Source organism: Podarcis raffonei, chromosome 10 (assembly GCF_027172205.1).
Source record: "Podarcis raffonei isolate rPodRaf1 chromosome 10, rPodRaf1.pri, whole genome shotgun sequence".
In the NCBI taxonomy this organism is placed as follows: Eukaryota; Metazoa; Chordata; class Lepidosauria; order Squamata; family Lacertidae; genus Podarcis; species Podarcis raffonei.
Genome location: NC_070611.1, coordinates 71940007 through 72064170, shown reverse-complemented (window position 1 = coordinate 72064170; position 124164 = coordinate 71940007). Strand labels below are relative to the sequence as shown.

At 47.1% G+C, this 124164-nt stretch overlaps 1 protein-coding gene and 1 long non-coding RNA gene across 7 annotated transcripts; one reads left to right on the top strand and one right to left on the bottom strand.

Annotated features, from left to right (window-relative positions):
• Nucleotides 1-9326: 9326 nt before the first annotated feature.
• On the top strand, nt 9327-86187 carry NRF1 (nuclear respiratory factor 1). Of its 6 annotated transcripts, none has more exons than XM_053404605.1 (12): nt 9327-9918; nt 25745-25979; nt 29022-29136; nt 39911-40037; nt 42332-42472; nt 47153-47359; nt 48417-48461; nt 49249-49443; nt 51423-51524; nt 58682-58839; nt 62868-62992; nt 64969-65735. In XM_053404605.1, exons 2-12 carry the CDS (start codon nt 25757-25759, stop codon nt 65109-65111), a joined length of 1581 nt encoding a protein of 526 aa, XP_053260580.1. In that variant the 5' UTR covers nt 9327-9918; nt 25745-25756; the 3' UTR covers nt 65112-65735. The 6 variants fall into 6 exon arrangements, with proteins under 6 accessions (XP_053260580.1, XP_053260579.1, XP_053260578.1 ...); XM_053404604.1 differs by lacking the exon at nt 64969-65735 and adding an exon at nt 84001-86187 and having other exon boundaries at nt 9328-9918; nt 25748-25979; XM_053404603.1 differs by lacking the exon at nt 64969-65735 and adding an exon at nt 84001-86187 and having other exon boundaries at nt 9328-9918.
• Nucleotides 86188-100083: 13896 nt separating this feature from the next.
• Nucleotides 100084-103645, bottom strand: LOC128422262 (uncharacterized). Its single transcript, XR_008332458.1, has 2 exons — nt 103128-103645; nt 100084-101196 (listed from the first exon to the last, which is right to left on the bottom strand). It is a non-coding gene; the product is annotated as an uncharacterized LOC128422262 (long non-coding RNA).
• Between the last annotated feature and the right edge of the window lie 20519 nt (nt 103646-124164).

Sequence of the window (124164 nt, the reverse complement as noted above, 5' to 3'; positions counted from 1 at the left end):
CAGGTTGCTACCTATGATACGTCAACAGCTTGAGCGAGGACAGAGGAAATTCCTGGAAATGCAAAGTTCCGATAGGAAAATGCCTGGGTTTTGTTTTTGCTGTTTCTCGAAAGAAACATGGACAAGCAAAGGGAAGGTTAACAAAAGCAACTGCTGTGCTAAGACACTTGATGAGTTGAGAAGATGGGGAGAGCCCTTGGATCAGAACCAAAGAGAAACTGATTCTGTCAATTATATGACAGATTCATGGAAGCAGACACTGGCTTGTCAGACCAACGGCTGCTTTAAATGCGTCAGGCGTGCCTAAAGTTCTTTCCTTTTTTCCATAGATTTCGACTTCAGAAGTGTTAGGTTGTGGGCACGCCATACACTTAAAGGGCGTGGCTCCCTCCATAGAAGCCTGGGGACTGCAGTTTAGCCTTCACAAAACTGTAATTCCCAACTACCTTGGTGAACTACAGTTCCCAGGATTCTTTGGGGGACGTCATGTGCTTCAAATGCTTCCTGTCACTGTGCTCAGCTCTGGCTCCCGGTGGAGTACAGGGTCAGATTTAAGGTGCTGGTTTATCACGGCCTAGGACCCTCGTACCTACGGGGCCGCCTCTCCCGATATGCCCCATGGAGGACCTTAAGGTCCATAAATAGCAACACCCTAGAAGTCCTGGGCCCTAAGGAAGTCAGATTAGCCTCAGCCAGAGCCAGGGCCTTTTCAGCACTGGCCCCGACTTGGTGGAACGCTCTGGCTCATGAGACCAGGGCCCTGCGGGATCTGATTTCTTTCCGCAGGGCCTGTAAGACAGAGTTGTTCCGCCTGGCCTTTGGCTTGGAATCAACTTGATCCCCTCTTTCCTTTCTCCTTCTGTGATGGAACTCCTATTTGGGGACTTCCCTGGCTTTTTTCTGGCCCTGTGTAGGACCAGTCTGGATAGTTAGCCTTGGTGAAGACTTGACGTTTCCCTCCCCCCCAAAGTTTTTTATTTGAGTTTCTGCTGAAACGAGGCTGCATTTTAATGTTGTATTTTAATCTTGTTTTTTAAGTTGAATTTCAATCGTTTTTATACCTGGTGTTAGCCGCCCTGAGCCAGGTCTTGCCTGGGGAGGGAGGGGTATAAATAAATTTTATTTTTATTTTTATTATTATTCCCTCCATCCAGCGCAGGCTGCCTTGTCAGGTCACCCATTCAAAGCTGAAAGAGAGGCAGGATCTGGCCAAAGAGCGACTTGCCCTTCCCCTTCCATCAAAGTATCAGTCCTTGTCCACAACTAATTCCCCTGCTGAGAAGAATTAGCCTGTTTGAATTTGGGATTAAGAGAAAGCAGGTGGCTCTGGTGCCAATACATTTTGTTTATTTGCCTTTTGTTTATAGGCTTCCTCCACCCGGCTACTCCTCCAAATCCTATAAGGATTTCCCCCTAATGTCCTCCTGGTGTTGACATGGCTTTTTATACAGAAGCAAAATAAAGAAATAAAGGATCACCTTGTCACGGGCTGCAATTTGCAAGCCATTTCTTCTGGAGTTGCTGCAAAGCAGTGAGAGTGGTTTGGTTTGAGGTTCCTCCTGGAGTGTGCAGTGCGACTGTTTTTAACAGTTTTCAGAGCTATGAACTTTTTTGGAAGGTGGGGGTGGTAAATAGCCCAATGGAAAAGTTGATGGTATTGTTATTTGTTGTTAACTTGTTCAGTTTCCAAATCTAAGAAAGATTCTTTATTGTGGGCCTGTTTGAAGGCAATGAAACAACCCAAAGTGTCCCTTCTACCTTGACATTATTCTCCTGCTTTGTTCATCCAGTGGGACCATCCTCTTGATAGTTTTCCAAACAACCTGCCTGTTAGTTTTGAGCAGGGGTCAGCAAACTTTTTCAGCAGGGGGCTGGTCCACTGTCCCTCAGACCTTGTGGTGGGCCAGACTACCGTATTTTTCGCCCTATTGGACACACTTTCCCCCCTCCAAAAATGAAGGGGAAATGTGTGTGTGTCCTGTGGGGCGAATGCAGGCTTTCGCTGAAGCCTGGAGAGTGAGGGGGGTCGGTGCGCACCGACCCCTCTCGCTCTCCAGGCTTCGCGCAGCTCTCCGCAAGCCTTGGGAGCCCGCGGGAGTTCCCGCCGGGTTCCCTAGGCTTGCGGATAGCAGCCTGTTCTGGGGGCTGGGGTCAGGGGAAGCTCGGGCTTGGGGGGGAAATATATATTTTTTCTTTATCCCCCCCCCAAAACAAGGTGCGCCCTATGGGCAGGTGCGCCCTATAGGGCGAAAAATATGGTTGTTTTTTTGGAGTGGTGGATATGAACGAATTCCTATGCCCCACAAATAACCCAGAGATGCATTTTAAATAAAAGCACACATTCTACTCGTGTAAAAACACCAGGCAGGCCTCACAAATAACCCAGAGATGCATTTTAAATAAAAGGACACATTCTACTCATGTCAAAACACACCGGTTCCCAGACTGTCCGCAGGCCAGATTTAGGCGGCGATTGGGCCGGATCCTGCCCAGGCCTTAGTTTGCCTACCCAAGGTTTTGAGCAACGTTTCCCTTACATTGGCACTTCGCAAACGACAAAATTTGGCTTGCCGCTGTTTTTCTTGGCTCTGCTCCTGTGTCTTCAGCAGCAGCCTAACACTGGCAAATTTAGCAAGTAGCGTGGCCAGGTCAGGAGCTCGCTTTGTGAGAAACGTTTCCCTGACTAAATCTCTGCCCACCATAGTGGCTGTTGTAGGAGCAGAGAGTTGGTGGGTATGGTTAGCAAGCCTAATTGTTGCAAGCTCCCGGGGTGTCAGTAAAAAAGCCATTTTGGTATATAAGCAGTACAAGCACTGAAAATAAAATAGCAAGGTAGCAACGTCATGTGAGTCTCTCCAACTCCCTGCTGGAAGCTAGATCCTCAATTCCTGGTGATGTCAGTGTATCCTCTGAGGGAAACTTGTCCGTTGAGTGTCTGCAAACCTGCATGAGGCTATCCAAGTCCCTATGCCTTATATCTCCATGACCTCCATGACCATGGAATCTATTGTCTGATAGAAAGGATTTACCAGGATTCACTGGAATTATATTCCTACCAACACAACAGGCTGCGAGGCTAGGGAAGTGTGCAGCTGTTCATCACCCTGCAAGACTACTGTTCCAGCATACCTGCTTTATTCAACAAACCTGCGTGAGTCTGCCTGCACATGTGATGCTAGTAGAGCACATAGTCACTGTGGTTCGTAGGAATTTAATTTTAAAATTAGGTATTGTAGCCTTATTGGAGTTCACCGATTGGGTCTGCGTTGCTCCGGGACAGGAGGAAGGAAGTCAAATGACACCGAGGTTGATTCAAAGAAAGAGTTTATTCTGCTCTCCGGATAGCAGAAGGCACTTGCATGATCAAGTCCAAAGAAATGACAAGTTTCATGCAGTATATATATCCTCCAGGTACCCTCTCCCTCCTTCCAACCACGTCAGCCTATGTACACAGGTTGACATCACATATGTTCTTGCTCTGGTATTCTTAACCATAAAAGGGTTTCCTTCCTGTACTTCTGACCATAAAAGGATCTTCCTGTTCCTACTCTTATCTGGGAGGAAGAGGTCATTGTTGTAAATAAAAAATATGCCCTTTTCCCTTATGGGGTATCCAAGAGCCCATATAGAGTCCTTACATAGGTTCCCTATTGGTAGGAGAAAATAACAGAGGCCAACCAGAGAATATTGAGAAGCAAAGCAGCTAGTAAGCTTGATCTTTATTGATCTGTTGCAACACGGTGCTCCCCTCACTCGCAGGAAAGGAGGAAGACCCACAAAAATGCTGTGCAAGGGCTTATAAAGAGTTTTGAAATTCCCATCCTCTAGATCAAGACCACCCCCAGAAACATTACACATACATCACAGAAGGGGTGTAACCTAAGACCACCCCTCAGATACATCACACCTACATCACAGAAATTTAAATGTTTTTCTCCTGTCACAGTTTATCTCCTGTCTGGCAAGTTACTTGATTGGATTTCCTGGGGAGCCTGGCCATTCTTTTGTAGTGGTAAAATACTTATTTCCTGGGCCAGAGAAAACATTTGGTCAGTTTAGGAATCAAAATGGTTCCAGGTTGGTCTTCCTGTGTTGATCTATGTATGTGCAGTTATGAACATTACCATATATCTAAGACCATAAAATTCCTATCACATTCTAGCCCCTGCAAGGTCAAACTGGAAAAGTCTCCCCATTGTCTCTTTCCTCACAAATCCTGTCTTAAGGACACATTTAAGATATGAATAAGGTGTGAGCCTGTGACCTGGCCCAGGAAATAAGTATTTTACCACTACAAAAGAATGGCCAGGCTCCCCGGGAAATCCAATCAAGTAACTTGCCAGACAGGAGATAAACTGTGACAGGAGAAAAACAACATTTAAATTTCTGTGATGTAGGTGGGATGTATCTGAGGGGTGGTCTTAGGTTACACCCCTTCTGTGATGTATGTGTAATGTTTCTGGGGGTGGTCTTGATCTAGAGGATGGGAATTTCAGAAGTCTTTATAAGCCCTTGCACAGCATTTTTGGGGGTCCTTCTCCTTTCCTGCGAGTGAGGGGAGCACCCTGTTGCAACAGATCAATAAAGATCAAGCTTACTAGCTGCTTTGCTTCTCAATATTCTCTGGTTGGCCTCTGTTATTTTCTCCTACCAATAGGGAACCTATATAAGGACTCTATATGGGCTCTTGGATACCCCATAAGGGAAAAGGGCATATTTTTTATTTACAACATCATCATCTCTTTTGGTGTTTTCCCCGGACATCGGCCTGTGCGTCTTTTGTGGTCAGCACATAAGATAAGGTACTGATGTATCTTCTCTGTTCCCCTAGAAGAACAGCCAAGGTCATCCCTTGCTGTGACTGATAAAGGAGAGAACTTGTTTATGCAACTATGTCCTTGTTTTTGCTCAACAGCTCAAGTTTTACGCATTTTAGAGTACTCTCTTGGAGAAAGAAGGAGGGGTTTGAGTCAGTTTTAAACTCACTGCACAGAAACCCATTCCTTCAGTATGAGCCCCACACGAAATTAAATTCCTACAACTTGAGGGAATTTAGCAGAGACTGAATCTCGTGCCTGAAGCAAGGCAGCACCATCTCCTGGGTCCATTGCCTGCTTCTCCCCTTCTCTGCCGTATGGCACACCTGAAGTTGAGCGTTGAAGGCACTTAAGGGACCCAAGAAGAAACACTCCACTTTACCTGGATCCCTTTTCCCCTAAGGGCATATCTAAGGTAGCCTAATTTCAGAGGCTGGGAGTGCTGTTTTGGTCTACACTGAGACTCAAATGGGCAAGCAGCAACAACACAGAACGACCAGTGTGCATTGCTTTAAATATCAGGAAAGCAGTTGCATAATACACAGGATGTTGCAGGTCAGCTGCTTTCCGCCCCTTGTTCCTCAAAATGAACCTCCAGGCTGTGTTTTCCCGCCCCCGCCCTCTGGTTTCTCACATCACACCCCCATCGATTATTCATCCAGCTTTCCCTTATGTCTTGATGGTGCCAGAGTGCCACCAGCCCTTTGTATCGGGTAAATATTGTATTTAGCCACCAAGCCCTCGATTCTCATTTGCTTCTAAAGTAGGGTGTTGCCGTCTGTCTCTCCACCTGGGACCGAAATCACACAATCATAGGCCCAAGCAGCTCTGAAACCTTCCCTTTCTGCCTGCTCACCTCTATGCTTGGGACGAGAGTGATGGCATAAACGGAGCTTCCGACGTCCTTTTGTCCACCGCCGTTGCCAAGGCACCAGGAATAAAAGCACCAACTTGGGTACGCACAGAACCTGTTGATGATGCAGGCAAGCTACTGTAAACTGCCCTGTGGGCCACACCACACCAGCTCTAGTGCTCTGAAGCGCAGGGTGAGGGTGAATCCCCCAAGTGGGAGCAAGCAGGCAGTGGCAAGAAGCTGAAGCCACAGTATTCTGTCTTGGCAAGAGGCAGAGAGACCTTTTCCTTAGGAGACTCTGAGCTGGTTGAGAATCCCCTTGCTAAGCACTTCTGCAAAACGTTAATCTTCCCTTTGTTCTGCTATCAGCTGTTCAGGAGGCTGGTATGCCCTAGGATTAGGATTTATCAAGTGTATTTGTGTGCGCAGTGGGAGTGTAAAAATTCAGCTTACTGTATAATCAGCAGAGGGAAATCTGTTCAAAACAACCCCCCTCAAATATCACATGCAGCTTTCCCAAGAGCCTTTTGTAAGTGGCACCTCACCCTCCCCTTCCAAACCAGGTCTTTCCTAAGGGAAAGGATGGGTAGCGGATGCCCTGTGGAGCACATTCAGGCAAAATCTTCCCCGCTACCTGCAATCCTAGCCCTTTACCTGGGAGTAAACCCAATAGGGTGGCGCTGTGGGTTAAACCACAGAGCCTAGGACTTGCTGATCAGAAGGTCGGCGGTTCGAATTCCCGCGACGGGGTGAGCTCCCGTTGCTCGGTCCCTGCTCCTGCCAACCTAGCAGTTCGAAAGCACGTCAAAGTGCAAGTAGATAAATAGGTACCGCTCCGGCGGGAAGGTAAAAGACGTTTCCGTGCGCTGTTCTGGTTCGCCAGAAGCGGCTTAGTCGTGCTGGCCACATGACCCGGAAGCTGTACGCCGGCTCCCTCAGCCAATAAAGCGAGATGAGCGCTGCAACCCCAGAGTCGGCCACGACTGGACCTAATGGTCAGGGGTCTCTTTACCTTAAACCCAATAGGACTTACTTCTGACACGGTTAACACTTTCTGGAATGCCTTCACCAAGCCGAACATCCCAACGTCTTCCTCCCTGAGCTTCAGAAAGGGCAGCATCACACCCACCATGGCAAGCGCATTTGGCATCTACAGACTAAGCCCTATTGAACCCAGTAAGAAGCACTCTGCTGTAGAGATTGGATTTCCAAGTCCCCTTTTAGCCATGAACCCCACTGGGCGACTTTTACACCAATCACTGCCTCAGCTTGACCTACACCACAAGGTTGTTGTGAGGGTAATGGGGAGAGAACCGTGAATTGAGCTCCATAGAGGAAAGGTAGCCTATAAATGTATTAAGTAGTGAAATAAATAAAAAATATGCCTAGGCATATCTCCCACCTGATTCTTAAGATACTGGGCAAGGCAAATGCCCAGTCTGAAACATAGCTGTCAACGTTTCCCTTTTTTAAGTGAAATTCCCTTATTCCGAATACGATTCCTCGCAAGAAAACGGAAAAATTGACAGCTACGGTCTGACAGGATGCAAGGACCACCGGATGATGTATCACTCTTCTAAGAAGCGAATGCATTGATGGAATACCATGTATAAGCTAGATGTGAACAGGAAGAAACACATCAGTGGTGGGATGTAGTGGTGGCACTAGAAGCAACCCTCTTCTGCTACACATATAACATGTATGCAACACACACAGTCCATGCACCAGTACATTGTTGTGACCAACAAACCTGGCACCAACTATCCACCCACCAGTACCACAACACAACCAGAATTTTTAGCATGGGCCAGACCCTGCATTTTAGTAAATCAGTATCTGCTTGAAGAAACTGCAGAAACCAAATTCTTGATGCTTAATAATTAAGTCTATTGAGAACCTGAGTATTAATGAATGAGGGAAATGTTTTTTTTTCTTTTCAAAACTGGAACACTGGGCTATTTGTATGTGCAAAACTGCCTCCAGGGTGTTTTTTATTCATACACCAACACATCACACACTAGGAAATAACACCTTTCTCTCTGCATGCACCCATTCTTGGAGGCAGCTCCAAACTTCGCTCTCAAATATTTGGATTGTGTGACAGGGAACTCCCAGGCCCCTGCATTCTGTCAAAGGCAGGCCTGGTGGCAATTACAAGCTAAGTCTCCCTGCCACCAGCGTCCAAGTGGGAGGTTTTTCAGAACCCCTGCAAACAAGGATGTGCCAGCCTGTGAATGTTAACAGTCTTTCACAGCTGGATGACGCAAAAAGCCACACACACCTTTTAATGCAAGATTTATTTATAAGCATTGATGAACCATTTAATATTTCAAAAATCTCTAAGCAGTATACAGTATAAGACTTGCAACATAGTCATAATCAAACTGCCAGAGTGCCAGCCTAAGCCTGAGGACAGTCAAGTTTCCAATCCCACTCACGTCTATCCTACCTTGTAGGATTCTTCTTCGAATGAAAGGAGTGAAGAAACAGCAAAACCCATGTATGCCATCCTCAGTTTGTTGAAGGAAAGATGGGGTAAAAAAATGTGATCTAATATGAAAGAGAGATGCAGTGTCGTATGACCTGGAACTGGCAACCATAATGTTATGTATTGATTTTCTGCTACCTTCAGTTGAAATAATTTTGCAATGCTGAAAATACACAGGGATGTTCCTATGAACTGAAAAGACTCAATGGCCCAATTTGCATAAAACGACATGTGCTGCTTTATATAAATAGATGCAAATTCAGGTGTATGCGTGTTCCACAGCGCTTTGCAGCACACCCTACAGTCCAGTATAATAATAATAATAATAATAATAATAATAATAATAATAATAATAATAATAAATTTATTCCACAGTCTTGTTCTATGGCAGGGACTTAAGGTGGCTTAAAGATAAAATAGCTGAAAACAAAGGGGGGTCATTAAAAACAATTAAACATTAATAGAATTTAAGCCATATATATATATATATACATATATATATATATGTATAATCTATTCAAAACATACATACAATTACCATAAAAACAGCACAGCACCACGCCTCTCGTTAAAAGCAGTTGGCTGCCCAAAGCTGGCATTATGTATTTATTTATACCGTACATCAAAATGTAAAAAATAAGTTCTAAAAAGGCTGGTGGCACAGAGGCAAAGGCCAGGAGACAAGTGGCCTCGCCCTCCCATCCTCTTAACCACCCCCACCTTATTAGCCATCTTTTGCCCAGTATTGCTTGAACTGTAGATTGTAAGCCCTTCGGGGCAGAGGCCTGCATTTCTTCCCGAGCCTGTTTCGCAAAGCCACGAGGGTGCCGCTTTAAGTGGCCAATGCTTGACGTCCCATGCCCCTGCTTATCACCGGGCTCTTCCCGCTCCCTTCACTACCACCACCACCACCCTCCCTCCTCATTTCAAGGGGCGCCTCCTCCTCAACATGGCGACGGGCGCCCATTGCAGAAAGAACACCCGAAGACCTTCCCAACATGGCGAGCCTCCCCCCGCCCTCCTCAACATGGCGCCGCCTTCTCTTCCGAGCGGGTAGCGTCCTTCCCATCATGGCGGCCGCACAGCCCGCTCGGATCGGGGACGCTTTTGCGAGCCGACCTTCCCAAAATGGCGCCCGTTTGTCTTCTCCCCACCCCCCCACCCCAACTACGCGCCCCTCTTTCCGACCCACGCCGCCAGCTCTCCAGGCCTATTAAAAGCCTCCCCCCGTCTTCCCTCGGTCGTTTCTCTATCGGCGTGAGGAGGATTAAAGTACAGAAAACCCAACCAAACCCTCGTTGCCCTTCCCATCATGGCGGCGCGGCGGCTCCCCTCACGCCGTGCGTCCTCCCTCCCCCCTCCCCTCCGGCCTGGTGCTGCTCCTGCCACCACCGCCCGACTCGAGTGCCGCCCGAGCTAGGCCCGTTCTGAGGCGCCCGCCTTCCCGGCTTTATTCCCCCCCCCTTTTGCTCCCGCCATCGCGGCTGCGGCGGCTCCTCAGCCGTGAGGTGAGGTGGCGAGGCCTCCTCTCGGCCTAGGCCGCGCCTGTTCCCCTCAGCCGAGCCCGAGGAGGGGCGCGCGCCCGCTCCCCTCCTCCCTCCTTCCCTCGCTCCCGCGTGTGCGGGTCTCCCGCGCCCAGTCGCAGCAGCCTCCTCCTCCGCCGCCACATCCCGCCGCCTTCCTCCTCCTCCTCCTCCTGCCTGCCTGGCTTCTCCTTCTTCCTCCACGGCGCAGGCCCGCCGCAGCGCAGCCGCTCTGAGGTGAGTGTCCTACCGCGCAATCTCCCAGCAGCTCCTCACTCGCCTCGCGCCAGACCCGGCGCAGCCGCAGCAACGCGGGGGCCCCGCACCTCCTCGCCCTCCGCCTCCTCCTCCTCCTCTTCCGAAGAAGAAGAAGGAGAAGGAGAAAAGGACCACCAGCCGCCCCCGCCGACCGGGCGCGCGCGCGCTCCGACCCCCCCTCACGAACACCCCCCCCGCCTCACACCGGGCCCGCCGCCGCCCCCTCTCGCCCCCGCGGGCCGAGGCCTGACTAGGCCCCGAGGAGCCTCTGAGGGGAAGGAGGGAGACTTAGGCCGGCCGTGAGGGAGGGGGGGGTTCCCTTTAAAAAATAGGGAGTTATTTTGACCCTCTTTCTGAAGGGGGGGGGAGGATGAAGAGACCCTAACTCGGGGGGGGGAGGGTTGTTGTTGTTGTTGTTGTTGTTGTTGTTGTTGTTGTTAATACTATTATTAATTGCACTTATTTTATTTCCCGCCCTCTTTTCGCGCTAGGCCGCGACTCCTGGGGTAGATTTGTACGGCTACTTTATATTCCATTCCCCCCCCCCCTTTTCTTAATCTTGGGCGCGGGAGGGAAAGGGACGCGCGCGCCTTTTTTCGAGGAACCCCCCTCCTCAAACACACTCAGGGCAGTGTCAAGATGGGGGTCTTCCTATTTTCCTTTCCAAATCCTCCTTGATTTTGGACGTGGAGGTGGGGCGGCCTCCTGATGAAATCCAGGCTAATTCCAAGTAGCCAAGAACAACCTCGCCCTGCTCTTTCCCCCTTAAATAGGAACCCCCTTTTTTGCCCACCTCCCCATTTTGAGAAAGCGGGGGCATAAAGTACTGGTTGGAAAGCAGTAACTTGGAAGGATTTGTCTGCCCCCACCCCTTATTTTTTTCTTTCTTTCTTTACTGGAGGCCAGAGACTTCAAAAAAAATAAATGATTTTCATCTTCTTGCACAAAGGGGAATTTTAAAGTTGAAAGGTGGGGCAAACTTACCCTAAATAAATACATTTAATATGTTGATAAGAAGGGAGGCAGTCACCAGGTGTTGCTTTTGTGGTGTGGGGGGGGGTAGGAACCCAGCCTAATCTCTATTGTTGGGATTCCTAACAGAAGTGCAAACTTCTGTCTCAAGTTGATTTCCCCCCACTGACGGCTCTTGATCCCCCTGTCATTGAGAAGGGTGGGCCCTTGCATGCTCTAAGAGAAATACTGTGTACCACCGAGATATTGACAGTTGAAGGGTGTATAAATTCTGCTAAATAAATATATTTCTCCTGGGTTCTGGTTATATGTAGACTTGCATCTTTTTAATGTTTAAATGTACCCACCCCAATCCTTTTGGACAGTGCAGAAGGGGACCATAGTGCAGGTGCCTAATCTATTCCCACCGTCTTTACCTGTCCCTAAATTGGTGTGTGTGCTTGTACCCTTTGACTGGTTGGCATGGAAGGAGGAGTATCTGTTTGCCTGAAGAAATGCAGGGTGCTCCGTCCAGGGTGAGGATCCTTGCAAGAGAGCAAATCTGTATTCTTAGACAGGGAGGAGATGGATTCTTTAGACAGCTCTCGTTCCTGGAAATGGGTGGTTTAAGGCTTGGAAGTCTTTGGTAGGGAATGCTAGAAAGCTCATGGCTCATTGGCTGTGCTAAGGAAGCAGAGCCAGCTCTAGCGAAACTGGCATTGCTCAACTTGCTGCTGTAGCTTCCCCCCAAAAAGCAGGGTGGGGGAGGGAGAACCTGTGGCCCTCCAGTTGTTGGACTACAACTCCCATCATCCCTGACCCATTGACCATGCTGGCTGAGAGTTGGAGGGCCAAAATCTAGAGGGACACAGGTTCCCCATCTCTACCAATGAGGGCCAAGGTTGTTGCCCGATTCCCTTCCCTATTAGAACCCAGGTACTGGAGAAAAAGGCAGATATCTCACTGGTTCTTTCAATATGTTCAGGGACTAGCACAACCTTAAGCACCCTGCAGTTCAGGATCTGGACCACAGCGTTGGAGATGCCTTTAGTTTGTGCATTTAGTGTCTTGCAAGTGCCTTTCAAAAAGGAGTGCTCCATTCCTATCCTAGACTCCTTCCTTCCTTCCTTCCTTCCTTCCTTCCTTCCTTCCTTCCTTCCTTCCTTCCCTCCCTCCTTCCTTGTTCTTTCCAATATGTTTGATGTGTGAAGGGGCCGTTGGGGTTTTACCCCCACATTAACTATGTCTCGGAAGCAGGTGATGTATGAAGAGGTAGAAGTTTTGTCTACTAACCCTCTTCCCAAACTGTGTTGGGAGGAATGAGCCAAGGCTCAAAGTTGCTGTAGCAGAGGAGCTGCTAGTCAGGGGAAGTGGCAGACTGCCTATCCTTTGCATATCAATAGAAACTGGGCGTGGTGGAGTTCCTTTTATCTAAGGCAGGCTAGGCTTTGAACTGTGCAGGGCTGCAAGGGCACTGGAGGAGAGAGAGAGGGAATGGCTTCTTCCCCAGGCCTATGGTTATGTGGGAGTGGGTTGAATAGAATTTAGTGCATTTAACACAACTTGGATAAGAAGTGTATGACGGAAGCTGTAGTACAATTTGTTTGAAAGTTAACCTCTGTGTACCAATTTTTCTGGTGTTTTACTGGAGGCCAGAGACTTGTGCAGATACAGGACTTCTGTTTCAGTGTATCTGAAGAAGTTTGCATGCACATGAAAGCTTATACCCAGAACAAACTTAGTTGGTCTCTAAGATGCTACTGGACAAAACTTTTATTTATTTATTTATTTTATTTTGACTGCATCAGACCAACACGTCTATCTACCTGAATCTAGATAAAGAATATGTAAGATACTTTGGTTAACATTGCATTTTGTCTGGCATAACTTGCAGTGTTAGAAACTCAGATATATAATCTAATTGCCCAATGGCACCTTAAACCTGGGTTACGGTTGCCACAATGGAGTATCTCGGTGCCTTTTGCCCCCAGTGAAGTTTTTAAAAACAAATATTATCGATTTCATCTCTATACTACTTTATATTTTAAAGAACAACTCTCAAAGTGGTTTGCAACGTTTTAAAACATCAAATGAAACAATCCAGAATAAAACAAATGAAAGCTTCAAGGAAAATATTTCAGATCTTTCTCTAAGTGACATTTTGCTTTCCCCAGTCACCAGTCTGGCGTCCAGAGATCCCCACATGGTCATCGTAGGAGCTGTGTCAGTCGCAAAACACACATGGTGCCTGACTAATTTCTGTCATTGGGCATAAGACATTGGGAGGGACACCAGCACTAGCCCTCTACACCAGAAGAGAGAAGCTGGGTCAGTTGCTTGTAGCTGCAACTTCCTACTGTGCATTAAGGTGCAAAGAATTTTTATCCTTGTTAGAATTGCAGCCCCCCCCCCCCGTTTTTACGCAAGAGGGAAACAGTGACAGTAAAACTGGTTTTTAAATAGGTTTCTTTGATATGCAGAGGACCCTTAGAAAGTGTTATCTGGAACCAGGAAAATTCATCTGTTATCCCACAAGGATAATTTCTCCCTGGGCTTTTTTCTTTCTTTCCTGAAAATGTCAACATTTGTTTTGCTGCATTCATGTTTCAAAGCGGAGTGGAGCTTCTGTGTCTGCAGTCTCCACTTCTCTTTAGGCTTGCTTCAGACAAGACTCATTTCCTACAAGGAAGTAACTGAAACCGCTTCTTTAAATTGGCTCATGCCGTATGATTGTAAGCATTTTGCCTGAAAGCAAGTCTCCCTGCTGCTTACTGCCTTGATCCCCACACATGATCCTCCTACACAGGATCCTTGCTATCATTCAGTTCTTTGCCATAAGATTTCTCCCCACACCTAAAATTTCTGCAAGAAGGAAATAGGTGTGTGCGTGCAATACACACACACGGTTAATGTACATAACTTAAAGCAATTGTTTTTGACGCACAGTGAATGCTGTGTCAGTAGAGATACAGGCTGGATCTAGACCAGGGGTCAGCAAACTTTTTCAGCAGGGGGCTGGTCCACTATCCTTCAGACCTTGTGGGGGGCCGGACTATATTTTGAAAAAAAATATGGAATGAATTCCTATGCCCCACAAGTAACCCAGAGATGCATTTTAAATAAAAGCACACAGTCTACTCATGTAAAAACATTGATTCCTGGACCGTCCGCAGGCTGGATTGAGAAGGCGATTGGGCCAGATTCGGCCCCCAGGCCTTAGTTTGCTGACCCCTGATTTAGACACACCGAAGAAAACAGGTAGAGAAAAAACAGGACTACACATCTCCATCTGGTGGCACAATGTTACATCACATATGCAATGCATTTGTTGTTGTTTAGTCATTTAGTCGTGTTCGATAAATCACTTTTTCTTTACTAGTCTAGCTGAATTCACTGTGATTTATAGACTATTACAGTGTTGGGCCAGAGCAAGAGAAACACATTCAGATCCCCTGAACACGCAAGGTTCAGAAAAAGGCAAGCCAACATGATCAGGGTTGTGAAGCGAGCAACCCAACCATAGGACTTTTTAGGGCGTTTTAGTTTAGAGAAAAGGTGCGTAAGATGGAACACAGAGGTGTATAAATTTCTGCAAGGTGTGGGGAAAGTGGATAGAGAAAAGTTTTTATCCCCCTTTCATGCTATTAGAACCCAGAGCGACCCAGTAAAGCTGAATGGTGGAAGATTCAGACCAGACAAAAGTCACTCGCACAGCACATAGATATTGGGAAGGAGACAAACCATAAGCCTGTGTTTGCACATAACACTAAGCCAAACTATAGCTTAGCTCCACGTAGAGCATCAGGAACAGCAGAGGAGTGAAGTGGCCGCGATTTTTCATCTTGGACAGATATCTGCACAAATGTTCATTCATGTTAAACTTTAGTTTTGACTTAACTTAGTTATAGATGAACCAGACCACAGTCTCAGGTCAATCCACTTCACTTGGCAGTAGGATGAAAATAGAAATGTAGCCAAAGAAAAATAATCAGAATTTAATGGAAGTATCTGCCCACACTAGAATTCCAATCAATGTTTTGTGATAAAAGCAAGAGTCTTCTAGTAGTACAGTCATACCTCTGGTTGCGTTTGCTTCATGTTGCGGATTTTCGGGTTGCGAATGTGCAGAAGCGATCTGCGCATTTTGTGTGTGCACAGAAGTGCTCTTTTGCGCACGCGCAGTAGTGTTGCTCTACTTACAGACTTTTTTGGGTGCAAATGGCACCCCAAAACGGATCACGTTCGTAAGTAGAGGTACCACTGTATAGCAAATAAGGATGCTGGTGGGATAAAAATTAGTTACGTTTATTGTTGATAATTCTGTTATATTGGGTGGGGGGAAGAAATACTTAACAGTACAAATCAAAAGGTTGCTTACCTGATTTCACCATAGCATTGAGAGTGTTGTAATCAGCAGGCCCTGCTTCCAGAAAACAGAGATAATTTCTTTCCATGGTCTTAATCTTTAAATCTCTTTGGCTACTTCTGTCTTCTGTTATGGTCTCATTCAGTATGTTAGCGAGAGGGGCTGTACTTTTGCTTTTAACTTTGTCTTACCGTTGCTCCACCCAACCATAATACTTTTGTCATACTCTTGTTTCCAGTGGCATTGGGGCACCGGTCTCCCAAGTGTGGGTGTGGTGTTCCAGCATAGCATTTTAAACTCTCACCCTTGCACCATCACAAATATGAGGCTGGCAGAGGACAGGGCACAACAACCCCAAATCAACAAGCTGCACACGTAAAAGAATCTGTGAACGGAACAGAATTCAGGGGTTGCTTTGGCCCCCAAGTCTGCCGTGGATTCCTGAACTTGCACATGAAGGCGCATAATGCACAGTCTGACCACTGGTTTATTTAGCCCAGTATTGTCTACTGTGGCAGCAGCGCTCAAGGGTCTTAGGCAGAGATCTTCGCCAACAGATGTTTTAAAATGAGACCTTCCACCACTGAGCTTTGTCCGACTGCTAACATAGGCCATGACAGCTTTTCACATACTTAGTCTGATTCCACATGCTTTCCTCACTAATGAGTTTTAGGCATAGTTTTGGGCTTCCTGGCTGAGTAATGTCCAGGTCCAGTGTGTGTACTTTTTACTTGCTTGCTATGATGCTGTGTTCCTCTCTAGCTTAAGAGGAGTACAGATATCCTCCATAGATGTGTTGAGTTTCCAAGGGTTCAGTGGGTTCACCCCACCCCCAGTGTGTGGCTAAGGACCTACAGACTAGCCTTTTGTGTGTGTGTATTCAAGGGTTAGTACACATTTATACATATTTTATACATACACACACACACACACATATATATACATATATATATATATATATATATATATATATTGGTACCTCTGGTTGCGTACGGGCCCCGTTCGCAACATGAGCAGAACGCAACCCGTGTGTGCGCAGGTCACGATTTGCCACTTCTGCGCATGCGTGTGACATTTTGAGCGCATGCGCGAGCAGTGAAACCCGGAAGTAACCCTTTCCGGTACTTCCGGGTCGCTGCAGGATGCAACCTGAAAAGATTTAACCTGAAGCAAATAAAACAACGATTTCAAACATTAAAATACAGAGTTCTTTCGAATCCTTAGACCCCCTTCCCTCCATGAGTTCCATCTTTAAGATTAAATTTACTGCATCTTTTACCATTATGTATCTATTCTATAACTATAATTACCATTTAAAAATTCCACATTACGAGTGTCTTTACATCCCTCCCAAAGATTTTAACTTTTTACAGTGGTCTTTTAAGTAAATTACAGATTTACTCCAGTCTTTAGAAAATACCTGGTTTCAGATCTTCCCCACCAGTTTTGCCATTTCCACATACTCCATTAGTTTCATCTCCCATTCTTTTGTTGGTACTTCTCCTTCCTTCCACCTCTGGGCTAGTAGCATTCCCGCTGCCGTTGTTGCGTACATAAAAAGTCTTTTATCTTCTCTTGGGAACTCTTCACCTATAATACCTAGTAAAAAGGCTTCTGGTTTTTTGACAAATGTTTTTTTAAACATTTTCTTTAACTCATTATATATCATTTCCCAGAAAGCCTTTACCAATGTACGTGTCACCACTGAGTTCAGTGAGATTTCATACAATCGCAGCCTAAGTTCATTCCCACTTTACGTCTTAAGCAGTCATTGTTGCAACCCCTTAAGAGTCACAGCTCCTTATGGTCTTGTCGCCAACATAATGCTAAGGACCCATCTGTCAATGCAAGGATTTATGCTATTGCAACAAGACTTCTCCTTCCCCCATCCCCTAAATCTGCTCTGGGTTCCCCCCCCAACCCCCCCCAAGCAGATTTGAGGAGGACGGGGAGGACAACTGGATTGCACAACTGGAAATCCTTGAGTTGTTACTTAGCACTACTTTGGATATAACCCTGAACATGTAAAGGAGCTATGAATCTGGAAGAGCTGGGCTACTCTTTTGCACTGTGACTGACAGAGAGGCTCCCTGTCCTGCAAATTCAGGAAATCTGTGAAAGATTTAACAAATCTTGTGTCCAGGTGCCCCGACTTTGTGGAACGCTCTGTCCCAAGAGACTAGGGCCCTGCGGGACTGGACATCTTTCCGCAGGGCCTGCAAGATGGAGCTGTTCTGCCTGGCCTTTGGTTTGGACTCAGTCTGACCCTTATGGTTTTGATCTATGGGCTACTTTTAAAATGAGGTTTCATTTTAAATTGCATTTTACTGTAATTTTACTGGTGTTAGCTGCCCTGAGCTCGGCTCTGGTTGAGGAGGGCGGGGTATAAATAAATGTTGTTGTTGTTGTTGTTGTTGTTGTTTGTAAGAACCATAAATGTCATAGAGGAGTTTTGTCTGACAATGGTGTCTGACAACTACTTCTATGTCCAAATACAGCTGAGGGCACAGATCATCCGTCTTCGCCTTGTGTTCAACTGGAAACAGCATGAGCCCAAAACCTCTCAGGATCATCAATCTCCATTTCACCCTTCCTGGGTTCTGGCTATGATATCATCCTTATAAGAGATGAGATCAGATAGGAAAGAAGCAGGCAGATGTCAGGGCCTCCTCAGTGCTGGCCCCTGTACTTTGGAAGCGTGTTAGCAAGAAGATAGACCACAACCTGCTCCTGTTTATTTTTGGAGGAGGAATTAATGGAAGGCAATTCTTTTTTCTTGAGCCTTTGGTTGGGCTCTCTTTAGCCTTCCCAGTTGCACTTCCTGGGATCAGTCCCACTTCCTACAGAAACCTCTTCCTTGCAGTGTCAGAGATCAGCGCCTGATAAAGGACGGCAGGGTGTTTGTGTGTGTTGGTGCTCCTTTCACCCAGTGCCCTGTTCTTTCAGCGTTCGTCGCTTGTTCAGCTGGTACATGCAAGTACATATTATGAGGCCGCCTTTCTCTTTGAGGAGGGACAATTGTTTTAAATTGCCCGGCTGCCCTGTATCAAGACCTGTCTTCAGGCAAGCAGCTCAGAGCACTTGCTAATGAGAATTTTCTCCGATGCCAAAATCCAACAGCCATTTTGCTGTTAACTTTACTTAAAACAAAGAGCTGCTTTGTATTCCCCTCTCCTTTTCGCTAGCAGCCCAGACTGTTTTTTCTTCTTTTTCAAGACTGTGATTATCTTCTTTTAAAATATGCTGCTAGCAGGGACTGTGCTTTGAAAATGTCAGTCCTGTAGGTGTGATATTTTGGGGAGAGGATTCTAGGCAGGCAGTGCACACAGAAAGGACCATTGCCCCAATCCTGGTTACTGGTTTGTTTGTTTTCACACAGCCCCCAATCAGCTACTGGCTATGAATATTTCCATATCATATAGCTGACATATGAAGGTGAGAGAAATACTTCAGCTCAAAAGTAATATTTGCTTGACTGGTTAAAATAGGATATTGGGCCATCTTGACTTTGGTAGAGATTGTTGTTTTCCAAAGTGGGTGGACTTGGAATCAAGGCATGGGTGGGCTTAGAATAATGCTTGAAGTTTATGCTGGCTGCAAATTGACCGCCTCAAGTCTGCTGTTTTCCAAAACCTGCAGATCTTGACTGCTGAAAGAGGAGAACTATCAGACCTTTTGGGCGGGGGGTATGTTGTGTACATTTTTATATAAAGATTTAGCTCAACATAGCGAAATGTCTTGAGTTAAAATGTTCAACTAGTAAAGTGTAACTTCTTAGGTGAAACTGACCATGCTGCATTTCCAGGGGTTTGGGAAATGGTCTCTGGGTGACCGATTTGCCCCCATTGAGGGTGGAGGTTAAGAGGCACTTTGCTATAGTGCGTGGGTAGGCAAACTAAGGCCCGGGGGCCGGATGCGGCCCAATCACCTTCTCAATCCGGCCCGCGGACGGACCGGGAATCAGCGTGTTTTTACATGAGTAGAATGTGTGCTTTTATTTAAAATGCATCTCTGGGTTATTTGTGGGGCATAGGAATTCGTTAATCCCCCCCCCCCAAATATAGTCCGGCCCCCAACAAAGTCTGAGGGACAGTGGACCGGCTCCCTGCTGAAAAAGTTTGCTGACCCCCGGCATAAGACCAATTATGAGGAGCTTTGGTCACATTTACGGCCGGAGTGGGGAACTTTTTTCACATGTACCCATCTGTGCAAGCTTCCAGGGGCCACATGCCACAGTGGTGTGGGGCCAGAGGCAAAAGTAGGCGGAGCAATGAATGAATTTTGCCTTTATATAGAAGGCCACCCACACCCCTCTCTATTCTAAATCCTGGCAGCCAAGAGGCATTATGAAGTAGGGCTGATGAGATGTGTGCCCCAAGGAGAGGAGAGGAGATAGGGCTGAGGAAGGCTTGTTCTGCCTGGGGAGATTCCCATGGACCCAGGCAGAGAGGCCTGGGGCTTGAAGTTCCTCACCTGCAATTTATGGCATGCTAATCAAAGGTTGCTCAATTCTCACCCTTCTGAAGTGCTTGGTTTCCGAGCATCTGTTAATTCCCCAATGCCTTTTAACTTGGTTTGAAGAGATAGCCTTTTCTAAAAAAGCATTAAAGAACAGATAGTTCACTCTTATGGTAATGCAATGCAAGGAGACATTTTAAAGACAGCCCCAAATTCTTGGACAGGTGCAATTCAGAGAGTTCTTGGCTGGTTAAAGAAAATTCTTGATAACGCCTGGAACCTTTTTCTGCTCTTCAGTGAATAAAAAATTGGTGCTGCTTCTAGTCAAAAGAAGGCATGGTGCAATGAAGAATGCCCTGAACATGTTCTCGACCCTTTTCCTCACTTGTCAGTGTCAGTTGTGAGCAGGAGCCCCCACCCCAAGACTTCAGACACAATAAATCATCCAGCGTGTGAAGAAACACATGTGTAATGTACCTGTACAGGAGTGCTAGGCCATTTCTTCCCCTCCTGATGTTTTTGACTACAGCTCCCATCAGCCCCAGCTAGCATGTCCAAAACATCTGGAGGGAACCAGTTTGCGGAAGGCTGTTAGTCAGTTCGGTACTGGTATTGCTCAGATATTTGAGGCGTATCCTTCGTTTCTCCTTGGTCACACATGCTGAGCCAGGCTCTGGCAATGTGGGGCAGGTCCTGGGGACAAGCTAAAGGGAGGCATGGGTAGAGATATAATAATAATAATAATGATGATGATGATGATGCAACGTGCACCACACCTCTTTCGAAATGGTCAGTTCTTGCATTTCCACATGTTATCTGTCAACTTCTACCAACACCCCTCCTAACTGCAGTAGAAGCCTCTTGGTTCAGGCTATCCTTGCCCACAAACTTGATCTCTGCCACCTTCTGAGCAGGTGCCCCTCTTGACGGTTCTTCTCTGGAATCAAGAGCGCAGCTTGGCAGCCTCCAGTTATACTGCCACAACCTTCAGCCAAACGCTCATCCGACAAGTGTCAATTCTCTGGCTGTTATGCATTATTATTATTTATTGAATTTATATGCTGCCCTATACCCGGAGGTCCCAGGGCAAAGATCAACATAAAAACCACATCAATGCATCAATGGAAGTAGTCTTTGGGGAATAAATGGAGCAGGATATGGAAGAGACTTGGAACATTAGATCATGAGGCTCTTAATTTCAGAGTCCCACATTGGGCAAAAGTTTCCTGCTTTTCAAGTAATTGGACTAGATGACTCTTGTGGTCCCTTCCAACTCATTATGATTCCATGATTAACTTGAAAACTTTAATTTAAGGGGTGCTACTGAATTGTTTGGAGAATGCCTGCCACAGTGAGCAGAGCAGAACTCTTTGGCCTCTCTCCATAGCTAGACAAACCAGCCCCTACCCAAATCCTTGCCTCACTTATTGCCCAATTCACTCAGTTATCAGGCAGTGCAAAATCTAGAGAATTTGGCTTTCAGAGAGGCACATCCGTCTGTCCTTTCCACACCACAGAGTGAACTGTATGGCTCCACAGAGGCCTTCAAGAGTCCTCCATATGAACCATCTCCAGCCACCCTCGATTGAGCATTCATGTGCACAAGCACAGCACCTCTGGAGTCTGAGGCCTCCGCAGCAGTCGTCTGCTTCCCCTACCCAAGCGATGAAAAATGCTGTAAAAGGGTTTGAATCCTTCAGGGCTTGGAACACGCCCCCCCCCCGCCCTTCACCAGCACTAGAGTTCTTGGGGAATTAAGAATATGGTACCCATATTTCGGGGACATGGATGGCGCTGTGGGTTAAACCACAGACCCTAGGACTTGCTGATCAGAAAGTTGGCGGTTCGAATCCCCGCGACGGGGTGAGCTCCTGTTGCTCAGTCCCTGCTCCTGCCAACCTAGCAGTTCGAAAGCACGTCAAAAGTGCCAAGCAGATAAGTAGGTACCACTCCAGCGGGAAGGTAAACAGCGTTTCCGTGTGCTGTTCTGGTTCACCAGAAGCAGCTTAGTCATGCTGGCCACGTGACCCAGAAGCTGTACGCCAGCTCCCTCGGCCAGTAAAGCGAGATGAGCGCCACAACCCCAGACTCGGCCACGACTGGACCTAATGTTCAGGGGTCTCTTTACCTTTACCCGTATTTCAGAACAACCCAAATTCTGTTTGCATGTCTGGGTAAACAAATGGAGTTGCATCAAGACACTGAGCCTGGGGAGTTCTACTTAAAAAAGGGACTTTACTTTCCTCTCCATGCGCACCCTCACAATCTGCTCCAGAAAGTCCTCCAAACTTCTGGAGAAGATGTTGGGCAGGGCGGCTTCAGGGGAGAGGAGAGGGGAGAGTTGCACAAACGGATGTCTGCAATCAGCATCAGATGGAACCCACAGGTTTAGTCAAATTTTTTCTGGACCACACCAGAGCATGGCCCCATCCATCTCTCATATTGTCCACCCGACGTTAGGTTCTCAAGCATTTTGAGCTATGTGCACAGCTCGATGAGCACAAAAGCTGTATTTTCGCATTATGTTTTCACTAAATTTTATCAGTTTAAGAACAGGTAATTTTTAGCACCTGCATTTTCTACCCACCTAGCCTTGTAACATAAGCTTCTAGTTATGTAACCCCATCAGTAATCTTACCAAACTTGCTGGTACTAATTGGCGACTGAAGGCTAATTAGCCTTTGTTATTACAAAGAAAATGGATTGTTAGCTTTTAGCGTTCTGTGATTCTTTTTATACAGTGCAACTGCAGTGTTTTGTGTGTGTTTCATATATTTATTATTAAAAAAAACTTGGCAAAGCAGCATCTTAGAAAACGGACACGGAACCAAGACAAAGGATACGAAGGCCAATTCCCCATTCCACCCCCACATCTGCTCTCCATTCTGAAGTATTCTTAGAAATCTCGTTCTGTGTTTGTGGTTGCTTTCTGTTGCTAGGGATCATTAGGAAAGGGACTGAAAATAAAAACTGTCAGCATTATAATGCCATAATACAAACCTATTGAGCAACTGCAGTTGGAATATTGTGTATAGTTCTAATAGCCACAACTTAAAAAGGACATTGCAGTGTTGCAGAAGGTTCAGAAAAGGGTAACCGAAAATGATCAAGGAGATGGAGTAGTTCCTCCATGAAGAAAGGGTGGACATGATAGAAATTCATAAAAATTGTGCTATGGCACAGAGCAGGCTTCCTCAAACTCAGCCCTCCAGATGTTTTTGGCCTACAACTCCCATGATCCCTAGCTGGCCCATCTGGCTGGGCTTCCCCAGCCACTCTGGGCGGCTTCCAACAAAATATTAAAATACAGTAATGCATCAAACATTAAAAGCTTCCCTAAAGAGGGCTGCCTTCAGATGTCTTCTAAAAGTCTGGTGGTAGCTGTTCTCTTTGACATCTGGTGGGAGGGCGTTCCACAGCGAGGGCACCACTACCGAGAAGGCCCTCTGCCTGGTTCCCTGTAACCTTCAGATATACTGGACCAAGGCCGTTTATGGCTTTCAAGGTCAGCACCAACACTTTGAATTGTGCTCGGAAATGTACTGGGAGCCAGTGCAGGTCTTTCAAGACCGGTGTTATGTGGTCTCGGCGGCCGCTCCCAGTTACCAGTCTAGCTGCCGCATTCTGGATTAGTTGTAGTTTCTGGGTCACCTTCAAAGGTAGCCCCACGTAGAGCGCATTGCAGTAGTCCAAGCGGGAGATAACCAGAGCATGCACCACTCTGAACTTGTGGATATCGAACAAAGCTGAGTGTTGGTTCAGGACAGAAAAAAAGAAGGTATTTCTTCCACACTGCACATAGTTGAACTATGGAACTCCCTCCCACAAGAGACAGTCACGGCGACTGACTTGGACAGGTTTAAAAGAGGATTAGACAAATTAATGGAGGAGATGACTCCAGTGGCTACTAGCTATGAAGGCTCTGCTCTGCTTCCAAATTTCGGAGGCAGCAATGATTCCGAATATCGGCTGCAAGAAATCACAGGAGGGGAAGAGATGCTCTTGCGCTTGGATCCTGCTTGTGGGTTTCCCACAGGCATCTGGCTGGCCGCTGTGAGAACAGGATTTTGGGCATGACTGGCCGCTGGCCTGATCCAGCAGGCTTTTCTTATGTTCTTACATTAATAAAGCGATGGAAGGAGTGCGGATGTCCTGCAAGCAATTACAGTGGACGCTCAGGTTACGAGCGTGATCCGTGCGGGATGCATGTCCGCAACCCGCAGCGTTCGCAACCTACGTCTGCGCACGTGCGGGTTGCGATTCAGCGCTTCTGCACATGTGCAAAGCGCGATTTAGCGCTTCTGTGCATGTGCAAAGCGCGATTTAGCGCTTCTGTGCATGTGCAACCGCCAAAACCTGGAAGTAACCCGTTCCGGTACTTCCAGGTTTCGGCGGTCTGTAACCCGAAAAAACGCAACCTGAAGTGTCTGTAACCCGAGGTATGACTGCATTAGTTCAGACCTCTGGCGAGACTGATCTTCCTTCTCCTGGCACTACGGTGGGGCGGGTGGTAGAGAAAGTGAAGTGGTCCACTTGGTTCTGGCCTAACTCACTGCCACCATTCAGCCCCCAACAGATTGCCCCTGAAGGATCATGCCTGGTTTGTACATCCGATGAGCCACACTGCCTCTGTTATAACGGTGAATAATCAGGGCACAACCCAATGGTTTAAGGTGCATTAGCGACCTTCACACCACATGTATAACATGAAACCTGACTGCTTGGGAAAGGAAATGCATGAATACTGAATGAGACCTTCATCCTGTTCTTTAGGATTTTAAGTTACAGTGCCGTTTTAACTTCGGGTTTTAGATTACGCCCCTGAAGAGGGGTTGCTCTGATGTCTGAAAGAGGAGCCGTTCCTTGTCTTTTAATTATAAATCCAGTATACCTGAAGGAGCGTCTCCACCCCCATCGTTCAGCCCGGACACTGAGGTCCAGCGCCGAGGGCCTTCTGGCAGTTCCCTCACTGCCAGAAGCCAAGTTACAGGGAACCAGGCAGAGGGCCTTCTCGGTGGTGGCGCCCGCCCTGTGGAACGCCCTCTCACCAGATGTCAAAGAGAAGAACAACTACCAGACTTTTAGAAGACATCTGAAGGCAGCCCTGTTCAGGGAAGCTTTTAATGTTTAAGAGACTATTGTATTTTAATTTTTTGTTGAAAGCCACCCAGAGTGACTGGGGAAACCTAGCCAGACAGGCGGGGTATAATAAATAAATAAATTATTATTATTATTATTATTATTATTATTATTATTATTATTGACAGTCTCCCTCAGGAGGTTGTGGACTCTCCTTCCTTGGAGGTTTTTAAGCAGAGGTTGGGTGGCCCTCTGTCATGGATGCTTTAGTTGAGATTCCTGCATTGCAGGGGGTTAGAATAGATGACCCACAGAGTCCCTTCCAACTCTATAATTCTATGATTCTATGAATAGGGAGAGGATATATATATATATATATATATATATATATATATATTGTCCAGTAGCACCTTAGAGACCAACTAAGTTTGTTCTTGGTATGAGCTTTCGAATGTACACGAAAGCTCATACCAAGAACAAACTTAGTTGGTCTCTAAGGTGCTACTGGGCAATTTTTATTTTCTTATATAGTTCTACTGTCAGACCAACACGGCTGCCTACCTGAATCTAGGGGGAGGGAGACAGTCAGATCAGGGACCATGCTCAGCCAGTGGCTCCTGAGACGCCTCAGCCTGCATTTTTTGTCACTAGCCTGTCAGGTCGCAATGCAGGTTCAGCAGTCATAAGAACATAAGAAAAGCTTGACTGTTGGAGCAGACCAAAGGCCCACCCAGCCCTGTACTTACAGTGGCCAACTAGGTTCCCTCTGGGGCTCCCACAAGCAGGTCCTAAGCACACCAGTGCTTTTCCCACCTGTGATTCCACCTCTTCAAGATCCCCACCTGTTCTAGGTTCTGATCTTTGAAATAAGTGTCAGGAATGGATATTTCAGACTTCACTTTTTCTTCCTCCGCCTGATTTCTCTCCCCTCCTGTATCTCCTTTCCTCTAGCAGTAGCTACCGATGGAGGAACACACGGTGACGCAGACGGAGCACATGGCCACCATCGAGGCCCATGCGGTGGCCCAACAGGTGCAGCAGGTCCACGTGGCCACATACACAGAGCACAGCATGCTCAGTGCGGACGAAGACTCACCCTCTTCCCCCGAGGACACTTCCTACGACGACTCGGACATTCTCAACTCCACGGCTACTGATGAGGTGACCGCCCACCTGGCCGCTGCAGGTACATTGCTGGCGCCCTATCCTGTTTTACCCCACTTGCCCCATGTGCCCTAAAGGGGCATAGCATTTCTTCCTCTCTTTCACATCAAGACTTGACTAGGAAGTGCAGAGTTGGCCACAGGTGCCCAAGGAGGAGGCCCAAAATTCTTAAAGGTAAAGGGACCCCTGACCGTTAGGTCAAGTCGCGGACGACTCTGGGATTGCGGCGCTCATCTCACTTTATTGGCTGAGGGAGCCGGCGTACAGCTTCCGGGTCATGTGGCCAGCATGACTAAGCCGCTTCTGGCAAACCAGAGCAGCACACGGAAACGCCATTTACCTTCCCGCTGGAGAGGTACTTATTTATCTACTTGCACTTTGACGTGCTTTCGAACTGCTAGGTTGGCAGGAGCAGGGACCAAGCAACGGGAGCTCACCCCGTCGCGGGGGTTCGAACCTCCAACCTTCTGATCAGCAAGTCCTAGGCTCTGTGGTTTAACCCACAGCACCACCCACGTCCCTCAAAATTCTTAGGGGATCCACAAATGCTAGAATTGATACCCATAGGGTTTTTTTAAAATTTTGGTAGCAGCAAATACTTGTACAGTCATACCTCATGTTACGTCCGCTTCATGTTATGTTCTTTCAGGTTACGTCCCGTGGCAACCTGGAAGTACCGAAAAGGGTTACTTCCGGGTTTTGCCGCATGTGCAGACGTGCAAAATGACATCATGCGCAGAAGCGGCGAATCGCAACCCGCGCGTGCACAGAGGCGCCACTGCGGGTTGCGTTCCTTTCATGCTGCGAACGGGCCTCCAGAACGGATCCCGTTTGCAACCAGAGGTACCACTGTACTGAGCACCGAAGCATTTCCAGGTCAAAGGATGTGGCCATGTTAATATTTCAGGATGTAAGTTCTCCAAACTCTGAGAAGACTTCAGTGGGGTTCACTTGCCAGTCACAGAGGCTTCTTCCAGTTCCTTAGGCATGTAACATGCATGAAAAACAAATAAAAACCCCTCTTGATTCACAAAGAGCGCTGCACCCTTAGAAAATACTCTGCCCCTGTTCAATTTTTCGATGGTTGGATTATGTTCTGATAACCACCCGCAATCTGTTTACGTATCCCTGGGTGTGAGCGTCACTTCTGGCACCTGGTGGACGAGAGTGGTGCAAAAGGGAAGGGCTTTTTCTATCGGGGTTGATTTTTCACAAGGGTCAACTGAATAGTTTGGGCAGTTTAAGTGTATCTAGCTATTTTAAGGTGGTGCTGTGGTCTAAACCACAGAGCCTAGGGCTTGCTGATCAGAAGGTCGGCGGTTCGAATTCCCGCAACGGGGTGAGCTTCCGTTGCTTGGTCCCTGCTCCTGCCAACCTAGCAGTTTGAAAGCACGTCAAAGTACAAGTAGATAAATAGGTACAGCTCCGGTGGGAAGGTAAACCCACAGCACCACCCGCATCCCCCTGGAAGAAGGTACAGGGTTATAAAGACTAGGACTTGCCGCCTGAGAAACAGTTTCTACCCAAATGCGATTTTGGTTTCAAACGCAGTGTAAGGTAGTCTCTTTGGGAGTATATTGTATTTAATTATGGGGTCTCAGAGTTTTTAGGGGGTTAACCAGGCTGGGATAGCGGACTTGTGGGGTTTTGAATGTCTGATGTAGATTTTTTCAGTTTCGTTGTTCTATATGGGACAATGACAATAAAGATTATCGTATCGTATCGTATCGTATCGTATCGTATCGTATGATGCCTTTTGACTATACAACGATCTGCATATAGTGGATGAATTCTCTCTTAGTATATTGAATAAATAGCATGTTAAACTGAGCAAAAAGATCTCTTCACCCCTCCCCTCAAAAGCTCTGATTAGTGAAGGATTAAGATGAAGGAGCAATGCAATTTATTTCAAAACAATCGTACAAGGACTAATGCAGGCACACACTCTTTCATGATTTGACCGGTCCATACCTTGCTGGCAGAACTGCCCTGGAATCTTGTCTTTAAAAACCAGTCCCAGGAAGGGGAACCCTTTCCCCACTCATCTTCATTTTTGGGGACATTTTACACACGTCCTCAAGCCAGATTTTCTAGTGTGAAGCTGCAACCAGCAGAGGGCAGTACAGCAATTGCAACTGACAATGTTTCTTTCTCATCTGATATCTCCATGTTAGGGTTCTAACTTCGTTAGGGTTCTAAATCCATCCCGTTTACGATGAATAATAACCTGTAGGGTGATTTTGGGAACATATGTATGGAGAAAGATACTGCGTGAAATAATTGCTGTTGAAATTATATCTGGAAGGGTAGTTGTATTAGTCTAATGGTGCTGTTTATTTATTTGCAGAATTTATACTCCACTCTTTAGCCAAAAAGGTTCTCAGAGTGGCTTACGGAAATTAGCTATGAGACAGTCCCCACCTTCACATTCACAACCTAAAAGAGCACGACACGTGAGGAAAAAGGAGTGGGAGGGAGGAGGGAAAAGCAAGCTCAATCACACATTCATAAAGTTACAGTTCTTAAAGTTGCAGCCAACTTTAAAGACCAACAAATACATCATCATCATTATTTAATTAACTTACGAATTGCCTTTCACGTGAGGCAGTTTGCAAATAGGCCATAACCACAGCTAAAAAATAGTTTTGAAAACAATACAAAAATCCAACTAAATATAGTTTTAGAAACGATACGAAAGACTCTCCAGTTGTTTTTGGGAAGCACAGATGGGGGCACCTGTCATATCTCAGCAGTGATCCTGTTTCCCTGAGCAAGCAACACTGAAAGCCCTTGCTCTGAGTTATTGTGGAGCAGGCTTCTGATGCCTTTGAAGGAGAAATTGTACAGGGTCTTATATGTTGGTACCTTAGGGCACACTGCAGCAATCCCACCTTGAGGTTACCAGTGCATAACTATGTCATAAATGTCCGTGGATTTGTTCAGCTTTTCTTAACCTCGCAGATATTCTGTGGAATCTCACCAGTAGCTTGCTGTAGCATTTATGGCCTATGGTGTCTTCGGCCTGTGGCCCACCGAATATTCAAAACCCATCTCTCGTCCGCAGGCCCTGTGGGAATGGCCGCTGCCGCTGCCGTGGCAACAGGCAAGAAAAGGAAACGCCCTCACGTCTTTGAGTCCAATCCGTCGATCCGCAAGAGGCAGCAGACGCGTTTGTTACGGTAAGAGTGTCTGAACGCAGAAAGCTGACTTACACTGGCCCGACATTGTCTCCTCCAACTGGGAGTAGTTCTCCAAGGTTTGGGGGCAGAGAGGGGTCTTTGTCGGCCCTGCTACCCAAGAGAAGAGTCTCACGCTCTACCCAAGTGAGCAATGTGGCCCTAGGTAGTCCAAGTCAGTGGTCATCTCTGCCCCCTTGCGGGAGTGAATCCCATAGTTTCACTCTATGCTGTCTTGAAGAAGTATATCAGGTGCTCAGGGTCAAGCGCTTGACAAGACCCAACTCCCCATGACTTAAAAGGATGGCAACCAGCCAGGGACAAATGGCCTCAATATACAGTGGAAGAGTCTCGTAGTTTCCTTCAATAGCAGTTTGTCCAGGCTTGAGTAAGCCTTGCAGCAGGTAGAGGCATGGGACCGGTTCTCTGAAGTCCTGTTTCCCAGGACCAGGAGAATTTAGGCTTGGAAGTATCCTTGCACTTCCCTCCACCTGCCTGCGATTCCAGCAGTGTAGAGTGTTGGGAATCAGTGACCCGTGGTCTGAGCCCCATAGTGCCCGGTGCTCCACAGCCATCTTTCAACCTCCAAGTTTCAGGACGAAAGGTGTGATTTCTCCCTCCCTCCCGCCTCCACCAGCAGGATAAAGTCTTGGAACCTCCAGGGTCACCATCTGAGCCAGATTGATGAATGAGTGACCCATCGTACGTCCTTCTTCCCCATACCTATAGAGCCATGGATGGGGAACCTGTGTCCCTCCAGATTTTGCTGGACTATAATTCCCACCCACTCCCCTGACCATTGGCTGTGCTAGGAGGGGGGGTCTGATGGCAGCTGGGGTTGTTGAACTTCTGGGTGGGGCACAGTTTCCCTAGAGGCTGTTAATGTTGTATTTTAATCTTGTTTTTAAGTTGTATTTCCATCAATTTGTTTTTATATCGGGCGTTAGCCACCCTGAGCCCGGTCTTGGCTGGGGAGCGTGGGGCATAAATATTTTTTTTTAAAAAATAATTATTATTATTAGAGTAGTCATCTACAGGTAAACCACATGCTGTAGCCAAGGTTTGTTCCGTGACTTGCCACTTGTCTGTAGCAGACAAAGCACAAGCCTGGGCTCGTGTGCAACATGCTAATCCAAACCATGGCATAGCTCATAGCAGCACATCGCTAGCAGGACCAGAGGACGAGTAAAGCAGCCGCCATTTCCTCTCTGGGAGTCTGTACACTCATGATGAGCCTTGAATTGGCTTTGTGTCATGTGCAAACCGGGCCACTGTGACTTGCTTCGTTCACCCCATGTTGGCCTTAGCATTTAATTTCCTGGTATCTATCTGCCCATGACAGCAGTCATGAAATTAAAAGACGCCTGCTTCTTGGGAGAAAAGCAATGGCAAAGCTAGACAGCATCTTAAAAAGCAGAGACATCACCTTGCCAACAAAGGTCCATATGGTTCAAGCTCTGGTTTTCCCAGTAGTGATGTATGGAAGTGAGAGCTGGACCATAAAGAAGGCTGATCGCTGAAGAATTGATGCTTTTGAATTCTGGTGCTGGAGGAGACTTTTGAGAGTCCCATGGACTGCAAGAAGATCAAACCTCTCCATTCTGAAGGAAATCAGCCCTGAGTGCTCACTGGAAGGACAAATCCTGAAGCTGAGGCTCCAATACTTTGGCCACCTCATGAGAAGAGAAGACTCCCTGGAAAAGACCCTGATGTTGGGAAAGATGGAGGGCACAAGGAGAAGGGGAAGACAGAGGATGAGATGGCTGGACAGTGTTATTGAAGAGACCAACATGAGTTTGACCAAACTGCGGGAGGCAGTGGAAGACAGGAGTGCCTGGCGTGCTCTGGTCCAGGGGGTCACGAAGAGGCGGACACGGCTAAACAACAACAGCAGCAATCTGCTCATGTGCCATAGGCCCAGTGGCAGAGGAAGCCGCTAGGGTGCCTGGGGTGGCGTGCCCATAGGGCTCACCGTGGGGCCTCCAGAGTCTTCCTGCCTCCTCCCACTCAGCTGCCCTACAGCTTGGGGAGAGGTAGCAGGCGGACCATTTGGGCAGCACAGACCCTGTGCGTGCTTAAGCCACTGTGTCTCCCAGAAGAGACACGTGGCTTGGGTACACTGCAGGCCCTGCGGTGAGTGCCGCCCGGCATTTTGTCACCCCCCTCGGTGGTGACACCTGGGGCGGCCCGTCCCTACCGCACCCCCTTTTTCTGCCCCTGCATAGGTCTCTTCTCAAAAGGCCTGTCTGGAAGTGCATGCAAAATGGGGTTGCAGAGTCAGGCCTTCACAAAAGAGGAGGAACGTTTTGCTCTTAGTGACTCTGGCGTTCTCCTCTCAGCCTCGCCTGTGGATATCCTTGAGATTTCCTTCAGGGATGCTGCAAAGCGTGGCACACAGCCAGAACTTTCCAAATTGGGGCCCGGGAGAAAAGCTCGATCTGTAAGATCTTTCTTCTCCTGCCACTTTCCTGAAAATGGCTTCGGGTAAAACACTGCCGAAGAGTGAGATGAGCACAGCCAGAAAAGCCTTGGCATTCAACTTAGTGGGAATTGTGCACACCTGAAATTTCAAACCGTTGTGAATGCCGTAATGGTTGCACTCCCCTTCGATAGTTGCATGTCAATGCGTCTTCTGGAGCTGGAAGTCGCAAGGTGATGACCCAGTCACTCTTGGGTCTGTGGGATGATGCAAATTACGGCCTCTCTAGGAATGCGCATTGCAGCGTCTCAAAGAAGAAAGAAGTTAGCTGCTAGTTGAGAACGCTTCTGTTCCCATGAAAGGCTCTCTTCCTCTAGGGGCACTCTGATGCAACGTTCAGCTGGGCAGATTCATTTCCCTCGGCCTGCTGTTGCAATGTGTTGCCGAGTCTTGCTCAACGTGGCTTGGTGCCGGTGGGATTATTCCAGCAGGTTTGCAGTCCCAGGGCTTCTTTCCTCCCTCGTGGAGCGTGCATAAAAGTTTTTGGGCACAATTTGAATGTCCCTCCCCACCACCACCACCATTTAAAAAAGTTTTCTTCCACTCTGTTCTTAGTTTCATCAGACAATAGGTCGCAGAACTTTGTTCTTTCTGATAGGGCTGGACTGCTCAGGGTGGGGGAAAACCTTGCTCAAAATTATTATTATTAGTATTATTATTATTATCTATTCCCCACCCATCTGGCTGAGTTTCCCCAGCCACTCTGGGTAGCTCCCAATTGAGTGTTAAAAACAATATAGCAATACAGCAATAAAATTCAAATCTAGGGGAGTGGCACAGATTTGCAATTCCAGTGACCACAGCCTAAAAACTGGCTGTTCCCTGACTGAGAGCTTCCACCCCATGGATTGACTTGCTGTGATTGGTTAGAGCGTGGTGCTGATAACCCCAAGGTTGCAGGTTCAATCCCTGTAAGGGACAGCTGCATATTCCTGCATTGCAGGGGGTTGGACTAGATGATCCTCAGCGTACCTTCCAACTCTTACGATTCTATGTGCTGCAGAATGTTTGTGAATGCTGACACCGCTCAGAGGAAAGGCAGTCACAGGAGGCAGAAAAATCAGCACAACTGATGCAGTGGAAGTGAAAGGTTTGACTGAAGGAGAAGTAGTGGAGTCTTAATGAAATCCATAATCCACACCCCCAACTCCTGCTTGTTGTTGTTGTTTCATCGTTTAGTCGTGTCCGACTCTTCGTGACCCCCTGGACCAGAGCACGCCAGGCACTCCTGTCTTCCTCTGCCTCCCACAGTTTGGTCAAACTCATGCTGGTAGCTTTGAGAACACTGTCCAACCATCTCGTCTTCCATCGTCCCCTTCTCCTTGTGCCCTCTATCTTTCCCAATATCAGGGTCTTTTCCAGGGAGTCTTCTCTTCTCATGAGGTGGCCAAAGTCTTGGAGCCGCAGCTTCAGGATTTGTCCTTCCAGTGAGCACTCAGGGCTGATTTCCTTCAGAATGGATAGGGTTGACCTTCTTGCAGTCCATGGGACTCTCAAGAGTCTCCTCCAGCACCAGAATTCAAAAGCATCAATTCTTCGGCCTTGCCGTGGCGAAGGGGCTTGAATAACTCAGAGAAGCTATGAGCTATGCCGTGCAGGGCCACCCAAGATGGACAGGTCATAGCGGAGAGTTTTGACCAAACGTGATCCACCTGGAGCAGGAACCGGCAAGCCACTCCAGTATCCCTGCCAAGAAAGCTCCATGGACAAAGACAATGCCTGCCGATTTTAGCCAAATCATGACTCTCCCTGTGGTCTCTCTCCTGCCCTCCTTTGAGCTGTGGAAGAAAATGGTCACAGAGACTAGGGGCAGGAAGTGTGTGCATGGAGGCGAGGGAATAAGCGGGGCTTGAGGGCCATAATGGCTGAGGCAGGGGTCAGCAAACTTTTTAAGCGGGAGACCGGTCCGCTGTCCCTCAGACCTTGTGGGGGGCCGTACTATATTTTGAAAAAGAAAAAACATAAGTATAAAAACACAGCCCTACCTGGGGATACTGGGGACTGATCCCAGGACCTTCTGCAAGGCAGATGCACTGAGCTACGACCCTTCCCTATTTTCGCCCTGTAGTAACAAACAAAAACAACACCTCCCACAGTTTAAAAAGACATCTATTGATTAATTAGTCCAGGGGTCAGCAAACCTTTTCAGCAGGGGGCCAGTCCACTTTTCTTTGGGGAAATGAACAAATTCCTATGTCCCATAAATAACCCATAAATTTTAAATAAAAGCACACATTCTCCTCATGTAAAAACACCAGGCAGACCCCACAAATAACCCAGAGATGCATTTTAAATAAAAGGACACATTCTACACATGTAAAAACACGCTGATTCCCGGATCGTCCGTGGGCCGGATTTAGAAGGCGATTGGGCTGGATCCGGCCCCTGGGCCTTAGTTTGCCTATGCATGGGCTGTCGTCAGCAGGTTAAAGACCTGGAGGGAGATGGGGAAATGCTCATATGGGGCCAAAGAAGAGGAAGAGGATGGGATGCAGAAGGTTTAATTTTTTTTATGCAGCCAAGTTTGAAATGCCAGGTCTTCATACTTCCAAAAACTAGATCATTTTATGCTTTATTCTTAATCCGGGTCTCTCTCTCTCTCTGTTGTGTTAAGCAATTTCAAAAAATATTTTTGTTACTTTAAGTGAGATGGGAAAGCAGCAAAATGCAAGGATAAGGCTGTCAGCGTCTAGTAGCCACGATAACTGTGCAATGTTTCTGAATCCCAGTTGCTGGAAACCATTTTAGGAATTCCTTCCCCATCCAGGGAAGCAAAAGGAAGAGATTTGGTTTGTACCATGTGGCCACCGTTCAGGTCTGTTGAGAGGACCAGTGCTAATTTGTATATGCGGATTTGCATACAAGTTGCTCTTTTCATGATTTGCACCCTGTTTTGCATGCACGTGATGGGGCCTGGCCATAGCTTGTGGGTATACATCGGCTTTCTGTGTTCCTGTAGTGCACCAAAAATCAGTTTACATAATCGGCTGTCCTCAGATAGCGAGGGCTAACCTCAGACTCACTGTGCACATTTGCAAGGTGAAAGAGGCTTAGAAGAGAGCCAGCAACCTCTGGCGAGATCTGGAGCTCTTGCACCCCCAAATTAATGCTCCTGGGTTAAACCACAGAGCCTAGGGCTTGCTGATCAGAAGGTCGGCGGTTCGAATCCCCACGACTGGGTGAGTTCCCGTTGCTTGGTCCCTGCTCCTGCCAACCTAGCAGTTTGAAAGCACATCAAAGTGCAAGTAGGTAAATAGGGACCGCTCCTGCGGGAAGGTAAACGGCGTTTCCGTGCGCTGCTCTGGTTTGCCAGAAGCGACTTAGTCATGCTGGCTACATGACTCGGAAGCTGTATGCTGGCTCCCTCGGCCAATAAAGTGAGATGAGCGCTGCAACCCCAGAGTTGGTCACAACTGGACCTAATGGTCAGAGGTCCCTTTACCTTTACCTTTAAGTAAGAACGAGATGGGTGTGTGCTTCATATTCTCCTGCAGAAACATGGCAATTTAGAAAGTGGTGCATTTATTATAGCCCTGGGGATATAATAATAATAAATTATTTGTACCCCGCCCATTTCACTGGTTGCCCTAGCCACTCTGGGCGGCTTCCAACATATAAAAACTGTAATAAAACCTTAAACCTTAAGAAGCTTCCCTGTACAGGGTTGCCTTCAGATGTCTTCCAAAAGTTGTATAGTTACTCATCTCCTTGACATCTGATGGGAGGGTGTTCCACAGGGAGGGAGCCGCTACCGATGATGATGATGATAATAAATAATAATAATAATAATAATAATAATAATAATAATAATTTTTTATTTATACCCCACCCTTCCCAGTTCAGAAAACCGGGCTCAGGGCGGCTAACAACAAATTTAAAACACTTAATTGATGCAACAAAAAACAGCATAAAATACAGTATAAAATGTGAATAACAATAAATTCAGAATTCAAAAATCAATTTGGGGGAAAAGCCATCCAATAAACATTGGATGATCACCAGGGCTAGCTGGCTAAATTAGTCCTGTTTGGGTCAGCGAGGAGACCAGGGGAGAATTATCTGTGGGATCCCAGAGCAGCTAATCTTCATAAAAAGGGGAGGGGGAGGGAAGGAAGGGGAATAAAAGATCAGGCTAAGTTCAAATTGAAAGCCAGGTGGAATAGCTTCCAGGTGGAAGTTAAATCCTGCAGGGCTCTGGTCTCCTGGGACAGAGCATTCCACCAGGTCGGAGCCATCACTGAGAAGGCCCTGGCCCTGGTGGAGGATAATCTCACTTCCTTAGGGCCCAGGACCTCTAAACTATGATTATTCATGGACCTTCAGACCCTGTAGCTTCGCTTCTCTCAGTGAGGGAACCAACAGAAGGCCCTCAGTGCTGGATCTAGCAAAAGACTCCTGTCTGAAATTCTGGAGAAGCTTCTGCCAGTCAGTGTAGATGGTACTGAGGTAGATGGACCAATAGTCCGACTCTGCATAAGGCATCTTCCTGTGTCCCACTGCAGGCTATTCCCTCACAGTTTTTTTAAATACATGGCTCTGTGGGAGATGCGGGTGGCGCTGTGGGTTAAACCACAGAGCCTAGGACTTGCCGATCAGAAGGTCGGCAGTTCGAATCCCGGCGACGGGGTGAGCTCCCGTTGCTCAGTCCCTGCTCCTGATAACCTAGCAGTTCGAAAGCGCGTCAAGTGCAAGTAGATAAATAGGTACCGCTCCGGCGGGAAGGTAAATGGCGTTTCCGTGCGCTGCTCTGGTTTGCCAGAAGCGGCTTAGTCATGCTGGCCACATGACCCGGAAGCTATACGCCGGCTCCCTCAGCCAATAAAGCGAGATGAGCGCCGCAACCCCAGAGTCGGCCACGACTGGACCTAACGGTCAGGGGTCCCTTTACTTTTACTGTATCTTTAATTTGTGCAGCAGACCTGTGAGATAAGCCAAGCTAGTCTTATTACTCCCCATATTTTGGAGGTAGAGACTGAGGCCGTGAGATAGGAGATTGCCTGAGACCACTGTGTGAGTTCATGGCAGAGCCAAGACTTGAACTTGGCACCTTATGTCTCTCCTAGCCCCTGCGCAGCCCTAACTCTCTTCTCACAGAACACTTAGCAGGGAAACACCTGGGCTTACCTGAGAGCTCCTTGTTTGCACAGAGAGGGGTGCTTTTTGCATGATGGCTATCCTGGCACTATAAACAACCTTTTGCCACTTTATTTCCTCGTATCTCCCTTTAAGCATTCTTTTGAGCAGGGAGACATGTTTCCCTTGGGGAATTTGAAACAGGTTTCTGTCCTCTTGTGCCCTGGCCATTTTATCCTGAAAACAATCCTATGTATGAGGTAGTTTAACCTGAAATACGGTGACCAACTCAAGGTTATATTGTAAACGTGGAGACTGGGTATTTTGTTTGCTCGTTTCATGAAGTTTACATAGATAAAAACAAACAGAAACCTCAAAGTGCTTTGGAAAAAGAATTAAACAATAAGATGAATAGCAAAAACAAAACATTCAAAAAATTTAAACCAGCAATAAAGGAAAAACACATCCGCATTCTATAAATCTGGGTAAAAAAAATGTTTTTTAGCCGGTGCTGGAAAGAGTACAGTGAAAGTGCCTGCCTGATATCAATATAGATGATATTATTATTGTTATTATTAAGCATTTTTCATCTACAGAAAAAGGTGATACATAAGAACCCACTCCCATCACTGGGTTGTGCTAGTCATATTCAGAGTGGACCAATTCTGAATGGACAGACCTGGCTAACTAAGGTTCATTGACATGGATTGGTCTACCCAGAAGAGAATTTAGCTGGATGCGACCCAGCCTATTTGCATGCAACCAAATAGGTCACAAATCCTGCCACTGAAGCAAATCCTTCATTTAATTTGTAAGATAAATTACATTATTCGTTGCTGCCTTTCAAAACCTCGTAAACCCATATTGGTGTTGCTCCCCTCCACTCCAAGAAAGAGCAAGTTCTTCACACCATATTCAACAGAAGCTGACCAATTTGCCATAAACTTGTCCAGCTTGTTGTCCCTTATCTCTAGTTCTGACAAAATGAGTCAGCTTAGCTGTTAAGGGGAGCTCCCACATTGACTCCTGTCTTCCACTGCCTCCCGCAGTTTGGTCAAACTCATGTTGGTCTCTTCGAAAACACTGTCCCACCATCTTGTCCTCTGTCGTCCCCTTCTTCTTGTGCCCTCCACCTTTCCCAACATCAGGGTCTTTTCCAGGGAGTCTTGTCTTCTCATGAGATGGCCAAAGTCTTGAAGCCTCAGCTTCAGGATCTGTCCTTCCAGTGAGCACTCAGGGCTGATTTCCTTCAGAATGGAGAGGTTTGATCTTCTTGCAGTCCATGGGACTCTCAAGAGTCTCCTCCAACACCGTAATTCAAAAGCATCCATTATTCAGCGATCAGCCTTCTTTATGGTCCAGCTCTCACTTCCCTACATCACTACTGGGGAAACCATAGCTTTAACTAGATGGACCTTTGTTGGCAAGGTGATGTCTCTGCTTTTTAAGATGCTGTCTAGGTTTGTCATTGCTTTCCTCCCAAGAATCAGGCGTCTTTTAATTTCATGACTGCTGTCACCATCTGCAGTGATCATGGAGCCCAAGAAAGTAAAATCTCTCACTGCCTCCATTTCTTCCCCTTCTATTTGCCAGGAGGTGATGGGCCCAGTGGCCATGATCTTCGTTTTTTTGATGTTGAGCTTCAGACCATGTTTTGCGCTCTCCTCTTTCACCCTCAATAAAAGGTTCTTTAATTCCTCCTCACTTTCTGCCATCGAGGTTGTGTCATCTGCATATCTGAGGTTGTTGATGTTTCTTCCGACAATCTTAATTCAGGCTAGGGATTCATCCAGCCCAGCCTTTCGCATGATGAATTCTGCATATAAGTTAAATAAGCAGGGAGACAATATACAGCCTTGTTTTTAAGATAGGGTTAGACAAATTCATGGAGGGCTATTGATGGCTCCTAGCCAGAATGGCTCTTCTCTGCCTCTGCAGCAATGCTTCTGAATACCAGTTGCTGGAAACCAAAGAGGAGAGAGGCTTGTTTGGCTTGCGTTTCCCCACTGGCATCTGGCTGGCCACTGTCAGAACAGGATGCTGGACTAGATGGGACATTGGTCTGGTCCAGCTGCAGGCCCTTCCTATGTTCTTATTTATTTATTAATTAAATATTTTCTTGATTTACAAAAGTGTTTGCAACCTCTCTCTCTCTCTCATATTATTCCCCCCCCCATGTAACATTTTTACAAATCAGTTTCATTTGTTGAGACATTAGGAAGAAAAGGGGGAAGAGGTGGGGGGGAGATGGGGGGGGCATGTCGGGTGACGATGTTTCTATTGTACTTAATATACGTGGGGTTTGGGATTGGCAGAAATGACGAGCAGAATCCGTGACCAGGGAGAAGAGTCGGCTGAAGAAGATTGGAAAAAATTTAAGGACTATTTACAGAAATATTGCAAAATTAAGGAAAGTTAAAGGGTGTTGGATTGAAATTGAGTGGTTTCTAGCTGTAATGAAACAGAGGAATATAGATGGGAAATAAGGATTTGAAAAATAAGGTAATATTATAAGCTGTAATGCTTTAAGTGAAGGATTTGCTGCACAAATAACTTTAATTGGGATATGAGGAAGAGAAGTACGAGGAGGTCTGAGAAATTTGTTATTGAAAAGCATGATTTATGAACTATATGTCTTTTTTTAATGTTTTTGTTTGTCCTGTTTTTGTTTGTTTGTTCAAAAAAACTGGAAAATTTAATAATATATATATATATATATATATATATATATATATATATATATATGTATATATATACACATACATACGTGGGGTTTGGTGGCAGCGTTGCTTGTGCAGGTTCTCCGCTGTTCGTTTGTGTTCCTTTGGTGGTGAGAGGTTGGGGTTGGCTTATGGTGTGGCTGTTCATTTGTGGTTGGCTGAGGTGGTCTTTGTTTTCGTGTCTGAGTGGGGTGGGTGTGTGTTTTGGATCAGGTTCGCCATACTGATTTGTTGGTGGATTCTTGTCATTGTCCTGTTGGGCTGTGTATGTGATAAAGGGGAGCCATACCGGGGTGAAGACGTCTTCTTCTATTTGTCCCCGTTTCAGTTTATTGGTTAATTTTTCCAGTAGGGCTGTTTCCCATACTATTTGGTGCCATTGGTCCATGCTTACTCCTGACAGGTCTCTCCAGTGTCTGGCTATGATGCTCTTCCTATGTTCTTGTGTATAGTGAGATGTCTGTACGGGGAAATAACTTCTTTTCTTTTTGGCCCACTGAAACAGGAAGCTTCGTGCCACGCTGGACGAATACACCACACGTGTTGGACAGCAGGCCATTGTTCTCTGCATCTCACCCTCCAAACCCAACCCTGTTTTTAAAGTGTTTGGTGCGGCACCGCTAGAGAACGTGGTAAGGCTTTGAAGTGCCATGCAGGATTTGCTCCTGGGGTTCTTACTTATTTTTACTTACGTACAGTTGCGCAATTTTCGGGTTACGGACGCGCCAAACCCGGAAGTACCAGAATGGCTTACTTCTGGGTTTTGGTGCATGCGCAGAAGCACTAAATCGCGCTTTGCGCATGCTCAGAAGCACCGAATCGCGTCATGTGCAGACGCGGTGCTGCGGGTTGCGAACATGCCTCCCGCACGGATCACGTTCGCAACCCGAGGTTCCACTGTACATCATCCTGAGATGCTTAATTGCTGCTTAATTACGTTACTTAAAATGTGAGGAGATTAGTGGTAATGTACTGTTGTTTAGCTTTGAATGAGGAATTAGTATTCCCACACATACCCCAGTGGTTCTTTTTTTGTTGGGTTATGGTGGCTCACAGAACTGTAGAGTTGGAAGGGACCCCGAGGGTCATCTAGTCCAACCCCCTGCTGCATTGCAGGAATCTCAGCTAAAGCATCCATGCCAGAGGGCCACGCAACTTCTGTTAGAAACCTCCAGGGAAGGAGAGTCTAAGAGCTCTCCTGGGAATTGCAACTCACGTCAGTTGCCCACTTGAGACAGCTGAAAATTACCAAGGCCCACAAAAATGCAGAGCAGGGGCAGAGTCAGTCATAAAATGGAAGCAGATGGAAGCAGACTTTGGCGTAACCAACAGGCAGTTACCAACATCAGTTTCTGCTGGTATCTAATCCATCTTTCGAAATTGCTAAATTCTTTGCTGCAGCCAAACAGACGTTGGGAAACTGGTATCACTTCGTCTAGTCCCTTCGTCACATTTGGAACTTACCCAGCAATGAAGTACTTACTAAATGTGGTAATTCAGTTTTGTTGAATTAATTAAACCAAAATAGCTTTAATTGGGTTTTGAATAAAAGCGCAATTAATAGTTTTTGCTTTGAAATTTATTGTGCTATTATGTTCCTAAGTGGGCCGTGCAGACCGCTATTCTGAATACAGTAGTACCTCGGGTTACATACGCTTCAGGTTACATACGCTTCAGGTTACAGACTCTGCTAACCCAGAAATATTACCTTGGGTTAAGAACTTTGCTTCAGGATTAGAACAGAAATTGTGCTCCGGAGGCGCGGCGGCAGCAGGAGGCCCCATTGGCTAAAGTGGTGCTTCAGGTTAAGAACAGTTTCAGGTTAAGAACAGACCTCCAGAACGAATTAAGTACTTAACCCAAGGTACCACTGTAATTCCTTTTTATAGGAAAGTGAAGGGGGTGCTGGGGGTGAGTTTATGGAACCAAGGGGGCGTTGGACCAAAAAATTTGGGAACCAGTGGGCTGCATTGTTCCTGACTCAGCTCCTAGAGTCCTAGTTAGAGGGGAAGAAGGACCATTAGCAAGATAAAAGATGAACAAGTGAACTAAAGAAGTGAACAAATCATGGGCTGATCCCAAAGATGCCTGAGAATTATCTCCTCGCCCAGCTTGTCTGCCATCAGTGCTGGTTTTGACCTTTAAAGCCCTATACGGCTCAGGACCCTCGTACCTACGGGACTGCCTCTCCTGGTATGACCCATGGAGGACCTTGCGGTCTTCAAACAAAAACATCTTGGAGGTCCCAGGCCACAGGGAGGTTAGGTTGGCCTCAACCAGAGCCAGGGCCTTTTCAGTACTGGCCCCGACTTGGTGGGAACGCTCTGTCCCAAGAGACTAGGGCCCTGCGGGACTTGACATCTTTCTGCAGGGCCTGCAAGACAGAGCTGTTCCACCAGGCCTTTGGCCAAGGCACAGTCTGACCCCCTCCTTTGGCCATCCTCACAGAACTCTAGCCCAATGGTTGCCATTAATTTGATTTGAACTGATTTTATAATGAACTGATTTTAGAATGTTGTATTATTTTACTTTTGTTAGCCGCTCTGAGCCCGGCTTCAGCTGGGGAGGGCGGGATATAGATAAAATTTTATTATTATTATGGTCTTCACTCTCAAGGGATGTGGACCTCCAGCAAGGGCTGGTTCAAAAGGGACCCAGAACAGACACGCAAGCAGCTGTTTGGGACAGTCCTGCCCCTCCTCCAGACTTCTCTGGAAATCCTCGTACTGCTCCTCTCGCTGGTGTTGCTCCGAGTTTCATCATCATCTCCCTCGCATGCCCTCCTGGTCTGAGGGCTTTGGGGCCAGTGGGTATTTTCATCTGGCAGCTGGGGCGTTGTTTTCAACCCCCCTTCCCGTTACTTAGCACCCTCTTCTCTCCTGTTGCTCTTCGCCTTGTTTACCTGAGCCCTTCCGATTCCCCACAGGTGCGCAAGTACAAGAGCATGATCCTGGAAGACCTGGAGTCCGCTCTGTTGGAACACGCACCTGCGCCGCAAGAGGTTAACTCTGAGCTGCCCCCGCTTACCATCGACGGGATTCCGGTCTCTGTGGACAAGATGACCCAGGTAAGCAAGTAGAAAAGGTGGAAAAAGCCATTCAGGGGAGCTTTGGTTGTCTCCAGCCTATTGATTTTTCCAGCGAAGAATCTCTAGCCTCAAAATCTCTCCCTCTTGCCTACTCTGTCGCACACACAACTCCTCCGAGACACACTTAAATCTTTCTCCCCAGGGGATACTGCAGTGACTCTGCTAAACGGTACGAGATAAGGTGTTCCCATTGATGCTGACTTTTCTACAAAGTGTGGGAGAATAACCAGAGCCAGAGGCAATATTTTTGTCAGCCCACCTGCCTGGGAGCACCTGTTTGCTTTGCTCCTTTGCGCAGCTCATTGGACACATGGCTTGCTCATAACACCCGTGAAGGATTGCAGAATCAAAGAATTAGAAGGGAACCTAAGGATTATCTAGTTCTTTCTTTTTTAAAAAAATATTTTTATTGGTTTTTAACATACAAAATTATAAAACATACCACACAATTTATCACAAATACATTCTTATTGGACTTCCATCAGCACCTCTGATAATCCTCCGTCTTAATCCTAACTTAATTTCCTAACTTAATATTGCCTTTACATTCTTAACATATCACGTCTCCTTCTCCATTTTTGCAATATTTCTAATATGATTCCTCACAGAACTTCTTGCAAACCCAGAAACGTCGTCTGGTCGTCACAAATACTTTTCAAATAATCCGTAAATTTACTCCAGTCTTCGGTAAACTTCTGGTCCCGCCGGTTTCGGATCCTTCCTGTTAGTTTGTCAAGTTCCGCATAGTCCATTAATTTCATCCTCCATTCTTCCATCGTTGGTAATTCTTCTTGCTTCCATTTTTGGGCCAATAGTATTCTTGCTGCTGTTACTGCATATAGAAAAAGCTTACATTCCTGGATTATCTAGTTCAACTCTGTGCAGTGCAGAAATCACCAAAGAATCCCAGACATGCCTCTCCAACCTCTGCTTAAAAATCACCTGTGAAGGAGAATCCACCACCTTCTGAGATTACCTGTTCCACTGTTGAACAGCTCTTACCATAAGAAAGTTCTTCCCAATGTTTAGTCGTAATCTCCTTTATTGTCATTGGAATCCATTGGTTCGGTTCCTCCCCCCGGGAGCAGCAGGAAACAAGCTTGCTCCATCTTCCGATATTTGAAGATGGCTGTCATGTCACCTCGTAGTGTTCTCCTCTCCAGGTTAAACATACCTGACTCCCCCAACCTTACGGGGTCCTTGCCACGGGATCACATTCACCCAGTGCTTTTCCAGCTGCAGTGGCTCCCGGTGGAGTACAGGGTCAGGTTTAAGGTGCTGGTTTTAACCTTTAAAGCCCTATACGGCCTAGGACCCTCGTACCTACGGGACCGCCTCTCCTGGTATGTCCCACGGAGGACCTTACGGTCTTCAAATAAAAGCATCTTGGAGGTCCCAGGCCACGGAGAGGTTAGGCTGGCCTCAACCAGAGCCAGGGCTTTTTCGGCCGTGGCCCCGATCTGGTGGAACGCTCTGTCACAAGAGACTAGGGCCCTGCGGGACTTGACATCTTTCCGCAGGGCCTGCAAGACAGAGCTGTTCCACCAGGCCTTTGGTCAGGGCGCAGCCTGACTCCCTCCTTCGGTAATCCTCACAGAACTCTAGCCCAATGGTTGCCATTAATTTGATTTTGAACTGATTTTAGAATGAATTGATTTTAGAATGCTGCGTTCGAGACCAGGGAGAAGAGAAGGTGGAAGAAGATTGGAAGAAATTTAAAGACTATTTACAGAAATACGGCAAAATTAAAGAAGTTTAGAAAGAGACTGGTATTAAACAATTTGACTTTTGCAAAAGCTGTTTTTAAGATTGTGTGTAATATATTATTATGAAAAAGCAGGTAATGTTAAATCAGAAGGATTTGCTAAAATAACAAATTAAAATAGAATGCAAAAAGGGAGGCGAGAGGAAGTCAAAGGAACAAGTTAATGAAAGGACATTTTGGGAAGTTTAATTTTATGTGCTGTTTTTTTCCCTTTTACGTGTTTGATTGTTCATCTTTCTTTCTTGTTTCGTATTTTTTCTTTTTTGTATTTGTGTAGTGTGTAGTGGTTTGTGTTGTTATTGTTATTGTTATCGTTGAGTTTATTGTTAAAACCTCAATAAATATATATTAAAAAAAATATAGAATGCTGCGTTACTTTTATTGTTGTTAGCCGCTCTGAGCCCGGCTTTGGCTGGGGAGGGCGGGATATAAATAAATTATTATTATTATTATTATTATTATTATTATTATTATTATTATTATTAGTTCCTCAGAAGGCTTGCTTTCTAGAGCACTTTGGCAGAGCTTGTGACTTCTAAGTCAGAAGCACCCAGTTCAGTTCTTAACATCTTCAGTGATAGGACGTTGCACAGGGCAACGCCGAAATTAAAATTGAGGCTTGAGGTGACATTGTTTCCCTGTTTAGGGAAGTTTTAAATATTTAATGTTGTATTGTTTTTAACACTCGATTGGGAGCCACTCAGAGTGGCTGGGGAAACCCAGCCAGATGGGCGGGGTATAAATAATAATAATAATAATAATAATAATAATAATCATCATCATCATAGGGTCTTCAGCGCTGCACTTGGTTGACATGCATTGGCCCATCCCCATAAGGCTTTTGGAAGCAAAAGGGCCTCTTTGGTCATGGGTTCAAGCCCCACATGGGACAATAGATTCCTGCATTACATGGTCCCTTCCAGCTCTAGGATTCTATGGTGAGGTGATGATCTCCACTCTTGTTATGGTGGCAATTAGAGAGGTCCTCGTGCCTGAGCAGGCCGAGATGCAGGGCTCCCCGTTGATTGTTTCCCTGGTGGCTCCAGAGCCCTTAACAAGCACTTGCAAGTGGCTCGAAACCCTCGGCTCCCGAGGACCGCTAATTAATCCATCTGGAAACGAGAAGCAGTTATTGCAATTGCAAAGCCGCACGCTACTGTTCTTGGACCCCGTGGCGAAGCTGTTATATTCTTGAGCTGTGGTCCTGATCTGCTCGCTGCATCTAGCTTGTCCTTCTTCCTTGCTCTAGTTTTCTTTGTGGTGGCTTTTGCTTTTTGGGGGGGCACGGGACGGGACAAAAAGTTTGCAAAACCGAGGCATCACCTTCGAAATGAAGCATTCAAATGAACCACGTTCATTCAAACCCAGCATGTTTGCATACATTTTAGTGGTTGGCATAATTTGAATCTGTGTTTTTGTTGTTGTTTTGGGGTTTTTTTTGCCCACAGCGTTAATAAAGCCTGGTGGTGTTTACATGGCACATCCTTGTGTAAGCGTGTCTCCTTTCAGATGGATGCTTCCTCATCCGTCTTGTTCACTTTCGGTTGCTTAGACATTCTGCGGTCTCATCCCTGGGATATTTATACGTAATTGCTAGACGGTGCTATAGTGCCATTTGCATAGCTGCTGCGCCCATTCATAGAACATGCAGAGAGACCTCACTGAAAACAGCCCATCCTTTATCTAATAACTATAATAAGGAAGTCAGGGAGAGCCATCCCAATGCCATACTCCAGCTGCTTCACGCAATTGCCAAGGAAAGGTCCCTGCTCTCTGCATGGTGCTTGCAGTCTAAAATAGACAGTAGGGAAATAATAGAAGCCAAAGTGAAGAATTATTATTATTATTATCATTATTATTATTACCCCGCCCATTTGGCTGGGTTTCCCCAGCCACTCTGGGCGGCTCCGAATTGAATATTAAAAACACAATACAGCATTATACATTAAATAAAAATAAATAATAAAATTTTATTTATATCCCGCCCTCCCCAGCCAAAGCTAGGCTCAGAGCGGCTAACAACAATAAAAGTAACGCAGCATTCTAAAATCAATTCATTCTAAAATCAGTTCAAAATCAAATTAATGGCAACCATTGGGCTAGAGTTCTGTGAGGATTGCCAAAGGAAGATTGCCAAAGGCCTGGTGGAACAGCTCCATCTTGCAGGCCTTGCGGAAAGATGTCAAGTCCCGCAGGGCCCTAGTCTCTTGGGACAGAGCATTCCACCAGATCGGGGCCACGGCCGAAAAAGCCCTGGCTCTGGTTGAGGCCAGCCTAACCTCCCTGTGGCCTGGGACCTCCAAGATGCTTTTATTTGAGGACCTTCAGGTCCTCCGTGGGACATACCAGGAGAGGCAGTCCCATAGGTACGAGGCTCCTAGGCCGTATAGGGCTTTAAAGGTTAAAAACTTCCCTAAACAGGGCTGCCTTCAGATGTCTTTTAAAAGTAGGATAGTTCCTTATTTCCTTGACATCTGTTTTGGATGATATATCGATATATCGCCCATCCCTAGTCAGTATCGAAAATTGCAATCTTTCAGGATCATTGCAGTCATACCTAGCAAAAAATGTTCTTCCTATCTAGAACCAGGCTATGAAATCCCAAATCTCTTGGAAGGCCTCTGCTGTGGCTCTGAATTACTCTGGCTCTGAATTTTCAAAGCAAAAGCTGGTGATACAGGTCAAATATTCAGGGCGTGTGATGATAATTGGTCACCGTGCCCCTGACCCAAGTTGAAACTGGGGGAAACGGCCCCTGCTGAACATGATCTGTTCTCATGTGGACTGAACCCAGCCATTCCTTTAGAATTTTGTGTATTCAGTGTCCCAAGCTGCTCCTGGGACGTTGATTTCTGAATGCTGATTGATTGATTGACTTTTTTTTAATGCCACAGGCACAGCTGCGGGCCTTCATCCCCGAAATGCTGAAATATTCGACGGGCCGCGGCAAGCCGGGCTGGGGGAAGGAGAGCTGCAAGCCCGTCTGGTGGCCCGAAGACATCCCGTGGGCCAACGTCCGCAGCGACGTCCGGACTGAGGAGCAGAAGCAGAGGGTGTGTGTTGATGAAAGTCCTCTTGCTTCAGCAAAGGGCTCTGACTTGGTATGACAAGTGGAAAGGCTTAGCTTATAGATCTCTGTTGGGGAAGTCTGTGAAGTGCTTTGGGACCAAAATAGCCTATAGATCAGGTAAGAACACAAGAGGGTGGCCATCTCAGCTCCAGCCAAAGGTGCTCAGCTCTCTGTTCCCAGTGGGTTCAGCCAGGCACCTCAGGAATTTGCAAGCGTGGCATTTATGGGAAGAGGCCCTTCCTGGACTCAGTCCCCAGCATCTGGTTCCCAAGAGGCATATGAACTATGGACGCAATTGGTTACATTCCTGGCCATCTTGGCTTCCAGCCGTTAATGACCTCTCCTCCAGGAATTTACCTCTCTGTTTTTTTAGCAGCTGTTACACCAGCAGCCATCAGAGCACATCGCTGTGCATTGAATCCCGCACGTTTCTCCCTTAGCCTCCAGCAAAAGCCTTGGTATTCCCTGCTTACTTAAGCCAGTCTTTCAGATCTGGAAGCTGAATCCCAGCCTGCTTCTGGAGATGCAAAACTGAAATAAATAAAAGCAGCCACGGATTACGCTCTGTGGGAAAGCGCAGAACGTTTCTCTGTTTTACAGTAGTCTTATCGTGCCTTTATAATTCAGCAAACTGTTCAAGACAGCTCACAATCCAATGGGAAGCAACAATAATCTTAAGACAATTTCAGAATGCACTTAAAAGCAAACTGCAACACAGCGGATAAAATTAGCATGTGATTAAGAATAATAATAAGAAGAAAGCAAATAAATTCTTTGTCCAGCACCTACGAACTTATCAAAGCATGTGAATTGCCCTTGGGAGAGCATTCCAACTATTGGGGGCCACAACCGGAAAAGGCCCTGTCCCTACTTGATTTCTTAGCAAGGTCATGTGGGAGCAGAAAGCCCTTGGGCTACCCGAGCCCCAAGCTCTCCCTTCTGGGCAACTTTCCATCGTGGGCCACAAGCCAGTGGTGGGTGGGGCCAGAGTCAGCTGTGGGCGGAGCAATTGATGTAAATTGTTACCTTTGTAAAGGAGGCTAGTTTCAACACATGCACTCGGACACCCCTTTCTGTCCTCCATCCAGGGAAGCAAGGAGCATTGCGACAGCTCGAGGACACATCACAGCCAGGTAAAAAAACTAAAATTTGAGGGAGGGCTGGCAGGGGATGTAGCTGGGGAAAGGGGCGTGGCCTGGGGAGAGCCACGAGGACCACAGAGTGGGGCATATTTGGCTCCCAGGCCAGGCGTTCCCCACCCCAGACCAGCACATCCAGACCAAAGCAGGGTGGTCCCAGTTGCCTCCAGTCTGTGGCTGTTCGGGAAGATTCTGCCCAAGAAGGAAAAAGGCCTTCTGAACGCGCCTGTCTGTCCACTCTAATCCCAGAATGGAGAAAGCCATTCGTTTGTCCTGGTTTAGTTAATGCAGTTAAAATTCAGCAATTTTCACAATTGCTAATGTGGGCTAGAGCCACCCTTTCCACACCGTAGGTTAGCTAGTGGAGTTGCAGTGATTTGGGGACCCATCGCTAGTGGTTTTTCATGAGACAATGCCTTTGAGTACCATTTGCTGGGGGTCGCAGGTGGGCCAGATGCTGCTGAGCTGAGGTTCTGCTTGCAGGCTTTTCTGTGGGGGCACCTGGTTGGCTGCAGTGCGAACAGGGTGCTGGGCTAGATAGGCCTCTGGCCTGATCCTGCCGGCCCGTCTTGTGTTCTTAATCTTGCCCCCATTAGAAGTACATTTCTGTTTCGAAAGCTCTTTATGGAGTAAAGTTTACCAGAGATCCCATCACTCAATTTAAGGGATATTTCAGAGCTTGGTTACTTCATTGTTTGTTTTGCTTCTGTTTTGCTTTTGTTTTTTTAATGGGATATGGTATCCCTGAATGTGCCTCTTCTCTCCCTCTTTAATCCGGCAGGTGTCTTGGACTCAGGCGCTGAGGACCATTGTCAAGAACTGCTACAAGCAGCACGGCCGCGAAGACCTGCTCTACGCTTTTGAGGATCAGCAAACACAGCCTGCGACAGCAACACACAGTATAGCACACCTGGTCCCATCCCAAACCGTGGTCCAGACCTTCAGCAATCCCGACGGCACAGTCTCTCTCATCCAGGTGAGGATTGCAGCAGCACAAAGAGGGTCCCAGGCTTCAGTTTGGCCTGGAAGCTTTGCATTCTGGCCCCAAACACCTGCCCCTGAAGCACAGGAGCCAATTCTTGTTGTTATTTTATTGCACTGCATTGATGATATCCCACTTTTTCTCCAAGGAGCTCAAGGTGATGTACATAGTTTTCTCTCTTCTCATTCAATCCCCACACAACCCTGTGAGGTAGGTTAGGCTGAGAGGCAGTGGCTGGTCCCCAGGATCACCCAGTGAGCTTCACGGCTGTGTGGGGGTTTGGACCTTGGTCTCTTAGATCCTGGTCTCTTAGGTCCTGGTCTCTGTCCCAGCTCCTGCAGTTCGAAAACACACCAGTGCAAGTAGTGCTGTGGCGAGAAGGTAAACAGCATTTCTGTGTGCCCTGGTTTCTGTCATTGTGCCAGAAGCGGTTTAGTCCTGCTGGCCACACGACCCGGAAAGCTGTCTGTGGACAAACGATGGCTCCCTCGGCCTGAAAGCGAGATGAGCGCCGCAACCCCAGAGTCACTGTTGACTGTACTTAACTATCCAGGGGTCCTTTACCTTTTACCTTAGGTCCTAGTCCAATTCTAACCAGTACACCACACATCCCAGTATGTTTCTGAGCACAATTCAAAGTGTTGGTGCTGACCTTTAAAGTCCTAAACGGCCTCAGCCCAGTATACCTGAAGGAGCATCTCCACCCCCATCACTCAGCCTGGACACTGAGGTCAAGCTCCGAGGGCCTTCTGGCGGTTCCCTCGCTGCGAGAAGTGAGGTGACAGGGAACCAGGCACAGGGCCTTCTCGGTGGTGGCACCCGCCCTGTGGAACGCCCTCCCACCAGATGTCAAATAGAAAAACTACTACCAGACTTTTAGAAGACATCTGAAGGCAGCCCTGTTTAGGGAAGCTTTTAATGTTTGATGGACTATTGTATTTTAATATTTTATTGGAAGCCGCCCAAAGTGGCTGGGGAAACCCAGCCAGATGAGCGGGCTATAAATAAATTGTTGTTGTTGTTGTTAGCTCTCTTACAGTTCCTTAGTACTGTGCAAACAATATTCTGTGTCATGTCACCCCAGGGTCGAACTCTGGCAAATAGCTCTAGGCCTGATGAGTTCTGGCCCTGAATAATAGGAATCATTTTCCAAAATACTTGGTTGGCGTGCAAAGAGACGGAAATTATTCATTTTTGGAGGAACAAAGGGGCTGCGGTCTCTTCCTCAGGAGCTAGAGCACTTGTGTGTTTGTGCTATGTCATAGTTTAGCTTGGTGTGATGTGCAGCCAACCTGAATCCAGAAAATTGTCACCCCTGCTTTGTTTAATTGGTTTCTTGATTTACTCACAACTGACCTGTCTCATGGGTTTCAGTGTGACTAAAGCTTTCTCTGGGCTCTAGGCCTTGTAGCTATTGTGTAGAGATCATTGACCTTTGTGCCGATATTGTTGTTGTTTAGTCGTTTAGTCGTGTCCGACTCTTCGTGACCCCCTGGACCAGAGCACGCCAGGCCCTCCTGTCTTCCACTGCCTCCCGCAGTTTGGTCAAACTCATGCTGGTAGCTTCGAGAACACTGTCCCACCATCTCGTCTTCTGTCTTCCTCTTCTCCTTGTCCCTCCATCTTTCCCAACATCAGGGTCTTTTCCAGGGAGTCTTCTCTTCTCATGAGGTGGCCAAAGTCTTGGAGCCTCAGCTTCAGCATCTGTCCTTCCAGTGAGCACTCAGGGCTGATTTCCTTAAGAATGGAAAAGAATGTGCCAATATATTTTATTTTTCCCCATATAAATAAATTTTGAAACCCACAGCTCGGCTGCAGGGCTTGGGACCAAGCTAGAAATCTGAATGAGCAGGGAGATACGTATTGTTTCTTTAACTTGGACCGTGTGATGCGTATGATCATAGCCTAAGAAGCAGGCTGACTCAAAAGGCAACCTTGGGTGGCATCTCGCTGACTACCGTTGTGTGTTGCAGGTTGGCACAGGAGCTACGGTAGCGACCTTGGCAGATGCCTCCGAATTGCCCACCACCGTTACTGTCGCACAAGTCAACTACTCTGCAGTAACCGACGGAGAGGTGAGTGGCGATGCTGACTGGCAAGGCCTGTGCTCAGAGACGGGGAATGTCATGGTAGATCACATCCTGGAGATTCACATGGAAAGTGTTTCCGCAAGCTCGCGTGGCCGATCATAATAAAGGTCCTGAACCCGCACGGCAGCTAGGCTGCTTTGCCTCCCTCAGGGAGACCAGATCAGGCGCTGGGCAGAATCCTGACCTCCCATGCACCAGCTTTGACAGGTAGGTGGAGCTGCCCAAGTGTCAGTCCCTTGGTGTCATTAGGATACCGTGGTACCTCGGGTTACATACGCTTCAGGTTACACACTCTGCTAGCCCAGAAATAGTGCTTCAGGTTAAGAACTTTGCTTCAGGGTGAGAACAGAAATCGCGCGGCGGCAGCAGGAGGCTCCATTAGCTAAAGTGGTGCTTCAGGTTAAGAACAGTTTCAGGTTAAGAACGGATCTCCGGAACGAATTACCGTATTTTTTGCTCCATAAGACTCACTTTTTCCCTCCCAAAAAGTAGGGAAACGTGTGCGTCTTATGGAGCGAATGCAGGCTGCGCAGCTATCCCAGAAGCCAGAACAGCAAGAGGGATCGCTGCGCAGCAATCCCTCTTGCTGTTATGGTTTCTGAGATTCAGAATATTATTTTTTCTCGTTTTCCTCCTCCAAAAAGTAGGCGTGTCTTATGGTCTGGTGCGTCTTGTAGAGCGAAAAATACGGTAAGTACTTGACCCGAGGTACCACTGTATTGATGAGTGATGACTTCAAAGGTCCGCTGTCGGGCAAGGGCTGATTATCAGTTGGTGGTCCAGCTCTTGCAAAGGCACAGGGCTTCGTAGGCGCTGCTGATTGGCGCCCCCTGCAGCTTTGGGTGTCAGGTGTCGGGCAGGTGGACACGGCCTAGCGAAAACCACCTGTGAGCCAAATGTGGAGGCCTGCTGGACCGGATGAGCAGGGCTGATTGAATCTGACTTTCTGAAGTTTAAGTCATTTTGCTATGTGCAAAATGGCTGCCATTAGAGATTGCTGCTTCTTTTTTTAAAGTAGAAAAGTGATTGGTACATTTTTTTTTAATTTAATCATTTTTTCAATACAAATGACTGCAAAAGACACATACAACAAAAACCACAATAACACTAATATCACAATTTGACAATTCAGATTTGAATACATTGATATACCTATGACCACACCTTTTTAACAATATTTCCCCACCTCTCTCTCTCCTCCCCCTACTTCCCACCACTATCCGCCTTATCGCTTAAATATTCCTTCCAGATTTCTTCATATTTATCTATTCTTAATTTGCATCGACATGCAATTTGTTTGTATGTAGCTAATCTGTCCATAGGGACGTGGGTGGCGCTGTGGGTAAAACCTCAGCGCCTAGGACTTGCCGATTGCATGGTCGGCGGTTCGAATCCCCGCGGCGGGGTGCGCTCCCGTCGTTCGGTCCCAGCGCCTGCCAACCTAGCAGTTCGAAAGCACCTCCGGGTGCAAGTAGATAAATAGGGACCACTCCGGCAGGAAGGTAAACGGTGTTCCGTGTGCTGCGCTGGCTCGCCAGATGCAGCTTGTCACGCTGGCCACGTGACCTGGAAGTGTCTGCGGACAGCGCTGGCTCCCGGCCTATAGAGTGAGATGGGCGCACAACCCTAGAGTCTGGCAAGACTGGCCCGTACGGGCAGGGGTACCTTTACCATTACCATTAATCTGTCCATATTATCAACCCATATGCTGATTGGAATCTTTTTGCGGCTCTTCCAATTCATCAAAACAAAGGGGGGTTTTTTTGCTTCTAATATAGCACGATACATCCATTAATTTTTTTTACCCCTTGTAATCTCCCACATTACATTTTATAAAACGGTTATTTTTACATTACGTCCACCTGGATGTGGACCCACAAACAGCTGTGCTTGGCATGGGGGTTAGGGGGAAGGTGGGGTTAATGGTTTGTTTTTGTTTTTATTACGTATTTTGTGTTTTTTGTCTTGTGTTTTTATGTTTTGAACTGCCCTGATGAGATCTAAGGATGAATGGTGGTGGAATAATAATATGAGAACGAATGATTCAGTAGAGCCCTTTTACTTGGATGATGGACTCAAGAGCATCCTGATCAAATTTGCAGATGACACCAAACGGGGAGGGGTGGCTAACACCCCAGAGGACAGGATCACACTTCAAAACGACCTTGACAGATTAGAGAACTGGGCCAAAACAAACAAGATGAACTTTAACAGGGAGAAATGTAAAGTATTGCATTTGGGCAAAAAAAATGAGAGGCACAAATACAAGATGGGTGACACCTGGCTTGAGAGCAGTACATGTGAAAAGGATCTAGGAGTCTTGGTTGACCACAAACTTGACATGAGCCAACAGTGTGACGCGGCAGCTAAAACAGCCAATGCAATTCTGGGCTGCATCAATAGGAGTATAGCATCTAGATCAAGGGAAGTAATAGTGCCACTGTATTCTGCTCTGGTCAGACCTCACCTGGAGTACTGTATCCAGTTCTGGGCACCACAGTTCAAGAAGGACACTGACAAACTGGAACGTGTCCAGGGGAGGGCAACCAAAATGGTCAAAGGCCTGGAAACGATGCCTTATGAGGAACGGCTAAGGGAGCTGGGCATGTTTAGCCTGGAGAAGAGAAGGTTAAGGGGTGATATGATAGCCATGTTCAAATATATAAAAGGATGTCATATAGAGGAGGGAGAAAGGTTGTTTTCTGCTGCTCCAGAGAAGCGGACACGGAGCAATGGATCCAAACTACAAGAAAGAAGATTCCACCTAAACATTAGGAAGAACTTCCTGACAGTAAGAGCTGTTCGACAGTGGAATTTGCTGCCAAGGAGTGTGGTGGAGTCTCCTTTGGAGGTCTTTAAGCAGAGGCTTGACAACCATATGTCAGGAGTGCTCTGATGGTGTTTCCTGCTTGGCAGGGGGTTGGACTCGATGGCCCTTGTGGTCTCTTCCAACTCTATGATTCTATGATTCCTCTGGGTTCCGATTTTTGCACATAGTGACCGGTATAGGTCAAAAATTTGCTTTACGTATTTCATGAAGAACTAGCCAGGTGGATCTATCAGCAATATCCATTTCCACATCAGCTTCCAAATACCATCTAAGGTCTCGTTTTCTGCTAACTCTCTTGGTGTTAATCAGTTGACTTTGTTGCAGTGGTTATTGATTGTTTTCTCAATGCCATCCTTGCACAGGGTACTCTACCCTGACGGCAAGGAATAATAGATATGCAGAAATATGGCTCCCTGCCTCCAAGCCCATTTGCACAGTGGATATGCTTCAGCTTCATTTCAGCTGGGGCAGAATTAGGAGGGTTAAACAGAGGCTTCACAAAGGTAGCATCACATAGGTCCGGGGTCAGCAAACTTTCTCAGCAGGGGGCCGGTCCACTGTCCCTCAGACCTTGTGGGGGGCCAGACTATTTTTTGAAAAAAAATAATAATGAATGAATTCCTATGCCCCACAAATAACCCAGAGATGCATTTTAAATAAAAGGAAATATTCTAATGTAAAAACGTGCTGATTCCTGGACTGTCTGCGGGCCGGATTTAGAAGGCGATTGGGCCGGATCCGGCCCCCGGGCCTTGGTTTGCCTACCCATGACATAGGTGTTCTGGCAGAGGCAAAGCGAGCGACTCGGGGACTGGAAAGCCCAGGCTGGGGAAGCAAATACTAACTTCCTTGAACATTTGGGTGTGGGGAGCTGGGAAGAACAGACTCCTTTTGGAGAGAGGGAGAGGCCTGTTCTCTTTCTATTGGACCCAAGTCCAAGTCTCCAGGCCTCTGTGTCAGGACGGAGTGGCGAAGCCCCGCGTTCTCTGGAAAGGGATAGGATTCTCAGGGCAATAGGTGGCAGCACAAAAACAGCTCTTGTTCCCAGAGACGCCGGCATTTGCATTTGAAAGGCCGGCTAGAAACTGGTTGTTTTGTTTTTGGAGATTTCTGTCCCTGAAAATTCCATCTGATGCATCAAAGGGGGTTTCAGGAGACAAGCCCCTCATTGTCTCTGTGAAAGCGGGCACCTTCCACCTTGCCTAATGTATTTGCTTCCTGTTCCGAGCATGTGAAGATACGAAGTCACTGCCTCCTGCCATTGAGTCTGGCCACAGCCTGTTCCTTGCCACGCTGGCTGAATAGAATAACCAACCAACCGCTAGCTGCCACCTCCTTTCCCCAGCACCATTTATTCATTGTGAAATACATTTACAACGTAAATACAATACAAATACAGCGGTACCTTGGTTCTCGAACTTAATCCATTCCGGGAGTCTGCTTGACTCCCGAAACCGTTCGAAAACCAAGGCGCAGCTTCCGATTGGCTGCAGGAGCTTCCTGCTCTCAACAGAAGCTGAGTCGGATGTCCGGCTTCCCAAAAACGTTCGCAAACTGGAACACTTCCAGGTTTGCAGCGTTTGGGAGCCAATGTGTTCGATAACTAAGCCGTTCGAAAACCAAGATACCTCTGGTTGCGAAGAAGCCATAGCCCCGCGCAATCTCTCCCTGCCGGACAAGCCTGCATTCGCTCCATAGGATGCACACACATTTCCCCTCAATTTTTGGAGGGGAAAAACTGCGTCCAATGGAGCGAAAAATACGGTACATACACTGACTGGCAACAGCGGCTCCCTCCTGAGGCTCAGGCAGAGAATTTTCCCATCCGTAGCTGGAGATGGCTTTGGGGATGGAGTCAGAGACCTTCTGCTGTGAAATGCTCTACCTATCTAGATGAAAGAGGTGGGGACATTATATCATATGTGGTGAAGGTGTAAAGCGGTAAGACAATTTTGGAACGAGATACAGTGATACCTCAGGTTAAGTACTTAAATCGTTCCGGACGTCCGTACTTAACCTGAAACTGTTCTTAACCTGAAGCACCACTTTAGCTAATGGGGCCTCCTGCTGCCGCTGCGCCACCGGAGCACGATTTCTATTCTCATCCTGAAGCAAAGTTCTTAACGTAAAGCACTATTTCTGGGTTAGCGGAGCCTGTAACCTGAAGCGTATGTAACCCGAGGTACCACTGTACACGAGGAGATCAAAAAGAGCCTCAGGAGCTCTATTTCAAAAAAACCAGAGTCATACTTATTGAGCTTTATTAACAAACGACATAACCAAGGACAAAAGGAATATATTTTTGTATATAACTGCAGCCACAAGAATACTTATGGCAAAATATTGGAAAACAGAAAAAGTACCACAAATGACAGAACGGCAAGTTAAGATTTGTGAGTTTGCCGAGATGGCAAACATGACTGTAGCAATCAGGGACTGCTCCAATCAAAAATTCTACACAGAATGGGATTGCATAGGGGGATACCTGAAGAAATATGGTGTTAAAGCAGAACTCCTAATAGGCAATTGTTAAGCGTATAAGGACAAAAGAAGTAATTTTAATTTATTGGTTTTCATGTTATTTTGTTAAAGCAACTAGAAAAAATATTATGTTGGGAAGATCTCACATAGGTGAAGGGAAGCAGTGGGGAGGGGGGGAGGGTAAAAAGAAAAAAGAAAAAAACCCTCCCATCGCCCCTCCACGTACCAAAATCTTGGCATTGAGAAATGCACCCAAGCTGGCCCAGAGATGGAAAGAAGACAAAGTCCCAACCAGAGAAGAATGGCAGATTGAGGTGGTGGATTATGCTGAAATGGCAGAAATGACCGGAAGAATCAGAAATCAGGAAGAAAAATTTAATAAGGAATGGGGAAAAATTACAATTGACCTTAAAAACCATTGAAAGACAGTTAAAATTGTTAGCAGGGTTGGGATAACACTTGTAGTTTAATGGTGGATTTTGGATACAATGGAGACGCAGAAGATTTGGATTCTGATAAAAGATGCAGGAGGAAATGATTAGTAATAGGACCCACAAAGGGGAGAAGGGGAGCCCAGGAGATTCTTCAGAATCTTGTTCTTATGTTGTATGTTGGATATGTGAAATTCTTATAAGACAGAGCTATTCCACCTGGCTTTCAATTTGAACTTAGCCTGATCTTTTATTCCCCTTCCTTTCCTCCCTCTCCCCCTTTTATGAAGATCCCACAGCTGATTCTCCCCCGGTCTCCTCACTGGCCCAAACAGGACTAATTTAGCCAGCTAGCCCTGGTGATCATCCAATGTTTATTGGATGGATTTCCCCCCTAAATTGATTTTTGAATTCTGAATTTATTGTTATTTACGTTTTATACTGTATTTTATGCTCTTTTTTGTTGCATCAATTAAGTGTTTAAAATTTGTTGTCAGCCGCCCTGAGCCTGGTTTTCTCAACCGGGAAGGGCGGGGTACAGTGGTGCCTCGCAAGACGAAATTAATTTGTTCCGCGAGTTTTTTCGTCTTGCGATTTTTTCGTCTTGCGAAGCACGGTTTCGGAAAAGTTTTGGAAAAGCTTCAAAAATCACCAAAAACCTCAAAAAAGGCTACCACACCGCGTGCTATGAGTTGCTCCTCGAAGTCAAGTCGCAACTGTATTAACGGTGTTAAGAAAAAGGAAGCAAACTTGCAAGACGTTTCCGTCTTGCGAAGCAAGCCCATAGGGAAAATCGTCTTGCGAAGCAACTCAAAAAACCAAAAACCCTTTCGTCTTGCGAGTTTTCTGTCTTGCGAGGCATTCGTCTTGCGAGGTACCACTGTATAAATAAAAATTATTATTATTATTATTATTATTATTAGAAAAACCAAATAAATAAATTTATTGAAAGAGAGAGAGAAATGTACCCAAGCAGGAACAGTCCCTGGGTACCTTCTGAGATGCCTCAGAATAGGTTAATTAAATTGATGGAGGAATTTAGGGAAAGTATGTTAAGAATAAGTTTTGAAATATAAAGATAGAGGTTTAGAAGTTAAAATTTGTTTATGATAATTGAATTAGAGGAAATAAGGTAAAGTGGGGGGGATAAAAATTGCTGAGCTAAAAATTGGAATTGGAATACAAGAAGGGCAGGTATGGGGAAGTCAAGGAAATTGGGTATGGAATGTAATTACGGTAAACTTTTTAAACTGCTGTTTTTCTTTCTCTCTTCTTTTCTCTTTTTTTCTTTTTCTCCTTTCTGTTTTACTTTGTATTCTTTTTTGAAAATTTTAATAAACATAACTAAAAAAAAATTAAAAAAAAATGAGATGCCTCTCTCGTCTTCTCCGTCCCACCAGGTGGAGCAGAACTGGGCAACGCTACAGGGAGGAGAGATGACGATCCAAACCACCCAGGCCTCAGAAGCCACGCAGGCAGTGGCATCCCTGGCAGAAGCGGCAGTGGCGGCATCGCAAGAGATGCAACAAGGGGCGACAGTCACCATGGCCCTCAACAGGTATTGAGATGCTGTCGCCAAACTGGGCACCTGGGGTCTTCATTGATGTTTGGGTGCTGGGCTGGTTTGGTGCAGGCCAATGGCTCCTTGCTGGGGCGCGGGTGGCGCTGTGGGTAAAACTTCAGCGCCTAGGACTTGCCGATCGTATGGTCGGCGGTTCGAATCCCCACGGCGGGGTGAGCTCCCGTCGTCCGGTCCCAGCTCCTGCCCACCTAGTAGTTCGAAAGCACTCTGAAGTGCAAGTACATAAATAGGGAACGCTTTATAGCGGGAAGGTAAACGGCGTTTCTGTGTGCTGCTCTGGTGCCGGTTTGCCGGAGCAGCGTCGTCACGCTGGCCACGTGACCCGGAAGTGTCTGCAGACAGCGCTGGCCCCCGGCCTCTTAAGCGAGATGGGCGTGCAATCCCAGAGTCAGTCATGACTGGCCCGTACGGGCAGGGGTACCTTTACCTTTACCTTTTAATGGCTCCTTGCTACCTAACCTCTCTCTAAAAGTAACTTGCAAAAGAAGCAAAGTTATAGCTGGAATTGGCCAAACCGCTCATGAAATCTCACCTTGGGTAGTTTGGCAAAAAGTCAAGTCTCTTTTAGCCAACAGTAGAGCTGTTTTGTGGGGGACGCGGGTGGCGCTGTGGGTTAAACCCCTGAGCCTGGGGCTTGCCGATCAGAAGGTCGGCGGTTCGAATCCCCGCAACGGGGTGAGCTCCCGTTGCTCGGTCCCTGCTCCTGCCCACCTAGCAGTTCGAAAGCACGTCAAAAGTGCAAGTAGATAAATAGGTACCACTCCGGCAGGAAGGTAAACGGCGTTTCCGTGCGCTGCTCTGGTTCGCCAGAAGCGGCTTAGTCATGCTGGCCACATGACCCGGAAGCTGTACGCCGGCTCCCTTGGCCAATAAAGCGAGATGAGCGCCGCAACCCCAGAGTCGGCCACGACTGGACCTAACGGTCAGGGGTCCCTTTACCTTTACCTAGAGCTGTTTTGGGATTCAGAAGACTCGGCAAGTCTGCCTTTAAGAGGCCCTCTTCTAAGAGAGCTCTGCAGTTCTGAAGCAGGGCGCAGTGCTCGTTTGCTTGTTTCCCGCCGGGAAGGCAGGCCTGCTGATGACAGAAAACACCCCAGCCGAAAACAGCAATAAAATACCATCAAAGCATTGCACCGTTTATATTTCCCTCCTCTTTGTTAATAGGCCCTCAAGGTGATGGGGCAACAGGCTCTCGCGCTTGCTTGAGAAAACTTAAGCATGGTGGGGTAGCCAAATACCTGCGTCTTCGCTTTTAAAGGGATTTGGTTACGAATTTCCCATTTATTTGCTTATTTATTAAGTGCTCATTTTGTTAGCACAACACCAGAGGCAAAATGCCCTTGACAATAGCCAGGTGGCTGCTAGCCACGACAGAAGCATAGCATGAGGAGCTGAGGGGGTCGTTGTCCCGGGCTCAGTCTTTTGGGGGGCACATCAAGGCACCCCGCCCTGCCGTGAGCTGCTACATCTTTCTCACAGTACCCTGCGGCCAAGGAGGGCACAACAGGTGTGCTCCCTGACCTCTGACCAGCAGACACACACAGTCTGAATGTTGTCACCTGTGGCGATGGGCTGTGGGGTGCCCTGCCTCTACACCGCAATAACATTCGACATCAGGCCTCTGTTGCTTTCGAAGCCGATTCCCTTGCCGACACACACACACACACACCAGCTCGGCTTCTAAGCCTCAGATGCGCAGGAGGACTGGCTTGGGGTATCGGCAGGAAAGTCTGCTTTGCTGTGGGGAAATGGTTCTGATAGCAGCGGATTTAATAGCGTCCCCCGAGGGTTTGTTAACAAGCCTCCAAGCGCCTGAGCTCACTCGAGCAGTCCTTGTGCGGGAGTGAGGCGATGGCTGGGCCAGGAGCGAACAGGATTGCAGCTGACAGATATGGGAACCAGAGAGAAAAGGCATTGTTCTTTCCTGTTGCAGCCCAATAGTCATACAGTGGTACCTCAGGTTACATACGCTTCAGGTTACAGACTCTGCTAACCCAGAAATAGTGCTTCAGGTTAAGAACTTTGCTTCAGGATGAGAACAGAAATTGTGCTCCGGCAGCAGGAGGCCCCATTAGCTAAAGTGGTGCTTCAGGTTAAGAACAGTTTCAGGTTAAGAACAGACCTCCGGAACGAATTGAGTACTTAACACGAGGTACCACTGTAGTAGTATTATATACTACACCCAGAGTGGCTGGGTACAAATAATAAAGTTTTTATTACAGTCATACCTTGGTTTTCAAACAGCTTAGTTCTCGAACGTTTTGGCTCCCAAACAGCGCAAACCCGGAAAGGACTGTTCCGGTTTGCGAACTATTTTTGGAAGCCGAACATCCGACGGGGCTTCCATTGGCTGCAGGAGCTTCCTGCAGCCAGTCGGAAGCTGTGCTTTGGTTTCCGAACGTTTTGGAAGCCGAACGGACTTCCAGAACAAATTCCGTTCGACTTCCAAGGTCCGACTGTGTTATATTTATTTATACCCTGCCTTTTTCCCCTGACAGGGACTCAAGGCAGCTTACAAGTATGAACTGCTATAAACATGAGGGCAAAACATTAAAAAACAAGAAAATATTAATAGAATTGTATATGTCTGCATATAATTCTGTTAATGTTTGCTTGTTTTTTGTTGATTCCACCCCCAAAGCCTGTTGGAAGGAGAAGGGCTTCCCCTGCTGGCAGAAGGACAACAGGGAGGGAGCCAATCTGGCTTCTCCAGGAGGGAGTTCCAAAGTCTGGGAGCAGCCACTGAAAAGCCCCGCTTCTGTGTCCCTACCACGTTCGCCTGTGAAGGCGGTGGGACCAATAGAAGCCCACTCTTCGAAGAAGAGCACACATAATACCTGCTCCCCATTTACAAGCGATCAATCTCTCTGTGTGGCAGCGCTTGCACTGTGGAACTCCCTGCCTGTTGATATCAGGCAGGCATCTTCACTCTGCTCTTCTCTGTGTCCGCTAAAAACATTTTAGTTTAGACCAGCCTACCCAGACATACAGGGGACACGGGTGGCGCTGTAGGTTAAACCACAGAGCCCAGGACATGCCGATCAGAAGGTCGGTGGTTCGAATCCCCGCAACGGGGTGAGCTCCCATTGCTCGGTCCCTGCTCCTGCCAACCTAGCAGTTTGAAAGCATGTCAAAGTGCAAGTAGATAAATAGGTAGCGCTCCGGCAGGAAGGTAAACGGCGTTTCCGTGCGCTGCTCTGGTTCGCCAGAAGCGGCTTAGTCATGCTGGCCACATGACCCGGAAGCTGTACGCCGGCTCCCTCGGCCAGTAAAGCGAGATGAGCGCCGCCACCCCAAAGTCGGCCACGACTGGACCTAATGATCAGGGGTCCCTTTACCTTTATCCAGACATATAGTCCTACCTTGGCTTATGTTACCCTCGGGTAACGTAAACTTCAGGTTGTGAAAGCGGCAAACCCGGAAGTATACTTCCGGGTTTTGCCACATGCGCAGAAGCGCTGTATCGCGCCGTGCACATGCAAAGAAGCAGCACCTCCGATGGCAGAAACCGTGGGATCCGTCTGGAGCTCTGGAATGGATCCCGTCCGCAACCGGAGGTACCACTGCATTCAGTATGGATGTATGTTGTGATCTGCTTTTAGCTTACTGTCGATTTTATGTTTGGAATGATTTGCACAGTTGCTTTTACACATTTTTTTTAAACTGATGGGTGTATTGTTTTATTCTCTTCGTAAACTGCTTTGAGGGATTTTTTTTTTTTACAACCTAGCAGTGTATAGATTTTATGAAATAAAGAAAGAAAGAAGATGCTTTGGTGGGGATATTCTGGTGGCTCCTGCCTTCTGCAGGGCTTTTGTGAACAGAGACATGTTCCCCATCATCTCTCCAACTTTGCCACGCCTGTTACCTTGAATCAGGAACACTTTTTTTTTTAACTTCCCAGGGCTAGAGGTTAAATTTGGGACTCCTGTCCATGCCAAGCACGTTTCATTGCTTGCTCTCTCTCTGTCCTTTTGGTAAGCTCTCCTCTCCTTGCCTTGCAGCGAAGCAGCCGCCCACGCCGTCGCCACGCTTGCAGAAGCCACCCTCCAAGGCGGGGGCCAGATTGTTTTGTCCGGTGAAACTGCAGCAGCCGTCGGCGCACTCACCGGGGTTCAAGATGCGAACGGTAGGCCGATGCAGATATGCAATTGCGTTTCTTCCTGATTCCTTTGTGAAGTCGCTCAGACTGATGGATGGGGTTTCAAAGTCTCACTGGGCCCAAAGAAGGTGGTTCCCAGCCAGAGCAGTAAAATCTACCCGCTTTGTCGTTTACTCGCCTCAAAAAAGAGTAGTTGTTGGGCTCTCAGAATGCAGGAAAGTTCGCAGAACTTAGCTTCTCCAATTTATAGGCCCCTCTGTTTCCGTGACATGGGTGGAGCCACGCAATTCAGGTCTTTGCACGCAGAGGTCCCAGATTCAGTTCCACAGCTTCACTGGGGAAAAGGTCAGGTTAACAGGAGATAGGAAAGACCTCTGCACAAGGTCTCTGGACTGAGGTCCAGCTCCGAGGGCCTCCTAGGGGTTCCCTCCCTGCGAGAAGTGAAGTTACAGGGAACCAGGCAGAGGGCCTTCTCGGTGGTGGCACCCGCCCTGTGGAACACCCTCCCACCAGATGTCAAAGAGAAGAACAACTACCAGACTTTTAGAAGACATCTGAAGGCAGCTCCGTGTAGGGAAGTTTATAAAGTTTGATGTTTTATTATGTTTTTATATGTGTTGGTAGCTGCCCAGAGTGGCTGGGGCAACCAGTCAGATGGGCAGTGTATAATTTTATTATTATTATTATTATTATTATTATTATTATTATTATTACAATGGTACCTCTAGATGCGAACAGGATCCGTTCCGGAGCCCCGTTCGCATCTAGAAGCAAACGTAACCAGCGACGGCACGTCTGCGCACGCACGCGTCGCTTTCCACCACTTCTGCGCATGCGTGTGACGTCATTTTGAGCGTCTGCGCATGCGCAAGTGGCGAAACCCGGAAGTAACGTGCTCCGTTACTTCCGGGTTGCCGCGGAGCGCAACTCGAATGCGCTCATCCCGAAGCGCATTCAACCCGAGGTATGACTGTATCATTATTATTATTATGAGGTATTATCAGACCTCAGGGGCACAGCCCAGCCAGGCAAAAACCCTCTAGGAAGTGTGCATAGTAGGGCTAGCAAGATATGGCCTAGGAAGAGAGAGCATGCCTGGGCCAATGGTGTGCCTCAGTGTAAAGCGGTTTCGTACGGTTCCCTGTGTGGCGTAGACCTGAGCATCCTTCATGCTGTTTACTCCGTTGGGTTTCCCGCTCCAGCCTCAGAGCCGGTAACCAAGCCTAGAAATGTAGGCGGTCTCTCTGCTTGCTTAATTGCTGCTTTTCTGCTCCTGAGAGCCCAGGCACCTTGCAGCTGGTAAACAAGTCACTTGCAACGCGTTCAGCAAAGCGTTCCAAAACCTTCCTCCTTCCTTCAGCAGGGCAAACAGTTCTGAGGCTGTTTGGCTGCTCCAGCCCTGCCCCAAAGAAGACTTTCTTGGCAACTGGGTCTTTGCAAAGTGGGACTCTGGCAGGCCTGCAGAACCACAGAGCGTTCTAGCAAGACTGTTCTGCTTTCTGCCCGGGGGTGCAGGTGTTCCAAGCCCATCTAATGGGTTCCTATGCAAAGAGGCGCTTCTTAGGATTTTGCAGCCATTGAGAGCCTTATCCGCAGGGGCTGGGGCTGCTAATAAACAGCACTTCGAATTTCACCCTGCAGCAAATTGCGATTCAGTGCAGTGGGCTGTCGTCGGCTCCAAGCTGCTGAAAAGCACCAGAAGGAAGAGTTCCTCTTGTGCTTAAATCCTGCTTGCAGGCATCTGTTTGGCTATTGCAAGAACAGGATGCACAGTGTATGGGCCATTGGGCTCATCCAGCGAGCTCTCCTTACGGCTAGAGGGCTGGTGGTTGCTTGTTCTCTCGGACCCACTTATGCCAGAAGCTGCTCTGACCTTGGTCTGCGCTCAGAATCACTGTAGAGTTGGAAGGGACCCCGAGGGTCATCTAGTCCAACCCCCCCTGCAACGCAGGCATTATTAAATTATTGTAGTGCCTAAATCCCCACTGCCTTACATCTTGCAGCTCCTGTTGCCCCAGAGGAAGTGGGGAGCGAAGCCCCTGCTGACCCCGTGAGCCTCACTTGGGGCGTCCCCATGGCACACTCCTACATCATCTGGCCCGCAGGAAACGGCATGGAAAGGACCTTGGCATCCCTTTTAAGCTAAGGATTGAGATGGGTTGGGCAGAGCTGCCGGTCCCAATCCCCCTCCGAGCCCTTCTGCCTTGCTCACCCGTTCAGAAATGAAATGGTTTCTTTTCCAAGAGGGTTGGCGGGCTGGTCAGATATTGCCAGCTTGAAGAAGGCCTGTGATTTGACCTTGGTCAAATACTGTCAAATATTCTGAGAATGCCAACTTATTGGTGGCAGCTCAAGCCCCCCCCCAAGTTTTGTGATGATGCCCATATCTTTGCAATGGCAGGTATAGGGCCTCCGCCCCACATCCTTGCAGCAGTCAGGAGCAGATTCATATGAAAGCTTCTCTTTCTGGTCACGGCCAGTGGCTCCTGACAGGGTGCCAGCCATCTTCAGACGCAAACGGCCACCCCCTGACTCCCATTTTGCTTGCTGCAGGGAACGCAGGCTGCTCCCCCCTTTCCCACGTGGGCTTACATCGGCCTGGAAATATCTTCCAGCTTTCAAAACATCAATTGCATTGTTTCGCAGTAACGGTTAACGGCTTTGGGGTTCTTTTTTCTTGTAATTAGTGTGACCATCAAAATCTGTAGATGATGAAAGTGCCCTCTCTCTTTTTGTTGCTGTTGTTGTAATAAAGTGAATGCTTGAAAAATATTTGACCATTATTTGACCAACGTTCGAACAAGCCAGGTGACCCAAGTCTTTCTTTTTCTTCCGAATCCTTCACATACCCAGCTCTTGACATTCATGATAAAGGGGTTGCATTGCTGGCTTTCTGCCCTGCAACCCCTTCCATCCCCATGCCATTTCTTCTCTCCTACCATTGCTCTTATGGGACGCAGGTGGCGCTGTGGGTTAAACCACAGAGCCTAGGACTTGCCGATCAGAAGGTCGGCAGTTTGAATCCCGGCGACGGGGTGAGCTCCCGTTGCTCAGTCCCTGCTCTGCCAACCTAGCAGTTTGAAAGCACGTAAAAGTGCAAGTAGATAAACAGGTACCGCTCTGGCGGGAAGGTAAATGGCATTTCCGTGCGCTGCTCTGGTTCGCCAGAAGCAGCTCAGTCCTGCTGGCCACATGACCCGGAAGCTGTACGCCGGCTCCCTCGGCCAGTAAAGCGAGATGAGCGCCGCAACCCCAGAGTCGGTCACGACTGGACCTAATGGGCAGGGGTCCCTTTACCTTTTTACCATTGCTCTAATTTTGGGTGGCATTAAGAGTTCGGTGCCTCTGGCTAAGCTAGGTTGGGAGCTGGGGAGCCTTGGGGAACACTGTGCCATGTAGTGTTCTTACATAACTGGCCGATCGCTTTTCCTTCGCCGGTGGGCGGGCAGCACTAGCAGACTCTTTGCAATCGCACGGAGCGCAAACGCTCAGCATCCCCGGCTCGTGCTTGTATGTTTTTTTGCGTTTTGACTTCTGGGCAGGCCAGTCCTCTCCCACCCGGCACCCAGGAAAGGATCTGCCCGGTTACACAGGCGTCAGCTCCCCGGCGTAGCCAATCAGGGAGGCTTCGTTAGCGCGGAACTCGGTCGGCGTAGAAGATTAAGGGGGCAGCTATCTGATTGGTCACGAATAGGTGAGGGAGGGGAATGAGGGCGAAGAGCCTTAGCGAGCGGTGGAATTAACCAGCCAATTCATTCTGCCCTAGATTTGATGTGAACGAATGGGCTCGTTCATCATCCTATTACGTATGCCTCCTCCGGCCCGTCCTTCGCTTCTTAGCAAGAGCTTTGCCAAAGTCCAGTAATCCTGACGTCCTTTCCTGCAAGGAAATAGCCATATCTGTTACCCGTATCGCCGCTGGTTAGTGGAGGCCAGGCGAGAACCCCTCCCTGACCATAAAGTCAGTGGGTGGCAGAAGGGATGTTCTTCAAGGGTCAGAAAGCTGTATCTCTGCTTCCAGGGTTCATGGTACAGCGATCTCTCCACGCTGGAATCTTTTGGACACCAAATTTAACTGATAAGAGGACTTTGTCCTCCTAGCCCTTCTCCCGTTAACCCCAGTCGATGGAGATTGGCTGCGGTTATTCAGTGGAGAAGAGGAGCGCACTCGCTTCACCACCTCACGTGTCCCTAGCCTTAGCTAGTACGTTTCCGAGCACAATTCAAAGTGTTGGTGCTGACCTTTAAAGCCCTAAACGGCCTCGGTCCTGTATACCTGAAGGAGCGTCTCCACCCCCATCGTTCAGCCCGGACACTGAGGTCCAGCTCTGAGGGCCTTCTGGCGTTTCCCTCATTGCGAGAAGTGAGGTTACAGGGAACCAGACAGAGGGCCTTCTCGGTAGTGGCAGCCATCCTGTGGAACGCCCTCCCTTCAGATGTGAAGGAAATAAGCAGCTATCCTATCTTTAAAAGACATCTGAAGGCAGCCCTGTTTAGGGAAGTTTTTAATATTTAACGCTGTACTGTTTTTAACACTTGATTGGGAGCCGCCCAGAGTGGCTGGGGAAACTCAGCCAGATGGGCGGGGTATAAATAATAAATTATTATTATTACTATATTATTAGCTCTGACACTGAAGTCATGTTTCGGGGTGAACCTGAGCAACCTGTTTGCAGAGGGGCAGGGGCTCCCATGAGCAGAACCGAGTGTTTCAGTTCGGTGGCAAATTCATAGTGGAGGGGGCTCTCCGTGGCTACTGGCCACGGTGGCTGTGGTCTGCCTGCAAACTGGGAGGCTGCCATGCTTCTGAATTGAGAAGGAGAGAAGTAGCTCTTGTGCTCGAATCCTGTTTGCAGGGCATCCGGTTGACCACTGTGAAAACAGGATGCTGGACTTAAGTGGGCCGTTGGCCTGACCCAGCCGGCTCCTCTTGCACGCCTATTCAATCCAAATTCTGCACCAATAAAGGGTGATTTCTGCGGCCTGCATGGATTAGGTACATTGACAGAACGTGCACAATTCGTCTTCTATTTCCTGATCTCCGGTTCTAGTTTTGCTAGTTGCGGGTCAGGAGCTTTGCTGCTCACCGAAGCTAATCCCATCCGGCCCTCTTCCTGCCCTGCTGAGATGCCAGCAGCAGGGACACAGCAATAAGGACTAAAGACTTGATTCATTAAATAATGAAAAAGGCAGTTCTCAGAGAGCTGAATTCTGCAAACTGGGTGCTTTATTTGTGGAACTGCAGGTGCAATCCTGACTGTTCCAGAATGTCACTTCGTCTCAGTGATCTATCAAACGCCGAGCCCAGGAAGTCATGTGACCATCTCTTCCTCCCTCTCAATATGACTGGTGGCTTTTGGGATGCCCTGGGAAGATTAACTGTGGTGTGTTTGGAAGGGAGATGCCTCCAGCCCCAAGGTCAATTCTGCCCACTGCAAATCCAAGCCCAGCACTTGGTGTGCTTCTGCTGGTCGTCCTAGACTGCTCCTGGACATTAACACTTGCCAGTAGGAGCTGTGCATGCGCTTCTTACTTCTGCCATGGGCCCCAGCACAGGCATTGCAGCACTCGGCCGGGACACAGCGGGACTGAAGCCAGGCTGCTGTCTAGGCAGGGCCTGACGTGTGCCCGCCTGTCTACCAGCTGGGACTGAGAGAGCGTAGTGGCGAACTCGGCCCCGTGGCACTGACTACATCCTTCTGATCTGGCTCAGTGGGCCTGGAGCCCTGCAGGTGGATTGGGCCAGAGGCCATTCCAGCCCAGTTGCCTGCTCCCTCGCCAGGTGCCACAACGGACCCCGTGGCATCCCTCTCCCCATTGAGAGACATCCTGTCTCCGATGGTGGGTGGCATCTCTGGGCATGAGCAGGACTCTGCCTCGCTTGGCCTTGCGTTCCGCACCTGCAATTTGGGAAGGGTACAGTGGACGCTTGGGTTGCGAATGTGATCCGTGCGGATGCATGTTCGCAACCCGCAGCGTTTGCAACCCATGTCTGCGCATGAGTGGGTTGCAATTTGACGCTTCTGTGCATGCGTGGCTGCCAAAATCCGGAAGTACAGTGGTACCTCTGGATGCGAACGGGATCTGTTCCAGAGCCCCGTTCGCATCCAGAAGCGAACGCAACCCTCGTCTGCGCGGGTTGCGATTCGCCGCTTATGTGCATGACCTCATTTTGACCATCTGCGCATGAGCGAGCGGCAAAACCCGGAAGTAACGTGCTATGTTACTTCCAGGTCACCGCACCCCACAACCCAAAAATACTTATCCCTAAAGCTACTTCAACCTGAGGTATGACTGTAACCCGTTCTGGTATTTCCGGTTTTCGACAGCCCAAAAAACCGCAACCTGAAGCGGCTGTAATGCCAGGTATGACTGTACTCCCGGTCGCATACAGAGAGGAATACATTGGCCTTCTAAAGCATTACATAAATGAGGCGTGCCACATGCTACCTGCTTTGCCTTGCGGCACCCCCTTTTCTCCCCCCCCCCCCGCCCAGCAGCTCCTTCCTTCTCTGCTGGGAGCCCTGACATCCTCTCCCATTAATGGGGCCGATCAGTCGCTCCCTCCAGCTGTCACAGGCCATGGCATCTATTTTTATTTGTGTGTGTTCTTCCCTTTAAAGCGCAGGAGCGTTTTACCTTCCACGTGGCCTGAATTAGGGGAAATGGACAGGAGGGACCAGGCCTGTTTAAAAATTAAAGCTGATTACAAGGCATTAGCGTTGCATTTAAAGGAATAGATGGCCGTCCTCGGGTGCTCACCGCCCTCTGCAATATGTTCCCTCCTGCTCTGCGCCAAGGAATAGCAGCCTGCGCTGTTAATGGGAGGAGAAGCTGGCAGCCATTTTGGGCCTTAGCAAGCGGGAGACCTCAGGAAGCGTTTTGGAGGTTTTTTTTGGCTGCTGTCCCTGCAGAGTTGAAAATCTGGTCCTCTCTCAGCAGCTAGAGGGGCTTTCTTTTCAGGCTGAGCGTCTGGAGCTGCTTCAAGTCAGATAATCGGGTCCTTCTTCCTGCAGCGCATGATTAAAACTGTGGAACTCACTGCCACAGGGGCCAGGGATGAGAGAAATTCATGGAGGAAAAGGGCTGTCAATGGCTGCTAGCCAGGTTGGCTGTGCCTCCGCGGTCGGAGGCAGTGATGCTTCAATCTAAATCCCAGTTTCTGGAAACTGCAGGGGCAGAGAGTGATGCTCTTGGGCTTGAACCCTGCTTGCATGAGCCTGATCCAGCAAGCTCGTCTTAATGTTCCATGCACTTTCTGGAGATTCTATGCATCTTAAAAGGGGTGGTGGGTAGCCCTTTCCTAGCAGAGCAGGGAAGGTTGGTCACTCACGCTCCCAGCTGGTAGGAGAATGGCAATACAGTGAATGCTTGGGTTGCAAACGTGATCCGTGTGGGATGCATGTTCACAAGCCGCAGCATTCGCGACTGCATCTGTGCACACGCAGGTTGCGATTCGGCGCTTCTGCACATGAGCAACCGCTGAAACCCGGAAGTAACTCGTTCCAGTACTTCCGGGTTTCGGCTGTCCGTAACCCAAAAAACACAACCTACAGCCGCTATAGTAATAATAATAATAATAATAATAATAATAATAATAATAATATAATTTATTATTTATACCCCAGCCACTCTGGGCAGCTTCCAACAGAACACTAAAATACAACAACCTATTAAACATTAAAAGCATCCCTAAACAGGGCTGCCTTCACATGTCTTCTAAAAGTTTGGTAGTTATTTTTCTCTTTGACATCTGGTGGGAGGGCGTTCCACAGGGCAGGTGCCACCACCGAGAAGGCCCTCTGCCTGGTTCCCTGTAACTTGGCTTCTTGCAGCGAGGGAACCGCCAAAAGGCCCTTGGCGCTGGACCTCAGTGTCCGGGCAGAACAAAGGGGGTGGAGACGCTCCTTCAGGTATACTGGACCAAGGCCGTTTAGGGCTTGAAAGGTCAACACCAGCCCTTTAATTGTGTTCGGAAACATACTGTAACCCAAGGTCTGACTGTATCAGGAACTCAGGCTGGGAAGAGATGCTATTGCCCCAGGGAACCGGCCTTGACTGCCCCCTGCATTCTGTGACTTGGTTTCAGCCGCTGCTGCCACCACTCAGGACATTTTCGGTGACTCATTTATAATGCATCAGCAGAGGAGAGACGATAATCGCAGCCATTTCTGCTGAGAGGGGAAGTGTTGGGGATCAGGAAGGATGCTCATCTCTCTGCGGGTAGCGGTTGTCCAAGGAGCCGGGCCACTGGCACATAGGCTAAAGCTGCAGCTTTTGAGTTGATTGATTGGTTAATCAACTCAAACCCTTCTGCGCTGCGCCGGCCTGAGCTTCAGAAGTCGGTCCCACTAAGTTCAGTGTTACTTAACTCCCCCTGTTTGCGGGTTTAATATTGTAGACTGAAACGATGCTCCCCCGCTCCAGTTAGCAAAAGGCAGAAGAGAGAATTTTCCTGCTCCACTTCTCACACGAGAGGAGGGATGGAAGAGGATTAGATTGACCCAATTTGCACCTTCCAGACTAATTCAGAGATCCGAAAGCAATTATGCGCCTCTGAGTTTTGTGCTATGGTGCTCAGTTCAAAAAATTTACTGGATGGCATTAAAAAAACCCACTTGTATTAAAGTAAAGTACATTTTGAAATATGTACATTGCATACGTTGAGATAAAATACATACATAACACACACACACACATATATATATAGAGTGATAAAATATACATTTAAATACAGAGGATTTTTTTAAAAATGTTCAGAGATTATTGTGGAAATGGGATCAAACAGAGCCCTGCAGAATTTGCCCTGGACGGGATTCATCCATTCCTGCACAAGGGGGAATATGTCTTCTGAGATGGCCCCCACTATGCATAAAAATCTATGTGCCCTTTCTTTCTTCAAAACTGCAGATGATGCAAATATAAAATAATAATTTATTATTTATACCCCGCCCACCTGACTGGGTTGCCCCAGCCACTCTGGACGGCTCATATAAAACTCATGTAGTGGATTGATTTTAACATTTCATTCGTCAATCTTAACACCGCTGTTTTTATATTGCCTCTCCTGTTCGCTATTTTCCTTCCCACTACAATAATTTGCCTGGAGAATGACTGAGGAATTTGTAAGCGTGCTTCTGTTGAAATTCTCACTGCCCGGGTAGACCAGCTGTTCTGTGGGGAAACCTGCAAACTTTGCTGCCTTTTAATGTCTTTGCCACTATCCCCAGTCGTTTTTCAATGTGCTGTGCTGTGTTAGGCTGCAGGCCAGTGGGAAATTGCAAGGGTAGCCCACTTCCTGCCTGTCCCCCTGTTCTCACTGAGCCTCTGAGCATGTTGATTCCTGGTTTTTCAACTCCCTGCTTAAAAACAGGCTTTATTACAAACGAAAATGAAAAAGTGTTACGTCTTTTTAGTAACTACTAATACAACGAGCAGAGGGATGCGGGTGGCGCTGTGGGTTAAACCACAGAGCCTAGGACTTGCCGATCAGAAGGTCGGCGGTTCGAATCCCCGCGACGGGGTGAGCTCCCGTTGCTCAGTCCCTGCTCCTGCCAACCTAGCAGTTCGAAAGCACCTCAAAGTGCAAGTAGATAAATAGGTACCGCTCCGGCGGAAAGGTAAACAGCGTTTCTGTGCGCTGCTCTGGTTCGCCAGAAGCGGCTTAGTCCTGCTGGCCACATGACCCGGAAGTTGTATGCCGGCTCCCTCGGCCAATAAAGCGAGATGAGCGCCGCAACCCCAGAGTTGGCCACGACTGGACCTAATGGTCAGGGGTCCCTTTACCTTTACCTAATACAATGTGCAGTCATAGATGAGTTGTGATTTAGTTGTGATTCCTACTTTGCAAGGGGTTGGACTAGATGGCCACTGGGGTCCCTTCCAACCCTGCAATTCTGTGATTCTATACTTGCCAGTTCTAAGATGCAGCTGTCTCTAATCTAGTTGCGGTGTTGCTTAGCGCTGCCTTAGCCTTCCCTGCCCAAGCTCCTATTCCGAATGGGATTCAAGAGAAACCCAACACAGATAAAGGAGAGCGATAAAGGCCATTCATAGGTAAAGCTATGGTTTTCCCAGTAGTGATGTATGGAAGTGAGAGCTGGACCATAAAGAAGGCTGATCGCCGAAGAATGGATGCTTTTGAATTCTGGTGCTGGAGGAGACTCTTGAGAGTCCCATGGACTGCAAGAAGATCCAACCTCTCCATTCTGAAGGAAATCAGCCCTGAGTGCTCACTGGAAGGACAGATCCTGAAGCTGAGGCTCCAAGACTTTGGCCACCTCATGAGAAGAGAAGACTCCCTGGAAAAGACCCTGATGTTGGGAAAGATGGAGGGCACAAGGAGAAGGGGACGACAGAGGACAAGATGGTGGGACAGTGTTCTCAAAGAGACCAGCATGAGTTTGACCAAACTGCGGGAGGCAGTGGAAGACAGGAGGGCCTGGCGTGCTCTGGTCCAGGGGGTCACGAAGAGTCGGACACAACTAAACGACTAAACAACAAGAACAAGGGCAGCACTACTTGCACTGATGTGCTTTTGAACTGCAGGAGCTGGGACAGAGACTAGGACATAAGAGACCAAGGTTCAAACCCCCACTCAGCCATGAAGCTCACTGGGTGATCCTGGGGACCATCCACTGCCTTTCAGCCTAACCTACCTCACAGGTTTGTTGTGCGGATTGAATGAGGAGAGAGAAAACCATGTACACCACCTTGAGATCCTTGGAGATAAAGTGGGATAGCATCAACGCAATGCAATAAAATAACAGCAAGAATTGGCTCCCGCGCATCTGGGGCAGGTGTTTGGGGCCAGAATGCAAAGCTTCCAGGCCATGCACCAGAAATGTCTGCGTGTTGCACCTGTGCTTAATCTCCTTTCTCCATGAATACCAGCGCCACTTTCCTCACGTCTTATGGGTGCAACTCAGGAGGCAAAAGGGGCAGAGAAGGAGGCTGGTGAAGTTTGCCAGCATTTCCTTTAGCCTTTGATTGGGTGGGTGGCTGAGGACACGGATGTGCTGGCATTTCTCTGGCGTGCGGTGCCAGGAACTGAGCAGCAGCTCTGTAGCCCTTCTGGCTGCAAATCCTGCCCCCTGACGCAATGGGGAGGGCAGTGCTTTGCCTGCCTGCCTGCCTGCCTGCCTGCCTGCCTGCCTGCCTGCCTTTTTCTCCTCTTCCTCTCCATCCCCACATCTCCCAGTGACCTTCTCAGTCCCGGGGACAGCTTGGCTTTGCTGGGAAGCGGATCATGTGACTGCAGTAATCCGTAGCCGGTAAACAGCTGCGCCAGGAGCTTGCAGGAAGAATCGGCCTCTTTCCACCCCACGGACACACGCAAACGCACGCTCCCCTGCCCTGCAGATTCTGAAATGAGAACATGAGGCCATGGGGCAGCCACCGTTGTGTGGAGGTCACTGTAACTCTCTGAGGTTGTCCTACCGGACACAGGAACCTAAACCAACCCCTGTGTTGCAAAAGAGAACGTCAGCAATGTTTAGGCAACACGATGACCATATGCATACGTAATAATAATAATAATAATAATAATAATAATAATAATTTTTATTTATACCCCGCCCTCCCCAGGCAAGGCCGGGCTCAGAGCGGCTTACAAGCAATAATAGACAATTATTTGTAATAGACAATCTTTATAGAATTCCTTCAAACAATAACAAGTTCAAAATGAAATCTTAGACTTAAAGTCTTTGAATGAAGCAAGGTACCAAACTTTGTACAATGAAAGATAAACTGTGGAGCTTTGTGTCTTCAGCAAATATAATGTCCAACACTGAACAAAAATTCCGGATATTGACTGCTGTTTCGTAGATCTTCGTCAGCGTGGTGGGAGAATAATGTAGTCAGTATTACATGAGCACTGCTCCACAGCATTTGATATTTTCATTCACATATATTCATTCAAAATAGGATGGGTTTATGAAACAATTCTGGGACGCGGGTGGCGCTGTGGGTTAAACCACAGAGCCTAGGACTTGCCAATCAGAAGGTCGGCGGTTTGAATCCGCACAACGAGATGAGCGCTGCAACCCCAGAGTCGGCCACGACTGGACCTAATGGCCAGGGGTCCCTTTACCTTTTTTATGAAACAATTCTATATTCTCCGACCATGCTGATGAAGATCTGCAAAACAGCAGTCAATAACCGGAATCTCTGTTCAGTGTTGGACATTATATTTGCTGAAGACACAAAGCTTCACAGCTTATCTTTCATTGTACAAAGTTTGGTGCCTCACTTCATTCAAAGAGTTTAAGTCTAAGATTTCCTTTTGAACCTGTTATTGTTTGATGGAATTCTATAAAGATTGTCTATTACGTATGCATATGGTCATCATATTGCCTAAACATCATTGACGGACATAGGAACCTAGGCAGCTGCCTTATAGCAAGCCAGACCAATGGTCCATCTTTCTCAGTATTGTCTGCACTGACTGCCAGCCGCTCTCCAGGGTTTCAGGCAAGAGTCTCTCCCTTCTCCATTGGGGAGGTGCCGTTGGGGATTGGACCTGGGACCTTCTGCATGCAAGGCAGGTGTCCTGAGCTACAGCCCTTCCCCATCTTGCACTCAGGAACTCAGGCTCGCCTTTCTCCGCAGCCGCCAACCACAATAACTCGTTGCTTTGTTGAATTTCCCCATTTCTGAGTGCTAATTCCTCACGCCAGCCCGAGACAGGAAGAGTCCCAGCAGATCGAGCCGAAAGGTCTATCAGATACGCTCTGTCTAGGTGAGCCTCCTGTCTCCTGCTACAAGCATTCTGGTGGGAAGCTCGTAAGCAATGAATTGCAGCCAGTTCCTCTCTCTTTTCTCCTTTTCGCTAGCCATTGTTTCCGGGCAGGTCTCTTGAGCAACTCTGCCAAACGGAGGAGACAGGAGGCGAAATGTTAGAGCTGGCGGACAGATTTAACAAGCCATCGGCATTCACCCAGAGTCCTCTAAAGAACTTGTGAGAAATTGCTTTTAACAACAACAAAACAAGTGCTGATTGGAATTTAAATCAAACTTAGCAGAGGATTAGGAGACAGCCCTTGTAACACCAGTTGCTTGAAAGGCACCTAAGGAGGAAACAGGAAATCATAGACCTGTCGACATAACGTCTGACCCAGGTTCAATTGGTAGAAAGAATCGTTAAAACCCACAGAAGGATAAGTCTTGAGGCAGAAGGATCAGCATGGCTTCTGCAAAAAGAAACCCTGCCAACATTTTAGATGATGATGATGATGATGATGATAATTATTATTATTTATACCCTGCCCACTCTAGGTGGCTTTCAACAAAATATTAAAATACAGTAATGCATCAAACATTAAAAGCTTCCCTGAACAGGGCTGCCTTCAGATAACTTCTAAAAGTCTGGTAGTTGTTGTTCTCTTTGACATCTGGTGGGAGGGCATTCCACAGGGCGGGCGCCACCACCGAGAAGGCCCTCTGTCTGGTTCCCTGTAACTTGGCTTCTCGCAGTAAGGGAACTGCCAGAAGTGCCTTGGCGCTGGACCTCAGTGTCTGGGCTGAACTATGGGGGTGGAGACGCTCCTTCAGATATACTGGACCGAGGCTGCTTAGGGATTTAAAGGTCAGCACCAACACTTTGAATTTGCAGAGTGTGAACAAGCAGGTGGCTAGGGCTGATCTGGTAGATATTTTACTCTTGGACTTTCAGAGAGCTTTTGATGCAGGTCCTCATCAAAAGTTCTTCCAGATCCACACTTGGAGAAATATTTGGACCAGCCAAAATGTTACGCGAGTTTGGCAAGCTTTCAGGTTCTCCAGAACTCTACATTGGGCACAATGTCAGTGACTCAAAGCAGGGGCGTGTTATGCTGAGGTCTGTCGGTTTTTGCTATTTATTTCGTGTTTTTGTTTTTGCTGCTCTTTTTTGTTTTGTTTTTGTGGCTGTGTGGAACCCAGTTCAGCTCCTGATGGATGGATTGTGTGACTGCTTTCATTTTATGGATCAATGGTCTCATTAGATAGTAAAATCCACGTGAAACTGCTGTTTCAGGGGTTGTTTTTAAAAGTCTGGAACGGATTAATCTGTTTTGCATTGCTTTCTATGGGGAAGCGCGCCTTGGTTTTGGAAAGCTTTGGTTTTGGAACTGACTTTCGGAACGGATTAAGTTTGAGAACCAAGGTACCACTGTATGGGTGTTTGTATGGTTTCGTCATGGGCTTTGGCTAGTACCATAAAATCTCATTTACCAGTGTACGAAGCATTGCTTTATCTGAGTGCCTGGCGAGGGCTAGACATGTAGCCTGGGGCAAAGCCCAATCGGACAGTTTTCACGTGTGCTTGTCTCTGTTCTTTGAGCAGCCCATCCCGCAATTCCTTGTTGTGGTTGGGCTATTGTGTAAAGGTAAAGGTAAAGGGACCCCTGACCATTAGTTGCGGCGTTCATCTCGCTTTATTGGCCGAGGGAGCCGGCGTACAGCTTCCAGGTCATGTGGCCAGCATGACTAAGCTGCTTCTGGCGAACCAGAGCAACGCATGGAAACACCGTTTACCTTCCCGCCGGAGCAGTACCTATTTATCTACTTGCACTTGATGTGCTTTCGAACTGCTAGGTTGGCAGGAACTGGGACTGAGAACGGGAGCTCACCCCATCACAGGGATTTGAACTGCCGACCTTCTGATCGCCAAGTCCTAGGCTCTGCGGTTTAACCCACAGCACCACCCGTGTCCCTAGGGCTATTATATAGAGTCACCTTAAAATCTTGGCTACCTATAACTGTGCTTCTATCAATTTCGTCTTCTTTTGCACCGACTGTGCTCCATGCATGGCTCTGCCACTGTTGGTTATGTGTTAATAATAAATCAATAAGAATTGTGTTGTTGTTTTTAAAAAAATCAGGCAACATTTAGTCACCCTGATTAGTTGCCACCAGCAGATGTTCTCAACCAGGGATCAGCAAACTTTTTCAGCAGGGGGCCAAGTCCACTGTCCCTCAGATCTTGTGGGGGGCCGGACTATATTTTGGAAAAAAAGAACGAATTCCTATGCCCCACAAATAACCCAGAGATGCATTTTAAATAAAAGGACACATTCTACTCATGTAAAAACACACTGATTCCCGGACTGTCTGCAGGCCGGATTAAGAAGGTGATTGGGCCGGATCCGGCCCCCGGGCCTTAGTTTGCCTACCCATGTTCTGAACGGACTGAAGTTTCTGGAAAGTTTCCCAATGCCCGCCCTGGTACAGTCCCCACCCCAATGCGCCCATGGATTGCACCCGGAATTTGCGCACCTTCATTTGGGGCAGGGAGCAGCGCCGACAGCCCTACAGACGTGCTCTTCGCCACCCCACCCCACCCCCCGCCCTTGCCCAAGTTGTGAGCAAAGGGATTTTCTCTTTAATACCATTGAAAGGGTCCAAAATCCCAAGCTTTAGATTAACATGTGCCAACTAGATTAAGGCTAATCAGAGGGGCAGATGCGTGGGGTGACAGTCCCAGGCCTGATTACCATATCTCTGGGGCTTTAGCCGCGGTTGCTCTCCCAAGGGCAGGCGGCTGCGATCTGGGGTCCTTCAGGGAACTTGCCCGCCCTCTCCCCTCGCTCGCTTTCTCAGTGCTGAAGGCCATTGCATCCAATGCTGGGGAGCGATTCAGCTTAATCCCCTTGGAGCAAAGGACGTTTGTGTGCATGCACAGACAGTTCCCGGTTTTTAAGCTCCTGTTCTGTGCATGAGGCGAAGCCAGGCTGAATGACATATTTAGCAATGGTCTCGTTGCACATTGACCTTTCTTGGTTTTTCCTTTTACAGTGGTACCTCGGGTTACATACGCTTCAGGTTACAGACTCCGCTAACCCAGAAATAGCACCTCGGGTTAAGAACTTTGCTTCAGGATGAGAACAGAAATCGTGCGGCAGCAGCAGGAGGCCCCATTAGCTAAAGTGGTGCTTCAGGTTAAGAACAGTTTTAGGTTAAGAACGGACCTCCGAAATGAATTAAGTACTTAACCCAAGGTACCACTGTGAGTGTGGGAATGTTCAGGGAGGCAGGAGAGGATATATTGTTTAATGATATCCTTCCTGACTTGCATTAGCAAGTTCTATATCTTAGCAGAGTTTAAACATTCCCCTTTAAAAGCACAGCGGTTTGCTTTTTGCAGTTCTGTCTGAGCCTCTCTGTACAGTGGTACCTCAGGTTACAGACGCTTCAGGTTACAGACACTTCAGGTTACAGACTCCGCTAACCCAGAAATAGTACCACGGGTTAAGAACTTTGCTTCAGGATGAGAACAGAAATCGCGCAGTGGCGGCACGGCGGCAGCAGGAGGCCCCATTAGCTAAAGTGGTGCTTCAGGTTAAGAACAGTTTCAGGTTAGGAACGGACCTCCGAAACGAATTAATTACTAAACTCGAGGTACGACTGTACTTCATTTTTCTGCTTTTTGCTCGCCTGTCCTTTTCCTTCCTCCATCTCTCTCCTTTCCTTTTATCCCAGCTGAGAGCTCCAAGCTTGCAGCCCAAGGTGCTCTCTCTGCCCCAGTGACAAGGGGCAAGTTTGGCCATACATTCATACCTCGTTACGTTTGCTTCAGGTTGAACATTTTCTGGTTGCATCCCGCGATGACCCAGAAGTAACGAAACGGGTTACTTCCGGGTTTCGCCTCGCGCATGCGCACACGTGCAGAATGACGTCATGCGCAGAAGCGGGTTGCATTCTGTTCAGGTTGCGAACTGGCCTCCGGAATGGATCCCGTTTGCAACCAGAGGTACCACTGTACAGTGTTCTGTTCGAAGCCGCCCAGAGTGGCTGGGGAAACCCAGCCAGATGGGCGGGGTATAAATAATAATTTTTATTTTTATTTTAAAAAAAATAATGTCTAAACCAAGGTTTTCTGCGCAAAACAACAGGTCCATCTTTTGCTTCCTGGCACGTATAGCTGGTACGGAGGCCCATTTCTAACAAAAGTCACTCACTGGCTCAGTTGAGACAGTTTGGAAGGCTGAGATGTAACAGTAAACTATGGTTTGATCAAGCCAGGGAGTAACCAACTGGATCAGGCATAGGCAAACTCCAGTCCTCCAGATGTTTGGGACTACAGTTCCCATCATCCGTAGCTAACAGGACCAGTGGTCAGGGATGATGGGAATTGTAGTCCCAAACATCTGGAGGGCCAGAGTTTGCCTATGCCTGAACTGGATCAGTGCAAGGGGAGGAGGGAAGGGGATGAACACATGGACAATGGAGAAAAGTTTCTCCTAAGTTCCCTGTCCAAATAAGTTTTTCTTTTCCTTTTAGGGGAAAGTGCAGCTTCAGAATGGGGCGGGGAGGAGGTGATGATTTTCCCTGGGAATCTTAACACTAGGAGAGAAAAAATAACTACGGTATCTCATGATAACATAAGGTGTTCCTGCTAGATCATGGCCCATTTAGTCCAGCGTCCTGCTCTCAGATGCCTGCAAGCAGAATTCGAACACAAGACCAACTCTCCTCTCTGGCAGTTTCCAGCAGCTGGGACTCAGAGCGCACATCTGCCCCCGACTGTGGAGGCAGAGAAGGGTCGTCGTGGCTAGGAGTCTTTTGACAGCCCTCTCCACAAATTAGGCAAATCTTCTTTTTAAACCATCCAAGTTGGCAGCTTTCCCTGCCTCTTGTGGCAGTGTGTTCCATAGGTTAACTATGCGTCGTGTAAATAATATTTTTTTTTAACCTTTCCTGAATTTTCCCACATTCATCTCCATTGAGTGTCCATGAATTCTAGCATAATGAGAGAGAGAGGGAGAGAAACTTTACTCCATCCACTTCCTCCAAGCCAGACTTAACTCTACAAACTTCTATTACGTCACCTCTTCCTCGCAATTTCTCTAAACTAAAAAGTTTCAGAAGTCTCCCGACCGAACCACCCCACTCCCATCGCTGCTGTTTGACGAACTGTAGAGATCTTGGATATATTGCATAGCTTGGCCCTGGGGAAAATAGGAACCCGCTTGCAAATTTCCCCTGGCGCTCATTTCTGAAAATGTTTTAGCCTAAAGCACGGTTAGGCAAACTAAGGTCAGTGGGCCGGATCCAGCCCAATCACCTTCTAAATCCAGCTTGTGGTCTGGGTATCAGCATGTTTTTACATGAGTAGAATGTGTGCTTTTATTTAAAATGCATCTCTGGGTTATTTGTGGGGCCTGCCTGGTGTTTTTACATGAGTAGAATGTGTGCTTTTATTTAAAATGCATCTCTGGGTTATTTGTGGGGCCTGCCTGGTGTTTTTACATGAGTAGAATGTGTGCTTTTATTTAAAATGTATCTCTGGGTTATTTGTGGGTCATAGGAATTTGTTCATTGTTATTTTTCCAAAATATAGTCCGGCCCCCCACAAGGTCTGAGGGACAGTGGACTTGGCCCCCTGCTGAAAAAGTTTGCTGGCCCCTGGCCTAAAGTTTCCTAGCATGTTTTTTCTAGTTCTGCTTCTGATTTATTGTGGTGCGGAGCTTGAAAGAGCAGCGCCCCTGCTCCGTGAGTCTGTCTCGGACAGGCTTCTTCTTTTACCTGATTTTCTGGGGAGAAGGTGGTGTTACCTGGCGGTGCCCAAGGGCGCCACGATCATCCATGAAAGAGAAACCAGGCAGGGCTCAGGCCTGCCCAATTTGGAGTTGCCTCGGATACCAGGTCAGAGCGCTTAAGGCTTAAGCTTCGCTGTCTGCACAGCGAAGTGATATGAGGACACTCAAATCACATTCTGCCTCCGCCTCCTCCTGCTGTTAAACGTTGACCTTCAGGAATGAAATCCGAGGTCTGTGGCAGACTCACTTTGCCCCTCCTTCAGAGCTTGGGGCTCAGGGATTCCGCTTCCTAAACCCAAGAATTTTTGATAAAGATGTAATAATAATAATAATAATAGTAATAATATTTTATTTATATCCCGCCCTCCCCAGCCGAAGCTGGGCTCAGAGCAGCTAACAGCAATAAAAGTAACACAGTTTACATAAAATCACAAGCAATTAATTGAAATGCATTCTAAATTTCATTCTAAAATCAATTCAGAATCAAATTCATGGCAACCATTGGGCTGGAGTGCTATGAGGATTACCGAAGGAGGGGGTCAGACTGTGCCTTGGCCAAAGGCCTGGTGGAACAGCTCCGTCTTGCAGGCCCTGCGGAAAGATGTCACGTCCCGCAGGGCCCTAGTCTCTTGGGACAGAGCGTTCCACCAGATCGGGGCCACGGCCAAAAAGGCCCTGGCTCTGGTCGAGGCCAGCCTAACCTCCCTGTGGCCCAGGACCTCTAAGATGTTTTTGTTTGAAGACTGTAAGGTCCTCCGTGGGACATACCAGGAGAGGTGGTCCCGTAGGTACGAGGGCCCTAAGCCATATAGGGCTTTAAAGGTTAAAACCAGCACCTTAAACCTGATCCTGTACTCCACTGGGAGCCAGTGCAGCTGGTATAGCACCGGGTGAATGTGATCTCGCAGCGAGGACCCCATAAGGAGTCTCGCCGCGGCATTCTGCACCCGCTGGAGTTTCTGGGTCAGTCTCAAGGGCAGCCCCACGTAGAGTGAGTTACATGTTTGTAATGAGAGCCTTTTCTGTGCAGTGCTCAAGAGTGTCAGTCTAGGACCAGGGTTCGAATCCCCACTCAGCCATGAATAATAATGATAATAGAGCCTCTTGCTTGTCTATTGAGGATAGAGAGGGGTGTGTGGGTGTGTCGTATCTAACCTGTTGCGCAAAGTCACAATTGTTGCATGTGGTCCTTAGAAGGTCACCCAGAAGGGAAGGCGGCCATTGGGCTCATCCCCCCGGGCTAGTCTTTGGGCAAAGGGGCTCAACAGCTCTCTTTTATAGGCAGAAGATGGGTCCCTTTTTGCTCTCAGGTGCTTTCAAAAATAAGCAGCAAAATAAGCGAATGCCATTCTAGGCTGCATCAACAGAAGTCTAGTGTGTCCAGGTCAAGGGAAGTCATAGTCCCGCTCTATTCTGCCTCGGTCAGACCACACCTGGGATACTGTGTCCAGATCTGGACACCACAATTTAAGAAGGATGTTGACAAGAGGGAAGGTGTGCAGAGGAGGGCGACCAAGATGATCACGGGTCTGGAAACCAAGCCTGATGAAGAACGGTTGAGGGAGTTGGGGATGTTTTAGCCTGGGAAAGAAGAGCCTGAGAGGAGATATGCTAACCATCTTAAAATATCTCAAGGGCTGCCCCATGGAATTTGGAGCAAGCCTGTTTTCTCCTGCTCTGGAGGGTCGGACCCAAACCAGTGGGTTCAAAATATGATACGATACGATAATCTTTATTGTCATTGTCCCATACAGAATAACGAAATCTACATCAGACATTCAAAAACCAACAAGCCTGCTATCCCAAGCTAGTTAGCCCCCTAAAATCTCTGATACCCCATAATTAAATACAATATACTCCCATAGAGACTCCTTACACTGTGTTTAGAACCAAAATCACATTGGATAGAAACTGTTTCTCAGGCGGCTAGTCCTAGTCTTTATAACCCTGGACCTTCTTCCAGAAGGCAGAATCTGAAAGAGATCATTTCCGGGGTGTGCACTATCCTGCGCTATCTCTGCAGCTTTCTTATGGCACCTGGAAGCATAGATTTGATCCAAGGTGGGAAGAGTGCACCCAATTATTCTCTCCGCAGTCTTCACAACCCTGGACAGCATTGTTTTTCCCCTGACTGCGCAGCTCCCAAACCACACACACAGACCATAAGTTAATACACTCTCCACAGTACAATGGTAAAATGGCATCAACAGGTCCTTGGAGAGATTGTTTTTCCGGAGGATTCTCAGAAAATATAACCTCTGCTGCGCTCTCTTCATCAGGACGGGGAATTAGATTCCAACTTAACCTCAGGAAGAATGGAATCGCCTTCCTTGGAGGTTTTTAAGCAGAGGTTGGGCGTCCACCTGTCAGAGGGACAGGATTCTCGCCTTGCCAGGGGGGTTGGACTAGATGACCCCCCGGGGTCCCGTCCTACTCTCATGATTCCATGATCGCAGGAACTGACTCAGCGCCTTGCCCAGCCTCGCCTGACCCTCTCCCCTCTCTCTTTCTCCGCAGGGCTCGTCCAGATCCCCGTCAGCATGTACCAGACGGTGGTCACCAGCCTTGCTCAGGGCAACGGCCCGGTCCAGGTTGCCATGGCTCCCGTGGCCGCGAGGATAACAGACAGCACTGTCACCATGGACGGCCAGGCCGTGGAGGTGGTGACTCTGGAGCAGTGACGGGCGAGAGCGGCAGGATCATGGCGCTGCGGCAGCTTCCTCCTCCCTTGTGCGAATAGTTTTTTTTCTACGCCTCTGCGGAGGCGCAATCAGGTGGCATTTGTGAGTCTCGCAGCTTTGGAAGCAAAAAAAAAAAAGGTTTTGTTTAACAAAAGGAAAAAACAACAACAACACACAAACACACAGGGTGTATTTTGGAGCCGCGATTTTTACAGCTCCTCTCGGGCCTCGCGAAAGCAAGGAAGCCTGTTTGGGGCAGGCTGGGCCAAGCCTTCGTCTCCCATTGCATGGACCCTCCTTTCTCAAAGCCGGCGTGAGATGTGGCGGAAAAGGTTTATAGCCCTCTCTTTTCAGGGCTTGTTGGGGGGGGAGGCGGGGTCCGCGGTGGGGGTCCCTGCAGGCTTTCCTGGCCCGGCAAGCCCCCACAAAGCCAGGCTCCTCCGCCTTCCTCGCGTCGAGAATTAGGTATCATTTTAACATGGACATATATTTTAAAAGAGAGAGATAGAGAAAGCAAGGCTTGAGAAGACAAATTGGGGAAAGAGGCTTCCTCTTTTTTCCTCGCAAAGGCGTTGAAAGGGTAAGAAAAGTCCTGCGGGAGACAGCGAGGGCTGCAATCTGTTGACTCTGGATCCTGTCAGGACGGAGGGACTGTTCCTCCTCCGTTCCTTCCTTCCAAAGTTATTTGGTGACCTGTTGAAGGAGATTCTGTCTTCGCTTTTTAAGTCCATGCTCAAAGCCTTCCCTCCAAAGCCTCATTTCCCCACTGGTGAATTTCTGCGTGCGTTTTTGTTTTAGACTCTCCTCCCTTGGAATGACAAGTTCGGAAAGGCACAAGGGAGCCACCAGTAGAAAGGCCCCGCTGGGTGTTGCGAAGGGACACGGGTGGCATTTAAGCACACTCTCATCGGCCACGTGGCTGGGATCCCAGCCTTCAGTGGCAGTTTGGGTGGCGAAGGGCTTCAGATCGCACACTAGATCCCACCCACAATTCTCACTTTGATTTCCTTCCAAATTGCACCCTTCTCCTCCAAATTGCACCTGGCATCCTGGGGCGGCGGCCCATCCAAAGACCCCTTTCTCGTGGCAGCTTTCCAGAGCCCTTGGAGCCCCACGGCCCCAGCTGCGCACATCCCCTTCGTGGCGGCCAAGGCCTCCCTCCGTGGCCCCAGGGCCGCAAACTCGACATCGGCTGCCATGCTGCGCCGTGCAGGGGCCCAGGGTCTGCACGTCTACGAAAGACATGTGGCCAGCGAGGCTGGGCACCCGCAGTCCCTGTGCGGAGTTGGCAAAGGGAAAGGTGATAGCCTCCCACCCCAGAATGGGGGCTCAGGGAGGGCTGCCCCCCCTCTCACGTCTCCCCCAGGCATTTTTTGATAGCTGTTTTTAACTCTTAGACAGGGCCAAGGCTTTCACTGGCCCCAGCTAAGCAAACGGCTGCTGTTGCCTCACAGGTAGAATCACTCTCTTATTTTCCTATTTCAGGCACCCTTTCTGGCTGGGGATAGTACGCAGCAATTAGTTTCGTTCTTTGCGTTCTTTTACACGGCCCATTCACCACACCTCTCCTTGTCTGTCCCAACCTTTCAGGGCAGGGTTTTGCTTTTTCCAGATTCTTGTGTTTACTTGGCTTTTTTAAAAAACAGAAAATCTCAAATGTATAATCACCGTCCCCCACCACCAACACCCCGGACTTAAATCGAGGGGAGGGAATCCTTCCTGTAGAAACAAAAGCCCAGGTCTCTGACTTAATTTTTTAAAATTTTTTAAAAATATTATTATTTTTTATCGTCGTCGTGAAGATGTCAGGTGTGACTTTACAGTCCGTGTTTCCTCTCTCTCTTTTTTTGGCAATGGAATAACGTTCCGATAGACTGAGACATTATTCCCCGAGACCCAAAGATAAACCATCCTCGTTCCCAGCCACCCGCAGTCCTGTAGCAGAGCATGGAAGAAGTACCTGTTGTTCCCCCAAATTCTGTCTATTGCCTCATTCAATAAATTGTTACAGAAGTGTCTATAACTTCCCCTTGTCGAGTCTTCTCTCTCCACTCGGTGGCAAAAGGGCAGAACTTAATAATCGGGTTTGTAGAACCCAGTTCCTTTAAAAGTCTCAGCGGGTGTGTGCACGATTTTTAAAAACAAGCCTCTAGTCCACATGGAGGACTAGAGAGGCAGGTGGAAACATGGAAGCTGCGTGCATCGCTCCTGCACAAACAACAGCTTCCTGCTCACTCCAGAGCGAACAACACCTAGAACTACGGAAACTCACACGATTGGGGCAAATGATGCCAGAATCCTGCTGTTTCTCTCTTAAAAGGTAAAGGGACCCCTGACCGTTAGGTCCAGTTGTGGCTGACTCTGGGGTTGCGGCGCTCATCTCGCTTTATTGGCCAAAGGAGCTGGCGTACAGCTTCCAGGTCATGTGGCCAACATGACTAAGCCGCTTCTGCCGAACCAGAGCAGCGCACGGAAACGCCGTTTACCTTCCTGCCGGAGCAGTACCTATTTATCTACTTGCACTTTGAGGTGCTTTTGAACTGCTAGGTTGGCAGGAGCAGGGTCCGAGTAACGGGAGCTCACCCCGTCGCGGGGATTCGAACCGCTGACCTTCTGATCGGCAAGTTCTAGGCTCTGTGGTTTAACCCACAGTGCCACCCGCGTCCCTGTTTCTCTCTTACCATTTGTTTGTTTCATAAAATTTATATTAAGAGTCCCATGCTGAGCCATCCCTCACATACCGCTTGATTGTATAAAACAGGGCTGTCCAACTTCCAAGAGACTGCGATCTACAACCACCATAAAAAAAATTTTGGCAGTGATCTCCCCATTGGATTGACCAGAGTTGTTCAGCTTTTTTGGGGAAAGCTTCATCAAAGTTATTGAGCTTTTTGTGGAGAGCCAAAGCAGTTTACAAGCAGAATAAAGAGATGAACTTTCAGTAAGAACTACTACTATATTTTAGCAAAGTACAAAATCAGCAACGAACAGGTCAAAACAAAAAGCAGCAGTCTACATGTCTGGGGAGGGTCGTCTAAACAAAAACGTTTTTTGCAGGCGCCCAAAAGTACGGCGATGGCGTCTGCCTGACGTGAGTAGGCAGGCAGTTCCACAGTGTAAATTCTGCTGCACTTAAAAGGTGGATTTCTTACAAATGTCTTCCCTCGTGGTCTCCGCTTGTGCTGCCAGCGCACGCCCAAACCTGCCGTCCTTTGCCCATCTTCCCTCTCTTGCATGGCGCATCCTTAAGAAACAGGGCAGTGGTCAGCCTTAGGTGAGAAATATAAAGGGCATATCTCTGTCGTGGGGAACATCCTGGCCATGCACAAAGTTTCTGGTTTTAAACCAGGGATGGGGCGATTGCAGGGTTCGCTGGACTCCATCTGCCATCATCCCAGGCAATTTGGGCCAGGCTGGCAGGACCCGATGGTGGGGGCTGGGGGCTCCCCATCTCTGCCCACTAGGCAGCTGGGCTAAACATATGAAACAGGCAGCACTGGAACAGAATTGACCATAAGGAAGACGCCTTCGCCAGTCAAACTGTTGATCTGACTTGCTCTTGCCTGGCAACAGAATTCCTGGGCTGCAGAGAAGTAAATTCCATGTCTGTTCCTCTTCTCACAGGAGATTTGAGTGCGGGGCCTGCCCCCTCTCTCCTCTTGTGGTTTCCAGAAATTAGCAATCAGAATTACTAATATATAATAATAATAATAATAATTTATTATTTGTACCCTGCCCATCTGGCTGGGTTCCCCAGCCACTCTGGGCGGCTTCCAACAAAGATTAAAAATACATTAAAATGTCACACATTAAAAACTTCCCTGCCTTCAGATGTCTTCTAAATGTCAGGTAGTTGTTTATTTGCTGGGTGGCTTCGAGAGATGGGGAAAAATTCCACTGCCATTCCTTCCCCTCTGCAACTTCTTTAATAATAATAATAATAATAATAATAATAATAATAATAATAATAATTTATAGCCCGCCCTCCCCAGCCAGAGCCAGGCTCAGGGCGGCTAACAACAGTAAAATTACAGTAAAAACATAATGGGGGGGGGACCACTTTAAAATACGGGTTAAAATGAAATTTAAAATGCAGCCTCACTTTAAAATAGCTGATAAATCAAGACCATAAGGGAAGGGAAACATAAGGGTCAGACTGAGTCCAAACCAAAGGCCAGGCGGAACAGCTCTGTCTTGCAGGCCCTGCAGAAAGATGTCAAGTCCCGCAGGGCCCTAGTCTCTTGGGACAGAGTGTTTCACCAAGTCGGGGCCACTACTGAAAAGGCCCTGGCCCTAGTTGAAACCAATCTAACTACCTTGCAACTTGGGACCTCCAAAGTGTTGTCATTTGTGGACCTTAAGGTCCTCCGCGGGGCATACCGGGAGAGGCGGTCCTGTAGGTACGAGGGTCCTAGGCCGCATAGGGCTTTAAAGGTCAAAACCAGCACCTTAAACCTGACCGTGTACTCCACCGGGAGCCAGTGCATCTGGTAAAGCACTGGATGAATGTGATCCCGTAAGGAGCCTCGCTGCGGCATTCTGCACCCACTGGAGTTTCTGGGTCAGTCTCAAGGGCAGCCCCACATAGAGCAAGTTGCGATAATCGAGCCTGGAGGTGTCCGTCGCATGGATCACTGTGGCCAGACCAGGGCGAGAGAGGTAAGGCACCTTTGTCTCTTTCTGGCTCCCGACTCCCCTTCCTTCCTTCCTTCCTTCCTTCCTTCCTTCCTTCCTTCCTTCCTTCCTTCCTTCCTTCCTTCCCTTTTTTCTTGTGGCATGTGAAATACTGATGGAGGTTAGCGCAGGAGTGGAGTGGGGTTAGAGAGGATTACATAGACTGTGGCAGCTGTGAGCAGGACTCCCAACAGGAGGAGCGTGACCTCCTAATTAACAAATGATTAGGGAAGATTAAAGGACCAACTGTGAGGGCTCCTTTAAGCGGAAAGGGCTGGCAGGGTTTGAGAGCAGGTGCGCAGAAGGAGGCAGCTACCTGTTTTGAGAGCAACAGCTTGGCCTTCGACCCCCACAAGTGCATCCCTGGATAATAAAGAGTTTGCTTGGCTCCATAAAGACTAACAAAAAGTCAGGGCAGGGCTAAAACTCTGGGGTTGAGCTCATTCTTTGCATGCAAATGGGCCACAGTGGCTAAAATGCCCCCTGTTTGAAACCCATCGCCATCGATAGCTCTCTCCTCCATGGATCTGTCTCAACCTCGTTAAAGCCATCTAGGGAATAATAATAATAATAATAATAAATAATAATAATAATAATAATTTTTATTTATTTATACCCCGCCCCTCCCTGGCCAAAGCCGGGCTCAGGGTGACTAACACCAGTAAAATTACAGTAAAAATGTAACGGGGGGGGGGGACCAATTTAAAATATAGGTTAAAATGCAATTTAAAATGCAGCCAACCAGCTCCACCTGGTATGCAGGATGAGACCCTATCTGCCTGTGGACTGCCTCACCAGAGTGGTGCATGCTCTAGTTATCTCCCGCTTGGACTACTGCAATGCGCTCTATGTGGGGCTACCTTTGAAGGTGACCCAGAAACTGCAATTAATCCAGAATGCGGCAGCTAGACTGGTGACTTGGGAGCGGCCACCGAGACCACATAACACTGGTCTTGAAAGACCTACATTGGCACCCAGTATGTTTCCGAGCACAATTCAAAGTGTTGGTGCTGACCTTTAAAGCCCAAAACGGCCTCAAAGGCCCAGGATACCTGAAGAGGCGTCTCCACCCCCATCGTTCTGCCCAGACACTGAGGTCCAGCGCCGAGGGCCTTCTGGCGGTTCCCTCCCTGCGAGAAGTGAGGTTACAGGGAACCAGGCAGAGGGCCTTCTCGGTGGTGGCACCTGTCCTGTGGAACACCCACCCACCAGATGTCAAAGAAATAAACAACTACCTGACATTCAGAAGAAGTTTTTAATGTGTGACGTCTTAGTGTATTTTTTGTCTTTGTTGGAAGCCGCCCAGAGTGGCTGGGGAAACCCAGCCAGATGAGTGGGGTACAAATAATAAATAATAATAATAATAATAATAATAATAATAATAATAATAATAATTTATTATTTAAAAGCAGCCCATAGATCAAAACCATAAGGGGTAGGGGGGAAAACATAAGGGTCAGACTGAGTCCAAACCAAAGGCCAGACGGAACAGCTCTGTCTTGCAGGCCCTGCGGAAAGATGTCAAGTCCCTCAGGGCCCTAGTCTCTTGGGACAGAGCGTTCCACCAAGTCGGGGCCAGTGCTGAAAAGGCCCTGGCCCTAGTTGAGAGCAATGTGTGCTGAGCGAAGGAATGCCTTCTGTCTCTCATGAATCTTCCAAGGTTCAGCGTGGTAATCAATGAGCCAGCGGCTCTGGCAGCTGGGGGTGTAAGAGAGAAATGGAATAGGGGCCAGTCTCACACTGGACGAGACCCAGAGGCTTGACTTCCTCTCTGTCCTGAACCCAAAGCTATGGTTTTGGGAACCTCCCTAGATACCTAATTGTTGGGGGCAAGATCTGTTGAGAGTGTCAGTGCTGCAAGCCCTTCCAACTTAAGCTCAGCATTTATATGTTTGTGTGTAAATAAAACCCTATTTCACTGCTGTCATCTCTAGGTGCCTTCGTTCTCACTAAACCAGACCTAACGGTAGGTGCAGAAATAATAATAATAATAATAATAATAATAATAATAATAATAATAATAATAATAAATTTTATTTATACCCCGCCCTCCCCAGCCAAGACCGGGCTCAGGGCAGCTAACACCAGGTATAAAAACAATTGATTAAAATACAACTTAAAAACAAGATTAAAAACACAACATTAAAATGCAGCCTCATTTCAGCAGAAACTAAAATCAAAAACTTTTTGGGGATGAAAGCGTCAAATCCTTCACCAAGGCCAACTATCCAGACTGGTCCTACGTGGGCCAGAAAAAAGCCAGGGAAGTCCCCAAATAGGAGTTCCATCACAGAAGGAGAAAGGAAAAAGGAAAGTGGGGAAATCTCCGGCTGCTCAGAGATTGCGGTGCATGGAACAATATTCCGGCATAAGTTTTTGTTTGCTGAAGTCCAGTTCATCAAGGATCCCTTTGAAGGCATGGTGTCCATCTTTGCAGATCTAAGACCACTTTTAACTAAACCGGGTCACTCATCCAGAAAGGATTTTGGGGCAAATTGGGTTAGTGCAATAATGAGTGCAGGCGAACAAAAAAAAAGAATTTGGCTCAACTAACCAGGAGGGTAAGACAGACACAGACAAGAACTAACCTAAAAACTTTGGCTTCTTATCAAATTATAAGGAACTATTAAGGTGGAGAGATCATTCATGATCACTCAGTGGAAAGAGCTGGGAATGGGTAGACAGTTCTGGAACCTGATTTCAGATACAGGTTTTAATCCTGCGTTAGATGCTTTTATCTCTGCTAATACTTGGCGTGTTTACTTCAGCAAAATCTTTGAAAGTGATGGTGACAATGGGCCAACTACGATTCAGGACCTGCTAACATTGACACCATAATAGCCCCGTTACAGAACAAGAAGTAAGCAATCTTATAGGTGCCTTAATGACCGATAAAGCTCCTGGAGAAGACACGATTCCTTCAGAGGTCTTTAGGAATAATTCTGAATGGTGATGTCTCCCCTCCTAGCAAAATTAATTTCTTATATAAACTGTACTGGCACTTTCCCGAAGGGCTGGAAGCAGAGTATTATCATCCCAATTCACAAAGAAGGTGACAAACACAACCCCCAGAACTATCAGCCTATTAGTTTATTGGCTATGGGGCCACCACCGAGAAGGCCCTCTCCCAGGCCATCATAATCCTCAGCCCCTGAGGGTGGAAGATCTACCAAGGGGGTCCCCTCTGCAAATCTCAGCACCTGAGAGGGTCTGCATGGAAGAAAGAGGTGGCCTTTCAGATACATAGGTAAAGGGACCTCTGACCATTAGGTCCAGTTGTGGCCGACTCGGGGGTTGTGGCGCTCATCTCGCTTTACTGGCCAAGGGAGTAGGCGTACAGCTTCCGGGTCATGTGGCCAGCATGACTAAGCCGCTTCTGGCAAACCAGAGCAGCTCACGGAAACACCGTTTACCTTCCCGCCAGAGTGGTACCTATTTATCTACTTGCACCTTGACGTGCTTTCAAACTGCTAGGTTGGCAGGAGCTGGGACCAAGCAATGGGAGCTCACCCCATCGCGGGGATTCGAACCGCCAACCTTCTGATCGGCAAGTCCTAGGCTCTGTGGTTTAACCCACAGTGCCACCCGCATCCCTTAAGCAATCTTATAGGTGCCTTAATGACTGATAAAGCTCCTGGAGAAGACATGAACCCTTCAGAGGTCTTTAGGAATAATTCTGAGTGGTGGTCTCTCCCCTCCTAGCAAAATTAATTTCTTATATAAACTGTACTGGCACTTGTTGGGATACTGCCAGGGAGACAAAGTCCATCATAGCCCCCAAGCCGGCTGCCGGACGATTCATCGACCTCCCATAGACACGCAGTATCAGCAATTAGCGACACGAAGCCTCAGAAATAGATTGCCACATTCTTAGGCTGGTACACACTCTATCAGCAGAATTCACACAGCGAAAGATGCACAGCAGGAGAGCATATTTACAAGTTTATTCAGCGTTGGTCAGAACAAAGAAAACATGACCGCTTGCTTCAGCGTTCAGGCACGAAGAAGAAAACGAAAGCAAAGACACAACAGAAACATCCTGTGAAACAGGAAATACGCAGGCTGTGACACAAACATCCTGCTCCCCTTTAAGGTGGAACGGAAATATCTTAACAGCACTTTCCCCAAGGGTTGGAACCAGAGTATTATCATCCCAATTCACAAAGAAGGTGACAAACACAACCCCCAGAACTATCAGCCTATTAGTTTATTGGCTATGGGGCCACCACCGAGAAGGCCCTCTCCCAGGCCATCATAATCCTCAGCCCCTGAAAGTGGAAGATCTACCAAGGGGGTCCCCTCTGCAAATCTCAGCACCTGAGAGGGTCTGCGTGGAAGAAAGAGGTAGCCTTTCAGATACATAGCTGTCAACTTTTCCCTTTTCTTGAAAGGAACCCTATTCGGAATAAGGAAAATTCCCTTTAAAAAATGTTGACAGCTATGTTCCGATATCTGGGGCCCGAGTCATTTCAGGGTTCAATGTCACACCAGTCTGAACTCTTTCCCCAGTTTCTCAACTTAAAAATGAAGAAACTCTCTTAAGTCCTTCATGAACCATAAGCATTTAGGGTTGCTTTGTCGGTGTGGCTCAGCGTGAGCAGAGACCCAAGGAGTCGCCGATTCAAAACTCTCCACAGCCCTTCCAGCCTCAGGTTCACCTCTTCCAACCTGCTGAAATAGGGGGATGAGACTCCAGAAGGCGCTTTCAAAGTCCTTTATTGTCTTTATTGGTTTTGCCCTCACAACAACCTTGTGAGGTAGGCCACTTTTATCATTCCCTCAAGAGAGGATCAAGAGTCCTGAACTTGTGGAGGTCACTTGTGGGTTGGGGGAAGGCTGGGTCAAGTCTGAATCAGGGGCCTAATCCGGCCCACTGGTGGCCGATGTAATCCATGGCCACCCATGGCAGTATATGTCCTGGGGTAAAATCCTAAAAATCCTAAAAAATATCTCAACAACTTTGGTTGGCCCTCACGCATGTTCACTTCATCAAATCTGGCCCTCTTTGAAAAATGTTTGTCGTGCCCTAAAAGCAGATACATCACCTTGCCAACAAAGGTCCATATAGTTAAAGCTGTGTTTTTCCCCAGTAGTGATGTATGGAAGTGAGAGCTTCTGGCGAACCAGAGCAGCGCACGGAAACGCCGTTTACCTTCTGCTGGAGCGGTACCTATTTATCTACTTGCACTTTGCTGTGCTTTCGAACTGCTAGGTTGGCAGGAGCAGGGACAGAGCAACGGGAGCTCACCTCGTCGCGGGGATTCGAACCGCCGACCTTCTGATCGTCAAGTCCTAGGCTCTGTGGTTTAACCCACAGCGCCACCCGCGTCCCTTATCATGGATCATCCTTACATTTCCAGCATTTATCATCATGGATCATACTCATGATAATAAATGCTGGAAATGTAAGGAAAAAGAAGGAACCTTTTATCACATGTGGTGGACGTGCCCCAAGATAAAAGACTTCTGGGAAAGGATCTATAATGAACTGGAAAAAGTGTTGAAAAACACATTTATTAAGAAACCAGAAGCCTTTTTATACTTGGTATAGTGGAGGGAGAAATCCTCAAAAAGGATGTTCCTTTTTTTCTGTATGCCACAACAGCTGTGAGAATATTATTAGTGAAGAACTGGAAGAAACAAGATTTACCAACTATAGAAGAATGGCGGATGAAGATGATGGACTATATGGAACTTGCCGAACTGACCGGGAGACTCCGAGACCAGAGAGAAGAGACGGTGGAAGAAGTTTAAAGAATGTTTGAAAAAAAATGTTAATATTTAAATTTTAGAATAGCTTTGGAAGTGGATATAGGCTGTAGGGTTAGAAGTAGAAGATGGTGTATTTTAAAATAGTATTATTTGTAAGTGATAAAATGTGAAGATTTTTATGGTAAAAGTAAGTGTGATTAAAAAATGGTTAAAAATTATGATATATGAAACTGCTAAAGATGAGATAAAACGAAAATCAGATGGGGGGACTTGGGGAAGCTCACCTAACAATGTTTAGAAAAATAAGGATAAGACAAGAATTTGTTTGTATTTCTGTTTGTGTTGTTTATTTGTGTTATAAAATGAATAAAAGAATTTTTTTTGGGGGGGGGGAACATATATCCCAAAGACGCCACAGTCTCAGGTGACCTTCATTCCAAGGCCCAGGCTGCACACCTAAAACCTTCGAGTCCCTCACTGCTCAGAGTTTTGGGTGGCATGTAAAAATTGTTTGTGCTCTATTTGTGGCTGCAAAGCTTTGCATTTAGGGTTCATTGCATTTGCATGCATTCAGCCCTTGCCTGAACTGATAGAGTTTTCTTAATGGGACCAGTAAAAGACCGGTTGCTTGGCAACCCCATCCAATCCCCATCTTGCCCCATAAGCCTCGCATGGCGAGACCCCTCATCCCTCTCTCATCCCTCCCCCGCATCAGCTGTGAATCTGACATTATTTTTAAGTGCTGACAGCCTTCGGCCCTTAATCCAGTCCTCATCCACTATCCAAACAGCTTATTCTGAAAGCGCCACCATCAGCCGGCGGTGGCCTAGATTTCGATTTCGGCTGCAAGGCCCGGCTGGCGGTAAACAGGAATTATTTGCATTAGCGCCTTACCTGTTACAGTGAAGGGCGGACTGGAGGAGGAAGATGGAGGTGAAAAAGGAGGAGGAGATATGTCATGGCAGGCAGAGTGGGGGCGGGGAAATTATGGAGAAATCAGGAAGAAAGAATAATGGAATCCCAGAGTTGGACGGGACCACAAGGGTCATCTAGTCCAGCCCCCTGCAATACAGGAATCTTTTGCTCAAAGTGCAGCTATTAGCTAAAAACTGGAAATCGCAAGAAACTGTAGAAGAATGGCAGATGAAGATGTTGGACTTTTTGGAGCTGGCCGACCTGACTGGAAGAAAGAAGAGGAATACCAAGAAGATTGGAAGAAATTGAAAGATTATTTAGCTAAATATTGTAATATAAGATAATTAGAAGTCACTTGAAAGTACCAGATAGGCTTAGGATTAGAATGAGTTGCAAAACATTATGGATTTAGACTATTAAGAAAAGAGAAGATGATAGTAAATTGAAGGAGTTAATTTTATTAGAAAGATGATTTTGGAGAACTGTTACAAGGTGATACAATGAAATTCAGTTGGGGGGGTTTGAGGAAGTCAGATAACAATGAAAGCTAGATTGGGTCTTAGAAGTAATAAGAGTTTATATATTTGGTTTGGGTTGGTTTTTTCATTTTTTTTAAGTATTGTTGTGTTTTCTTTTGTGTGTTTTATTTGTTATATTTGTTATAAATGTGGAAAATCAATAAAAAAGTTTTTGGGGAAAATAGGAATCTTTTGCTCAATGTGGGGCTCAAACAATGTCGTGTCCGACTCTTTGTGACCCCCATGGACCAGAGCAAGCCAGGCCCTCCTGTCTTCCACGGGAAGAAATGGAGGCACTTTCTTGGGCTCCATGATCATGGTGACAGCAGTCACGAAATTAAAAAACGCCTGCTTCTTGGGAGAAGAGCAATGGCAAACCTAGACAGCATCTTAAAAAGCAGAGACATCACCTTGCTGACGAGGGTCTGTATAGTTAAAACCACTGAGCCTAGGGCTTGCCGATCAGAAGGTCGGAGGTTCAGTTCCCTGCGACGGGGTGAGCTCCCGTTGCTTGGTCCCTGCTCCTGCCCACCTAGCAGTTCGAAAGCACCTCAAAGTGCAAGTAGATAAATAGGTACCGCTCCAGCGGGAAGGTAAACAGCGTTTCCATGCGCTGCTCTGGTTCGCCAGAAGCGGCTTAGTCATGTTGGCCACATGACCTGGAAGCTGTACGCTGGCTCCCTCGGCCAATAAAGCGAGATGAGTGCCACAACCCCAGAGTCGGTCACGGCTGGACCTAACGGTCAGGGGTCCCTTTACCTTTAATGCAATAAGCTAGTTCCTGCCCAGGTCCGTACACCTGTCTATCCTCTGACAGAGGCATCTTCAGAGTTCAAGGTCACATTCCAGCCAGGGAAAAGCACTTAAAAGGGGGGGGGACAGGGCCAGTAAGAGAGATTGGCTTGGGGAGCATTCCAAGGGCCAGACGCAGAGTCCTGAAGGGCCGCATCCGGTGCCCAGGCCTGAGGTTCCTGTCCAACGCGTTAGTTCCCTGTACAGCTGAAACCTGAGGTCAGATTTCGCTCATTTTGGGCAAATATGATGAGTTTTAGGCTGCAGTCCTGAACCCACTTACCTGGGAGCAAGACCCACTGAACTTCGGCACTGTTAATTGATTTAAAAAGGTACTCCAGTTAATTGAACGATATACTTTTTCTTTTGAAGCAAAATATTCACAATGCTAGTGTTTACAAGCACCGGCTGGTATTTCCCTCTGCAGAGGCTTAGAAAAGAAAGAGGATAACTGGGAGGTGTAGCAAAGTTAGCATCTATTGGAAGCAAGCAGTTTGTGAAATATCTAGGGACAGAACCCCAAAGACCTGTCCTCCCTTCCTGTCACAAACTGGAAAGGATATGAAGGAATGGACTAAGATCCAGTGTTCTTGGCAGGGACGCATCCTGGCAGTAAAAATGGTTGCTTTTGCTGATTTTCTCAATTTGTTTCAAATGCTCCCAGTATGTGGCTAGCCTGGAAGGAGCTAACATGAACACCTGGCCAAAGGTGTAAAGGTGGAATGGGAATGTAAGTAAAATAGATGGCATGTCAAATAAAAGAGAGGGAGAATGAGTGCATGCCAAGCGATCAGTTTCTGAGTGAGATTTTAGAAATCTCTTTGTGTGTGGTTAACAGTGTAGGATCTCATTTGGCGGGATGAATGGCCCCCATCTTTTTAAAGAAGATTTTCAGTGCTTGGCAGAGCAGATCCAAAAGCCAAAACTCAGAAGCGAGGCCCCTTAACTCCATGAAAACTGCCCCTCTCATTTTGGGCCCTCTGTAGTTCCTGACCGGATAGCGCCCGGGGTCTTGTTCAGTCCTGTTTCCGCAAGAGACACCTGTCAAAATCGAAACCCGGGTCATGCATAATTTAACCTGTCAGCTCCCATCAGCCGTGCAAGTAGGAGAAATGCCCAGGCCAGCGGAAGGCCCAGCATCCAAAACACCTGCAAGGCGGAAGGGGGGTGTGTGTGTGGCGCATTTTCCATCGAGAACGAGGCAGGAATCCGTAATTTGCCTTACGACAAGTTATGTCAGGAGCAGGGAGGTATGAAGAAACAGGAGGTGAAAAAGCAAACGTGTTTTGCTCAGCCTCAGGTACTAGGAAATCACTTTGGTCTCAGGAAGATCTGCTCTTCCAGCGCCACGAGGGCAGATTTCCAAATCAATGGAGTTCTGGGGCACAGGCCTCTTGGAAGCCCTCTTCACCAATGTGCGAATGCTACCCTTTAAGGGAGAGAGGCTGCTGCAGCTCAGGGACAGAACACCTGCTTTGCATGCAGAAGGACTCTGGTCCAATCCCCAGAATCTGCAGGGAGGGCTAGAAAAATGCCCTGTCTGAAAATGCTGCTGCCATTCAGTCCAGACAATACTGATCTAGATGGACCAATTGGTCTGGTAAAGCCAGTATACCCGAAGGAGCGTCTCCACCCCCATCGTTCTGCCCGGACACTGAGGTCCAGCTCCAAGGGCCTTCTGGTGGTTCCCTCTGCAAGAAGCCACGTTACAGGGAACCAGGCAGAGGGCCTTCTCGGTGGTGGCGCCCGCCCTGTGGAATGCCCTCCCAGTGTAGGGCCATAGCAACCCCCCCCCCAAGGCCTTTCTGAGAAAGGAGAAGTCCGTCAGGAGAACAAGGCTGGCATTGATGGAACAGGCTCAAATGTTTATTATTGAAGGTTGTAAAGAGATAAGCAAACTGAGGAATGCACGTGGCCGTGGTGATGTGGGAGATGGCAGGGAGGAGGGAGATTGCAGGAAGGAGGGAGGCCAAGACCTTACATGGTAATAGGAACTTAGAATAACTTTCGATTTCCCAGAAATCAGGTGGTTTACAAGAAATCAGGTGGTTTACAAGAAATCAGGTGGTATTGTATTCTGCAAATGTATAAAAAGCTGGCTCGCTCAGAATTCGGGGGCAGGCATCGGGCAAACGCGTGTCTGTACCATTTTTTGTCATGACAAAATAAAGGGATTTTTCCTGCTGTCATTTTGACTCTTTCAAGCGTCTCTATTGCTCCAGGGATCTCATCAGATAAGGAGGTCATAAATCATGTCCTTCACCACCAGATATCAAAGAGATAAACAACCACCTGACATTTAGAAGACATCTGAAGGTCCTGAAAGACCTACATTGGCTCCCAGTACGTTTCCAAGCACAATTCAAAGTGTTGGTGCTGACCTTGAAAGCCCTAAATGGCCTTGGACCACTATACCTGAAGGAGCGTCTCCACCCCCATCGTTCTGCCCCGACGCTGAGGTCCAGCACCGAGGGCCTTCTGGCGGTTCCATCACTATGAGAAGCAAAGATACAGGGAACCAGGCAGAGGGCCTTCTCGGTAGTGGCACCCTCCCTGTGGAACGCCCTCCCACCAGATGTCAAAGAGAACAACAACTACCAGACTTTTAGAAGACATCTGAAGGCAGCCCTCTTTAGGGAAGTTTTTAATGTGTGACATTTTAATGTATTTTTAATCTTTGTTGGAAGCCGCCCAGAGTGGCTGGGGAGACCCAACCAGATGGACAGGGTACAAATTAATTAATTAATATTAATCTTCTATATCTCAGCGAATGAGCACCTGCCTCTCATGCAGAAGGGCTCAGCTCCTATCCCTGGCATGTTCAGTTAGAGTGGGGTTAAGGCCCCTGTCTTGAAACTGGAGAGCTGCCAGTGTGGACAATCCTGGGCTAGATCCACTAATGGTCTGACTCAGTATAATGGTGTTCCTCAAAGCTGCTGCGACAATGTCTGTTTTTAAGTTGCATTTCCGCTTGGCAAAGTCCTTTACTGCCCCTCCCACCTGCACTTTGTGCTTACAACAGTTTCGTTATTCCCATTATACAGATGGGCCACTGAGGCCAAGACAGAGCGAATGTGGTGAATGGGGGCAGGGGCAGGCGAATCTGGTCTCCTTAACCTTAACAGTGATTGAAACTGTGCAAGAGCCCTTTGCATTTTGAGGAGGAGGCTGCTCCCAAGCATATCCCCAGTGCAATTGTGGAAAAAATCTGGCCATGCGGAAAGCCTTCTGGACTTTCAAAGCAGTTTAGTCCTTTTTCCCCCAAGACCCATTAGATAGGTGTCTTCCTGCCCCTCTGCAAAATAGGATCCCAGAGAAAAGAAGGAACTTTTATTGCAAAGCATCAGCGACATGTAATTTCAAAGGTTATATTTCAAAGGTTATGCAGAATTTGGAGGGTGGTTCTTTGTTTGCAAGGAACCAGTTTTCTGCCTTGAGACAGGACAAGGGGCACTTGCGAGAGGAAATGTACATTAGGAACGGAACTGTGCCGGAGACCGTGTGAAAGCTAGTCCCAGACACAGAGGACAGCAGCATTCATCTTTTTTTTTTAAAAAAAGTCCATTTCGAGCCTCCATGAATTAAAAGTCTGCAGCACCTCTGTTGCTGGAAATTGCAAGTGCGGAGAATGTTCTTGTGCTCAGATCTTGCTTCCAGGCTTCTCTTTTGGCCACCGTGAGAACGGGATGCTGCACTTTGGCCTAATCCTGCAATCTCTTCTTACAAAAGACTCCAAATCTTTGGAGCCTGGTACCCCTCCACGCCCTCCATAAACACACTCCTTGCAGCCAACGTTTACACACAATAAATTCACAATTCAAGATGGTAGCCTCCACCTTCAATGAGGACAAACTTGAATTCTATTTTATTTTTTAAAAACTTCTATCCCTCATTAGAAGAAACAATCATCTTGGCACAAGAAGATTACAGGGGCCCCGTGCAACCGCCCCTGAACCCAAGCCAAGAGTGGGGCTGGGGAAGCCCCCTGTTCCGAAGGACTACTTGCTCTGTGACCCTGAGCGGGCAGAGAATTTGGAATTTCACTTCTGTCTGCGCCTGCTCTCGACCACTGGCAGAGGGAGCTGTTTGCTAGCGGGTCCATTCTCCCTGACCGCAGGACGGGTGACTGAGGCTCGACCCTCAGGCTGTAGTTGGCAAGTCTAGAACCACCGGATCATGATATCTCACCAGTGTGAGTTCTACCATTGCCAAACACAGCAAGAGAGAGAGGATACGGCTGGAATAAGGAGACATGGGAGGGCCGCATCCTGACCGACGCCATCGCCTGCAAAGGAGGAAGAAAGTTGGGGCGGCATTCCTGGATGGTGTCCGTGCAGCAACCCCGATGGCTCTTTATACCTTTGCATCCAGGTTAACGTTTGGGTCGATCCTTTCGCGGCAGGCCAGAGATGCTTTTATGCCTGAAACAGAGAGAAAAATGTGCAGGATGCCGTTGATGATGATGATAATTTATTATTTATACCCCGCCCATCTTGCTGGGTTTCCTCAGCCACTCTGGGTGGCTTCCAACAAAAGATTAAAAATACTGTATTTTTCGCTCTATAAGATGCACCCGACCATAAGACGAACCTAGTTTTTGGAGGAGGAAAACAAGAAAAAAAAATATTCTGAATCTCAGAAGCCAGAACAGCAAGAGGGATCGCTGCGCAGTGAAAGCAGCGATCCCTCTTGCTGTTCTGGCTTCTGGGATAGCTGCGCAGGCTGGATTCGCGCCATAAGACGCACACACATTTCCCCTTACTCTTTAGGAGTGGAAAAGTGTGTCTTATGGAGCGAAAAATATGGTACCTTAAAGCAGTGCCCCCAAATAACCACCCAGACTTGTTTCAATTAATTCCTGCAGGAGGATTTCTGGTTCTTAAGTTACAATTTGAGAAAACCAGTCATAGTCATCTATACGGGAAACAGTTTATAAGAAGTAAATAAGGAAGCCGTGTACAGAATAAAGGAAGTCCTTTATTTCGTTTTTCTTTGTTGTAAGTGTATTGTTGTAAAGTTTTAGATGTTATGGTGGTGGCTTTATTTGTCTCAGTTGTTGCTGTAGTAGATTTGTGTTGTGAAGAACTTCAATAAAATTCAAATTAATCCAAAAACACATCAAAACATCCATCATTAATAACTTCCCCAAGTCTTAAAACTTAAAAACTTCCCCTAAGTCGAGTCCAGCGTGCAAGAGACGTGTCCCCCAAAGTGGATGGCCGCAGCCATCAGGCCCACAGACATTCACCTTATGGGTCTGGGGAGAAACCGGGCGGATTTGGTCCTAGGGAGTCTAGCGGCTGATCTCTGCCCTGGCCCAATCTGGGCCGAATGCATCATAGGCAGAAAGTGCTTTTGTGCTTTATCTCCTGTTTTAATGCCCCAGTTTTTATTTAAGATAACTAGGGAGCTCTGCTCAGAGGCGTAGGAAGGTCAGGTGGTACCCAGTGTGGAAAATTTCTTTCTTTCTCTTTTTTTGGTTAGAGCGTTTATTAATTTTCCAATAAAAAACATCCAATTAACATATCAAATCATAATCCAATAAAAATTAAAAAAAATCCAATTGTCTTCCGAATTGTAATTTTGATTTTACGGCTTCCTACAGTCTGGACCTCAAAGCATTTCCAAATCTCAGTCCTGCCTCTCATCGATATTTCCATATTTCCGTATCTCAATTTTATCTCTCCAAGGTGTGGAAAATTTCTTGTCACCCCCCACACATTGATTATTATTTTTTTGCCTGCAAAAATAGTTTTACGTTATTTCGTCTTTTCTTACAATGTGGATTATGGGCCTCTGATAACAAGGAGGTGACTGTGGACAGATACTGAAATCTACAGGATGGATTGTGTTTTGGCTCCACTGATTTGAAATTTCAGCGTTCACGGCAGATGAAAACAGCCAAATAAACAGTTATTTTCGTGGAGGAGGGTCAAGATATTAACTGATATGCATGAAATTTCAGGTATGGCTATATAATCCCGAGTGTAGTAGGGTAAGACCTTTGGAACAGGCATTTTTTTAAAAAAAGTTTTTAATGAACCGCCCTAGTAGGGCAGTAATTGTTCATTTTTTACACCCCCCGTCCCCCTTCCTACGCCCCTGGCTCTGCTTCAGTTTCCATTTTGCAGTAGGTAACAGCGATGAGTTTTTGAAGCAGGGCCTTTTTGGTGGTAGTGGCACGACTCCAGCCGCCCCAAAGAGGCCCGCCAGACACCTCCATTTTGTCCTGGGCACCAAAGCAAGACAGCTCTGTTCTCGCAAAGCTTTTTAAATGCTGCTATTTATGGTGGAGTGTGTCCCTGTGTGTATTTTCCTGTACATTTTAGGTTATCGTATTATATTAACTTACCTCTTGTACATTAAGCCGGGCTCCTTTCAAAAATAATAATAATAATCATGCATTTTGGATTGTATTTTTTTTCCCTGTTCCAGGATTAGCCATCTTGAGAGACCTTACAGGGCCAGCAGGCTGGTTATAAAGTTTTGAAATTAAAAGAAAAAGAAAACAATAGAGATGCGACTCCAGCCTTGGACAGCTAAGGGGTGTTTTTATAACAACCTCCTTTTCCCAATTCAAACAGTATTTATTTATTTATTATTCCATTAAATTTACATCCCGCTAGTGGACTGTAAAAGAAAAAAAAAAGCAGTTTACAAATAGACAAAGCAAAAACACCGAGGAAAAAAATCACAACCATACTTTTAAAAACATGCAGAAGTTAAAATACTAAAGCAGATTAAAATGACCTTGACCTTCTAAGCATCTGGGTAGGCCTGTCTAAGCAAGAATGGTTTTAGCAGACGCCAAAAAGAGTACATTGAAGGCACGTGCCTGTTATCATGAGGCAGGTAGTTCCACAGGCTGCTGCTGCTGCTGCAACAACACTAAAAGACCAAGTACTTACAAACGTGAAATGGACATTTTTGGGGCACCTGCAATTGTGCCAATTGAAGTGGTCAAGTTGGTTTCTATTTTTTTAAAAAAATGTTTATCTGGTTTCAAAAAACTGCTGCAGCCTGCCCTTAGGACCTTAAATGGTTGAAGGCCGGGTGAGAAATCCTATAATAAGCCAGATCAATGGCATTAAATAATTAAAACCCCAGCTATCTCTTTTTAAGGAGTTAAAACCCCGCCATTCTCGTTCCTCGTCTCCAGTCAGAGGCGGCCATTTCCCAGTCTCCATCCACCTCCGTCAAGATGGCTTCTTTTCAAAATGGCCGTCCTCACGCTCTTCGCCCGACAGCCCAGAAGGGACTGAAGGGGAACCTTGCCGCCCTTTTAGTTTTCACGCCGTGGAGGGGATAAAACGGCAGAGCTTATTACTCCTCTTCAACAAGCAAACGAAAACCACGAGTTGCATTTAGGCGGTTTTTCATCCTGAGGGACTGAAAACAAAATGGCCTCCGTCTCCTCAGCTTCCCACTCAGTTCTTTCCTATAGAGCCGCCGGCTCCTTTCCAGGAAAACTCGGCTCCTCATGTCGACCCTCCTTGAACAGCCGACAGTCTTATTTTCTTGTTTTCCCTCGTTATCCAGCATAAGGGATGGCCTATGACACGACTTTCGGCAGCCATATTGAACCTGACAGAGAAGGAGGCCATTTGAACTGCGGCATTCAATAAACTTGGCCTGCAACCGTAGCGGCAGGCAGAAATAACTTCGTAGCCATTTCCCGGCGTTCCTCCATGTTTTCCTCAAGTAGCCTCTCCTAATAAATCTCACGGCAGCTTAAAAGTCTAAATAATCGGTTTAAATTTACTCAGAATTTTACATATGGTTCTTCGTTGCTGCAACAAACATGGCTACCTCTTGGTAACCTCCCAATAATGCCCTGATCCAGCATGAGAAATCTGCTTTTTGCAATAAGGCAAATGGAGAATATTCACTCGCATATTCTCATTCTCAGTGTTATGGAACCGGTTTTCAACATGGATGGGGAAAGAGAATTCACATCTGCACCCAGGAAGCCAAATTGTTCCGTGTAATTTCTGTGGCGGCTACAGTGCCGAGGGCGGGCATTTTCTTAAAAACCAGATTTATTTTGTGCGTGTGTTTTTAATACCCCCACTTTACATGCTAATTTCCCAAAGTGCCTTGCATTATAAAACAATGCTCTTCCAAATTATTCATCGTCGTCAATGGATGTGGCATCAGCGTTCAAAAGCACTGCAGAAATGCAGTTCCCTGCCCCGAGGCGCTTACAAACCAAGATGCCTGTGTGGAAAGGAGTAATAATAATAAATAATAGTAATAATTTATTATTTATACCCCGCCCATCTGGCTGGGCTTCCCCAGCCACTCTGGGCGGCTTCCAAAAAAATATTAAAATACTGCAATACATCAAACATTAAAAGCTTCGTGGAATCTGAGAATTGTAGAGTTGGAAGGGACCCGGTGGATCATCTAGTCCAACCCTCTGCAATGCAAGAATCTTTTGCCCGTCATGGGATTCGAACCTGCAACCCTGAGATTTAAGAGGGTTCATGCTCTACCAGCGGAGCCATCCCAATGGAGAGAAAAGAAAGAGCTGTGAGTCATCAAAAGTGGATGCAAACTTAACCTGATGCCCTCCTGATGTGCAGCCATCGTGGGAAAGAGCAAAATAGCTGAACTGGTTCCTTGCTGATGGCGTCAGAGAGCCCATTAGGCTTTTGCTTCTCAGGTTTGCGGTTTTGCAACCCGGTTGTCAGAAGAAGAGGAAGAAATGGAGAGGGCAGCAGCTGAGCTAGTGCAGAAAAAAATTGACAGGAAGATCTATCTGTGCGGGTGTCCGGGAATCGATCCACTTTCCCCGACATCGAGATGATGAGCAGCAAAGTCGGGGCGAGGTGGGCGTTTGGGAACGCAAGAGGCTGTGGAGTGCATGGTGAGGAGGAAAACGACCAGGGAATCATGAAATAAAATAAATCTCCTTGAGAGCAGCGGCTTAAAGAAGAAAATGGGTCTCTCCCAAAGGGCGGGGCGGGAAAAGGATACAGGGAATGGACCTTTAAAGCATCTAAAGTAGGGCATCGGATTGAGTTTATCTCCCACCATTTTTTCCTCCAAGGAGCTCCAGGTGATATAGTTCTCCACCTCTCCATTTAACCCCACCCCACCCCACAACTACCTATTTTATATTTTATATTTTATATTTTATATATTATTTTATATTTTATATTTTATATTCCTGTGAGGTAGGGTTGGGCTGAGAGGCAATGGGCGGCCCAAGGTCACCCTGTGAGCTGCAGGGCTAACTGGAAATTTGAACCCTGGCCTCTCCCTGGTCCCTATTGCAATACTCTAACCACTATACCACTCTTGATTCCATGATAGGAGGAACAGAGGAAGGAGGGTGTAATTGGGACGGACCCTTTAGCCCAAGAACAGCCTTTGGTGTGAAATGGGCATCAAGTTTACATAATGCACAGGCAGCTCATCATTCAAATTGTGCTCGCCTGTGTAATTCATGGTGAACCAGAAACGGCCTTTGTTCTGCTCAGTTCTGGCATGATGTGCACCACAGGGCTGTGCACCAAGCACAGGCCCCCAGAAGTCTCTATCTGGCCCCCAAATTCTTCCTGTGCCACACCTCTCACCAGCACTAGCTGGGATGTGTCTCTGGATGGAGCGAGTTGTGTGACTGTGCGTAGAAACTAGCTCAGCATACAAAAGCAAACTTTTACATGTGATACTTTCTCTGCTTTCGCCTCTCCCCTTGCTCACTACGGGCATGTGATCACGAGTGTCGAAGCAATGATTCTTCAACGTCAACTTTGTTGGACTGGTCATGTTGCGCGGATGCTTGATTATCATCTTCCAAAGCAACTACTTTATTCTGAACTTAAAAATGGAAAGCATTATGCTAAAAAGGTAAAGGGACCCCTGACCATTAGGTCCAGTCATGACCGACTCTGGGGTTGCGGCGCTCATCTCGCTTTACTGGCCGAGGGAGCCAATGTACAGCTTCTGGGTCATGTGGCCAGCATGACTAAGCCGCTTCTGGCGAACCAGAGCAGCGCACGGAAACGCCGTTCACCTTCCCGCCGGAGCGGTACCTATTTATCTACTTGCACTTTGATGTGCTTTCGAACTGCTAGGTTGGCAGGAGCAGGGACAGAGCAACGGGAGCGCACCCCGTCGTGGGGATTTGAACCGCCGACCTTCTGATCGGCAAGTCCTAGGCTCTGTGGTTTAACCCACAGTGCCACCTGCGTCCCTGGTCGTCAACAAAAGAGGTTCAAAGACTCTCTCAAGGCAAATCTTTAAAAATGTAGTATAAACACCAACAATTGGGAAACACTGGCCTGTGAGCACTCCAATTGGAGAACAGCCTTTACCAAAGGTGTTGTGGGCTTTGAAGACACTCAAACTCAGGACACAAGGGAGAAACATACTAAGAGAAAGGCACGCTTGGCAAATCCACACCGTGATCAACTCCCCCTGGAAACCAATGTCCCCACTGTGGAAGGATGTGTGGATCCAGAATTGGCCTCCACAGTCACTTACGGACTCATTGTTAAAACCGTGTTTATGGAAGACAATCTTACTCAGCTATGAGTGATTGCCAAAGAAGAAGAAATGGCCCCTGGAAGGTTGCACAGAAAGGCATGTGGCTCTCAAACTGGAAAAGGTTGCCCCCATGTTGAACTGGATGGACCAATGGTCTGACACAAGGGGCTCATCTTCTTCTCCTGTGCCTGGAAAGCAGGAGTCTGAGTGGTTTGCCACTTTTCCCGTGCTTTCTAAGCGCAGATCCGAGTGGTTTTCTGCTTGCCCTACCACTTTCTTCTGGAAAACCCACTCTTTAGGGCTGAATCGGAGAAAACATCAACCGTGCAGTTTGTGGCAGAAGATGAAATGCAGGCGAATGGAAACAGGGCTGCGTGCAGAAAATAATGATGGCTCCTTACATCCCTAGTAGCAGCCACCCCCTTGTCATGAAGCCCCACCATCCCTTGTCATGAAGCCCCACCATACAAATTAGAGCAGCCTTTCTCAACTTTTGGGTCCCCAGATGTTGTTGAACTACAACTCCCATCACCCCTAGCTATCAAGGCCAGAGCTCAGGGATGATGGGAGTTGTAGTCCAACAACATCTGGGGACGCACAGGTTGAGAACCGCTGAATTAGAGGGAAATGTTACTGTTTTATGCTATACATGCTCTCTCTCCCAGCACCCAAAAACAGCTTTTTTCAAATCTCAATGGCTATTCACAAAGATCAAGTCTTACACTAAATACCTTAGCAATGCCTGCAGGCAATTTGTTGACCGAGGACAACTGAGTAAATGGGAAGGCCTAATAAACCAGGGAGAGCCGTATTATTGCACCATGATATGCAAGCAAAGTAACCTCATCTGTAACCAAATGTTATGAGCAAGCCAGGAAGACGGTATGTTGGCCTGGTATTGAGAGTGACATAAAAAACAAACCTTTGACCTGACCAGAAGAAACAGATCAAGACAATGCAAGAAACCTTTAATCATGACATCAGCCTTCACCAGTTTGGTGCCCTCCAGATATTTCGGACTACAACTCCCATCAGCCCTAACCATCCTGGCCATCGTGGCGGGGGTTGATAGAAGTTTTAAGTCTGAAATATCTGGAGTTGGTGAAGTCTGCATCCTTACCTGATTGGCAGCCCTGTTTAGGGAAGTTTTTAATGTTTGACGTTTGGTGTTGCCCAGCTGAAGAATACCTGTTTGCTTTGGCATTCCAGATAAAATTGTGACCGACAATCGAACTCACTTTATAGCAACAGAATTCCAGACTTTTGGGACATCTTACAGCCTTTTGCATATTACTGCTACTACTCTTCACTATCCTCAAATGGATGGGGAGACAAGGGAAAACAGCACAGCCTGCAAAGAATCTTGCTGTTTTAAGCAATGGATCAGCACCACTGATAGCGACTTGATTCCAACTCCAGAGAAGAAGCTCATTCCAAAGTGGCCTGGACTGGGAGAAGTAGTGTTTCTTTAGTGTGGTGGCATCTACCCACTGGAACTCTCTCCCACTAAATATCAGACAAACACTGCTTCTGTTGCCTCTTCAGCATCTATTGCAGAGCTTCCCATTTCAACAAGCCTTTTCAGCAGAGATCTTTATCCCAGCCTACTCAAAATTGTTTCTACTTATGAAATTGTTTTTAATTGCTCGTGCACGTGGAACTGTTTGTATTCATAGAATGGGATTTGATTGTTTTTACATATGAAATTGTTTTTATTGTTGATTGATTTATTTTTATTGTAAAACTACTTTGAGGGGTTTTATGGAAAGCGACCCATAAAATGGAATCAAACTAATCAATTCATTGTCAAAACCAGCTCAGTTCAGTGGAAGATCTAGTACATGCAGAGGCAGGAGTCAGGTTTACATTGAACCTGATGGAGAAAAGGCATGGCAGACTCCAGTTACTATATCAGAAAACAACAGCAATGCTTGGATCATATTCCATAGAGATTAAATGTAGAACAAACAGAAACCAACACTTGTCTTCTCCTGTTGCTGAGAGGGTACGGAAACCAAAATTCATCTAACGAGCATCTGCTGAGCCATCTTCTACCTGTAAGACTGAGAGCAATGTTGTACCAGCCTCACCTGATCTGGACCACAATTAGCCAGGCTCCCTGGAGCTGGGGAGAATTGTGGTCCAAGACATTTGGAGAGCACCAGGTTGGGGGAGGCTGGCTCAGATCATCACCTGTGCCAGCAGAGTTATTTAGAAGCCTTTGACGATTACCGTCAAGTGTTTCAACAGGGCTGGTTTATTTATTTATTTATTGTTTATTTTAAAACAGGAGTGGAATAAGTTGTGTGGATAGTGTTCATTATTCAGTTTAGTAAGGAACGGGCGCTGGATGAAGGTACGTTGAAGCAGTCAGGAGTTTCCTCTGCCTGTTCTTGTCTAACAGAGCCAGGAGTACTCCAGACTAGCTTTCTGAACCGTTTGTGACATCTGTATATGATATTAATCGTACGGACAGCCGAAAACAGCGCACAGGTTTTATGCAATTCCAGCCAACCCTTTGAAATATAGGGAGCAAATGTGTATGTTTGGGACAGATGATTTTGTAGCAACTCTCCCTGGCTGCTAGAGTGGTTTCAGGTAATGGAGTGAGAAATTGGTGTATTCCAATTTCATTCTCATTTTGCAAGTTATCAATCACGTTTAATAAGATTCTGTCCCATATTTGCAAATTTAACTATTGTGAGGCTTCCTAATGCTATAGGGTTGTATACACAACATACTTTAAAGAACATTTCCACACATATCCAATGAATCCTGAGAACCGCAGTTTACCCCTCACAGAGCTACAAATTCCCAGTGCCCTTAGCAAACTACAGTTCCCAGAATTCTTGGGGGTGTGTGCTTTAAATGCATGGTGTCTGCACAACCTAGCTCTCTGCGCTATTCAAACCTATGTCATACTACAACAATCTTTCTTTGTCAGTTATAATGTTTGGAGCATTGCCATAAAATGATACCCAGCTCGCCCATTCAGAATGGGCAGAGATGAAAACTGAGGATGGCACGTGCCCCTCCCCAAAGAGTAACAGCCACTGCTAAATTAATATTTTTTTATTCCACTTTTCTCTGTCGACCCATTGAAATTAATATACCTAACGTAGCCATGCTTGCAATTTCAATAGGTCCACTCTGGATAAATGCCACCCAAAAGTTTTGAAATTTCTAATGCAAACGTCTGTGCTTGATGGCATGATCTTGCATGATTGCAAGATACCATATTTTTCTCTCTATAAGATGCACCAGATCACAAGACGCACCTAGTTTTTGGAGGAGGAAAACAAGAAAAAAAATATTCTGAATCTCAGAAGCCAGAACAGCAAGAGGGATCGCTGCACAGTGAAAGCAGCAAACCCTCTTGCTGTTCTGGCTTCTGGGATAGCTGCGCAGCCTGCATTCGCTCCATAAGACGCACACACATTTCCCCTTACTTTTTAGGAGAGAAAAAGTGAGTCTTATAGAGCAAAAAATATGGTACACACTGCTGCGGTAAGCATAAGAACTGGCTTCCGGGGTTAGATTAAAAATCCATATCGTCCTCCATCTTGCTTGCTTTTGGAGTCAACCAGGTGCCTTCAGAGATTCCACAGGAAGGAGCTCCCCCCAAAACTAGTGGTATTCAGGGGTACACTGTGTCTGAATAAGGAAGCTCCTCGTAACTCTCATGGACAGCCAACCTGACCACCATGAATTTATCTGAACCAGTTTCTTTTTCCAAAGCCACCTGAGGTCCCTCACCTAATTTTCCAAAAGTGAAATCCACATTCCTTATGAATATAAGAACATAAGAAGACCCTGCCTGATCGGGCCAAGGGGGGAGGCAGAACACAACCGTCCCGGCTATCAACCACTGATAGACACATCATGTATTTGTCTAAAAATTTTCTTAATCTTTGGTCCCATCACCTCCTGGCAAACAGAAGGGGAAGAAATGGAGGCAGTGAGAGATTTTACTTTCTTGGGCTCCATGATCACTGCAGATGGTGACAGCAGCCACGAAATTAAAAGACGCCTGCTTCTTGGGAGAAAAGCAATGACAAACCTAGACAGCATCTTAAAAAGCAGAGACATCACCTTGCCAACAAAGGTCCGTATAGTAAAAGCTATGGTTTTCCCAGTAGTGACGTATGGAAGTGAGAGCTGGACCACAAAGAAGGCTGATCGCCGAAGAATGGATGCTTTTGAATTCTGGTGCTGGAGGAGACTCTTGAAAGTCCCATGGACTGCAAGAAGATCCAACCTCTCCATTCTGAAGGAAATCAGCCCTGAGTGCTCACTGGAAGGACAGATCCTGAAGCTGAGGCTCCAAGACTTTGGCCACCTCAGGAGAAGAGAAGACTCCCTGGAAAAGACCCTGATGTTGGGAAAGATGGAGGGCACAAGGAGAAGGGGACGACAGAGGACGAGATGGTGGGACAGTGTTCTCGAAGCTACAAACATGAGTCTGACCAAACTGCGGGAGGCAGTGGAAGACAGGAGTGCCTGGCGTGCTCTGGTCCAGGGGGGTCACGAAGAGTCGGACACGACTAAATGACTAAACAACAACAAAGTTAGTGGTCATCAGTGTCAGAGCAAGTTCCACAGCTTTAACTTAAGTGCCACATAAAGAAGGAATTTCTTTGATCTGACCTGAGATCTTCCAACATTCAGCTTCACTGGAGGTCCAAAAGTTCTAGTGCTATGAGACAGGCCCCCAGGTATCCCTTGATCATAGAATCAGAACTGCAGAGTTGGAGAAAACCTCAAGGACTGTCTAGTTTAGGAATATCAACTAAAGCATCCATGGCAGCTGGCCAGCCAACCTCTGCTTAAAAACCTCCAAGGAAGAAGAGTCTACCACCATCCAAGGGAGACCGTTCCACTGTTGAGCAGCTCTTACTGTCAGAAAATTCTTCCTAATATTTAGTCAGAATCTCATTTCTTATAATTTGAATCCATTGGTTTGGCTCCTCCCCTCTGAAACAAGCTTCCTCAATCTTCCACATGACAGCCCTTCGGATATTTGAATGTGGCTCTCATATTTCCTCTCAGTCTCCTCTTTTCCAGGCTAAAGAAACCCAGCTCCTTCAACCATTCCTCATCAGGCTTGGTTTCCAGAACCTGCGTTTCCCTCCTCTGCCCACCTTCCAGCTTGTCAATATCCTTCTTTCCCTCCCCCTTTTTCATTAAATTTTCTGTTTTACAATTCAAAGTACTCATTTAAACATCCTTAAGATATCAGTGACTTCCCTTCTTCTCGTTCCATGGTTCATTTTACTTATCATAAATCCCTGAATATTTTACAGAAACTATACCATTCAGTATTCCATTATTACATCCATCAGAACTTATTTACACTGTTGAATTTATCTTAATGCTGCCAGCGTTTTCAGCTGTACACAGTTATTTCCCATATATTTAATAAACGATGTCCAATCTTCTCTAAACGTATGTTCTTCTTGTTCTCTTATAAGTCTGCAAGCTGTGCATATTCTGTCAACTTAAGTTGCCACTCTTCTTTAGTTGGGACTTTGTCAATATCCTTCTTAGACTGTGGTAAAGGTAAAGGGACCCCTGACCATTAAATCCAGTCATGGTCAACTCTGGGGTTGCGGCGCTCATCTCACTTTACTGGCCGAGGGAGCCGGCGTACAGCTTCCGGGTCATGTGGCCAGCAGGACTAAGCCGCTTCTGGCAAACCAGAGCAGCGCACGGAAACACCGTTTACCTTCCCACCAGAGCGGTACCTATTTATCTACTTGCACTTTGTGCTTTCGAACTGCTAGGTTGGCAGGAGCAGGGACCGAACAACGGGAGCTCACCCCATTGCAGGGATTCAAACCACCGACCTTCTGATCGGCAAGTCCTAGGCTCTGTGGTTTAACCCACAGCGCCACCCGCGTCCCTTAGACTGTGGTACCCAAAACCTAACACAGTCCTGCAGGTGGGTTCTAACCAAGGCAGAATAGAGCAATACTCTTAACTTCCCTTGATCTGGACACTAGACTCCTGCTGATGCATCCTAGAATTGCATTAACCTATTTTACTGCTGCATTACACTGCTGGCTCATGTTCAGCTTGTGGTCTTCTAAGACCCCTACATTTATTTCATATGGGCTGCTGCCAAGCCAAGTGTCCCCCACCCTATATTTGTGCATCTGGCTATTCCTGCCTTTGTGTAGAACCTTTCATTTGTGTCGTACTTGAACCTGCAACTCTACAAAAGAAACCCCAAAAAGTAAGGAAGGAACCGAGGGCAGAATCTGGCAAGACACGCTACACACAGCTACAAGGAAGGGCGTGTGGAGGAAATACTAAATGCCGAGGGCTGCGGTGGCAAGGGCTAAACATCGTTGCGTTTTCCATCTTCTCCCATATTGGCACTACACATAATTGCTCAAAGTATATATACAACAGCAAAAATGTGCTAGTGCCAAAAAGGGCCAAGTAGAGGGTTTTTCGGCAGGTTCCAGATCTCCTCCCTGGAACAGGACGGCTGAGTCGGAAGAACTGACCTCTGTTCTCCCTACAACACAAAGCACACGAAACCTTTGCGGAAATGGACACCTTTCGGGACCTTTTGTTCAGATGCCACTGTCCAACCAATAGTGACAGCAAGAAATCCCAACCTCCATGAATTTTGCAACAAAACTGGACTTGGAAAAGGAAGCAGAAGGCCCCCTTCCCATGACATTGGATTTGTTAAATTGCTCGTGACATCACAAGAATTTCACAGCAGGATGGCCTCGTTCAACTTCCTAGCAGGTGCAAATATTATATAGCTGACTAATTAGCCCTATGCAAAAAGCATCATTGGGTGGAGTGAGGGAGGCCTGGACATTGCCCTGGAGCAGAGAAATCAGCCCCCTTCCAGGTGCCTTGGACTACAAATCCCATCAGTCCCAGATATAACCTTCTTCTTGCTCCAAAATGCATCAAGCGCTTCCATTTTCAACCTTCCCTTTGCACTCAGGGGCACTCGTGATTCCACATCGCTCCCCATCCTTATGCACATTTTGCTTCAACACTGGGAGTTTTAGCAAAAGGGCGACCAAACAGGGCGGGAAGGTTATCTTGTGGTTCTTTCTCTGCTCTGTTTATGGCCCTATGGTAATTCACTGATAGAGTCTTTTCACAGTGAATTCTACCAGTGCCATAGACAGGACAGGAGTGAGTTTTGCCCCAGTTCAAACCCGCCGTTGGAAAAAAGGAGACCCGCTACCCCTCAGTGGAAAGACGACGCCACGGCTGTTCGTCCTGTGCACATTTTATTCTCATTATTATTGCATTTATGCCTCGCCTTTTTCTCCAAGTAGCACAAGGGGTTCTCCCTCTCCTCATTTAATCCACAGAATAACCCTTTGAGGTGGGTTAAGCTGAGAAGCAGCAACTGGCCCAAGGTCACCCAGAGGGCTTCATGGCCGAGTCAGGATTCGAACCCTGGTCCCTCCCGCAGCCTAGCCCGACACTCTTGCCACGACACCACCCAAAGGTCCCTACTACCCATTCCAGGGCAGGTAATTTAACTGCAGACTTCAAAATGCCACGCGAATATGCTACAGACCCATGCGTCATGCAGCCACTGGGCTATTTCACGAAGGCAAACAACTGCCTTCGCTTCTTTTTCCTGCAACCTAAAGCATAAAACCCAAAGCTTAATGAACATAGCTGTCAAGCGTCCCTTATTTGGCGGGACAGTCCCTTATCGCAGCGCCATGTCCCGCTGCTGTCCCTTATTGATGATGTCCCTTAAATAAGCTACTGAAGGTAATGGGGCCCTTTCTATGTCCAGCTGTGCTTTGTCAACAACAAACTGTTGCTGTTTTTTTGTGTTGAATATATGCTATATGGTAATTTATGGACCTAATAGGTATCTAAAGCCATTTGCATGCAACAAAATATGTATTTTATCAAAGTAATTGTTGATCCCTTATTTTGGCTGCTGATCCCCTATTTTCAAGGCTGCTGGTTCCTTATTTTCAAATCTGTAAGTTGACAGCTATGTTAATGAAACAGCACACACCATCAACTCTGCAGAACAAAAAACGATGCTGCAGAAATGCCCCGAATAGGGCAGCAGGAAGGTTAGCCCATGGCAACCTTTGCATCAGAGAGGAAGGGCTCAGAACGTCTCCCTACCACCTTAATAGCATCTTAGCAAGCCTGGAGCCGGCCATATGCTTTGTTGATCAGCTAGCAAGACTCAGGCGGAGGCCCTCCCTCCTTCCCCAAAGCCGGCAGGCTTTTGGCTTGATGAAAATCTTAGAACTGTAAGCTTGGGAGGATTAGATTTTAATTAGGAAGTACTGCTCCACTTGCCCTCCTACTTGGCAATTGCAGGCTGCTGCATCTCCTCTTCTCCCCTCCCCAGTTCTTAACTTACCATTAAAAATATAAAATAAAATCACATAACATAGCTTTCTCCCAGCTGTTTTGGACTACAGGAGTTTTGGACTACTCCCATCATCCGCATCCTGCGCAGTTGCGCTGGACGATGGGGGGTTGTAGTCTATCTGGAGGGCACCAGCTTGGGAGAAAGCTATAATTCCACAAGATGGACCACTTGAAGGCTGCAAGATCACATCACCCCCGTCCTGCTTTCAATTCCTACTTTGCAGGGGGTTGGCCTTCTATCTCTCCAATTCTATGATTCTACGAAGGCTTATTTCAGGTTCCGGTACAACAGCAAACTGGCCCTTTCCTAGTGCAGAGCCCAACATAGGACACAGGAAGTTGCATAGATCAAGTCATGGGTACCTTTAGCAGTGGCTTTTTGCAGAATTTCAGATGGCATCTTCCATCTTTCGCTGCATCTCATACAACTAAACCAACAGCCCTTGAATATACCACTGACTTCCACCTCTTACACCCAACTAGAATCCATTCCCGATCTTCAATTCCGAACACATGAACCCTAACGCTGTTGACGACAACGTGTGCCCTCAGGGTTCCAGTCCTCATGGAGGAAACTCTCTGTGCATTGAAGAGACTCCATTCACATTAAGCCCCATCATCTCTGGGCAGCAGGAAGGTTGCCGGCACATCTCACCTAAGAGGGAGCATTAAGTCTCCCCAATCTAGCCAGCCATTTCAGGAACGAACACTGGAACAGGGCTCACGTTATGATTTCATCTGGTACAAAAGAAAAGGAAAGTATTTTTCAAAACCTTCCCATTTTGGAGTAAGACCAGATTTCATCTTCTTCTGTTTTTCCCTTGCCAGGTCTTTTGCTATTTGAAGAAATGTTAATGACGTGTTTAGGTGCCTACTGTATTTTTTGCTCTATAAGACTCACTTTTTCCCTCCTAAAAAGTAAGGGGAAATGTGTGTGCGTCTTATGGAGCGAATGCAGGCTGCGCAGCTATCCCAGAAGCCAGAACAGCAAGAGGGATTGCTGCTTTCGCTGCGCAGCGATCCCTCTTGTTGTTCTGGCTCCTGAGATTCAGAATATTTTTTTTCTTGTTTTCCTCCTCCAAAAACTAGGTGTGTCTTATGGTCTGCTGCGTCTCATAGAGCAAAAAATACAGTAATACAAACCTAACAGGACAACAGGAGAGGACTATTGATGGCTGCTTGTCATAATGACTAATATGCTCCACAGGCAGAAACACTTCTGAATACTAACTGCTGGAGACCACAGGAAGGGAGAGATGCTTTTCCACTCAGATCCTGCTCTCTGGTTTCCCATAATGGACATCTGGTTTTGGCTACTGCAAGAACAGGATACTGCTCAAGACGGGCCAATGGCTTTATCCAACAGGTCCCTTCGTATTGTTCACCAAAGTCACCCGTCAATTTTGCCCAAAACGCATGTCCATTGTTATGTACTGAGTTGAATAGGATCCAAAATGCAGCAGTCTGATTGGTCCTAGAACAATAGGATTCAGAATGCAGCCGTCTGATTGGTCCTAGAACAATGCAGCAGTATGATTGGTCCACAGGAGCCACCCAATCCAGCTCTAGGTGGAAGTGAATCCACAACCTGATAGGCCTACAGAAGAATTCCGGAATTAGCCAATCACGTGGGGCCCATTGTGTAAATAATGTATATAAAGCAGATACTTTGGGGGAACTTTCATTCCTCCTCACCACTAGGAGCTGAATAAAGAGCATGAAATCCACTCTCGACTCTGAGTATATTTCATCCATCTTAGAACATGGCTTCTCCTGTCCATCTTGGGGCACGTTCTCCAGGGGAATCTGTTGCTTTCCAGCTGCTGTTGGCCCCCATCAACCCACCTCAGGCCCCGTGGCCAATGGTCAGGGATGATGAGAGCAATGTTTGGCAGCTCACAGTTTCCTATGATCCCTGCCTTATGTTTTCAGTATTCTATTGGGAGCCGCCCAGAGTGGCTGGGGAAACCCAGCCAGATGGGTGGGGTATAAATAATAAAATTATTATTATTATTATTATTATTATTATTATTATTATTATTAGGCTGATTAATCTCCTCAAGGAGAGTGTAAGAGCACCCAGCTTGGAATTATGAGAGTTTACACTGATCAAATCAGGCAAATCTGCCCTCCATTGAAATTCAACATATGCATACCCATCACCACAAATCAAAACTTCTGAATGGGCTAAAATGGTTTCCTACGTGAAAGTCAATAGACTTGATGGCAGGATTTAAACAAACATTCACATTAATAATATTAGAAAATGTTTAGATGATAGAGAAATTTTATGGTGTATTCATTTTTACTTTTATATTTTTTATTAGGTTTGATGTTATGTTGTTAATAACTTTTTCTGATAGGTAGCCAAGTGGGCGAAAAGAGAAACAAACCAGAAATGGAAGTTGGGGGAAGCCTAGCAGGGGAGGGAGGGAGAAATATATACTAAATGTTAAGAATTTGAGATGTATGTAATGAATGAAAAAGTAAAATGAATAATTTTTTTAAAAAATATGGTTTCCTACGTGATAGCTGGCTAAGGTTCCTGATATGAGACCATCCACTTTGCATCTCTGCAAAGCCCAAAATGCCAGACCTTTGATCTTTTGTTTTCCAGAATTTGCTTAAGTTCCCTTAAGCAAGTTCTGGAAAACATTGAGGAGGGTTGACTGATTGGCCAGTGTCAAGGTTTGTTGTTGTTTAGTCGTGTCCGACTCTTCGTGACCCCCTGGACCAGAGCACGCCAGGCCCTCCTGTCTTCCACTGCCTCCCGCAGTTTGGTCAAACTCATGCTGGTAGCTTCAAAAACACTGTCCCACCATCTCGTCCTCTGTCGTCCCCTTCTCCTTGTGCCCTCCATCTTTCCCAACATCAGGGTATTTTCCAGGGAGTCTTCTCTTCTCATGAGGTGGCCAAAGTACTGGAGCCTCAGCTTCAGGATCTGTCCTTCCAGTGAGCACTCAGGGCTGATTTCCTTCAGAATGGAGAGGTTGGATCTTCTTGCAGTCCATGGGACTCTCAAGAGTCTCCTCCAGCACCAGAATTCAAAAGCATCCATTCTTCGGCAATCAGCCTTCTTTATGATCCAGCTCTCACTTCCATACATCACTACTGGGAAAACCATAGCTTGAACTATTCAGACCTTTGTTGGCAAGGTGATGTCTCTGCTTTGTAAGATGCTGTCTAGGTTTGTCATCGCTTTTCTCCCAAGAAGCAGGCGTCTTTTGATTTCATGACTGCTGTCACCATCAGCAGTGATCGTGTCAAGATTGGCAGTGGGCAATTGACTTGCACTCTCATTATGGCGAGGTCTAGGAATGGAAGCGGGTTCTCAACAGCACACCTTCAAATCAGCTTCATGGATGCTTTAGCTGAGATTCCTGCATTGCAGGGGGCTGGACTAGATGGGGTCCATTCCAACTCTACAATTCTACGAATCTGCAGTTCTGTGCAGTCCCTAACTATCCTTCTAAGCTTCCTCACCAGACTACAGTTCCCACAATTCCCTGGGGCATGGCAGATAGCAGAGTGGCTGGCAGAGCCCTTGCAATGCACCCAGAAGACCCCAGGTTCCATCTTGAGGTGGGGACCGCGAGGGTCATCTAGTACCCAAGGTGGGGGCTCAAACCCACAACTTTCATGTTATACCGACTAAGCTACCCTTCTCTGTGCTACGTATTACATTTACCACTCTTGCCTCTCTCTGTTAGCCAAAAGAGAACCTTCATTTTCAAAGACAGTTTACCTTGAAGGACTGGACAACCGGCCCACCGAGTCCAGAATCCTGTTTTCGCCGTGGCCAACCAGATACCTGCGGCAAACCAGCAAGCAGGATCTGAGCATAGCTATCAACGTTTCCCTTTTTTAAAAGGAAAATTCCCTTATTCCGAATAGGATTCCTCGCAAGAAAAGGGAAAAGTTGACAGCTATGGATCCGAGCACAGGAGCAACTCTCCCCTCTTGTGGTTTCCAGCAACTGATATTTGAGACACTGCAAATATTGGAGGAAAGGTAGAATAAGTAAGTAGACCGGGGAACCAATTTATCGGCTATTTACAACAACAACCCACCACCACCAAAAAAAACCCCATTAAATTGACAGTACGGGGTACATTCTTTTCTGAGCAGCTCCTGCAAATCCAGGATTCATTTTATTGCACTATTCTGAAAAATCCTTTTTTAAAAAATAGGGTAGGGGGCTCTGAGGTGAGCATATGGAACCAAGGGAAGGGGCATTGGCCAGAAACAGCCTGGGAACTAAGGAAGATGTTAAATTATTTTTGTATGCCACAATGGCCGCCCGAATATTACTTGCTAAAAATTGGAAAACACAAGAACTACCAACAGTGGAAGATTGGCAGATGAAGATGATGGACTTTTCAGAGCTAGCTGACCTGACTGGAAGAATCTGCAACCAGAAAGAAGAGGAGTTTCAAGAGGACTGGAGGAAATTTAAGGACTATTTGAAGAAATATTGTAATATAAAAAATTAGAAATTACTTGAAAGAAAGAAATAGGCTTAGGATTAAACTAAATTATAATTAAATAAATGGGATTTAGAATATTAAGAAATGTGAATAAGATGGACTATAATTAGAAATTGTTTTAGTTTAATAATGATATTGGAAAGCTGTTACTTTCAACTACAAGGAAACTCAGAAGGGAGGGACTAGAGGAAGTCAACCAAAATGTTTAAAAGGTTGGATTTGTAAAGAATTAAGTTTGTTGTTGTTATTGTTTATCTGTTTATTATTCCTTTTCCCCCATTCATTGATGTATTTTTCTTTTTTTCTGTTTTTGTGTATCATTCTGCTTTGTGGTTTTTGTTATTATTGTGGAAAATCTAATAATTTTTTTTAAAAAAGCCTGGGAACTACTGGTCTGAACTCTTTCCCGTGTAGGTGGAGCAATATTTTAAAGGCCCCCCGGACACCAGACTCATCTAAAAGAGGAAGCCAACGCACTCTGAGCTGGAGCTTGCGATCTCCTTCACTTGACTTTGCCTCTGGATTATCCGAGTATTTGGCTGGTTGGCTTAAAAGGAAACTGCAGCCAAGCTAGGTCAACAGCCAGACTCTCTCCCTTCCCTGATTCCAGAAGTCTCAGCTTCCTTGGACCATGAAGGCTTAGTGAGACAGAGGAGGTGGTGGGTGGGAGACGGAAAGGAAAAAGGCCAGGCTACCTAGCAATAACGCAGAGATCTCCTGGGTGCTTTTAAGGTGAAGGTAAAGGGACCCCTGACCATTAGGTCCAGTCGTGGCCGATTCTGGGGTTGCGGCGCTCATCTCGCTTTATCGCCGAGGGAGCCGGCGTACAGCTTCCGGGTCATGCGGCCAGCAGGACTAAGCCGCTTCTGGCGAACCAGAGCAGCGCACGGAAACGCCTTTTACCTTCCCGCCGGAGCGGTACCTATTTATCTACTTGCACTTGTGTGCTTTCGAACTGCTAGGTTGGCAGGAACAGGGACCAAGCAACGGGAGCTCACCCCGTCGCGGGGATTCGAACCGCCAACCTTCTGATCGGCAAGTCCTAGGCTCAGTGGTTTAACCCACAGCGCCACCTGCATCCCCCTAAATTGATTTTTGAATTCTGAATTTATTGTTATTCACGTTTTACACTGTATTTTATGCTGTTTTTTGTTGCATCAATTAAGTGTTTTGAATTTGTTGTTAGCCGCCCTGAGCCCAGTTTTCTGAACCAGGAAGGGCGGGATATAAATAAAATATTATTAATTATTATTATTATTATTATTATTATTATTATTATTATTATTTCAAATCCTGAACTGGCTTTCCCACTCCCAATAGCCATAGTTGGCAACTGGATCCCCAGGGACACTGGGGAAAAGGAATGACAGACCCTAGAGAGGTGAAAAAGTCCTGAGCATCTCAGAGTCTTGGGCGAGATTTGTGGTGCCTTTATCCCAGTGTCCTGCCTGCCAACGGTGCCCAGTCTCAAGCAGGGCGTCACTGTAATATCCACCACCAGCATTTTGTAGTCAGTGACCCCCCCTTGGCTGTTCCTCTGTCCTCAGCTGCTATGGGGATGGTGCCCTCAACAGGGTCTTCTCTGTGGTGGCCCCTAAACTGTGAAACTCCCCACAGAAATGCGTCTGGCACCAGTGAATACTATATTTAGCCAAAGGACAGAGAACCAGAAGTCTTATCATCTTTTTTTCCTTTCCTTTCTCTCTCTTTTCGTTTTCCCTTTTCCCCTTCTTTTTGCTTCTGTTCCTTTTTGAATTCGATTTTTAACGTCTTTCTTTTATTCTGGTGTATTGCTTTTTTTAAGAAAGATACTTTGTATTGGGTATGAACTTTTGTACATCTTTGGATAAGTATTAATAAAAACAGATGTTTTTGAAAAATAAATAAATAAGAAATGCGTCTGGTACCTTTGTTATACAGCTTCTGGACACACACATCTTTAGCCTGGCTTTTGACACCTGAGATGCATGTTTTTAGAAACCACCTTATTTGAGGAGATTATCAGTTGTTTTAAATGCTGGGACCTTACCCTGGGACTTTAGTGGGAAGGGCAGCGGTGGGGCATCAATAAATAGTATCTTTAAAACACTGGCTATCGTGAATAGGAAACACTGATAATATCTACTCTTAACTGGTCAGCTGGAAGTAAAATGATGCAGGAATACAGTACCAGACTCTTTCTTTTATTTTATTTTTACAGGGCCTTTCCCTACACAACAAGCAAAGTAGCATTTTGTCTACCTTAATAATAACAACAATAATAATAATTCTATTATTTATATCCCGCCCATCTGACTGGGTTGCCCCAGCCAATCTGGGCGGCTCCCAAAAAAATATTAAAAGCACAATACAACATATATTGAGAGGAGAAGGAAGACAGCACAGAGGAGAGGACATGAAAAACTAGGATGTTCACTCACACCTTTGGGAATACCTGTATCTTCGCCCCTGCCATCTCCTATTTTGACTACCAGAAAGTGTTTCTTGCTGACCTGTTCTGCCGTTACATCTCTCTTCTTTAGCCAACTCAGGACGCTTCTCCAAAAACTCCGCCATTATGAGGTTGTCCATAAAACCACCCAGGAAATCAACACCGGCAAATTTCTTCAGTCCTTTTTGGCCTACAGGTGTGACCCGACAGGTGTGCTGATGTTTGTCCACGTCAAACCGCAACATATCTTGATTCATCCCGTTTTTCACAGAATTCCCATGCTTCTTTGTTGACCTGACCCAGCAAAGTCAAATTCACCCAAGAATTGAATCTGGTCCATCTCAACGGGCGAAATGAAGCAGTGTGAACTGGGGCCTGGTATTCCTGCCTCTCTGTGGCCGGTATCTCTTCTCCTGTCCTGAAGGGTGTCTTCCCCAACCTGGTGCCCTCCTCCTGTTTTAAACTACAACTCCCATCTTCCCTGTCCCCTGACTTTGCTGGCTGAGGCTGATGGGAGCTGTAGCTCAAGACAAGAGGAGGGCACCAGGTTGGGGAATCCTACTGGTGTCGCCACTTCCTCCTCGACTTCCTCATGATCTCTCCTCAAACTCAAATTATTTGGCATTGCGTTACTTAGACAACTCTCATAGGATATCCTGCCTATGAGCCATCGGGCTAGGAGCATGGGCTAGGATACTTAAACTTAACATTGCCATACATAAAGTGCCTAAATCCACCAAAACAGCATCTCATATTTAAAGCAAACACACAATGCATAAAAATTTGCAGAAGAGATAAGCTAAAAGTTTTCACATCGCTGGGGAAAGGAGGTTCAACAGTTTCCCTCCTGTAATTACCGTTTCAGCACGATGGATTTATAAGCCAGGGGAGGGGAACCTGTGGTCCTCCATATGTCACAGAATCCAAATTGTAGGGTCATCTAGTCCAACCCCCACCCCCCTGCAACCAGGAATCTTTTGGGGTTCGAACCCTCAACCTTGAGATTAAGAGTCTCATTGCTCTACCCACTGAGCCACTCTGTCGCTTCAGTCCAACTCCCACCAAGTCCAGCCAGCATGAAGTTTGGGAGCTGCAGTCCCACAAGATCCAAGGGGCTAGATCAGGGATCAGCAAACTTTATCAGCAGGGGGCCGGTCCACTGTCCCTCAGACCTTGTGGGGGGCCAGAGTATATTTTGGGGAAAAAAATGAATGAATTCCTATGCCCCACAAATAACCCAGAGATGCATTTTAAATAAAAGGACACATTCTACTCATGTAAAAACATGCTGATTGCTGGACCGTCTGTGGGCCGGATTGAGAAGGCGATTGGGCCGGATCCGGCCCCCGGGTCTTAGGTTGCCTCCCCATGGGCTAGGGGATACCCAACGCTGCTATAACCTCCAGCCTGTGCCCCAGAAACCTTGCTGCATTATCTCAGGGTTAATTGGCGGGGAAGGAAAAAGGACTCTGCACGTGAGTGTGAGCACTCTGTACCGATTCATGAGATATAGTGGTGAGCTCTAGCATAGATTCAGGAACAGGCCCTTGGCATGCTCTCCTGGAAGCACAGCTAAAGAAGTCTTG

Bases quoted from the DNA above. Each gene is read 5' to 3' on its own strand.
- NRF1 (XM_053404604.1), top strand. From the start codon at position 25,757: ATGGAGGAACACACGGTGACGCAGACGGAGCACATGGCCACCATCGAG. The intron at 25,980-29,021 runs GTACATTGCTGG...TCTCGTCCGCAG, and splicing joins CGCCCACCTGGCCGCTGCAG to GCCCTGTGGGAATGGCCGCT. The intron at 49,444-51,422 runs GTGAGGATTGCA...TGTGTGTTGCAG, and splicing joins GCACAGTCTCTCTCATCCAG to GTTGGCACAGGAGCTACGGT.